Source organism: Zingiber officinale, chromosome 2A, assembly GCF_018446385.1.
Source record: "Zingiber officinale cultivar Zhangliang chromosome 2A, Zo_v1.1, whole genome shotgun sequence".
NCBI lineage: Eukaryota > Viridiplantae > Streptophyta > Magnoliopsida > Zingiberales > Zingiberaceae > Zingiber > Zingiber officinale.
In genome coordinates this window covers 124,598,579-124,742,757 of record NC_055988.1, presented here as the reverse complement: position 1 = coordinate 124,742,757, position 144,179 = coordinate 124,598,579, and the positions used below count along the sequence as shown (strand labels likewise).

At 40.4% G+C, this 144,179-nt stretch overlaps 5 protein-coding genes and 3 long non-coding RNA genes across 12 annotated transcripts in view; 5 read left to right on the top strand and 3 right to left on the bottom strand.

Annotated features, from left to right (window-relative positions):
• The window catches only part of LOC122039982, a 2,274-nt gene extending 1,687 nt beyond the window's left edge, over positions 1–587 (top strand). For both annotated transcript variants that reach the window (XR_006128464.1, XR_006128463.1), the window contains one exon: positions 320–587. This is a non-coding gene — a long non-coding RNA (uncharacterized LOC122039982). The remainder of the gene's footprint in view (positions 1–319) is intronic.
• Positions 588–14,851: 14,264 nt separating this feature from the next.
• LOC122039981 (protein MIZU-KUSSEI 1-like) lies at positions 14,852–15,690 on the top strand. The gene has a single exon (XM_042599379.1). The coding sequence runs from the start codon at positions 14,859–14,861 to the stop codon at positions 15,591–15,593; it is 735 nt and encodes a 244-aa protein (XP_042455313.1). The 5' UTR covers positions 14,852–14,858; the 3' UTR covers positions 15,594–15,690.
• A 54,774-nt stretch (positions 15,691–70,464) lies between these two features.
• Positions 70,465–73,539, top strand: LOC122042215 (auxin efflux carrier component 3a-like). Of its 2 annotated transcripts, none has more exons than XM_042602218.1 (5): positions 70,465–71,845; positions 71,930–72,265; positions 72,341–72,498; positions 72,597–72,673; positions 72,794–73,539. In XM_042602218.1, the coding sequence occupies exons 1-5, from the start codon at positions 70,690–70,692 to the stop codon at positions 72,858–72,860; spliced, it is 1,794 nt and encodes a 597-aa protein (XP_042458152.1). In that variant the 5' UTR covers positions 70,465–70,689; the 3' UTR covers positions 72,861–73,539. The 2 variants fall into 2 exon arrangements, with proteins under 2 accessions (XP_042458152.1, XP_042458151.1); XM_042602217.1 differs by having other exon boundaries at positions 71,915–72,265.
• A 12,783-nt stretch (positions 73,540–86,322) lies between these two features.
• LOC122042214 (photosystem II stability/assembly factor HCF136, chloroplastic-like) lies at positions 86,323–91,704 on the top strand. The gene is made up of 8 exons (XM_042602216.1): positions 86,323–86,834; positions 87,954–88,189; positions 88,592–88,722; positions 89,363–89,495; positions 90,333–90,455; positions 91,079–91,153; positions 91,271–91,386; positions 91,506–91,704. The coding sequence occupies exons 1-8, from the start codon at positions 86,489–86,491 to the stop codon at positions 91,570–91,572; spliced, it is 1,227 nt and encodes a 408-aa protein (XP_042458150.1). The 5' UTR covers positions 86,323–86,488; the 3' UTR covers positions 91,573–91,704.
• Positions 91,705–92,498: 794 nt separating this feature from the next.
• LOC122042212 (ubiquinone biosynthesis protein COQ4 homolog, mitochondrial-like) lies at positions 92,499–98,347 on the bottom strand. Of its 3 annotated transcripts, XM_042602215.1 has the most exons (5): positions 98,328–98,347; positions 97,226–97,291; positions 95,934–95,999; positions 95,707–95,835; positions 92,499–94,178 (listed from the first exon to the last, which is right to left on the bottom strand). In XM_042602215.1, the coding sequence occupies exons 4-5, from the start codon at positions 95,816–95,818 to the stop codon at positions 93,688–93,690; spliced, it is 603 nt and encodes a 200-aa protein (XP_042458149.1). In that variant the 5' UTR covers positions 95,819–95,835; positions 95,934–95,999; positions 97,226–97,291; positions 98,328–98,347; the 3' UTR covers positions 92,499–93,687. The 3 variants fall into 3 exon arrangements, with proteins under 3 accessions (XP_042458149.1, XP_042458147.1, XP_042458148.1); XM_042602213.1 differs by lacking the exon at positions 98,328–98,347 and having other exon boundaries at positions 92,499–94,182; positions 95,639–95,835; positions 97,226–97,297; XM_042602214.1 differs by lacking the exon at positions 98,328–98,347 and having other exon boundaries at positions 92,499–94,182; positions 95,639–95,835; positions 95,934–95,988; positions 97,226–97,297.
• Positions 98,348–99,443: 1,096 nt separating this feature from the next.
• LOC122042213 lies at positions 99,444–101,266 on the bottom strand. Its single transcript, XR_006129184.1, has 4 exons — positions 100,062–101,266; positions 99,901–99,995; positions 99,698–99,798; positions 99,444–99,504 (listed from the first exon to the last, which is right to left on the bottom strand). It is a non-coding gene; the product is annotated as an uncharacterized LOC122042213 (long non-coding RNA).
• Positions 101,267–104,255: 2,989 nt separating this feature from the next.
• On the bottom strand, positions 104,256–109,084 carry LOC122042210 (protein BRICK1). The gene is made up of 2 exons (XM_042602211.1): positions 108,789–109,084; positions 104,256–104,655 (listed from the first exon to the last, which is right to left on the bottom strand). The coding sequence occupies exons 1-2, from the start codon at positions 108,919–108,921 to the stop codon at positions 104,534–104,536; spliced, it is 255 nt and encodes an 84-aa protein (XP_042458145.1). The 5' UTR covers positions 108,922–109,084; the 3' UTR covers positions 104,256–104,533.
• Positions 107,434–108,170, top strand: LOC122042211. The gene is made up of 2 exons (XR_006129183.1): positions 107,434–107,838; positions 108,139–108,170. It is a non-coding gene; the product is annotated as an uncharacterized LOC122042211 (long non-coding RNA).
• Positions 109,085–144,179: the final 35,095 nt, after the last annotated feature.

The window sequence follows — 144,179 nt, the reverse complement described above, 5'->3', positions numbered from 1 at the left end:
ATTTTATGTTATTTGCCTACTACCAATGCAGTTTAACTGATTTTACATTGACTGAACAAGGTTGATTTTATTTAGGTATCAAACTCTCCCATTTGTTTTAGATATTACATGTCTTGTTTGTTAATTTCTCCAAACCATTATTTCTCAATTTGTTAACAAGGAAACTCATGTTAGCATAGTCATGATCAGAGCCTAATTATAGTTTACAATTATCTGAGTGTTATTGATTAACTGTTCTGTCCTTTCTTCTGGTTCTTTTTTTTTTTAAAATTTGTGCACTCATTTAGATGGTTTATTATTCTTATTGTGATGAATTCAGGTCTAGTGAAAATACTGAAGAAGTATGACAAGAGAACAGGAGCACTTATCAGGCAGTCCTTCATCGAAAAGGTGATGCAGCAGCCATTCTTTACAACTGATCTCCTATACAAACTCGTGAAGGAGTGTGTGGCTATGCTCGACCACCTCTTCCCCAGCAACAACCTGTCAATTTCAGCAGAATGCGACGAACAAAATGGAGTGCCAAAGCCGGCACAATCAGGTGGGAGGGTTCCGGAGTTGGAGGAGATTAAATATATGCAGAGCTTGTACATGAAGAGCACCGTAGCAGCGCTGCGGTCCTTGAAACAGATTAGGAGCAAAAGTTCAACAATCAAAACAGATTAGAAAATCTCGTGTTATATTGTTCTACCTTTGTTTTAATAGTGTTATCATTTTGTTGGTTGCTTATGAAATTTCTTCAGAATGTTATAGATATTATTTTTGAATGTTAGAAAATTGTATATTAAATTTTATTTTAAAATTTAGTATTTTGAATGATTTATAATATTAGAAAATTATGTATTAATTTTTTTTATTTTTTATCTAAAAAAGACAACGATTTTTCACCGTTGTCATAGATAGTTTAAAACTGTTGTTGAAGACCCTGTTATTAAAGGTAGACGCTCAAAGACAATGATGAAAAACTGTTGTCTTTGAAGGAAAAGATAACGGTTTTTCACCGTTGTAAAATTGTTGTCTTTGCCTTCAAAGACAACGGTTAAAAACTGTTGTCTTTGGACACCCCTTTTAACAACACAGCCTTTAACAACAGTCCGAAAGGAGCTAGGATAACGATGAAAAATCATTATTGTTAGACTTTTTTTTTTATAGTGAATGATCGACAAGATGCAATGTTGCACAATCTCTGATCCATGTTCAACTGAATTACGGGTGATAGATTTGTATCATATAAAGTAAAGTGCGAATCTTTAGGAGTTCATTTCCTTACAAATAAGTGCATTCCATCTATGATGTTGTTTAGTATTATTATTTATCTCTCTTCCATGAGGTCTTGAGTGAGCACTGGAGATGACGTTAACTTTTGCATGGTAAGTGATAGATTTATATATCTTCTATAAGGCCTTGTGGTGAGCCGTGAAGATGACGTTATGAACTTTTGCATCGCATGTTCACTCAAGCCAAAATGACGCGACTGTCTACTCGATGATCGATAAGGACTTAAAGAGCTAAATATGTGATTTTCTTTGTCTTCCTGCTTGTTGCTTCCGTCAAACATAACAAAAAACTTATAAATGAGTAACACTTTAAATCAACTTGTTATATTTTCTTTTAGTCCATATTAATCAAATTTACTATAAATATGTATTTTTATATTACAATATTTTTTATTAATTTTATCAAATTACTGTAATAAAAGGGCAGAAGTAAAAGGGCGCATTCGTTTTTTTCAAAATCATCACAGAGACGTACGGTTTATTAGTGTACAATTATCTAATTATCCTCTAGTACTCTTTAGATTATTATTACCTCTTGCTTAAATCATAAGTGGACGTAGTGTAATAATTACGACTTCATAATTATTATAATACATATTAATTCATAATTATTGTAATACATATTTAATATGTTAAAAAATAATTATAATGTAGTAATTACAATTTCATAATTGTTACAATTTCATAACTGTTACAATATGAATTCAACCATGTTTACTTACTAATCCCGTCCGGAAAATAAGTCGGATGAAGACAGGTCTTGTTGTGCGAAAAGCTGACAGAAAGTCGCTGAAGAGTTGAATCTACCGGGTACCCCCTGGAAAGGTTCGCACGGGCGGCCAATGGAAAGAGATGACCAGGACGATGACGCTGTCATTCTGCGCACACTCAGACGAGTCCACCAGTCGTTAGAGACCATAAACCAGGGAAAAAATTCCCCAGGTCAGGCCCTCCGACGCTCAAGTCAGGTACTTTTTCCCCATAAATCACAGAGAAATGATGAAAAGTAAAGACTAGTGAAAAAAATGACGAGTGAGCGTACCTGCGTAAGGGATAAAGCCTCCCTTTTTATACTGCAATGGAAGTTTCTGGGTCTGACGGGTGTCAGGGAATGTCGGTTGTCAGGCTGTCTGGCGGTGGATGACAGGTGGCACCTTTCATAGGCTGACGATGAAATCAAAAGGGGTAATGAGCCCTGACTGTGAGAATATTCCCTGACATGCTGATTATTTTCTGTCATTCTCTGACAAGCGATTACGATTCCTCGACTTTCTTGTCTTGTAGCGTCTGGACGACGGGTTTGTATTTCGAGATCTGTACCCCGACCTGCCTCTATCTGCTGTTATCCCTCGCTAGCACTTCCTGACCTGCTCGTCAGGTCTGTATCTCGACCTGCTATCTGTTATTATCCATGGCTTGTGAGTCCCGACCTGCACACCAGGTCTATGCCCAGACCTGCTTGTATACCTGTAATCCTCGGCTTGTACGTTCCGACCTGCACGCCAGGTCCATGCCCAGACCTGCTTCTATATCTGTAATCTCCGGCTTGTACGTTCCGACTTGCACGCCAGGACTATGCCCAGACCTGCCTCTATCTGTGATCCTTGGCTTGGATGTCCCGACCTAATTCTATTTGTTATTCTCAATGACTTGTGCGTCCCGACCTGCATGCCAGGTCTATGTCCAAACCTGCCTCTATCTGCTGTTATCCATGGCTAGCACTTCCTGACCTGCACGCTAGGTCTATATCTAGACCTGCCTGTATGCCTGTTATCCTGGGCTTGTACATTCCGACCTGCTCGCCAGGTCTGTATCTCGACCTGCTATCTGTTATTATCCATGGCTTGTGCGTCCCGACTTGCACGTCAGGTCTATGCCCAGACCTGCTTGTATACCCGTAATCATCGGCTTGTATGTTCCGACCTGCATGCCAGGTCTATGCCCAGACCTGCTTATATATCTGTGATCCTTGGCTTAGATGTCCTGACCTGCTTCTATTTGCTATTCTCCATGACTTGTGCGTCTCGACCTGCATGCCAGGTCTATATCCAGACCTGCCTCTATCTGCTGTTATCCCTGGCTAGCACTTCCTGACCTACCCGCTAGGTCTATGCCCAGACATAGATGTATACTTGTGATCCTTGGCTTGGATGTCCCGACCTACATGTCAGGTCTATGTCCAGACCTGCTTATATCCGCTGTCATCCATGACTAGTACTTCCCGACCTGGTCCATGGGTCGGATCCTTGACCGCTATCACGGCTAGTCCTTGTCCGGCATATAATCCCATCTTTTGACCGTCCCATTTGCCGAGACTTCGACCCTATCCATGTAAGCTCGACTTTTGACCTCCTTGACCTCCACGTCATCTTGATTTCTGACCAGCCACGGAGGCTTGATTTCTGACCTTCTTGACCTCCAAGTCATCCTGATTTATGATCGGCGACGGAGGCTTGACTTCTGACCCTCTTGTGGCCTTAACTCATAACCACATCATCTTATCGACCCCACAAACATGCGCTGTATCACTTACCATTTATGTTATAGTAGTTAAAAAGTTGTAGTTGTTATGATTATTATAGCAACTACGAACTATAGTTTTTACAATACGAATTTAATTTGCTCACCTAATATTCACGTTATAATAGTTATAAAATTATAGCTATTGATCCTGTCTGAAAACTGGGAGATAGCGCGCTGGTGATGACGAAGGCTTAGTTGTTAACCGAAACTAGACTTGTAATGACCGAGAGTACCTTTCCTTCCAATTCCTGCACACAATCCGACGATTCAACAGAACGTTAGTGACCAAGACCGGGGTGGGGATCCCTGACAAGGTCCTCCGATGCTCAAATTACAACGGATCCGATGGAGAAGAAGAACAGTAGTGGTGACAGTGCCTACGTAATACTGGAATTCGGATGCAAGAGTTTACGTACCTTACCAACAGAGAGAATTCCCCTTTTTATGTCACCTCACATAACCTCCATGATCGTGAGGTGGTCCCCCGGTACCTACGAGTTTGTTAGAAGATGAAGAAAGTATAGCATTAGCCTTCTACGATAATTCTCCAAAGAATTTTTTTTTAACCCAGATATACCCTCTTTGTCGTTTATGAATCATTGAAATTGTGAAAGAACCATGTCGTTACAACCAACCAATTGACGAAGAAGCTTCGAAGGAATATTCCCTGATAATCTTGCCAAGCTGTTAAATATTGTTTGCTACTTGTCTATCATATATCTTGAACGATCACTGAGCTGACCCTACTCATAAATAAACATGTTTTAAGTACCCGCCAGATGCTTATCATACCCCCCCCCCTAATTGAACATATTTCGGTCGGATATTTCGACCGATCATTGAGCCAGTCACATATTAAGAATACCTTCTGTTAAATATATCTCGGTCGATCATTGAGCCGGCCACATATTAAAAATACCTTCTGTTGAATACATCTCGACCGGTCATTGATTGAGATTCTCATTAAGTTGTGTTCTTTTGAGCTTGCCGGGACTGCACTCAATTGAGTATACATGGGACCTTCTATTTGATTACCCTTTACCTAGCTAATCTTATGCTAAGAGCTGTGTATAAGGCTGAGTGTCCTTAAACTCGTTCAGCCTTTGCTCGATCGAGCGTGTACAATGAGCTCTTATCCATTTGGCCTTCGCTCGACCGACCATGTATTAAGATCTTTCTGTAAGGCCGTGTCTTTAGGCTCGTTCGGGCTTTGCCCGATCGAGCATATATACACAGAGAACCTCCTATCCGCTCAGCCTTCACTCGACCGACCATGTTTAAGATCTTTCCGTAAGGTTGTGTCTTTAGGCTCGTCTAGGCTTTATCCGGTCGAGCGTACACAGAGAACCTCTTATCTGATCGGCCTTCTCTCGATCGATCGTGTGTTAAGATCTTTCTGTAAGGTTGTGTCTTTAGGCTCGTCCGGGCTTTACCCGGTCGAGCGTGCCCAGAAAACCTCCTATCCAGTCGGCCTTCTCTCGAATGATCGTGTCAAGATCTTTTTGTAAGGCTGTATCTTTAGGCTCGACCGGGCTTTGCTCGATCGAGCGTACACAGAGAACCTCCTATCCGATCGGCCTTCTCTTGATCGACCGTGTATTAAGATCTTTCTATAAGGTTGTTTCTTTAGGCTCGTCTGGGCTTTGCCTGATCGAGCGTGCACAGAGAACCTCCTATCCAATTGGCCTTCTCTCAATCGACTGTGTGTCAAGATCTTTCTGTAAAGCTATGTCTTTAGGCTCGTCTGGGCTTTGCTTGATCGAGCGTACACAGAGAACCTCCTATCCGATCGACCTTCTATTGATCGATTGTGTATTAAGGTCTTTTTGTAAGGTTGTGTCTTTAGGCTCGTCCGAGCTTTGTCCGGTCGAGCGTACACAGAGAGCCTCCTATTTGATTAGGTTTATGACAGATTGGCTTTACCCGAGTATTCTGTTCAAGGAACGCTCGGGTCTGGTATGATGCGGGGCGATCAGCAGAACCAGGCAACAAACTTCGCCTTGTCTCATCCGTGACCACCACCTCATCATAGTTCTAACATCTTCATCATCTTCTAAATCCATTCATCATAACCCGTATCAGTAGCCTCTTCTACAAGTCTAGTCAAAAGAGGTGTAGACGACTGACTAGACCTTAGTTTGTTTTGTTTTTTTTAGTGAATTTTATATTAATTTTCCTGACATCTCATATCAGCTACAATGATCCCGTGACCTCCACAACCTATTTTATTTGTGCATCCTTGTGATCTTCAAAACTACCAGCATACCCCCATCTGCCTAACATACCATCTGAAGAAACAATCTTTAAATATCTGGTTGAACGAGCATAGTAAATTTTTAACCTTAATGAAAAACTAGTCGGTCCGAATGAGATCAATAGATCCAGTGTATAATAACATATCATAATAAATTTCTGAACGGAATAACATCTCGACTGAACTAATAGCTTTTCGGACTGAATAATGCATCGATTGAACGAACTATACCAAGCGAAATAAACAAATCGAACATATATATAAGCCACTCATGATAACTCCTCGGGCGGAATAATGAGTCACTCAAATGAACAATGCCGTGCAAAATAAGCAAACCGCACATAAGCAATCAATGAATTACCAAACCAAGTAAATAAATCGATCGGGCATGTAATGCTGAGCGAAATAAGCAGGCTAGGTATTTATGAGTAATTTATGAATTCTCGAGATGAGTAATAAATCGGTCGACCTTATAATGTGCCAAACGAAATGATTAGCCCGGATATTTATGAGTGATTTATGAACTTTCGAGTTGAATACTGATCCGATCGGATAGGTAGCATCGAACGAAATAAACAAATCGAATATTTATAAGTAATTCATGAATTCCCAGACTGAGTAAAAGAACTAATCGAACATGTGGTGCAGAGAGGGATAAATATGCTGGATATTTATAACTTCTAGATATTTAGAATCCATTTGACCTACATACAGTTTAAAGTTGAGTTCGACTATTGAAAGTTTTGTTGGTACAGGAAGTATCCGATGATCGAACGTAAGTTTTGATAATGACAAAGGGTTCAAACGTAAGGTTATTTGTGGTTTAACGTGTTTAAATGAGTTTTCAGGAAAGTCCTAAGTGTACTTAAACAAAAGTCCTAGCTGCGGTTGGCAGGTGGAAAATCCTAGGGGATGGTAACCCTAGGTCCTAGGGTTGGTAACCCTAGGCGGAAAGTCTTGGCGGGTCCAAGGCTTCGGGCAAAACCCCTAGGGTCGGAGACTCTAGGTGGAAAGTCTTAGTGGTCGCGGACTAGGTGAAAAGACTGGATGGGTCGTGTAGCGAACGCCCAGTAGAAAGTTCTGGAGCCTCGAGCGTTGAGCAAAAGTCTAGTTGGTCTGGAGGACTGGTCTGGCAACAGGTAAACTCTCCTGAGTGGAGTAGGTGAGGACGCGTTCCCCGATGAGAGAGCAGTAGGCGTCGGTTCGACCTAGGGTTCCCGGATAGAAATCTAAAGTCAGAACCGGACAATCCAGTAACTGTCAAAAATTTATCTTAATCTTATTTATTGTGCTTAACTCTATTTTACATGATATGTTTTGTGTTTTAGGCTAACACATCTTGGAGAGAGTGAAAAAGATGTAAAGCCTCGGATGAACAGTACCCGAGGTGCCCTCCATGGAGTTTGGAGGCGCCTCAGGTGCACTAGTTGAAGACCTCCGCGCAGCAGGGCAGAGGGCACCCTCCATGGAGCTTGGAGGTGCCCTCAAGCGGATAAGCAGCGGGCGAAGCGAGGCTTATCGACGCTACGGATTTGGTAGGGTTGGAGGCACCCTCCATGCTATTGGAAGCACCCTCAACAAGCTATATAAGCCTGTCTCGACCAAATGCTTCAATACAATAGTTTTCAATGATTCTTCAACTGCGCACTACTAACAAAATAATCCGGCAAAGCCATAATGCTACTCCGACAACCACAAGCTCGACTTTCTCCATTCTTGAGTTGTTGGTATACTTTTATTTATTGCATTTAAATTGTAATACTCATTTTGTAATATTTCCGGATTGATAGTGAATTACCCAAAGTAAACACTCAATGAGTATGGGCCTTGGAGTAGGAGTCGCCACAGGCTCTGAACCAAGTAATTCCTTGGTGTGCTCGTGTGTTGTTTCTTTTATTCCACTGCGTAACGTTTACTCCGATCGATTGTTTTAAAACGACGTGAAAGTCATGAGCACTATTCACCCCCCCCCCCTAGCACTTTCGATCCTACAAGTTTAATGCCAAGTTTGACAGAATAGGGTTTAAAATTGAGTTCGACTATTGAGAGTTTAACGTCGAGTTCTACGGAATAGAGTTTAAAGTCAAGTTCGACTATTGAGAGTTTAACGTCAAGTTCGAAGGCATATGGTTTAAAGTCGAGTTCAACTATTGAGAGTTTAATGTCGAGTTTGATGGAATAGAGTTTAAAGTCGAGTTCGACTATTGAGAGTTTAATGTCGAGTTCGACGGCATATGGTTTAATGTCGAGTTCGACTATTGAAGGTTTAACGTCGAGTTCGACAGAACATGGTTTAAAGTCGAGTTCGACTATTGAGATTTTAACATCAAGTTCGACGACATCTGGTTTAAAGTCAAGTTTGACTATTGGGAGTTTAACGTTGAGTTTGACGACATATGGTTTAAAGTCGAGTTTGACTTGTTCGGATAAAATGATCTGCACTTTTCATTGAATGTATAAGAGTATAAAACAAAATACAAGAATAAGTGACAGACATACTTGTTAAGTTCTATATGGTTGGAGATGGTTTGCACTCCAAGGTTGCTCGAGATTCCTTCCTTCTGCATCTTGGAGATAATAAGAGCTCGAGGTAAGTTTTTGTATCACCTTATATAGTCCTCCCCACTGTGGCTCCAATTTGTTGACATTTCTAACCGGCTTGATACACTTCCAAACCAGCTCACCCACCTAAAAGAATTTAGGAATAATTCTTTTATTGTAATTTTGTCTCATCCTCTGACGATACGAAATGAGCCAAGTGGCCGCTTTGTCTCTTATCTCTTCAATTAAGTCAAGTTCCATAAGATGCCGACCTACATTATTTTCATCATATAAATGTCTTCAATCGGATTTCACACCAATTTCTACTGGGACCACCGGTTCACCTCCATAAACTAAGTGAAAAGGAGTAATATCTATTGATTCCCGAGGAGCGGTACGATATGCCAATAACACACTGGGATGATATAACTTCTGTTGTTATGATAAGAATCCAATCTAAATAGCATGCTTCTTGAGACATAAGAGCCAAGAGAATAAACAAGGCCGGATGATATAACTTCTATTGTTATGATAAGAATCCGGATGAAATAGAATGTCAATCAGGTCATAAGAGCCGAGCGAATAAATTAGGCCGGATGATATACCTTCATGATTGGTGGAATTCCTCCAAAATGCTTCTAATCCCATAAGATGTTACGAGACTTATGATAAACCCAATTATTCATGCACCATATATACATATTTGAGCTCAGAATTATAGTTCCTCAGAATAAGAGTCTAACAATCGACGCTTGACTGAAAATATAGGTCCGCTTGCACGAAATTCTTGTGTATAAGGGTTTAAAGTCACCTTTCGACTAAGTAATATAGTCCCGCTCGCGCGAAAGTCTTGTATATAGGAGTTTAAAGTCACCTTCTGACTAAGTAATACAGTCTCGCTCGCGCGAAAATCCTGTATATAGGGTTTTAAAATCGCCCTTCAACTAAATAATACAGTTCTGTTGCACGAAAGTCCTGTACATAGGGATTTAAAGTCGCCTTCAGACTAAATAATACAGTCTCATTCGCGCTGAAGTCCTGTACATAAGGATTTAAAGTCGCCTTCCGACTAAATAATACAGTCTCATTCGCGCGGAAGTCCTGTACATAGGGGTTTAAAGTCACCTTTCGACTAAATAGAGGCAAACCTAGTTATTCGGGAGCTAAATAAACTTCCCAGATGAATTTTCCTACGCTTTTGTTAGATAAAAATCGAACATAAGCTATAAATTACTCACCAGTGTTTTTATCATCACTGATTTCTGAACTCGGTAACAGGTTGCCCGACCTTCTAAAGGCCGAGCAGAAAAATCAGATCAGTTAATATAACTACTATCTTCAGAGTGATATCCGGACGAATTTGTTAAGCCACGCTATAAGCGCTGAGCAGGATATTCTGGTTAGAAAATCAAACTCTTACCATAATTGTGAGATGAGCTTCACGAGAATTCTTCGTAATGCATTTCCCGACTAAATAATTAACTGCCCAGCTTATGAAAACCGATCGAAATAATTGGGCAGGATATTTTGACTTCTGTTCTCATAGTGAGCTCTAGACAGATTAATGCATCACGCGAATCATAAGAGCCAAGCGAAGTAATTAAACCGGATGATAATATAACTTTTATCTTGTGAGGAATTTCGGACAGAATAATAGAATGCTCAAGCTATGATCTTTGGATGATATATGTTTTTATTCTTGCAATAAAATTCTGGATAGAATAATCAACCACTCAAGCTATGAATTCCGAGCGAAATGATTAGGCCGATGATAATGTTTTCTTAATATTAGAATCCAGTCAGAATACATATGCGCTTGTTAAGTTTTATAGGGTTGTAGATGGTTAGCGCTCCCTGATAGCATCAACTTCCATTCTTTGGATATTTCGGACGGCACTAACTTCCATCTTAACTATTTTTACATAACATTTGCACACTGTTAGTTGATCCCCTTTAACTTCCCCCACTTGATCATCAACGGGGAACTTTATCTTTTGACAAAAAATTGAAACCACTGCACGAAACTCATTAAGGGACGGCCGATCCAAAATGATATTGTAAGATGAGGGTGCATCCATCACTATGAAGACTGATCGACGTGTCCTCACTAGGGGCTCCTCCCATAAAGATATGGCTAACTTTACTTGGTCGAGTGGTTGAACCTCATTACCTGTGAACACATACAAAGGAGTGTCATGGGTTGAAACTCGCTTGAATCTATCTGCAATTACTCAAATTCTTTCTTGAATATGGTATTAACCAAACTACTTGTGTCAATGAAAGTACACGTAATTATGTAGTTAGCTATAACAGCTTTTGTAACCAAAACATCATCATGAGGTATTTCCACCCCCTCCAGATCTTGGGGTCCAAACCTAATCTCGAGACCAGCTGTCCACTTTGCACTATATCCAACCGTGTGAATTTCCAAGCATCAAGCGCATAATTTCCTTGTTCGATTGGAATCCCCATCAGTGGGGTCTCCTGCAATCATACCAATGCTGCCTCTAGGGGCATTGCTATGATTCTCCTCCTGCTGAGTTAGGGGTTGTTCTTGTTGAACTCGGACGGGTGTTTGGACTCGCTCATGCTATTGCTGAGCTACTTCCTGATGTTTCCTGGCCATCTCATATTCAATCTTAAGTGGGTTGTTCTATCGCTGATACGATTGGTGTTGATATGATCGGCAGTTAGAAGCTGGTGAACGTCGACGGTATCTAGGGATATTACCTCATAGATTCTTCAAAGTATAACAATCTTCAGTATTATGAGTGGGCGTTTGATGGTATGTACTTTCGTATAACTCCTTGAGGAACTTTCACGTGTTGTACAAATTGAGGCCAAGACCGTTGATGGTGAATTTGAGGGCCCACTCAGGGTCACCTTGGTAATGAACAGGATGCATTGGGCAATCCACCGTTGGAGAGGGAGTAGATGCCACAACCTCCTTCCTATGGGTAGCCTGTGCTTCCTCTACATTAATAAACTTACTTGCCCGATCATGTGGTAGATCAAAGTTCTTTGGGGTCTCCTGACCAAATCTTGAAAGAAATCATTGTCAGTTAACCCTTGAGAAAAAGTATTTACCAGAATATCCGTGGTGGCTGTTGGAACATCCATAGACACTTAATTGAATCTTTTAATATAGGCCCTCAGTGTTTCCTTAGAACCTTGTTTAAGAGAAAAGATACTCCAAGGCGTCTTATGATAACGTTGATTACTAGAAAAATGATGAAGAAAAACTTGGCGGAAGTTCTTAAAATGTCGAATGGAATTATCAAGCAACCATTTAAGCCATTGCTTCGCTGCACCCCCAAACGTGGTAAAGAACATGCATCATTTCACCCCATCTATAAATTATTGCAGAAGAGCAGCATTTTCAAATTTGAGGAGATAATCCTCCGAGTGAGTAGTTCCCGAATGCTCCCCGATGTTTAGGTTTTGGTAATGCTTCAATAATGGATCTTCTAGTATCCATTGAGAAAATGGGGTGACAATTTTCTCCGACGAGCTATCACTCACCGGGGCCTTTGCTTTGTGCCTATTGCGAACAGGCGTCTCTCTAGAAGATTCTTGATGCAAATCTTCTAGCTCCAATTGCTCCAGCGATGTACGAAATAATGCTCGGGGACGACGGATGGGGAAGAGAGGCACAGGAAGCAGCCGAGTCGGATCTTCCTCTTGAGCCCGCTTCTCTCTGTGATGTGTCGTTGTCGAGACTATCGATTGCGGTGGTGGTAAGGCACCACCAGTATCACTTGTTGTTGTTGCAGCACCCTTTGAACTCAAGCTTTGACTAGTAGATCCAGATCTTCTTGTGTCAAAGTAACGGCGGTGAGTTTTCTAGCTTCTTCCATCCCAAAGTTTCAGATTCAAGTGAAGTTCTCACAGACGACGCCAAATTTGATTTTGTCTGAAAACTGAGAGATGGCGCATTGGTGATAACGATGGCTTAGTTGTTGACCAAAACTATACTTGTAATCACCGAGAGTACCTTTCTTTCCAATTCCTACACACAATCCGACTATTCAATATAACATTAGTGACCAAGACCGGGGTGGAAATCCCTGGCAAGGCCCTCCGACACTCAAGTTACTACGGATCCAATGGAGAAGAAGAACAATAGTGGTGACAGTACCTACGTAATACTGGAATTCAAATGCAAGATTTTGCGTACCTTGCCAACGAAAAGGATTCCTCTTTTTATGCCACCTCACATAACCTCCACGATCGTGAGGTGGTCCCCCGTTACCTGCGAGTTTGTTAGAAGATAAAGAAAGTACAGCCTGGGCCTTCTGTGATAATTTTCCGAGGAATCTTTTTTCTACCCCAGATGTATCCTCTTTGTCGTTTATGAATCATTGAAATTGTGAAAGAACTATGCCATTACAACTGACCAACTAACAAAGAAGCTTCGAAGAAATATTCCTTGACAATCTTATCAAGCTGTTAAAATATTGTATGCTGCCTGACTATCATATATCTCGAACGATCACTGAGTCGACCCGACTCATGAATAAACATGTCTCAAATACCCACCAGATGCTTATCATATCCCCCCTATTGAACATATTTCGGTCGGATATTTTGGCTGATCATTGAGTCGGTCGTATATTAAGAATATTTTCTGTTGAGTATATCTAGGTCGGTCATTGAGCCAGTCACACATTAAAAATACCTTCTATTGAATATATCTCGACTGGTCATTAATTGAGATTCTCATTAAGTTGTGTTCCTTTGAGCTTGTTGGGGTTGCGCTCAATTGAATATACATGGGACCTTCTATTCGATCACCCTTTACCTGGCTAATCTTATGCTAAGAGCTATGTATAACACTGAGTGTCCTTAAATTCGTTCGGGCTTTGCCCAGTTGAGCGTGTACAAAGAGCCTTTTATCCATTTGGCCTTCGCTCGATCGACCATGTGTTAAGATCTTTCTGTAAGGCTGTCTTTAGGCTCGTCCGGGCTTTGCCCGGTCGAGCATACACAGAGAACCTCCTATCCGCTCGGCCTTCACTTGGTCGACCGTGTGTTAAGATCTTTCTATAAGGCTATGTCTTTAGGCTCGTCCGGGCTTTGACTAATCGAGCGTACACAGAGAACCTCTTATCGGATCGGCCTTCTCTTGACCGACCGTGTGTCAAGATCTTTCTGTAAAGTTGTGTCTTTAGGTTCGTCTAGGCTTTGCCCGGTAGAACGTGCACAAAGAACCTCCTATCCGATCGGCCTTCTCTTGACCGACCATGTGTCAAGATCTTTCTATAAGGCTGTGTCTTTAGGCTCGTCCGGGTTTTGCCCAATTGAGCAAACACAGAGAACTTCCTATCCGATAGACCTTCTCTTGATCGACCGTGTATTAAGATATTTATGTAAGGTTGTGTCTTCAAGCTCGTTCGGGCTTTGCCCAGTCGAGAGTGCATAGAGAAGCTCCTATCCGATCGGTCTTCTCTCGACTGACCGTATGTCAAGATCTTTCTATAATGCTATGTCTTTAGGCTCGTTCGGGCTTTGCCCGGTCGAGCGTACACAGAGAACCTCCTATCCGATCAGCCTTCTCTTGATCGACCATGTATTAAGATCTTTTTGTAAGGCTGTGTCTTTAGGCTCGTCCGGACTTTGCCTGGTCAAACGTACACAGAGAGCCTCCTATTTGATCAGGTTTATGACCGGTTGGCTTTACCCAAGCATTCAAGGAACGCTCAAGTCTAGTATGATGCGGGGCGATCAGCAGATCCGTAACCACCACCTCATCATGGTTCTAACATCTTCATCATCTTTCAAACTCATTCATCATAATCCGTATCAGCTACTATAAAAGATATAGTAATTACAATTTCATAATTATTAAACTACATCATTTAGAATTTAAATGAGAGATTCAAGATGACAGTTGAATAGTTGGGACGTTCTTTTAATTTGAACATAACAGAGGTCTTTTGATTTTTATATATAATAAAATCGTCTCAATCTTGCAATGTAGAATAATATTATGTCTCGGATCGAACATGACCCATACATTGTCCTTGCTCAACAAGCTCTACTTATATTAATTCAGCAAGCTGGCTGGCGTCAGAGACGGCAGGCAAGTCTTTCTAGTTCATCTCTTTCCCTGATCGTCAAATTGTCTGGTGAACTGCTCAGCGTCCACTCAGTGTCACCCTCGTCATGCGTCTGCTCGCTCAGTCAATCGCTGCTTCAGGGTGGGTCGATCAGGTGCCCATAAAAAGGGCAGCAGCTGCTCGCTTTGCTTAATCATCGCCCAAATGAGGAGCATTCTGGCAAGAAGCCCCCACGAGTCCTCCTCTTCCTCCTTCTCCTTCTCCAGGAGGCACAGCTACTGGCAGATCCAAAAGCTTGGAGGAGAAGAGCAACAGCCGGAGGAGGAGGAAGAGATCCTCTGTTTCGACCGCCGCGACGGGATGGAGACACAGAGAGACTTTAGTTTCTCTTTCTCGAGGTTCCGGTCGGCGGTGTTCGGCCAGCGCAGCGAGCCGGGCCTCGGCCGGCAGGTGACGGGGACGCTGTTCGGGCGCCTGGGCGGCCGCATGCATTTCGCGGTGCAGGGGGGCCCGGGCGCGCGGCCAGCGCTGCTGGTCGACCTGGGGGCGTCGACGGCGGCGCTGGTACGGGAGATGGAGTCGGGGCTTGTGAGGATCGCGCTGGAGTGCGAGCGGCCGCCGCCGACGCCGCGGAGGCGGCTGACGGAGGAGCCGCGGTGGCGGGCGTACTGCAACGGGAAGAAGTGCGGGGAGGCGGTGCGGAGGGAGTGCGGAAGGGAGGAGTGGCGGGTGCTGGGGGCGGTGGAGCGGGTGACGATGGGCGCCGGGGTGCTGCCGGCGGCCGACGGGGAGGTGATGTACATGAGGGCGAGGTTCGAGCGGGTGGTGGTGTCGAAGGACTACGAGGCCTACTTCGTCATCAATCCGGACAACCACCGAGGACCGGAGCTAACCATCTACTTGCTTAGGAACTTAATTAATACTAATAAGATTGCTTAGGAACTTGATTAACACTAATAAAATATCTGCTGTGTTGTTTGTAATGATGCTTGGATTACTCCAATAGTCTTTGAATCCACACTACTAGTTCGATTCAGTTCAATTTTAGTTGAATTTGCGCCATTTAGCATGATTATATTTTTTAGTCTCATCGGATAGATCTAGTGGTTAGCACATGAGGTATTGCCACCAATAAAGTCTGGGATTCGAATCTTGGTAAAGTCGAGGTAAATGTCTCCCTTATGTGCTAGTCACTATTTCAAAAAGTAAAAACTAGTAGCCGCCCATGATTTACCTCCTCCGTATTGACCTTGGGACGGATTGACAGAGTACTGGGGACGAACGTATCCATCTTTTTGCCACCAATTGGTTATGTTTTTTTAGATGAATAACATCTTGATTAAATTGAAATAATAGAACAAACATTCCAATTTATTCTATTCAATTTTGATTTTAAAATTATAAATTTGATTAAACCGATTAAATTGAACCGCTATCAGTCAATTTATATTGGAACAATTAATTGCTATAGCTGAATCAAACAAATTAAAACTGAGTAACTTAACTAGTAAATCTAATTGACTCGACTATTCAATAGTAATTGATTGATGATGTCATTAGTTGATATAAGAAAAGTTTGAGATTTAATAACCAGTCGAATTAATTAATTTTATATTGATTTAATTTGTTTGATTTTAATAACAAACTTCGATCAGTTTGATTTAATAAAAAAAAATTAATTAGTTCACTTCAACCAATTCAATTTTTAATCGAATATTATCAGAGTATCTTCATTCAGTTAATTGGAAATTTTGATTTTTTTTAATAAATTATTTTAATTTATTCTATTCAATTTTAATTTTAAAATTCTATTTGATTAAACTAAACCGATTCCATTTGTGAGCAATTGATTGCTATGTTCTCAGCAATTGACTGTTTCATCTTAATTAGACAATAACTATATAACTAGTAAATTGAATTGACTTAATCGTGCAATAGCAGTAGTTGACTGATAAACAATTTTTTGATTAATTCAATAATCAACCAAATTAATTAATTTATATCAATTTAATTGTAATAGCAAACTTTGATTGATTTGGTTGATTAGTTTGGTTTCGATTTATTAGATTTGATTTTTGCTTACCCCTCGTTCTTTTATCCAAATGATCACTAGGGGTCATGATCGTATAATATCAATATGGACGTAAGACCCTTTCCCCTAGTTGGCTTTCTCAACTGGTGACTAACAATGATTGTTCCGGAGAAAATGCATATTCCATCACTATTTCAATCTCTCTTCTTTTGTCTTTCTCCAGAGAAGTTCATTTAAATCTTTCTACGATTTCTTCTAAAGGATATGTTGGAGTATCACAACCCTAATTCTGATATCTAATAACGCTAAATTTGGTCTTTATTAGAAAAAAAATACTTGAAAAAACAAGGAGGTGTTAGTAAAGATGGCACTCAGACTTACTAAATATGTAAAAAAAAACATACTGTATTTTCAAATTTGTCTAAAAAAACACTCGTTTTCAAAATATCCCTGAGCAACTCTTTCACCTAATCTATTACCATTCAAATTAAGAATGAACGATCAATCAACTAAAATAATTCATTTGGAACCATTTTCGGTGGGTGAAAAATATCTCCTTGCATGATTAACCTTCCTAAGGTAAAGGGTCATTATGATAGAATAAAATATTTTTTGTAATTTATTTATCTGTATCTTATCGTAGGACCAATTATATTAGGTCGCTTGAGGTGAGTTATATCACCTTTTGTACCAATTAAAAGTAATTGAATGTAAACACTTCTTGATTATCCTGATGATAGTTAGAAAATTTCTGTGGGGTAGAGCCGGCTACCCTAAGATTAGTCGACATAAGTTGAAAACCTAACGCTAACTAAAAAAAATTAAAAGTAGTTCACGCCCCTGAGGTTATGGTGCATACTTTTGAAAAAACTCCTCCCACCCCTAGCTTACTTAGCGGTAGACTATAAGTTGACCTCGTGATTACCTCCCTTCACATAATCTAGGGGCGGGCTATGAGTGACGTCTGGAGTGAACGTAATTATTTTTTACTATAATGGTAAGATGTGGGGCAGACTTCTTAGGCAATAAGAGTTCAAATCTTACCCAGGATACATTATACCTAGGGAGTAAAATTGTCAATTTGAATTTGGACCATTGGGTTGGCCCGCCCTGACCCTATCAACAATTTAAGCAAGTTATAGGTTGAGAATTTATCAACCTATTTTAAGACGAGTCCAGGCGAGTCATTCTCCTGGGCCCACTTGGAGCCACTACCCACACTGGTTAGCATTTGGTCGGCTCGTGTTGACCCACAGAAAAAATTCTTTAAAATTTAAAATTAAAATAAAAAATTCAATGAGCTGGTAGACTCAACCACCTAATTCATAATCTAAATTTGAACTGGTCCGTCTAACCTATAATTCATCTTAAATTAAGTTGAGAATTTTCCAATCCACTAGGAGGCGGGCTGGCCCAACCCATCCCACCCGATCATATAACGAATTTTTTTGTGGGTTGGCCAACCCCACCATAGATTAACCCTTTTGATAGTACTACCGAGGAGTTTAAAAACTTATGAAATTGGTTCATCAATTAGAATATCTATATTTTTTAATTTATCCTAATAATTAATGAAAAAAATACATTAAAATCAGATTGGTCAATTCTAAGATTAATCGGACCAAATATCTCGATTAAAAAATTAATAAAATCATATTAATATCGAATGACGGACTGATCGACTATCATTATTAAGCACTGGTAGTTAAAAGTGTTTAGCGGCCCCACTTAATCAATTCATATTCATTTTTCTTATTTTTGAATCCTTTAGGACTATCATGCACTTTTAGACAAACTATCATACACTTTTGGTCAAACGTACTTAACGACAAAAATCGCGTTCCAAATAAATTGTTGGGCATTTATCATCTTTGATCAAAAGTGCTTGAAAGCCCTTAATACCTTAGATTTATGTTAAATAAGTACTATTGCACTATCAGATTCCAGAAAGGATAGTCCAGTCTATTATATGTAATTTTATCATTATTTTCATAGTCAGAACCGGCGACCTTCACATCACATGATAAAAATTTTATCATTATACCATTATGTCAAATATCTCCTTCATTCCCTTAAAGCTATCCATTTTTTTTTTCCCCTAATTTTGAGTTTCATAGAGTCATCAAATTCTTTTGCCTGACCTGTTACAATCAACCATCCAATTAATACTATGGTGCAATGATAAGAGGTCGGGATGAGTTTCCTCAGCAACCAAAATTTAAATCTCACCTAGGGTATATTATACCTAAGAGAAGAGCTGCCAATTTTGATTAAGTCTATCGGGTTGGTTTGTCCCACCAACAATTTATACGGATCGAGTTGAGATTTTATCAATACATTTTAAGGTGAGTTCAAGCAGGCTGATTCGCTTGGGTCTACGTTGGACTTGAGTTGACCCGTAGGTTGAAAAAAAAATTCTTTAAAATTTAAAACTAAAGTAGAAAACCCAACATGGCAGACCGGCCTACCCCGCTCCGCCATATGATAGGTTTTTGTTGGGGCCCACCCCGTCACGAATTAGCTAGTTCAACAACACTATTAGGGAGTTTGAAAAAAAACTTATGAAGTTGGTATGTCGGTCAAGATCTATATATGTTTCCCGATTTACTTTGGTGACTGATGAAAATTTGTATGGAATTGAGCCGATCTCTTAAATCAATAAAAGGTAGTTTGGTATATGAAACTCCCGCCAATGTGAAATTTCAAAAAAAGATCCATTCTATCCAGACTCGAATCCTTGACCTCCAAGTCAGATGATCACCATTTTACCATTGTGTCAAATATCCCTTCATTCTCTTAAAGCTATTCATATTTATTTTTTCTAATTTTGAGTTTTATAAAGTCGTCATCAAATACTTACGGTTAAAAGTATTTAACAACCCTAAAAATTTAGATTCAGATCAAATAGGTGCCATTGTATTTCTAGCTCCCCTTTGGATATGTCAAATACTTATTTATGTTTTCCCTCTAATTTTGAACTCGATCTATAGGACCATAAACACCTTCAGCCAAAGGTGTTTTAACAATTCTAAACGCCTCAAGTTCATTCCAAAAGGCCATCGTTGCATTCTTAGTGTTTCCTTGAGTTTATGAAATTCTAAACTGTGTAGAGATGTTAATCACTTTTAACCAAAAGTGTTCGACAATCCTGTAGAGATCTAGAATTTGTGTTAAATAACAATCATTGGCAATGCAGACAAGAAAACACTGGTTAATCTAAAAGGCAATGCAGAGAAGGAAACAGATGAAGCCTTGGATTAGTCAACAAGACTTCCTTCAAATCAGTTTCAAATCAGTCGAGAAGAGCCTTACTTATCAAGCACACCTCGATCGTTATTCTGAACGAGCTGAAGAAGTTAAGGGAAGAGACCAGAAGAAGTGGACAACACATTGCTTTTGGTTCTGTCAAACTAAAACGACAACAGCAAACAATGCAAGTAAGGCACCAACAACAAACAATCACATACAGCTAAAAGATGATTAACTTTGACCATGTAAGTTCTTTGAACCTCCACTCCACTCCACTCCACCCCATTCCTCGACGTTGACGGCTCATATGTATGAATGAGTCTCAAGAGTTAAGGCCTTAATTTCTTCCTTTACAGAAATTAAAGTTAGAGGCTCCAGCTTTCTCCTCCACGTCCAATCCGTTATCTATTGATTTGGCTTCATGCAAAATCCTAGCTAGGCACATGGTTTTCTCCAAAAAGCGATCCAAAGATGCTGACTTGGTGCATGGCTCATGGAGTTTTTCAGATTAGGATTTAGGCATGTCTGGAGAGGGCCAACTAATTAATTAAGCTCGAGAATATATATATATATATATATATATATATATATATATATATATATATATATTAAAAGTAGTGACGTCTACTTTATCCTAAGATGTGGAGTCCTAATCATGCATTCAATTGATTAATGAACCAAGAACAAGCTCTCACATGCTTAGAGTCGATATACAGAGGTGAATCAAAGCGAGACCTGAATGTTACCATTGTGGTCTGCTGAATTGCCTGCAGCTGAGGATGCGATATCTTTTCATTGTCAATTGACACTGTGCGAGGGACAGACACATAGAATACCAAAAAGAAAGAAGGAAATTAACAGGCAGGCTCGAGTAACAGAAAAGCTTAAACGTGAAAATCAAAGTAGTATATTTCCTAAATATCCCATCACTTTCTTTCATGTCAGTTTCGTCTGAACCAGATCAAATTAAAATTAATATTCTCCTTAAAAAACTCTTTAATGTATTTATACACATTTGAATTTGATAGTTTATTTCATGAAATAATCATTGTATTTTTCTATATTTGTATTTTACCCATTCAAAAATTCACCACTTGCAATTTATATTATCAAATTCAGATCCAAGAATATAAATACATTAAGGAGACTTCGAGAGTATATTAATTTTAATTTGAAGTGATTAGATAAAATCAAATCAAAATTAACGGATGGATCATCGTTCTAAATTTTAAAACATTGATATTTTTTGAATCAAAGAGTCCTAAGAAGTAAGAACCCATTGATGATTTTGATTAATGAGTATCATCGTCCTAGACTTTATAATAAATTTATGATAAATTTTATCAAGTCTTTACCAGTAAAAATTACTGTTCTTAATTTATACTATCGAATTTAGATCTAAGGGTATGAATGCATTAAGGAGTATGATGCGGCGATAAGGAGGAGTCTACCTGGCACGAGTCAATTACCACGGTGTAGGTCAAAGTTAAGGCGGTCAACACCATGACGTAAGCTAGGCCGACCCGAGCGGGAAGTGGCTACAGCAACCGATTGGAGGAACTATTGTCTGGTTGACCGTCTGGATGAACCAGTGCCCGATCAACCCTATCGGTAGGAGAGTGGGCCGAGTGGACCACCCGTCTGGCTCAGGATATGATAGTGGCATTGTACATATTAATAATAAATCGATAAAATAATAAAAAAGGAAAAGATAGGTACTTAATAAGGGGAAGAGAAAATAAAAAAGAACACTCCATCTATCATTGAATGTGAAGAAGCCAAGACAAAGATGTCTTCTGTCGATAATTAATATCATTAAATAGGGGAAGAGGAAAGGTCATTAAGAAAGGTATAAAAGAGTATGTTAGGTATGAAGAAAGGCAAGATTCATCTCTATCTCTGTTACTTTTAATTTCTCTTTCTATTATTGTTTCTAACTTGAGTGTCGGAGGGCCAACGCCAGGGACCCCTTCCCTGGTTTGGTTTGTTTTGTAGAGAGGAGTGAGATCTTCATCCGGTCAGCAGAGCCGCCACATCCTCGGCTTTCCAGCTTCAAGCTTTTAGACATGATCATTTTGGCGCCGTCTGTGGGAATCGTAACCTGCATCCGAACGAGAAGATGGAAGACACTATATAATTCACAACGGTGACGTTGATGCAAGAGGAGCTCGACACATTGATACAGGCCCGAACGACGATGATAGTAGAGCAACAACAACAACAGGCGCTGGCTGAGCGCCAATAGGCACTGTCCGAACGCCAAGCATCGGAGCCTGTAGCCTCAGCGGCAGGTCAGGCTGAGCGAGGAGACCGAGCGGAACAAATTTCCACTCGGGAGCCAAACAAAAAGCCGATCGACACCTATGGGGAAGTCCCTAATGCGTCAGACCTATACCACCGAGCATTATTATGGACTCCAGCAGAAGAAAGGGGTCGAGCGGATAGAGATAGGGGATCTTCCTCAGATGAGGCACCCGCTCGAGACACAAGGAAAAGGAAGGCACCAAGAGAGGATGATTCACCCGAGCGGGTCAATTAGCAGTTTTCGGAGGGGATTCTAAATGACCCTCTACCGAAGTATTGCACCCCACTGACAATCGGGAAATATAATGGAGCGATCGACCCCGACGACCACTTGGCCAAGTTTGATAACGCGGCCACACTTCACCAGTACACGGATGGGGTGAAATGCCGAGTTTTCCTCACTACGCTAGCTAGATCCGCACAACATTGGTTTAGGCGATTGTCGAGCAGCTCGATCCACAGCTTCAAAGATTTCCGATCGGCCTTCCTGCATCACTTCGCTAGCAGTCCCCACCACAGAAGACGAGTGTGAATCTATTCTCGCCAAAGCAAGAGCCCTGAGAGGCATTGAGGTCCTATATCCAACGCTTCAATCAAGTTGCAATGGACATCCCGGCGGTCTCCTCGGACGTGTTGGTGAACGCTTTCACCCAAGGGCTCACCGAAAGAGAGTTCTTCCGGTTGCTCATTCAGAGGCCACCGAAGGACTTCGACCACCTACAAAAGAAGGCCAACGAATACATCAATGTGGAAGAAACCCAAGCGGCAAGAAAGAAGGAAACGCCCGTCGAGCCTGTAGGATTGTCCAAACAGCGGCAACCAAGCAGTCATCAACCCCCCAAGGGGCCTTGATCAGGAGGAGCCGCACCACACGAGCCCAAGGAACATGTCGTGTAGCATGTGGCGGCTACTCATCTAAAGGCTGCAAAAGGTAAAATGTGGGTGCCAATATTCTACTCCTTTCACCAGTCGACGATGCACAACACTCGAGACTACTACAACCTGGCAGCTAGCAAGCTGGCCCCGCGAGGATATCGTCGTCGATCCCCATCACTTGATCAGCTTCAAAGGCGTCGATCAACCATCCGAAGGGAGGAAGAAAGGACAACAGTCGAACCACGCCACCCTCGACACTAGCATGGGAACAGTTAAATTCCTTCACGAGTCTTTGCCGAGCGAAACAAACCGTTGGCATGGGAGGAAGAGAACCAGAGTAACACCACTCGGGGAGAGATAGGAATGATCGTCGGCGGATTGAGTGGCGGAGATTCTAATCGAGCAAGGAAGTCGCATGCTCGGCGACTCGAGATCCACACTGTTGGCTGCAACAAGGAGAAAGCTAAAGGACCTGAGATTAGTTTCAACCCTAGAGATTTAGAAGGAGTGGAGATTCCTCACAACGATGCACTAATCATCTGAGTGGTAATTGCCAATTATACAATCTATCAAAATTTTGTTGATACAGGGAGCTCGGTGAACATCATATACAAGAAGGCATTCAATCAGTTGCAAATCAACAGGAGCGAACTACTGGCGATGACAACCCCACTCTACGATTTCACGGCCAATGAAGTATTGTCGATCGGCCAAACCAAGCTAGCCATCTCACTCGGTGAGGAGCCCCTGAAGAGGATAAGGTGTCGATCCAGATAGCATGAAATAAAACCAGATGCTAAACTGTAAATAACTTACATTGATCTCCCGAAGAAATCGCAAAAGATGTCGGCGAAGAAGCTGCTGCTGCTGTCGCCAAGAAGATCACTGTTTGGAACCTCCTCGAACTTTTTCACGAACCAAATCTTCGCTCGCACACGATCACCTCACACCTTTGCTTGCCCTCTCTGATCACCTTCCCTTTTCCTTGCTGCGTTCTCTTATCTTGGACGTCTTTTATAAGATGAAAGAGGAAGACGAAGGGGAAAGGACGCCACTTCATCTCCTTGACGTTTGCATAAAGGGGAGATGAAGGGGAAGCAACACCCATTCGTCTCCTCTCAATGTCCAACATCTCCCACTCGTCCAAGTTAATCCATAAGATTATATGGTCACATAGACCATGTCAGTTACATAGACTACAAGGTGATCATGTCACGAAAACCAGAGCAAAATTAGTCACAAAGACCAAATAAGTCACATAGACTTTATAAGGATCAAGTCACGAAGACTAGAGCATAAAATTAATTAGTCACAAAGACCAAATAAGAACATTCATTCCATACATTAGGGAAAATGGTTTGTGTGATAGCAAGTACACTGAGCATTCAACTGCTAAGAAGATTGTCACACCTTACTTAGCTGCTCCATAGAACGAATCAGAGACATAAATGACTTGTCTTTATCCCAAATTAAATTATTTACATCAATATGAACATCTCTAATCCCTCATATTGACTATATGTCAAGAGCATGTTCAACATCTCCAATCAAACAAATTATTTACAATTACATTTTATGTACTGAACTAAAAATGTAACTGGTACCAGTGAATAAATGTCATAGATGTAAATCAATCTTAATTTTCCTTTTTAGCTAGAATCTATTCATTCTAATCAGTCGCTTTCCTAGTTATGCTCTATAGACCGAATCATTCATAACCAATAGGAAATATACTAAAGTTGCAAACACTGATCAGAACTTCAAGTAGACAGCTAAATAGTCACTTAGGGTAAGATTGAGATTAACTTATAATCTCAAGGGTCTCACATAGTAGAGAAGCAGGGATCCATTCTCCTACTACTCTTCTTGTCGCCATAGCACATGTGGTATGAATCACATGCTACGATGTTATTCTCTTTACTAAAAAGAGCGCATGTTTTTCTCAAAATTTAACATCGTACAGATTTCAATCTAAACATACCTAATGTCTAATTCTGAATTCAACATATGAATTATAATCTGACATTTAAGCAGATTCAGTAAATGATGGGTGCATTTACTCCAATCATTACACAAATGATCTCATCTTGACACAATTATCAAGGCGACCTTAACTTATGGGTATGTCGGTATGTCTCTATTCACAGCTACATAAGTTGTCTCATAAGCAACGGTCTTACCTCTATTTGTACTTAACAAATAGAGATGATTGTCCATGTGAGTGGACCAATCTCAATCTGCCAACATACTTATCGAGACTTTTATTCAAATGTAACAAAGACATATATACTAAATAGATCATGACATTTTTCATTTATCAAAATGTCTTTACAATAAGTTACATTCTTCAAAGTCCCAAAGACTTCACATGTCCGTAAAATGACTCTTTAGTCAATGGTTTAGTAAAGGATCTGCAAGCATAGTACGTATAGGGATATACTCAAGAATTATCATTTTCTTGTCCACAGTATCCCTTACAAAATTATACTTAATTCTATATGCTTGCCTTTACTGTGATATTTTGGATTCTCATCTTGGCCATTACAATACACTGTAACAGGACTCTCACTGTCCTCAGCAATTTTCAAATGACTCTCACTATCCTCAGCAATTTTCAAATGCTTTAGGAACCTTTTTCAACTAGACAGATTGTTGCACAACTGATGCGCAAGCCACACAGCTTCCAATGTCGACAAGGCTACATAAGCCTACTTCTTGCTATTCCATAAGATGGCGCCATCATTTAGCAAGAAGGTATAGCCTGATGTGGATTTTCTGTCATCAAGGTCTCCTAGCCAATCTGCATTTGTGTAGCCACTCAGGCTCATCTTAAATCCTTGAAAAATAGATACATAATCTATTATCCTTTTGAGATATTTAATTATCCTCTTCATCGCTTTCCAGTGTCTCGATCCTGGGTTTAACTGAAAACGACTAACTAATATAACACCATATCTTATATCAGGATGAGTACACAACATAGTGTACATCAAACTACCAATAACACTGGCATATGATTTTTTTTCTTCATTTCAGTTATTTCCTCAGGAGTCTTGGGATACATACTTTTGCTTAAAACAGTACCTTTCGCTATAGGCATCTGTTCGACATTACAATCTGACATATTGAAGTGTTGTAGCATCTTAGTAATATAAGCTTCTTGAGACAAACCCCAAAGCCTTTTTGATCGATCTCTAACAATCTTCACTCCTAAGATGTACTCTGTTTCTCCCATATCTATTATGTCAAATTATGATGAAAGCCAACTTTTGACTTTTATCACACATTTTATGTCACTTCCAGCTATTAGCATATCATCAACATATAATGATAAGATAACAAACTTTCCTTTTTCATTTCTAAGGTAAACACAATGATCCTCATTGATCATTTTGAAACCATAAGACAAAATGACTTCATTAAATCTTATGCTCCATTGTCTTGACACTTGCTTTAGCCCATATATAGACTTCCTAAGTCTACATACTCTTTTCTCTTGGCCTTTAACAACATAACCTTCTGGTTGTACCATATAGATTTCTTCGTCAAGATTACCATTAAGGAAAGCTGTTTTTACATCCATCTGATGTAATTTCATGTCATATTGTGCTACTATAGCTAGGATGACATGTATTGGCATAAACTTTACAACTGGGGAGAATGTCTCTTCAAAGTCAATACCCTCCATTTGGGTATATCCTTTTGCAACTAATCGAGCTTTGTATTGATTAATCGATTCATCTACTTTCCTCTTTACTTTGAAAATCCACTTATTTCCAATAGCCCTTCGGCCCGGAGGAAGATCGACTAAATCCCAAACTTAATTTTTCTCATTGACTCCATTTCATCATCCATTGCAATTTTCCATTTTTCTCTTACTGAGCTTCTCAAAGCTTCCTCAACTGTTTGAGGTTCCTTATCATCAACTGGGAGAATCATTAATATCCTATTCTCAATATCAAACCTTCTCCAAGAAATAACGACTACTTCTTTGAAGGTTAGACTGTTGAGAAACTGACTCATTCAGTGGCAAATTACTCCCACTAGGTTGACTAGATTCAGGTATCTCCTGATTTGTTGATAAAGAACATTATCCTCCTCCTCTATCTCATATAGAGGAATTGACTTATCAACTTCACCTCGTGCTGGTAACTCATTTCAGAGATGGTTTCATCTTGTCGCTCACTAATAAAAACATAACCCTTAAAAGTCTCAGAATACTTTATAAAGATATACTTCTTACCTCTGGGTCATAATTTTTCATGTTCGTGAGTCTTATCATGAACGTAGGCAGCTGACCCCTAAGGTCTCAGATTACTTAAATCCAGCTTTCTGCCTGTCCAACGTTCATGTGGTGTAGATGGAACTGACTTTGAAGATACTTTGTTAAGTACATAGGTCGCAACTAATAATGCATCTCCCCAATAGGAGATTGTCAAATTAGCCTGTGTCATCATAGATCTAACCATTTCAAGTAGAGTCGTATTCCTTTTTTCAGCAACCTCATTTTGCTGTGGAGTTCCAGGGATAGTTAATTGTCTAATAATCTCTTTCTCATTACATATTGTCTTGAACTGATCAGACAAATATTTACCTCCACGGTCAGTGCGCAAGGTTTTAACCTTACGTTCCAATTGATTCTCAACTTCGTTCAAGTAACGAATAAAGCAATCCAATACTTCAAATTTGTGAGAAATCAAATACACATGACCAAAATGTGTGAAGTCATCAATAAATGTAATGAAATAAGAACTCTCATTTCTAGCCTTCATATTCATCGGACCACAAATATCCGAATGAATTAATTGCAATGATGATTCAGCCCTAATAGCCTTACCAAATGGTTAATTCGAAGTTCCACACAACGGCTATAAAAATTTACATTATAACCAAAATCAAGAAGATAAATGACGAAAACCAGATTCCGTCGAATCTCAGGAGCATACAGGATATCATGTAGAAACAAGGTACGCCCACCACGTAGGTTGAGCTTGCAAGTGCCAATTCCTTTGACTTCAATTCTTGCATTATTTCCTACATATATCCATTTGTTGCCAGCTGGTACCTGACGATACTCCACATATGTAGCTCGATCATGTGCTACGTGGTTCGTTGCTCCTGAATATACAATCCACAAAGGATACGAATCAGCTAACAACACTGTACTTGCAACATATTGCTCGTGAAAAGAAGATAATAATGAATCTACCTTTTTAGGCTCAGTACAATCCCGAGCAAAATGACCCTTCTTACCACAGTTGAAGCAGGTCAACTTGCTCATAGGTCTTTTGTTAGCTAGAGCCCTAGAGCCAATCATTTGATGATTGTATTTTGGACTTATTGTATCATATTCTATATAAATAAAGGCATTTGGTTTTTGGTTATTATACTTACTTGTATTGGTGCCAAATAAACTAAGTATAATAACGTCCTTGAGTAGACGGTTCTCACCTATATCAATCGGTTAGTTGAACCGATAGTGAGATGATATAGGGAACACTACTCTTAATCATTCCTAGTCGAGTATTAACATTCAGGGACAATGTTAATGCAATAAGACTAGCATGTAGGTCAACTTGATGACTTGATCTCACAAGTCATGGATATAGAGATATCAAGTTGACACATGAGTATGCATTAGAGAATGTATACTGAATGACCCGCCATGAGAAAGTATCATGGATCGTTATATGAGTGTCATATACTTTCTCATGTGGCTATTAGTATGACTACTAGTCCTTAGACCTGAAGTCACCATGGTTCCCTACATAAGGAGTTATGTACTTTGGTTTCGTCAAACATCACCCGTAACTGGGTGGACCATAAAGGCGATTACTGGGTATGTAACAAATTATGCGGAGGGATGTGAGTGATGTAGATGAGATCTATCCCTCCTATATGACGGGAGAGACATCGGTATTCTTGATAGAGTGAGACCACGAAGTGCATGGTCATGCCCAAATGAGTCAATATAGGATATTGAGCTCATTTGATTGAGTGAGTCTACTTGGAGTTCAAGATTTAGATTGATTAGAGGATGACATGATCTATGCCTCACATTGATCAATCTAGATGTCTAGGATAGAAGGACACTTGTCATATATTGTGAGGAGTCACAATTAGTACTCACAAGGTGATATTGGATCTCAACATTCTTGTAACTTGGGTAGTAATGATGTATTGCTAGATACCGCTCATTACTTATGTTTCTAAATGAGTTTAGGGGCATTGCCAACGTTACAAGAACCTATTGGGTCACACACAAAGAACAAGTGGATGAAGATTAGGTTCATATGATGAACCAAGAGGATTAGATTCATTTGATGAATCAAATTGGATTAAGAGTAATCATAATTGGGCTAATTGAGTTGGACTCAAGTTGATTCATGTGTTTAATGAGTCTAATTTAGATTATGACTCATTGAATCAATTTAATTAAATGAATTAGATTCATTATATTAAATTGGCTTGAATTAAATGGTTGGATTAGATCAACCATGAGAGAGATTAAGTCAAGTTTGACTTGATTTGAGAGGAAGATGAAGAGTCAAGTTTGACTTGACTTTATGCCACCTCATTGGTGAGTTGACATTAAGTGGACCAATGATGATGCTCCACATCATCATGGTTACTTAAGTGAAGTGCCACCTCATGGGAGTTACCAAGAGTTGTGACTCTTGGTATCCCATGGAGGTTACAAACCACTTAATTAGATGAAAAGAGTTTCATTTTGCAAGTGTAACTCTCATTCAAGTGATCTTCCTCCTCCTAAGCTCTCTTCTTGCTCCTTCTCTTCTTTTGGTCGTGGGTTTCAAGCAAGGGAGACGAAAGAAGAGTGAATCTAATCCAAGAAGAAAGTTTAGTGAAAGTCACATAGAGATTTTAGAGGAGTGTGTTCTCTTCTTTTCCTTTCTTCTTCTTCCAATCCTACCCGAGAGCCCTAGAGAGTGCTAGCACACTTGTGGTGCTCTCTTCTCCATCCTTGAATGTTAGAGAACATTTCTTGTTCGTGTGGATATCACTAGAGAGTTGTCTACGTTGACAACTTCGAGATCTGACGTACCGTTGGACAAGCGGGATTTGCGAGGGCACGCTTCAAAGGTATAAAATGTTTTTCCTTTGTAGATCTACTGTAGATCATAGTTTGAAACTCGTACTCGTATTTTTGAAATCTATCCTTCGCACGAGATCCAGTGGCATGGGTGATTCGGGGTTTCCGCGACGTGAAAAGCGATTTTCGAGGCCCGAAAATCCCAACAGTGGTATCAGAGCCACGTGCGAAGCTTGTACGAGTTTAGTTTTTGTTTTTATGAAAAAAATTCAGTTATGTGATATTCTGTAATTTTATGATTTTTAGAGTTTTTATGGGTATTTTTCTCGTAGAAGCGAAGCACAAGTGTTTCGGCACTTGTAGGCTTCGACTACCGAGAAGAATTTTTCAAAACGGCAAGGTTTCGCCCCAAAAATTTTTGGGACAGCGGGCTAAGGCGCTCTTGGATCGCTTAGGAGCAACTCGCGATGGTTAGATCGCAGGTAGGGGTACTGCCCCTAACCCCGCAAGGGGATTTGCTCCGCGATTGCGCCCGAAATCGCTAATCGGGACTGCCGGGAAAAATTTACTCATAAAATCTGTAAAATTATAAAAAAAATTACAGAAAATTATAGAAATATATAATTTTGAATTATATATTAATTTTGTGATAGTCATGGCCCAAACGACCCAAATTGGATTTGGAAATGTGTTGTAATTCATAATACGGCCTGTGTGCCGTTATGTGATGTGCGTGCTGTATTTATTTTATTTTTATTTTATTTTCACGGCCTGCGCGTCGTGCCTTTCTCTTATATTCTGGTTATAAATTAGATTTAGACTCGAATGTAACTCGAGTTTCAAAATTGTAATGTAATTTTGAAGCGGTGGAAGGTCCACACGAGACAGAGTTACGAGGAGGGTGCGAGCAACACAAGGTGGTCAAAGGAAGAAGCTTGAGAAGCTGTTGACCTTAGGTTGACCATCCGATCTTCTCATTGGCTTGAGAAGATCGTAGTAGGGCCATGACACAATCACAAAATAATTTAATTAATTGCTTATATGTATGTGATGCATGTTTAATTAAGTAGTTAATTAGTGCCTAGCGATTAGATTAGATCTAAATCGTGCACATGATGCACCCTTCGATTAGATTAGATCTATCGAGTATATGATACGCATCATCGTTTAGATTAGATCTAAATCACGTCAACTTGTAATGTCTACCATGCCGTGATACCTACCACTACCTCGATCGCATGTTGTTGTTGAATCTGCCAAAGCAGAGCAACACATACTATCTTGGTAGGGTACGGAGGGACAATCTTGGTCCCGCCTATCAACGCATGGGTGAGTACAACTCAATTAGATTGAGTATTCCTAGTTAACTCGGTTGGACCGAGTATAACTATAGCCATTTTTCCAACGGTTGGAAAGATAGGTCAAAATCACATATATATTAACTCTCGGGCGTATTAGCCAAAGCTAACTCGAGTTTTAATATAAATGCGGGTTTTGATCCTATAAACAAGAGTTGCATAGAGATGTAATTGATAATCGTTACCTACCGATCATACTAAATCTTGGGCGTATTAGCCAAAGCTAACTCAAGGGTTAGTATAATGTGGATCTTGTCCCACATGAATTATAGAATTCAATGGGAGCATCATTTAGTTAAAGGCCTAATTAAATGATTAAGAATATGATACTTATTTCTGCATTTATTTCTGTTGTAGAATTGTCATGACGTCAAATACGAACACTTTCTCTCTACGATCTGTCATTAAGAAGGACAAGCTCAACGGAGCAAATTTCCTGGACTGGTACAGGAACCTGAGAATAGTTCTCACCCAAGAACGTAAACTGTATGTTCTGGAGCAGCCCATTCCGGAGGCTCCTCCTGCCACTGCCACGTGAGCAGACCGAGATGCTTACAAGAAGCATCAAGATGACGCATTAGATGTGTCCTGTCTTATGCTTGCAACCATGAACTCTGAGCTTCAGAAGCAACATGAGTTGATGGGCGCTTACGATATGGTTGAACATCTTTGTCACCTATATCAAGGACAAGCAAGGCACTGGAAGAGGAACTCCAAAGAATACCTGGAAGATCTTAAGAAGAAGAGAAATAAGATTTCTACTTCAGGTATACATGTTATAGAAGTCAACCTCTCTATTTCTTCATCGTGGGTATTAGATACCGGATGTGCTTCGCACATTTGTACTAATGTACAAGCGCTGAGAAATAGCAGGACATTGACGAAGGGTGAGATAGACCTACGAGTAGGCAATGGAGCACGGGTTGCTACTATTGCTGTAGGAACTTACCATCTATCTCTGCCCTCTGGGCTTGTACTAGAATTAGATGATTGTTGTTATGTGTCTGCCTTGACTAAGAACATAATTTCAGTTTCTTGTTTGGACAAGAAAGGATTTTCGTTTACAATAAAGAACAAATGTTGTTCCGTTTATTTAAACGATATGTTCTATTGTAGTGCACCTCTGATAAACGGACTCTATATTCTAGTCCTTGAGAGCCCTATCTATAACATAAATATCAAGAGGTTCAAGTCAAATGACATGAACCAAACCTACCTCTGGCACTGTCGCTTAGGTCATATAAATGACAAGCGCTTATCCCAGCTCCATAAGGATGGTTTGCTGGACTCATTTGATTTAGAATCATATGAGATATGCGAGTCATGCCTACGAGGCAAGATGACCAAGACTCCCTTTAGTGGGCATAGCGAGAGAGCAACTGATTTGTTAGGACTCATACATAGTGATGTATGTGGCCCTTTCAATGTTGCTGCTAGAGGCGGTTATAGATACTTCATCACATTTACTGATGACTTCAGTAGATATGGTTATGTGTACTTGATGACACATAAGTCTGAATCCTTTGAAAAGTTCAAAGAATTCAAGAATGAAGTACAGAACCAGCTTGGCAAGAGTATTAAGATACTTCGATCCGATCGAGGTGGAGAATACCTTAGCCATGAGTTCCGTGACTACCTAGCCGAGTGTGGGATCCTATTCCAACTCACTCCTCCTGGAACACCACAGTGGAATGGTGTATCCGAAAGGAGAAATCGTACCCTATTAGATATGGTGCGATCTATGATGAGTCACATAGATCTTCTGACATACCTTTGGGGTTATGCTTTAGACACGGCAGCTTTTATACTCAACCGAGTTCTATCCAAGGTCGTGATAAAGACACCATATAGGATATGGACTGGGAGAGATGCCCAGGTGTCAATCATGAGGATTTGGGGTTGCGAGGCTTACGTTCGACGTCAAGTCTCAGACAAATTAGGACCCAAATCCGACAAGTGCTATTTCATTGGATATCCCAAGGAAACTAAGGGATATTACTTCTACATTCTCAGTCAGCACAAGGTAGTTGTGGCAAAAACTGGAGTCTTTCTAGAAAGGGACTTTGTTTCTAGAAAGACTAGTGGGAGTGCGTTCTGTTGGTTGCTACTCGGAAAGCTTAGAGGTTCCACTGTACAAAAATTTTGTACAAAAGTCTGAACCTTTTCCTAGCTACCATGTGTTCTTTTAAATTAAATTTTGGATCGCCTGCGGAACTTAACACGTTTGATCCAAAACTTAATGTATTTGTTCTTTTAGGTTTTGACTTGGATCTCCTGCGGAACTTAACACGTTCGACCCAAATCACCTTAAGTTATTAATCTCATTAAATATTAATTTCCATAATTGGTTCCCAGTACTGACGTGGCGAGGCACATAGCCTTCTTGGATATGGGAGCAACCACCACCGACTAGACAAAACCTTTTATAGAAATCTTATATTTAATTTCCTAAAATAACTTTAGGTTAACCGAAAAGAACAATCAAATCACAAGGAAAAATAAAACAAAAGAACACAACTTCGAAAAACATATTCGAAACAGTAGAATCGTAAGCCTCTTGTATTTGGTATTATTTCCATAAATAACTAGCATGATGCGGAAAGAAAAATTACTAGTTATACCTTCTAGAAAGACCTCTTGATCTTCTACCGTATTCCTCTTCTAACCTTGGACGTTATGTGGGCAACGATCTTCCGAGATGAGAAACCACCAAGCACCTTCTTCTCCTCCTAGCTAGGTACGGCCAACACAAAGAAGCTTCACCAAGGACGAAGAACAAAACACCAACCAAACTCCAAGGGATACAAGTTTTCTCTCCTTCTTCTTCTTCTTCTCCGAGTAGTATCCGGCCACCATTAGAGCTCCAAGCCAATAGAGAAGGTTCGGCCACCACCAAGAGGAAGAGAGAAAGAGAGGTTGGCCGGCCACAACACCAAGGAACAAAAGAGGAAGAGAAATAATAATGGTTTTTCCATGAAGGCACCTCTACCCCTTCTTTTATAATCCTTGATCTTGGCAAATAAGGAAAATTTAATAAAAACTTCCTTAATTCTTTTGCCATTGAAAAGGAAAATTTATTTAATTAAAAACAATTTTTCTTTTCAATTTTGCAATGGCCGGCCACACCATAAAATCTCCAAGCAAATAAAATTTTAAACACCAATTAAAACTTCCTTATTTGCTTCCGGAAATTTATAAAAATTTCTCAATAATTTTTATCCCTTCATGATTGGTTTATAAAAAGGAAATTTAATAAATTAAAATCTTTCTTTTAAACATGTGGATAAAAAGAAATTTATCTCTATAAATTAAAATATCTTTTAATCTACAAATAAGGAAAGATATCAAATCTTTTCTTAATCTTTTGTAGAAACTTATAAAAGAGAATATTTAATTTTAAACTCTCTTTTAAATCATGAACATGATTAAAAAGGAAAGTTTTCTTAAAATTTAAAATCCTCCTTTAATCAACAAATAAGGAAAGATTTCAAATTTTAAACTCTCTTTTAAACATGTAGATGATTTACAAATAAAGAAAGTTTTAACCAAAAATTAAAAACATCCTTTTAAACTACAAATAAGGAAAGAGATTAATCTCTTCTCTTAATCTTTTGTAGAAAGCTATAAAAGGAAATTTTTAATTTTTAAACTCTCTTTTAAAAACATGATATCCATATAAGAAATAATTTTAATAAAAATCCTTTTTAATATTCTAGTGGTCAGCCACCTAAGCTTGGGACCCAAGCTTTGGCCGGCCACCTACATGGCTCATCCACTTGGTCTTGGCCGGCCCTAGTTTGGGTTCCAAGCTAGCTTGGCCGACCCCATTGGATGGGTAAGAAGGTGGGTATGCGGTGGGTATAAATCTCTATATACTAGAGGCTACGATAGGGACCGAGAGGAGGAATTGGTTTTGGTCTCCTGATAAAATTAAGCATCCCGTGTTCGCCCCGAACACACAACTTAATTTTATCAATAATAATTCATTCCACTAAAGAACTATTATTGAACTACCGCGCCAATCCCAAATTACATTTTGGGCTCCTTATTATGAGTGTGTTAGTCTCCCTGTGTTTAAGATAACAAATGTCCACTAATTAAGTAAGTTACTGACAACTCACTTAATTAATATCTAGCTCCAAGAGTAGTACCACTCAACTTCATCGTCATGTCGGACTAAGTCCACCTGTAGGGTTTAACATGACAATCCTTATGAGCTCCTCTTGGGGACATTCTCAACCTAGATCACTAGGACACAGTTTCCTTCTATAATCAACAACACACACTATAAGTGATATCATTTCCCAACTTATCGGGCTTATTGATTTATCGAACTAAATCTCACCCATTGATAAATTAAAGAAATAAATATCAAATATATGTGCTTGTTATTATATTAGGATTAAGAGCACACACTTCCATAATAACTGAGGTCTTTGTTCCTTTATAAAGTCAGTATAAAAGGAACGACCTCAAATGGTCCTACTCAATACACTCTAAGTGTACTAGTGTAATTATATAGTTAAGATAAACTAATACCTAATTACACTACGACCTTCCAATAGTTTGTTCCTTTCCATCTTGGTCGTGAGCTACTGTTTATAATTTATAAAGAACCGATAACATTATCTTCTGTGTGTGACACCACACACCATGTTATCTACAATATAAATTAATTAAGCAACTACATCTATCATAAATGTAGACATTTGACCAATGTGATTCTTATTTCTAGATAAATGTTTATACCAAAAGCTAGGCTTTTAGTATACACTCTAACACGTTCGATCTTGAAGAAGTTCAAGATGTGAACAATAGCACTGATGCCTCGATGGAAATTGAACTGGAACAACAAAGTGTTGTGGATGATGTTGTTCCATAAGGAGTTGAGGAACAACAACCAGTTCAAGTAGACATACCTCTTCGCAGGTCTGATAGGGTACGTCGTCAGCCTAAGAGATACTCATTTCTCTTGTCTGACCATGATGACGTTATGCTCATAGAGAATGAGCCTACCACCTATCAGGAAGCTGTGATGAGACCAGATTCCGAGAAATGGCTAGAAGCCATGAGATCCAAAATGAAATCCATGTACACCAACCAAGTATGGACTTTGGTTGATCCACCTGAAGGGGTAAAACCCATTGGGTGTAAGTGGGTCTTTAAGATATAGAGATATCAAGTCATGGATATAGAGATATCAAGTTGACACATGGGTATGCATTAGAGAATGTATACTGAATGACCCGCCATGAGAAAGTATCATGGATCGTTATATGAGTGTCATATACTTTCTCATGTGGTTATTAGTATGACTACTAGTCCTTAGACCTGAAGTCACCATGGTTCCCTACATAAGGAGTTATGTACTTTGGTTTCGTCAAACGTCACCCGTAACTGGGTGGACCATAAAGGCGATTACTGGGTATGTAACAAATTATGCGGAGGGATGTAAGTGATGTAGATGGGATATATCCCTCCTATATGACGGGAGAGACATCGGTATTCTTGATAGAGTGAGACCACGAAGTGCATGGCCATGCCCAAATGAGTCAATATAGGATATTGAGCTCATTTGATTGAGTGAGTCTACTTGGAGTTCAAGATTTAGATTGATTAGAGGATGACACGGTCTATGCCTCACATTGATCAATCTAGATGTCTAGGATAGAAGGACACTTGTCATATATTGTGAGGAGTCACAATTAGTAGTCACAAGGTGATGTTGGATCTCAACATTCTTGTAACTTAGGTAGTAATGATGTATTGCTAGATACCGCTCATTACTTATGTTTCTAAATGAGTTTAGGGTCATTGTCAACGTTACAAGAACCTATTGGGCCACACACAAAGAACAAGTGGATGGAGATTAGGTTCATATGATGAACCAAGAGGATTAGATTCATTTGATGAATCAAATTGGATTAAGAGTAATCCTAATTGGGCTAATTGAGTTGGACTCAAGTTGATTCATGTGTTCAATGAGTCTAATTTAGATTATGACTCATTGAATCAATTTAATTAAATGAATTAGATTCATTATATTAAATTGGCTTGAATTAAATGGTTGGATTAGATCAACCATGAGAGAGATTAAGTCAAGTTTGACTTGACTTGAGAGGAAGATGAAGAGTCAAGTTTGACTTGACTTTATACCACCTCATTGGTGAGTTGACATTAAGTGGACCAATGATGATTCTCCACATCATCATGGTTACTTAAGTGAAGTGCCACCTCATGGGAGTTACCTGTTAGAATGTATACTAAAAGTCTAGCTTTTGGTATAAAACATTTATCTAGAAATAAGAATTATATTGGTCAAATGTCTACATTTGTGATAAATGTAGTTGTTCAATTAATTTATATTGTAGATAACATGGTGTGTGGTGTCACACACAGAAGATCATGTTATCGGTTCCTTATAAATTATAAACAGTAGCTCACGACCAAGATGGAAAGGAACAAACTATTGGAAGGTCGTAGTGTAATTAGGTATTAGTTTATCTTAACTATATAATTACACTAGTACACTTAGAGTGTATTGAGTAGGACCATTTGAGGTCGTTCCTTTTATACTGACTTTATGAAGGAACAAAGACCTCAGTTATTATGGAAGTGTGTGCTCTTAATCCTAATATAATAACAAACACATATATTTGATATTTATTTCTTTAATTTATCAATGGGTGAGATTTAGTTCGATAAATCAATAAGCCCGATAAGTTGGGAAATGATATCACTTATAGTGTGTGTTGTTGATTATAGAAGGAAACTGTGTCCTAGTAATCTAGGTTGAGAATGTCCCCAAGAGGAGCTCATAAGGATTGTCATGTTAAACCCTGCAGGTGGATTTAGTCCGACATAACAATGAAGTTGAGTGGTACTACTCTTGGAGCTAGATATTAATTAAGTGAGTTGTCAGTAACTTACTTAATTAGTGGACATTTGTTATCTTAAACAAAGGGAGACTAACACACTCATAATAAGAAGGAGCCCAAAATGTAATTCGGGATTGGTGCGGTAGTTCAATAATAGTTCTTTAGTGGAATGAATTATTATTGATGAAATTAAGTTGTGTGTTCGGGATGTAATTTCATCGGGAGACAAAACCAATTCCTCCTCTCTCTATCGTAGCCTCTAGTATATAGAGATTTATACCCACATACCCACCTTCTTACCCATCCAATGGGGCCAAGCTAGCTTGGAACCCAAGCTAGGGCCAAGACCAAGTGGATGAGAGGTGGTCGGCCAAGCTTGGGTCCCAAGCTTTGGTGGCACCACTAGAATATTAAAAGGATTTTTATTAAAATTATTTCTTATGTGGATATCATGATTTTAAAAGAGAGTTTAAAAATTAAAAATTTCCTTTTATAACTTTCTACAAAAGATTAAGAGAAGAGATTAATCTCTTTCCTTATTTGTAGTTTAAAAGGATGGTTTTAATTTTTGGTAAAAACTTTCCTTATTTGTAAATCATCTACATGTTTAAAAGAGAGTTTAAAATTTGAAATCTTTCCTTATTTGTTGTTTAAAGGAGGATTTTAAATTTTAAGAAAACTTTCCTTTTAACCATGTTCATGATTTAAAAGAGAGTTTAAAATTAAATATTCTCTTTTATAAGTTTCTACAAAAGATTAAGAAAAGATTTGATATCTTTCCTTATTTGTAGATTAAAAGAGATTTTAATTTTTAGAGATAACTTTCTTTTTATCCACATGTTAAAAGAAAGATTTTAATTTATTAAATTTCCTTTTTATAAACCAATCATGAAGGGATAAAATTATTGGAGAAATTTTATAAATTTCCGGAAGCAAATAAGGAAGTTTTAATTGGTGTTTAAAATTTTATTTGCTTGGAAGTTTATTGTTGTGGCCGGCCATTGAAATTTGAAAAGGAAAAATTGTTTTAATTAAATAAATTTTCTTTTTCATTGGCAAAATAATTAAGGAAGTTTTTATTAAATTTTCCTTATTTGCCAAGACCAAGGATTATAAAAGAGGGGGTAGAGGAGGCTTCAAGGCTAACGACTCTATTTTATTTTTCTTCCTCTTTTCTTCCTTGGGTGTGGCCGGCCCTTTGTTTTCTCTCCTCTCCTTTGTGTGGCCGAAACTTTCTCATGATGGAGATAGCTTTGGTGGCCGGATCTAAGAAGGAGAAGAAGGAGAGAAAAGAAGCCTCTTTTCTAGCATCCCTTGGAGCATGGTGGTGGTGGCCGAACCTCTTCATCCTAGAAGAAGTTTTGATGGCCGAAATTTGCAAGGAAGAAGAAGGTGCTTGGTGGTTCTCATCTTGGAAGATCGTTGCCCACACAACGTCCGAGGTTAGAAGAGGAATACGGTAGAAGATCAAGAGGTCTTTCTAAAAGGTATAACTAGTAATTTTTCTTTCCGCATCATACTTGTTATTTTTGGAAATAATACCAAATACAAGAGGCATGCGATTCTAGTATTTCGAATATGTTTTTCGATGTTGTGTTCTTTTGTTTTTCCTTGTGATTTGATTGTTCTTTTCGGTTAACCTAAAGTTATTTTAAAAAATTAAATATTAGCTTTCCATAAAAGGTTTTGTCTAGTCGGTGGTGGTTGCTCCCATATCCAAGAAGGCCATGTGCCTCGCCACGTCAGTACTGGGAACCAATTATGGAAATTAATATTTAATGGAATTAATAACTTAAGGTGATTTGGGTCGAACGTGTTAAGTTCCGCAGGAGACCCAAGTCAAAACCTAAAAGAACGAATAAATTAAGTTTTGGATCAAACGTGTTAAGTTCCGCAGGCAATCCAAAATTTAATTTAAAAGAACACATGGTAGCTAGGAAAAGGTTCAGACCTTTGTACAAAATTTTTGTACAGTGGAACCTCTAGGTTTTCCGAGTAGCAACCAACAATTGGTATCAGAGCTAGGGTTTTGCCTCTGTGTATTTGGAATTAGTTTAATTATGCACATGTCATACATAATTTAGGCAGGATAATAGTAGGATGTGCTAACTTTGTGGATGCAGGATCCAACTATTATGGCTTATAGTTATTATGTGTGTGATTGGACCCTTGGACATGTCAAGGGCATTTTATTATGTGTGCATGATTGTATTATAAAATACAGCAGGAGCTGTATTTAGTTTTATTAGGATTTTATTTTTGATCTAAATACATGTACATTCCTTTTATGGAATATAGGATCAAAATGTAAAATTCTATTTATGTCGCGGATCGAATCTTGCAAAGCGTGGAACCTTCTAAGGACCAGAGGCGCAGCGGAACTAGGAGCAAGATAGATGCGACAGCTAGACCCGGTGGCAGTGGCCAAATATGGCAGCAGCTTGGGATGACAACACACGGAAGACAACTAGAGATAAAAGCCATAATAGTTGAAAATTAGATTTTCTATTTATTGCTTTTATATTGTGCTGTGTGTGCATGTTAGTTTACATATTTAGTAGGCTAGCATAGTTAAAATTCCTCATTTATAAATAACTAAGTGGGAGAGAGATTTTTAAGTAAATCCCATGGTCTCCATTACTGGTTTGTAAGTGATGCAAACAAGCTTGCGCGTTGGCTCTGAGTGCCTTCCTCCATAACGAATGAGCTTGTTTGTGGATCACTAAAACAGACTTCCATTTTTGGATGACTATAGGAAGTTAATTAAGAGCGTGTGATCTTCCCCAACGGAAGGGGCATAATCTTATTAATGGACTTAGTGTCAAATAATAGTATACACTTAGACACATCTAATAGTATCCTCCCTATCGGAATCACTGCTATTATTTGTGTGACCAAATGATACCAACTATTAATTTTATTTGTCAAAAAGTTAGGTTGACAAGATAATAAAATTAATGGGTTAAAACCCTCCTTTTACAAATGTTGAATTTGTATACGTCCACACTAACGTGGCATGCAAAATTCACGGTGTTTGAGGTATTGGTGAATTTAAATAATATTGTTTGAGGAATCAATATTTTTTTTAAATTCAAAAGTTTTTGACCAAATATTTGATCAAAGACAGATCAACTATTAATTTTATTCGTCATAAAGTAAAGTTGACGAGATAATAAAATTAATGAATAAAATCTCCTCTTCGATTTTGTATACGTCCACACTATCGTGCCATACAAAATTCATGGAAATTTTTAAGGAGTTGATCTTGACCAAGTATTTTTGTGATTCTTAGGATTTAAAATGTTTGTCAATCCCCTAGTAGTCATACTATAAGAAAGACTTAGTAATCCCAATTGTAATGATTGGAAATAGGACTTGGACATTAAGGTAGACTGTCTTCTTAGAACTAAGAACAATATAGGTGTATTTAATTCATTAGTTGAAACATGTTTAGTGGTGTTATCTACGTAACACGGAGTGTAGATGAGATGTCATTAATCATGTCCAATTCATTAGGTTCCGAGAAACCCAACTAAATGAAAATTAAAACACCGTCTACATGGGTAAAATGGTAACAGCTGTTGCATTGGGAGATGTTTATCTTTTGATAAGAATAAAACATGGATTTTGAGTAATTGTCTTTCGCACCTAGTTTAGAAAGAACTAGTTTTCGGTTTCTAAACTATTCAAAGAACTTGATATTCGCCTCTTTTAAATAACAAAGTTGTTATTAAGAAAAGAGGGAAGTTATCTAGCACGTTGGTTGGCAATTTATAAATCCAATAACTCTCACGATGCAACAAATGGAAATTAGTAACACATCTTCTAACTTTAAGAGAAAGTAACCTTCGAAAATGAACCAATTATATCTTTGGCTTCTAAGGCTAGGTTATATTAACTTGAGTAGGATTCATTGGTAGCTGATGAACTTTTGGGTTCATTAGTAGTGGAAATCTTTCCAACCTACGAGTCTTACTTGGAAGGAAAAATAACCAAGAAGATTTTAAGTCTAAGGGGTATGGAGTCAAAGATATATTGGAATTGGTTCATTCTGATTTGTGTGATCCTATGAGCATCCAGGCAAGAGGTTGTTTCAAATATTTCATCTATTTTATAGACAACTATTTGAGATACGGATATATTTACTTGATGTGCCGCAAGTCTAAGTGATTTGATTAGTTCAAAGAGTATGAGGCTGATGTGGAGAAACGACAAAGTAAAAGTATCAAGATACTACGGTAAGATCGTAGTGGCAAGTACCTCTTGGGAGAATTTAGGAGTCATTTATCAGAAGTAGGGATTGAATCCCAACTAACTGCACCTGGTACACCCCAACAGAATGGTGTAGGAAAAGGAAGGTATAAGACTCTTATGAAAATAAGTAGATTGATGAGTTTATTAAGAATATCATTTTAAGGATATACTCTGGAAACGGGAGTGAATATAGTACCTTCTAAAGTCAGAACTCTCTATTCATATAGAATTGCTGAATAGGCGTAAGCCTATTTCGAAGCATATTCGGATTCGGGTAATCCAGCACATATGCAGAAGAGAGACAATGATATGTTGGACAGGAATTCACTTGTTTGTGGGTTATCCTAGTGAAATGAAAGTAGGTTTATAGTCTTAAAAATCAGAAGGTCATTGTTAGCATCAATGACCAATTTTTAGAAAAGGACTATGTAATAAATCATGTGCCCATAAGAAAATTTGTTCTTAAGGAAATAATAAAAGGCATGTCTAATCTAGTACCAACTGTACAAGATGAGATACCACAAGAAAACTGCAACACGTATCATAAATGATACACAATTACAGAAAGTGCCTTGTCGTAGTGGGAGGGTTGTTAGGCAACCTAAAAAGATTCATGTTTTGGGAAAGTTTTTGGACTCGATCCCTGGAGGACATGAACCTGATATCCAGACATATGACGAAACACTCCAAGATAAAGATGCAACATCTTGGCAAAGAGTAATGAATAACAGAATTAGAATATATGTAAAATCTGGAAGCTTGTAGAACCACCAAATGGTGTAAAAGCCTTTGGGTGTAAAAAGGTCTATAATAGGAAAAGAGGGATAGAAAGGAAGGTAGTAACTTTCAAAGCAAGGCTTGATGAAAAAGGAAACTTTTTCACTGGTAGTCATGCTTAAGTCTATCCGGATTCTTTTATCTATTTGGCAAGTGGATGTCAAGACAGCATTCCTTAATGGAAGTCTTGATGAAAGCATCCATATAAAGCAACCAGAAGGGTTCATTGCAAAGGGCTAAGAGCATCTTGTGTGCAAGCTCAATCAGTCTATGGACTGAGGCAAAGCTTCAAGGTCTTGGAACATCCGGTTTATCAAAGTAATCCAGACCTAAGGATTTATTGAGTAAACGGATAAGTCGTGTGTATACAAAAGGTGTGATGGAAACGTGGTGGTATTTCTTGTACTATACGTAGATAACATTTTTGGTAGTTGGAAACAATATCAAAATGTTGTCAGAAGTAAGGGTATGGTTGTCCAAATAATTCGATATAAAGGACTTGGGAGAATGTATATATTTTTGAGATCAAAATAATAAGGGATCGAAAGAAAAAATATATTTTACTTATCCCAAGCTTGATATATCGGAAAATCCTTGCTCGTTTTAAGCATGCAAAACTCCTCGAAAGGTTTCTTACCTTTTAAGCAGGGAGTGTCTTTATCTAAAGAGATGTCTCCGATGACATCAAAGGAGATTGAGGACATGTAGGCAGTTCTTTATGCTTCGGCAGTTAGACAAACCTAATGTATGCTATGCACGAGATCAGAAATATGTTTTGCCAAAGGGCATAGTTAGCATATATCAAAGTAACCCTAGACAAGGACATTGGACTGCAGTAAAGCATATATTAAAATACCTTAGAGGCGCTAGAGATTATATGCTATCCTACAAGGCAGTTAATTAGGTCCCTGTGGGTTACATGGATTTTGACTTCCAATCGGATAGGGACAATAATAAGTCAACCTCGGGGTTTTGTGTTTACTTTAGGAGGTAAAGTCATAACTATAGAAAAGTGATAAGCATAGGTGTTTTTCTGGACTCCACCATAGAAGCTTAGTATATGACAAGCCTCTGAGGTAGCCATAAAAGCTGAATGACTCAATAACCTCAAGATAGACTTAGATATGATTTCTGGTTTGTCCAAAGATTATTACAATTTATTGTAATAATGTTGGTGCAGTAGCAAACTCGAAGAAACCATAAGTCTATAAGGCAAGTAAACACAATAGAGCGCAAGTACTACCCAATACGAGAAATTGTATAACGAGGAGAAGTTGTTCACTAAGGTCCTTAAGACAAGAGCTTTTTAAAAGGCATGGGAATCAGATGTATGGCAGCAGATATGGCAGCTTAGTCTTTTAGTATAAGTGGGAGATTGTTAGAATGTATACTAAAAGTCTAGCTTTTGGTATAAAACATTTATCTAGAAATAAGAATCACATTGGTCAAATGTCTACATTTGTGATAAATGTAGTTGTTCAATTAATTTATATTGTAGATAACATGGTGTGTGGTGTCACACACAGAAGATAATGTTATCGGTTCCTTATAAATTATAAACAGTAGCTCACGACCAAGATGGAAAGGAACAAACCATTGGAAGGTCGTAGTGTAATTAGGTATTAGTTTATCTTAACTATATAATTACACTAGTACACTTAGAGTGTATTGAGTAGGACCATTTGAGGTCGTTCCTTTTATACTGACTTTATGAAGGAACAAAGACCTCAGTTATTATGGAAGTGTGTGCTCTTAATCCTAATATAATAGCAAACACATATATTTGATATTTATTTCTTTAATTTATCAATGGGTGAGATTTAGTTCGATAAATCAATAAGCCCGATAAGTTGGGAAATGATATCACTTATAGTGTGTGTTGTTGATTATAGAAAGAAACTGTGTCCTAGTAATCTAGGTTGAAAATATCCCCAAGAGGAGCTCATAAGGATTGTCATGGTTAAACCCTGCAGGTGGACTTAGTCCGACATAACAATGAAGTTGAGTGGTACTACTCTTGGAGCTAGATATTAATTAAGTGAGTTGTCAGTAACTTACTTAATTAGTGGACATTTGTTATCTTAAACACAGGGAGACTAACACACTCATAATAAGAAGGAGCCCAAAATGTAATTTGGGATTGGTGCTGTAGTTCAATAATAGTTCTTTAGTGGAATGAATTATTATTGATGAAATTAAGTTGTGTGTTCGGGGTGAACACGGGATGCTTAATTTCATCGGGAGACCAAAACCAATTCCTCCTCTCGGTCCCTATCGTAGCCTCTAGTATATAGAGATTTATACCCACCGCATACCCACCTTCTTGTTGGTGCAATATCCCTCAGGTCAAGGTTGACCTGGGTAACCAAGCTGAGTCTTGGTTTGGGTTTAGATGTTTGACAATAAGATATTGATTGAAGAAGAGTCAAGTAGGTCAAGGTTGACTGGATACTTGACTGGGAAGTCCTAACTGGGATGTTAGGAAAAATGAAAGTCCTGGTGAGTGAAGCCAGGCAGAAGGAAGTCCTGGTGAGTGAAGCCAGGCAGAAGGAAGTCCTAGTGAGTGAAGCTAGGCAGATGGAAATCCTGGTGAGTGAAGCCAGGTGAAAGTCCTAGTGAGTGAAGCTAGGCAGATGGAAATCCTGGTGAGTGAAGCCAGGTGAAAGTCCTAGTGAGTGAAGCTAGGTGAAAACCCTAGTGAGTGAAGCTGGGTGAAAGTCCTAGTGAGTGAAGCTAGGCGATGGAAAACCCTAGTGAGTGAAGCTAGGTGAAAGCCCCGTGAGTGAAGCCAGGCAAGGGAAAATCCAGATGGATCAAGGATGATCGGACATCTGGTGCTGGGAAGTCCAAGTAGGTCAAAGGATTGACTGGATACTTGGCATGAAAGAAAAGTCCAAGTAAGTCAAAGGGATTGACCGGATACTTGGCACAGAGAAAAGTCCAAGTGGGTCAAAGGGATTGACCGGACACTTGGTAAGGGAGTCCTAGCAGGTCAAGGGAGTGACTAGATGCTAGGCATGACATACCAACAGGTCAAGGTTGACCGGATGTTGGTTTGGGAGGTTTAGGACTTGGTTTTGGACAAAAACCAAGTGCTGGATCGATCAGTGGATCGATCCAGGCTCTGGATCGATCAGTGGATCGATCCAGACCTGTCCCAGCGAACAGAGAGCTTCTGGATCGATCCGTGGATCGATCCAGAGGTCCCAATCGATCAGTGGATCGATTGGGACGCGGCTGCTTCGCGGATCGTTTTTCCAGAGCACAGAGGCGCTCTGGATCGATCCGTGGATCGATCCAAAGCCTCCCCGATCGATTGGGAACATTCGAATCGATCGGGATCCGACCGTTGGCGTCGTTTATAGCTGCAGGCGTTCGATGGCTGCGGCATGACTTCACGATTTCATCTCAGATCTTCGCCAGCTCCTCCACAGCGCTCTCAAAGATCATATCGCCAGTTCTTGAAGGATCTTGGAAGCTTTCCAAGTCAAGAGGCGGATCAAAGGCAAGAAGAGAAGCTAGGGTTAGGGTTTTCTGTACTCATTGTAAGCTTTGCGCTTGTATTTTGTTTCCCTTTCCTTTCTTCTTGTACGGAGAGTCTTGTAGGGCTTCTCCACCCTCGGTAGTTACCGAAAAGGAGTGTTTTCATAGTGGAGGGTGCGTGCGTGGTGTGGATCCTTGGATTAGTCACCTCCTGTGAGGTGGATACCAAGTAAAACCAACCGTGTTAGCGTTGTGTGTTTGTTTCTGTATTTTCCGCTGCACATCTTTGAAGGAACAAGCAACGCCGAGCAACGAGCGAACGCGACGAGCTATTCACCCCCCCCCCCTCTAGCTACTTTTGGTCCTAACAAGTGGTATCAGAGCAAGGCCGCTCTTCACCGGAATCATCGCCGGAAGGGTCAAGTATAACAAGAAAAGCTAGAGGGTGAAGAAGTTGGAGCAAATTCTTCAAGTTCAAGATTCTATCAAGCTCAACTTCAAGATGCAATTCCAAGATGGACTTGGATTTGACACAAGGGTGGCTCCACCATATTCATCTACAAGCTTCGATTCTTGGAAATCAAGAATCGAAAATTTTCTTATGATGGAGATAGAGCAATGGTTTGCTCTCATGGAAGGTTTTGAAGCTCCCACAAATTCCAAGGGCAAAGTACTCAAAAGGAGCAAGTGGAGCAAAGACCAAATCCAAAGATGTGAGGCCAATGACAAAGTGACCAAGCTCTTGGTCAATTTATTGCCAAGCAACATCTTGGAACAAATTGGAGAGTTTGAAGATGCCAAGGAGCTTTGGAGCAAATTGGCAAGAATTCATGAGATCCCCTCCACTGTACAAGATCATGAAGAATCCAGAGAGGGTGACTCTTTGGAGCAAGACCAAGAGGAGGACTCCGAGGTTGAGAGATGCTCAACCTCCGAAGAAGAGGAAATCCAAGAAGCTTCATCCTCAAGGGAATGCAACGAAGGGAACAAGGAGGGAGCATACTCCTTGTTTCATATTCAAGATGATGAAGCCTCCACCTCTAGGATTGAGGGGGAGCAATCCTTGGTGACACCGGATCAAGAAGAAGGAGAAGCTTCTACATCCGGGTCAAGAGATGAAGAGGATGAAGAAGCTTCCACCTCCACAAGTCAAGAAAAATCAAATGGAGGAGCATCACTATCGGATCAAGAGGAAGCCCCTACATCCACATCACATGGAGGAGAAAGCACCACCCCTACACAAGAAGGTATAAATGTTTCAATTAAAAATAAAAATCATATAATATGTTTTGAGTGTAGGGAAAGTGGGCACTACAAGAGCAAGTGCCCTAAATTGACCAAGAAGAAGGGCCAAGTGGCACAAAAGGGCAAGGTGAAGCCCAAGGAGACCATCCCCGGAACGAAGAAGAGCAAGGAGCATATCATATGCTTCTCTTGCAAACAAAAAGGGCATTACCGAAGTCAATGCCCCAAGGGGAAGAAGATGGTCAAGGCTCAAGGAGGCACTAGTCAAGGGGGAGCCTCCAAGGTAAAAAGGAAGGTAACTTTCATTGAGCCTATTCCCTTGCAAAATGGTAAAAAGCATGCTAGGTCAAATTTTTATCATTTTAATGCGATTTACCATAAGAATAGGAAGCATGAGGGCTTTAAGGAAAAGCATGTGGCCCTACATGCCAAAACTACTATCCCTAAGGGTAGGAATGTAGGTAAAAACCTAGGCGATAACTCTAAGGATGTAAGATACAAGCCTAGAAACAAAAATGCTCATGGATCAAATGAAAAACCAAAAACTAAGGACTTAGTGATAGAAAATCAAGTCTTGAGATCAAGGCTTGATAAAATGGAAAAGACCCTAAAAAGGATGGAAAATATCCTATTAGGGCAAAATGAGCATAACCTAGGTTTAGGGGTACAAAAGTCATCCAATGGCCATAGAGGTTTGGGATACAAACCAAAGGCTAAGAAGGATGTGCCCTCTTACCATAGAGTTCCATATAGTTATGGAACAAACCCTAGGTCTAGTGGTCAAGCCAAGAATACTAGGGAAGTCATCCCTAAGAGTATTTTTGCAATAAATGTGACTAAGACTTCTAAGAAGTCTAAGAAAGTCACAAACAAGGTCACAAGGGAGGTTATCCCTAGAGTTGACCTAGAAAATGTGACCAAGGCTTCTAAGAAGCCCAACAAGGTCACTAGGAAGGTATCTAGGGAAGTTATCCCTAGTGAGTACCTAGAGCATCCAAGGAGCACCAATAGGTGTTGGGTTCCTAGGAGCATCTTCTCTACCCCATAGATGGGTTAGAGAGTGTCAACTCCGATTAGAAGGGTAGTTAACCCAACTTTGAGGAAATTGACACTCAAGGAGCATTTTCAAGGTTTTAGTTAACCTTTGAAAATCAAATGGAATTATTGATTACTCCTTGAAAGAGTAAAATGTGCCAAATAGTGAAAAATTATTTTTATCTTAAAATGGCACAAATTGGGAAATTCATAAGAACTATCAAGTTGGAATTTTGGTATGTTCTTAGGCAATTTAAAGCAATCCGGGCCTTAAAATTTAAAAGTGCTACTCTTGAGGAAAAATGGAATATGCCAACATTTGAGGACATGTTTACTTTCAATTGGCATACATTAAATCAAGGAAATTAGAAATGCCAATTTAGGTTTTGGCATTCTCTTGAAGCACTTTAGGGCAATCTAGGTTTAAGTTGTAAGTTTAGCTAAGACTTTAAGGATACTTAGATAGTTAATCTAGGTATATTTTATTTATGCTAAATCTTGCCATGATTATTTTCCCATAATATGCCATGACATCATGTCTAGTTTTGCATTCATGTTTTATCATGAAAAATCCAAAAATACCATGTCATGACATTCACACATCATGTAGTAATAGGATATTCTCTTTTGAAAATTATTTTCTTTTGATGTATGCCATAACATAATCATGCATTAAGTTTAATTCCTTGTAATTAAGGACAAATGGCATCTAACGACACTTATTGACAAGTGACATCCTAGGTGGATGTCTAACATTTCTAAAATGCCTAGATAAATATGCATGATCCCTAGATTAGGGCAAAAACCAAAATCTACATCTCACAAAGACTATAAGGTGACTTGTATGTGTTTTGTGCATATTATATACAAGTGAGATGTTAGGATGATGAACAAAACTCAAGATGTTGATTTAGTGCATTCTTTTGAGTTTTAAATTCATCAAAACACATAGTTATGTGTTTCCCCATCATTGGGAAAGCTAATGTACAAGTCATGTGCATTATGCCCAAGGAACATGATGGGATATTGGTTTTGAAAATATTTTTAAAATGTTTTTGGAAAACCTTGGTGAAGGCTATCTTTTGATAGTAATCACCATTGAATAGTTAGACACAAACTTGAAGAAAAACACTAAAGTTTTTGCAAGTTTTCAAGTTTGTGTCAATCTTTGAAAATATGATGTATTTTCATAGAAAACTATTTTTCCATGATTAAGTATGCCCTAAATAATGTCTACACGAAATTTCATAATTTTTGGATTTTTGTAGAATTTTCTAGGGGTTTCGAAGTTGACTGAAATGTAATTTCAGCAACTATCGAGCTCCGATCGATCCATGGATCGATTGGGTTCTGAATCGATCCATGGATCGATTCAAGCGGCAATTCCCGCAGGAGCTGGATCGATCAGCGATCGATCAGAGTCTGAATCGATCGATGGATCGATTGAGAAAGGTTCAATCGATTGGAACCCAACTCCAATCGATCCAAGTTGCTGATTTTGGGTGGGAAGGCTTGATTTCAGCATCTTTGAACCTCTTTGAGTCTAGGTAACCATTCCAAACCCTTAAATACATTTGTATACATACAAAGGGTGTTTTCATGTTGAAAACAAGGATGGATTGGTTAACGAAGACTAAGTAGAAGTTTAGATTGAGGTTGTTTCAAATTTTGAATATTTGAACCTCAAAACTTCTAAATTTGGGTTTCCTAATGGTTTAGGAATTCCAAGTCATTGTTGGTGCAATGACGTTACCACCATGTCTTTAGGGAGGGACTCTTTAAAGACATGAAAATTATTTTCATGAACCTTGGAAGGTGGTTAACCTTCAGTTGTGAACTTGCTCAAGGTTGAGCATTTAAACTTGAAATGGGGAGAAATGGGGTGGATATCCTCATTATTTCAAGTGGACACTCAAGTGGTAGATAATGCTCAAGGTTGGGTAGTTGTCTACATTGAGGAGAAGTTAAGGATAAATGAAGGGTATGGGACCTTCATTATCGTGTTGATCTGAGTGATGTTGTGAACAACGATGAGCAACTCTTCGGGAGAGTCTTCAACAAATGGATTTGTTGAAGTGTGCCTGGAGCATAGGTTGATGTGTGTCCAACGATGGGTTGATGTGTGCCAATAGGGGAGAATGTATGGTTAAGCTTAGTCCTTCATTACCTATGGGAAGGTCATGGGGAGAATGAAAGGACTCATGAAAGGGAGTAAGTTAGGCTTTCATTACCTAGAGGGAGTCCTCTTGGGGAGAATGAAGAGCTTAATTTATGCTTTCATTACCTAGTGGCATGAAGAAGGAGGCTATGGGATTAGCCTAACTTACATATGGGATTGTAAGTGTTATTGTGGTATTGTCAAACATCAAAAGGGGAGATTGTTGGTGCAATATCCCTCAGGTCAAGGTTGACCTGCAACCAAGGTGAGTCTTGGTTTGGGTTTAGATGTTTGACAATAAGATATTGATTGAAGAAGAGTCAAGTAGGTCAAGGTTGTTGGATACTTGATGGAAGTCCTAACCGGGATGTTAGGCAAAATGAAAGTCTGGTGAGTGAAGGCAGAAGGAAGTCTGGTGAGTGAAGCCGGTGGAGGAAGTCTAGTGAGTGAAGCTAGGCGGATGGAAATCCTGGTGAGTGAAGCCGGTGAAAGTCCTAGTGAGTGAAGCTAGGCGGATGGAAATCTGGTGAGTGAAGCCGGTGAAAGTCCTAGTGGTGAAGCTAGGCGGTGAAAACCCTAGTGAGTGAAGCTGGGTGAAAGTCCTAGTGAGTGAAGCTAGGCGGATGGAAAACCCTAGTGAGTGAAGCTAGGTGAAAGCCACAGTGAGTGAAGCCGGGCAAGGGAAAATCCGGATGGATCAAGGATGATCGGGCATCAGTGTCTGGGAAGTCAAGTAGGTCGAAAGGATTGTTGGATACTTGGCATGAAAGAAAAGTCCAAGTAGGTCGAAGGGATTGACCGATACTTGGCACAGAGAAAAGTCCAAGTGGGTCAAAGGGATTGGCCGGAAAATAGGTAAGGGAGTCCTAGCAGGTCAAGGGAGGGACTAGATGCTAGGCATGACATACCAACAGGTCAAGGTTGACGGATGTTGGTTTGGAGGTTTAGGACTTGGTTTTGGACAAAACCAAGTCTTTGGATCGATCGATGGATCGATCCGGGCTCTGGATCGATCGGTGGATCGATCCGAGCTCTGAGGACGAGCTTCGGATCGATCCGTGGATCGATCGAGGTCCCAATCGATCGATGGATCGATTGGGGCCTTGCTCGTGCGATATCTGTTGGATCGATCCGGTGGATCGATCGCAGCGTTCAGGCTGAGGCACTACGGATCGATCCGTGGATCGATCAAAGCCTCCGATCGATTGGGAACATTCGAATCGATCGGGATCCGCCGTTGGCGTCGTTTATAGCTGCAGGCGTTCGATGGCTGCGGCATGACTTCACGATTTCATCTCAGATCTTACTCCTCCACAGCGCTCTCAAAGATCATATCGCCAGTTCTTGAAGGATCTTGGAAGCTTTCCAAGTCAAGAGGCGGATCAAAGGCAAGAAGAGAAGCTAGGGTTAGGGTTTTCTGTACTCATTGTAAGCTTTGCGCTTGTATTTTGTTTCCCTTTCCTTTCTTCTTGTACGGAGAGTCTTGTAGGGCTTCTCCGCCCTCGGTAGTTACCGAAAAGGAGTGTTTTCATAGTGGAGGGTGCGTGCGTGGTGTGGATCCTTGGATTAGTCACCTCCTGTGAGGTGGATACCAAGTAAAACCAACCGTGTTAGCGTTGTGTGTTTGTTTCTGTATTTTCCGCTGCACATCTTTGAAGGAACAAGCAACGCCGAGCAACGAGCGAACGCGACGAGCTATTCCCCCCCCCCCCCCCCCCTCTAGCTACTTTTGGTCCTAACACTTCTTACCCATCCAATGGGGCCGGCCAAGCTAGCTTGGAACCCAAGCTAGGGCCGGCCAAGACCAAGTGGATGAGCCATGTAGGTGGCCGGCCAAAGCTTGGGTCCTAAGTTTAGGTGGCCGGCCACTAGAATATTAAAAAGGATTTTTATTAAAATTATTTCTTATGTGGATATCATGATTTTAAAAGAGAGTTTAAAAATTAAAAATTTCCTTTTATAACTTTCTACAAAAGATTAAGAGAAGAGATTAATCTCTTTCCTTATTTGTAGTTTAAAAGGATTGTTTTAATTTTTGGTAAAAACTTTCCTTATTTGTAAATCATCTACATGTTTAAAAGAGAGTTTAAAATTTGAAATCTTTCCTTATTTGTTGTTTAAAGGAGGATTTTAAATTTTAAGAAAACTTTCCTTTTTAACCATGTTCATGATTTAAAAGAGAGTTTAAAATTAAATATTCTCTTTTATAAGTTTCTACAAAAGATTAAGAAAAGATTTGATATCTTTCCTTATTTGTAGATTAAAAGAGATTTTAATATTTAGAGATAACTTTCTTTTTATCCACATGTTAAAAGAAAGATTTTAATTTATTAAATTTCCTTTTTATAAACCAATCATGAAGGGATAAAAATTATTGGAGAAATTTTATAAATTTCCAGAAGCAAATAAGGAAGTTTTAATTGGTGTTTAAAATTTTATTTGCTTGGAAGTTTATTGTTGTAGCCGGCCAATGAAATTTGAAAAGGAAAAATTGTTTTAATTAAATAAATTTTCTTTTTCATTGGCAAAAGAATTAAGGAAGTTTTTATTAAATTTTCTTTATTTGCCAAGACCAAGGATTATAAAAGAGGGGGTAGAGGAGGCTTCAAGGCTAACGACTCTATTTTATTTTTCTTCCTCTTTTCTTCCTTGGGTGTGGCCGGCCCTTTGTTTTCTCTCCTCTCCTTTGTGTGGCCGAAACTTTCTCATGATGGAAATAGCTTTGGTGGCCAGATCTAAGAAGGAGAAGAAGGAGAGAAAAGAAGCCTCTTTTCTAGCATCCATTGGAGCATGGTGGTGGTGGCCGAACCTCTTCATCCTAGAAGAAGTTTTGATGGCCGAAATTTGCAAGGAAGAAGAAGGTGCTTGGTGGTTTTCATCTTGGAAGATCGTTGCCCACACAACGTCCGAGGTTAGAAGAGGAATACGGTAGAAGATCAAGAGGTCTTTCTAAAAGGTATAACTAGTAATTTTTCTTTCCGCATCATACTAGTTATTTTTGGAAATAATACCAAATACAAGAGGCATGCGATTCTAGTATTTCGAATATGTTTTTCGATGTTGTGTTCTTTTGTTTTTCCTTGTGATTTGATTGTTCTTTTCGGTTAACCTAAAGTTATTTTAGGAATTTAAATATTAGCTTTCCATAAAAGGTTTTGTCTAGTCGGTGGTGGTTGCTCCCATATCCAAGAAGGCCATGTGCCTCGCCACGTCAGTACTGGGAACCAATTATGGAAATTAATATTTAATGGAATTAATAACTTAAGGTGATTTGGGTCGAACGTGTTAAGTTCCGCAGGAGACCCAAGTCAAAACCTAAAAGAACGAATAAATTAAGTTTTGGATCAAACGTGTTAAGTTCCGCAGGCGATCCAAAATTTAATTTAAAAGAACACATGGTAGCTAGGAAAAGGTTCAGACCTTTGTACAAAATTTTTATACAGTGGAACCTCTAGGTTTTCCGAGTAGCAACCAACATTACCAAGAGTTGTGACTCTTGGTATCCCATGGAGGTTACAAACCACTTAATTAGATGAAAAGAGTTTCATTTTGTAAGTGTAACTCTCATTCAAGTGATCTTCCTCCTCCTAAGCTCTCTTCTTGCTCCTTCTCTTCTTTTGGTCGTGGGTTTCAAGCAAGGGAGAAGAAAGAAGAGTGAATCTAATCCAAGAAGAAAGGTTAGTGAAAGTCACATAGAGATTTTAGAGGAGTGTGTTCTCTTCTTTTCCTTTCTTCTTCTTCCAATCCTACCCGAGAGCCCTAGAGAGTGCTAGCACACTTGTGGTGCTCTCTTCTCCATCCTTGAGTGTTAGAGAACACTTATTGTTCGTGTGGATATCACTAGAGAGTTGTCTACGTTGACAACTTCGAGATCCGGCGTACCATTGGACAAGCGGGATTTGCGAGGGCACGCTTCAAAGGTATAAAATGTTTTTCCTTTGTAGATCTACTGTAGATCATAGTTTGAAACTCGTACTCGTATTTTTGAAATCTATCCTTCGCACGAGATCCAGTGGCATGGGTGATTCGGGGTTTCCGCGACGCGAAAAGCAGTTTTCGCGGCCCGAAAATCCCAACATCTTTGTCCATATCTCTTTCCTTTCTTCGTGATTTGGTTTTTAACAACAATAGCACTAGCCTCCTTTCCTTTCTTAAACCATCTTTTCTTATTCTTGGAACCAGAACCTTCAGCTACAAAAGCTTAACCAGAAATCCTTGTGGATTTAATCCTCTCCGCCTCAAGTTCAACATGGCGTGAGACATCGGTGAAAGTCTTGATACTCTCACTATGGGTCAGATTCTGTTTCACCATTTCCCAAGAATCAGGAAGGGAACGGATAACTACTTGAACATGTTGTTCATCGGTCAACGCATGACCAACAGTCTTAAACTCTAGAATCATGTTACCCATCTCCCTGAAATGTTCGGCCATGGTAACATTCAAGCATTTTTTATAGCTATCAAACTTAATTGTTAGCTGACGGAACTTACTGAGACTAACTCCACTGTACTTTTTGAAGGTGTCGGAATTCCATTCTGTTTAAATTTCCCTGTACAAAAATTGTACAAGTACAGAACTTTTCCTAACAACTTGCATGTTCGATCAGACATGTATTTCATTAATCACGCAAGTTCTTGATGGATCAAAACACACCTTGATCGAAGTACAAGATCACTGGCTTCTTGTGTTAGTATTCCAAAAAATGATACAAAGAAAACTAACTAATTATGCAGTGGAATTAAAGAACTAGTTGTACCTTTTCTTTGTAGCTAAAGACCTCTTGATCTTCTGTCGTATTCCTCTCTTCTTCTTGGACGTCGTGTGGGTGACAATCTATCAAGACAAAACCACCCTCCTTCTCTTCTCGGTTTCCAAACCACTGGCTACAAAAGGAGCTATTAGGATGGGGCACCTTCTCTTCTTCTTCCTCTTCTTCCTCTTCTCCAAGCCGCTGCCCACCAAGGAGTAGAAGAGGGGGGCGTCGGCCTTATCAAGGAGGGGGTCGCCGGCCCTAGCAAGGAGGAAAGGGAGGGGCGCCAACCACAAGGAAGAGAAGAGAGAAAATTAGGTTTTAGGGGCCACCACCTACTCCTTTTTATAGGCTTGCAGTCGGTTACAAAGAAAGAAAAATAACAGAATTCTGTTAAGAAAAAATCTTCCTTTTTATTAACTTAGTTAAACCAAACTAAGTTAAACCAAACCAGGTTAAACCAAACCAAGTTAAACCAAACCCAGTTATGGATGGGTGGATGCGAGGCTTTATATAGAGGCTACAACAGGGACCTAGAGGAGGAATTGGTTTAGGCCTCCTGATGAGCTTGGGCTTCCTGTGTTCGGCTCGAACACTCAACCCAAGTCCATCAATAATAACTCATACCACTAAAGGATTATTATTGAACTACCGCACAAATCCCATATTACAATATGGGCTCCTTCTTATCATGAGTGCGTTAATCTCCCTGTGTTTAAGATATCGTATGTCCGTTAATTAAATGAGTTACTGACAACTCAATTAATTAATATCTGATTCCAAGAGTAGTACCACTCAACTTTATTATCATATCAGACTAAGTCCACCTGCATAGTTTACATGATAATCCTTATGAGCTCCTCAAGGGGACATCATCAACCTAAATAATTAGGACATAGATTTCTTCTATAATCAACAACACATCATATAAATAATACTATCTCCCAACTCATCAGGCCTATTGATTTAACGAATAAATTTCACCCATTGATAAGTTAAAGAAATAAATACTAAGTATACGTGCTTGTTATTATACAGGGATTAAGAGAGTGCACATCCATAATAACATAGGTTCTGTTCTTTTATGTAGTCAGTACAAATCGAACAACCTTAAACGATCCTGCTCAATACACACAAAGTGTACTAGTGTAATTTTATAGCCAAGACAGACTAATACCAAATTACATTACAATCATTCCAATGGTTTATCCCAATTCATCTTGGTTGTGAGCTACTATTTATAATTTATAAGGAACCGATAACATGATATTCTGTATAGCACCACACACCATGCTATCTATAATATAAATTAAATAGACAACTACATTAACATATATCTAAATATAAAGTGCAAACATTTGACCAAAGTATGAAACCCAATGTTTTTCATACCAATATAAACGTTTCAATCGATTAAAAACCAATGTTTTTCAAAAATAGCATGAAAACGTTTAGTTTTTTTTCTGTGTTTTTCTTTGATTTTGTAAAATCAAAAAATTTCTCAATTGACGGATGAACAATAGGTATTGTTCATCTTCTTCTCGACAAAAGAAAATGTGAGCTTTCTCACGATAAACACGAGGCGTCCCACAGTCGACTTCCACTGATACTTTATTGTGATAGCCGGTGATCCTCTACCATCATATGTCTGGGAGGAAATCGTGACTTTGACAGCATTGACGATTATTGCGAAATCGTAATGTCACCATTTCACAGTTAATTTCATGCTTTCAGAACCATAATTTTGGCTCTGATACCATTGTCGACCCAGATAGCATGAAATAAAACCAGATGCTAAACTGTAAATGACTTACATTGATCTCCCGAAGAAATCGCAGAAGATGTTGGTGAAGAAGCTGCTGCTGCTGTCACCAAGAAGATCACCGCTTGGAACCTCCTCGAACTTTTTCACGAACCAAATCTCGAAGCCCAGGACGTTCTCTTTCGCTCGCACACGATCACCTCACACCTTTGCTTGCCCTCTCTGATCACCTTCCCTTTTCCTTGCTGCGTTCTCTTATCTTGGACACCTTTTATAAGATGAAAGAGTAAGACGAAGGGGAAAGGACGCCCCTTCGTCTCCTTGACGCTTGCACAAAGGGGAGATGAAGGGGAAGCAATGCCCCTTCGTCTCCTCTCAACATCCGACATAAGGACCACAAACTTCATTGTGGTAGACGCACTGTTGGCCTACAACGTTATATTAGGCTGACCGACCCTCAACGAGTTCCGACCGGTAGTGTCCACCTACTGCTAGAAGATTAAGTTCCTGGTGGACGACAAGGTGGGAGAAGTCAAAGGTGATTAATTGGCCACTTGGCGATGCTACGTTGAGATGGTCAGATCAAAAGAAATGACCACTCGAAAAAACCCGCGCCTGGAGGTGAAAGTCATATTGAGAATCCCCTCGCGATGGTTTTTGAAGAAAAGGAAGGGGTCCAGATTCACCCGAGCCGGTCGGAAGAGACCACCTTCATTGTTCGCCGATCTGGAGAGCGAGAGAAAGGCCGAGTTGTTTGCCCGCCTTAGGCGGAATCATGACGTATTCGCTTGGTCAATCCACGAGCTCCCCGAAATCTCGTCGAGCGCCACCCAGCACAAGCTTCATATCCGACAAGACGCTCGCCTCGTAAAGCAAAGGAAAAGGGATTTCAGCACGTAGCAGAACCTGATCATCCGGACAGAAATAGAGAAATTACTAGCGGCTGGCCACATCCGGGAAGTCCAGTTCCGAGCTAGCTCACCAATGTCGTGCTAGTTTCCAAGCCAGACAACAAATGGCGGGTGTGCATTGACTTCCGCGACTTGAATAAAGCGTGCCCAAAGGATTTCTATCTGTTGTCCCGGATAGACCAAATGGACTCTGCAATGGGTTGTGAGCTAATCTGCATACTCGACGTGTATCAAGGCTACCACCAAGTGCCAATCGCCAAAGAGGATCAGGAAAAGGTTAGCTTTATCACGGCCAATGGAATGTTATGCTACAACATCATGTCATTCGAACTGAAGAACGTTGGCGCCACCTACCAGAAGCTAATGAACAAGGTGTTTCGGAAGCAGATCGACCGCAACTTGGAGGTATACGTCGACAACATATTAATAAAGTCAGTCCGAGCTGCTGATCTGTGTGTAAATATTGAAGAAACATGTCGAATCTTAAGGACATACAAGATGAAGCTGAACCCGAGCAAGTATCTATTGGGCACTAAGAGTGGACGCTTCCTCGGATATATCATCACCGAACTGGGTATCGAGGCGAATCCGAGCAAATTGAAGGCGCTACAAGACATGCCCCCGCCCCGCAGCTTGAAGGAGGTCCAACGGCTGACCGAATGGATCACCGCATTATCTAGATTCATATCCAAATCATCCTACCAGAGCCTGCCGTTCTTCAAGGTGTTGTGCTAAGCGACAAAATTTCAATGGGACGCGGAGTGCGACCGGGTGTTAGAAGAGCTCGAGGAGTATCTTAACTCCTTGCCTGTGTTAGCTAAGCCAAGCGCTAGGGAGCCCCTCTGGATCTATCTATCGGCCATCGAGTGTGTGGTCGGCTCGACATTAGTTAAGCATAACGGCCCTGAACAGCATCCCGTATATTTTCTAAGTCATATATTGAAAGATGCAGAATCCCGCTACACCTGTCTTGAAAAATTGACTTTTGCGCTAGTGTAGTCGCTCGGAGACTCCGCCCTTATTTCCTCGCTCATCCAATCATTGTCATGACCAGCAGTATCCTGGGAAGAGTCCTCCTCAATCTAGAAACGTTCGGACGGCTAATCAAATGGACAACCGAGCTAAGCGAGTTTGATATTCAATATCAACCCCGAACGACGATCAAAGCTTAGGCCTTGGCTAGTTTTGTCATAGAGGTCCAAAACGCTAAACCGGCAGCAACTTGGAGAATATATGTCGATGGTTCGTCCACTCAACAAGGAAGCGGGATTGACATTCTACTTATTTCACCTCGAGAAGACCGGATGCAACTTTTCATTCGATTGGATTGTCGGGCCACCAACAACAAAGCCAAGTATGAAGCCTTGATAGTCAGCTTACAGGCAACGCGACATGTCGGAGTCACAAAAGTCCTCATTCACTCGGACTCTCAGTTGACCGCCCAACAGCTATCTGGGGCGTTCAAGATTAGTAGCTCCTGACTCAAATTATATGCAGAAGTTTTCGAGAAGATGAAGGCCAATTTTCAAGATGTCACTATACAGAAGATCCTTCGATCGGACAATCAAGCAACGGATGAATTAGCTAAATTAGCCAGTTCATTAGCATCGGTCGTCATTAGCACATCGACCGGATGGAGGGAGTGGTTTTCCCGAGTGACTGGAGAATGTTGCTAACTGAATTCCTATGATCGGGTAGCGCATAAGTCGACCAGGAGGCGACACGACTATTAAAGAAGATGGTCGGGTGATTCACCCTGATCGAAGAGCAATTTTATAAGAGATTTTTCTCAAGGCCACTGCTCAAATGTGTGGGTCCGGAGGACATGAAGTATATACTCCAAGAAGTACATCTAGGCTCCTGTGGGAGCTATCCGAGCGGTCGTTCGCTGGCTCGAAAAATTCTCCTGGCTGGATATTTTTTGCCAACTCTCCAAGAGGATGCCGCTCAGACAGTAGCCATATGCCTGCCCTGCTAAAGGTATCACAACATCCTACACCGATCAACCGAGGAAATGAAGACATCCACGGTGTCTTGCTCGTTAAACCAATGGAGCATGGACATCGTGGGACCGTTGCCTATGGAGATTGGTCAACAGAGGTTACTGCTCGTCACAGTGAACTACTTCTCAAAGTGGGTGAAGGTCGAGCCACTAGCAAAGATAAGTGAACATATGGACATCAAATTCATCTGACAGAACATTTTGTGTCGGTTCGGCATCCCTCACCGGCTCGTCTTGAATAACGGGAGGCAGTTCGCAAGTCGGAAGCTAAGGGAGTGGTGTGAACGCTATGACATCCAGCATGCCTTCACCTCAGTGGCCTACCCCTATAGCAACAGCTAGACGGAAGTCACAAACCAGGAGATCTTTAGAGGCTTACGAGCTCGACTCGATCATGCCAAGGGCAGTTGGATTGACGAGCTCCTGAGTGTCTTGTGGGCACTTCGCACGACTCCAAAAGAGGCAACCGACGTTACACCATTTCAGCTGGTGTATGGAGGAGAAACGGTGATCCCCGTGGAGATGGAGGTAGAATTCGACCCAGTGTAACTCTACGACGAGGGAAATGCCGAGCGGAGATTAATGGAGTTTGACTTGGTTGATGAAGTACAAGATAAAGCTGTCATTCGGCTAATGACATACTGCCAATAGATGAGGCAGAACTACAACCGAAGGGTGATCCCGAGCTCTTTCCAAGTCGGTGATCTAGTCTGAAATAGAATCAAGCCTGTCAGGGACGTCACCAAGCTCGAGGCGCCATGGGTGGGACCTTATAAGGTCATACAGAAACTCCACTCGGGGGCCTACTACTTGGAGGAAGAAGATGAAAGACGACTCGAGCGGCCATGGAGCGGAAATCATCTCCAACCCTACAGGCCCAAGTGAAAGGTGCATGAGCAAATATAGACGTACTTATGTATATGCCTTCTGGATGTAGGACAGACATGAATAAAAACAAGAGTTTTCCAGACTCTTGAGACGATCGGTCAAATTAAAAGTCAAGCAACGACTATAAACCCTTGTCATCATCAACAGTTGAGTGGCGACCTTAAACCTTAGTCGTCATCAACAGTCGAGCGACGACCTTAAACCCTTGTCATCAGCAAAGGTCGAGCGGCGACCTTAAACCCTTGTTGTCATCAACGGTCGAGCGACGACGTTAAACCCTTGTCATCATCAAAGGTCGAGCGACGACCTTAAATCCCAGTCGTCATCAACGGTCAAGCGGCGACCTTAAACCCTTGTCGTTATCAACGGTCGAGCGACGACCTTAAATCCCAGTCATCATCAATGGTTGAGCGGCGACCTTAAACCCTTGCCATCATCAACGGTCGAACGAAGACCTTAAACCTCAGTCATCATCAACGGTCGAGCGACAACCTTAAAGCTCAGTCGTCATCAACAGTCGAGTGGTGACCTTAAACCCTGTCTACGCCTATCAACCGTCGAGCGACGACGTTAAACCCCTGTCTCCACCATTCAATGGTCGAGCGACGACCTTAAACCCTAGTCTACATAAACAGCCGAGTCGTGGCTATAAACTAGAGATCGACGAAAAAAGGCTTGTTTTCGCAGACTTGCTTGATCTTGAGTGATGTCGCAGTGCAACAAAGCGAAAAATATGAAAAGGAAAAGCTGAATGGCACAGAACGAAGGATCGATATTAAATAAAAAGGTACACCGAATGGGCGACCATTCATTGATACTTGCATAAAATTTACAAGCGCATAAAGGGAAATACAAAATAACTCAGCATTCGCTCAAGCAAGCTCACTCCAGATAATCCAAAGCATCATCGGGCAGTGACCCAGTCAACTTGTCCCGACTGATGACCTTGCTCGCCAGAGTGGTTGGGATGTAGCCATATTCCTTCAGTTGGTCGAGCATCCCATCGATAGTAAGGTTGAATAGATGGAGTGCCCGATCGGCGACCTTGTCAGACGTCCGAGCGGATGTAGACCCTCTTCATGAGCTCGAACCTACTAGACTCAGCCCCTTGATACATCATTAGGGTCGATCGGAGGCTTCCAGCTCTGCCTTCAACGCCGCCAGCTCCTCATCTTTCGAGGCGAGCTCTCCATCTTTCGTCACGAGTTGGGTCTTCACGGTAGTCTGCACGACCTTCAGTGCGGCCTCAACCACCTTCAGATTTTGAGCTAACACCCAAAACTCCTTTCTTTTAATCTCTAAGTGTTCGATGGTCCAGACCTGGTATTGGCCAAGTTGAGCTTGAACTCGAAGGAGCTGACCTGTTTATCAAGCTGAGCCAATTGTGTAACCTGCTCGGCGCCTCTACTTTTCTCCGCCTCTAGCTGCTCGTAGCTCTTACTCAGATCGGCTCTTAATTGAGCCATCTCTACGCTCATCTACTCCATTTGGGCTTGAGAAGTCACTGTCTGGCCACTTGAGGCGCGTAGCTGTTTAATTTCTTGTTCTAAAAGGCAAGCCTTTGGTACATAGACAGACTTTCTACCCAATACTGCGAGGAAGCAGAAATTTAATAGGGTCGAGCGGCGATAAATAGGAACATACAAGTAAAATACTGAACCCAGTGGACATCTGGGTATGACTGTCGACGAGAACTCTTGGAGGCATGACCACCGCTTGGGCCCGGGCGTCGACCCATATCTGTGCGAGTGACCCTTGAATAATTATTTGGTGCTCAGGAGCTCGGGATTCAACACTGTCAGAATCACGCCACTCATCCGTAGGCAGATGGATGATGTCGTTATATGACGTCGGCCACTCAGAGTGGACGATGCTGAAGTTGCTCTACTAACCGACTGAGATATTGACGTCGGTCGGATACGAGACTTCTAAGCCTTCAGCAATGGCGGCGGTATGAAAGCGACCGGCGGAACGCAGATGGTTCCTTGTGGCAGCCCGGACAGGAAAGGCGCCCGATCAGATGATAAGGATGTATGGGGAACAGCCGTCGTTTTGTTAGCATGCGTCGAGGCTTCACCCCGCTCAGAAGGAAGGCGCGGGTTGGTTCTGGTTGGGGACCGCATTACGAAGGAAGCGGATCAGGAGGTAGCCTTCGTGCGACACCTCTTCCGGCTTATCAGTGGTTCCTCGGAAGAAGTTAATTCCGAGGCCCCGTCGACCGGAATCATCAAAAGCTATTCTGGTGGAGTCGCTGCACCAATCGCTTCACCGGTAGTCGTCCAACTGGCTACCCCTTCGCTCCCTTGGGTTGGTACTCCCGTGCTCTCTTTGAGCAAATCTTCTTGTGAGTCGACCGGCTGCAAGCCACGACTCTCCAACTCGGTTACGGTCATAGCGTTGATCTCTGCGTCCACAATTTTGCTCTTGCTAGCCAGACGCGCCCTTAGCAAGATGTGAGTTGCAAAAAAGGAGAAAAAATTAGTTAGATTCAACGAAGGAGAAGAAGGAGAGCATACCTAGGCTGGACAAGAGCTTCATGCTGATTGGGCTCAAGCCGAACACGTAGAGGACTCCCTCATGTAGTAACTTATGGATGTCATACTTCTGACCGGCCAAGTATGAAGCCGCATGAAGGTAGTCTGATCGGCTCTTATACTTCTTGAGTTTTGGTGGATTCTCCACTTCAAGTTGCCATCCGGTCGAGAAATTGGGCACTTAGGAAATTTAATAAAAAAAATAGTACTCCTTCCAATGCTTATTGGAGGATGACATCTTATCAAAGAAAACCAAGCCCACTTGACCTTGGAATAAGAAGGTTCCCGTCTCAGACAATTTAGGATAGTAGAAGTAGTGAAAGAGTCGAGGGGTCAAAGGAATGTCGTGCAAGCGGAAAAGGACGATGACCCCGCAGAGCAGGAGAGAGATACGAAAATATTTACAGACTACGGAGAAGAAGGGGTGGACAGGGGACCGCAAACCAACGATGAATTGGCCCCTAAAGAAACATACAAAACCCGAAAATAGCTCGTTCAGGCGGTCGAAAGCCGAAGGAAGGCCGATTTGATAATCAAGTGGAATTTCAAAGGCGGCTCTCAAACTCTCAGCATCGTCTCCGTCAAACCTAGACTTGATGGACGTGAACCAAAGCCCAGGGATGGAGACGAGAGGTTGCGAGGAGCTTGCCATAGGAAATAAAGGTTGACGGGAAACAATGAGAACATTCGATTAAAAGAGAGGATACTAAGAACAATGAAAAAATTCGAGTAGGGAAATAGAAGCTTACAGAAAAGGTCGTTGGAGAGGAAGAGGAAGCAAGGCGTCGAGGGGAAGCTCGAAGACGAAGGCACACGAAATGAACACGATGGCGACACACGTAAGGCTTATAAACCTTACGGCCAATCGACCTCAGCCGTCCGATCCAGAATTACGAAAACTAACAGCAGATCCAACCGTTGAATTTGAAAAAGTGCACATCACGTCGCAAGCGGATATCCGCCTGTCACATCAAGCATGTGGCGGTAGTTGTTAGAATGTATACTAAAAGTTTAGCTTTTTGTATAAACATTTATTTTGAAATGAGAATTACATTGGTCAAATGTCTGCATTTAGTTAAATGCAGTTGTCCATTTAATTTATATTGTAGATAACATGATGTGTAGTGTCACACAGAAGATCATGTTATCAGTTCCTTATAAATTATAAATAGTAGTTCACAACTAAGATGGATTGAGACAAACCATTGGAATGGTTATAGTATAATTTGGTATTAGTTTATCTTGACTATAAAATTACACTAGTACACTATGTGTGTATTGAGAAGGACCATTTGAGGTTGTTCCTTTTATACTGACTGCATAAAAGAACAGAACCTCTGTTATTATAGATGTGCTTACTCTTAATCCCGATATAATAACAAGCACATATATTTAGTATTTATTTCTTTAATTTATCAAAAGGTGAGATTTATTCGTTAAATCAATAGGCCCGATAAGTTTGAAAATAATATTATTTATATGGTGTGTTGTTGATTATAGAAAGAAACTATGTCCTAGTTATCTAGGTTGATGATGTCCCCATGAGGAGCTCATAAGGATTGTCATATAAACCCTGCAGGTAGACTTAGTCCGACATGACAATAAAGTTGAGTGGTACTACTCTTGAAGCTAGATATTAATTAAGTGAGTTATCAATAACTCATTTAATTAATGGTCATTCGATATCTTAAACACAGGGAGATTAATGCACTCATGATAAGAAGGAGCTCAAAATGTAATATGGGATTGGTGCGGTAGTTCAATAATAACTCGTTAGTGGTATGAGTTATTATTGATGAACTTGAGTTGGGTGTTCGGGTCGAACACAGAAGCTCAAGCTTATCGGGAGGCCAAAATCAATTCCTCCTCTCGGTCCCTGCTGTAGCCTTTATAAAATCTCGTATTCACCCGTTTTGATTTTCTTTCCTACCCGAGTGAGGCGTCGGCCACATCCTTGCTTGGTGCCCAAGCAAGGGGTCGGGCAAGCCTTGCTTGGTGCCCAAGATGTGGATCGGCCAAGCCATGCTTGGTGCCTAAGCATGGGGTCGGCCATAATAGAAGAGAAAATGAAGTTTTTATTTAAAACAAAATTTTGTTAAAATTTTTCCTTTTATACCTTTCTACAAAGGATTAAAAGAGATATTTTAATTTTGTTAAAATCTTTCCTTTTATAGCTTTCTACAAAGGATTAAAAGAGAGATTTTAATTTTGTTAAAATCTTTTCTTTTTTGTAGATATCTACAATGATTTAAAAGAAAGATTTTAATTTTATTAAAATCTTTTCTTTTTTGTAACCAACCATTATAGGAATAAAAGAAAGATTTTGTTTAAAACAAAGTTTTGTTATAATCTTTCCTTTTATAACTATTTACAATGATTTAAAAGAGAGATTTTAATCTTTCTTTTTTTTGTAACCATCCACAGTAGCAAATAAAAGGAAAATTTTATTTAAAACTTTCCTTTTTAGCCGCTAGCAAAGATTATAAAAGAGGAGGAGGTGCTCCCTAAACATATAACCTAAGCTCTCTCTCTTTTATTCTCTTGTGTGGTCGACCCTCTTCTATTGTTTTCTTTCTCTTGAGGCCGGCGGCACCTTGCTTCAATCTTTGTGGTCGGCGGTGCTTGGAGGAGAAGAAGAAAAGGTTCGGGTGCTTTGTCTTGGTAGATCGTCGCACACACGACATCCAAGAGGAGGAGAGGAATACAATAGAAGATCAAGAGGTCTTTGTCTACGAAGAAAGGTACAACTAGTTCTTTATTCCGCAGCGAAACTAGTTTAGTTTTTCTTTGTATGGATCATGAAATACCTGTAGGACCGTTAGATTCGATAGAGGGGGGGTGAATATCGATTCGAAAAAAAACAAGAGTTTAAACGCAGCGGAAAAGTAAACGAACACAGTTGTTTTTTACTTCGTTCGGAGCCTGTGACGACTCCTACTCGAAGGCCCGTGGTCCTTGACCACTTTCGTTGGGCAATCACTATCAATTCGAATATTACAGAGTTAAGTACAAGAATTGACAGATAAAGAAAATACCGACAATAGAATTGAAACAAAACCAGCACTGAGTCGGAGAGCTTTTCGTAGCGTCGCAAGAGTACAGAGCAGCAGATCTTGGATTCTTAGTTGATATAAAGCTCCACCCTTGCCCCTTCTTTTATATGAAGCTCAGGGCGCCGGATCCCTTCCAGGGCCCTGGTGAGACGTGGAGTCCAACCAGGTGAGCTCCACGTGGCGGCAATGTGATAAAGTTTGCCTCCGGGCGCCGGATCCCAAGGCGCGGACCTCAGCGCTGGATTCCTTGGGCGCCGGACCTTTTCCTCAGTCTGCCAGACAAGCGTTAGTCCGGAGGCAAATATATATGTAAAGCAGATTGTTAGCACAATTAAAGTTCAACAAAGTAATAGCAAAGAGTATGACTTAGATCGTCTTTCCGAGACCGGAATCTAGTCACGATCTCGACTTAGATATCCGAAATGGATCTAAGCCGGATCGACGCCTAATGTTCCCTTCCGGGAACGCGTCCTCGTGATCACTCCCCTCCGGTGACTTACCTTACTTACCGCCAGACGTCCGGTCAGCCTTCGACCAGTCTGGACTTCTGCCAGCTATCCGGTCAGCCCGTCGACCTAGCTGGACTTCCTGCCTAAGCGTCCGGTCAGCCCGTCGACCTAGCTGGACTTCTTGCCAGACGTCCGATCAGCCCGTCGACCTGGACTTCTTGCCGACTATCCGGTCGGCCGTCGACCTAGACGTTACATCCGGTCAGCCCGTCGACCTGTCTGGACTTTTCCTGCACACTTGATCAAAGTGTCAGACAACAACACAACTAACTTAACCTATTTGTCATTCATCAAAACCTGGGTTAGACCGTTAGTGCTACCCGCACCAACAATACCAACACAAGAAGCTATCGATTTTGTGCTTCAATTGAGTTCTCTGTAGTTAAACCTAGGGTTTATTGTAAGGAGTTTAAATATTCAATTTCTTTGAAAGGTTTTGTCTAGGAAGTGGTGGATGATCTCATAACCAAGAAGGCCGAGTGTCTCGCCAACGACCTGGAAGTCAATCCTTAAAATAGATATTTAATCAACTTCTGTAATATGGTTTAACTTCTAAAGAACACATGAGTTGAACTTGGATTAATAATGTTAAGTTTCGTTTGTAATTCAAGTTTAACTTTTGAAGAACATATGGATTGCTAGGAAAAGTTCTGTACTTGTACAAATTTTTATACAGGAGAAACAGAACGAAATTCCAAGTAGCACTCAACAGCAGTATAGGACACGTGTCCTTCAGTCATCGGGCAACATTTAAGGCACTTAATTAAAAGGTATGGTCGCATGCTTGGCCATAAGTATTGAGGATTTGAATGGTCTTCGAGATAGATGGATGACGTCAGCTGAGACCGCGCTCGCCCAAGGAAGCATAAGGAAAAGACAAAAATTTACAAAGCGTTGTTACTCATCGCCCCAATCGACGCGAAGAATGGGTCACAAGGCTGAACCTGGCAACAACAAAATGAAGCCGAGTGGCGTTGGCTTATGGGTCGATCGGCAATAAAGGACCAAGCACAGTCCGATCGGATGTGGAAATCACCTAAGGCACCACCTGTCCAGTCAGTCGAACTTGCAGCCTCCTTCGACTAGACTTGAGAGAAATGCTTGTGATGCGGTGATAAGGAGAAGCCTCCTTGACACGAGTCAATTGTCACAGTGTAGGTCAAAGTCAAGGTGGTCAACACTATGGCATAAACTAGGCCGACCCGAGCAGGAAGTGGCTATAGCAACCCATCGGACAAACTACTGTCTGATTGACCGTCTGGATGAACCATTGTCCGGTCAGCCCTATCGGTAGGAGAGTGGGTCGAGCGGACCACCTGTCCGGCTCGGGGTATGACATTGGCATTGTACATATTAATAATGAACCAATAAAATAATAAAAAAGAAAAAGACAAATACTTAATAAGGGGAAGGAAAAATAAAAGAAAACACTCCATCTATCATTAAATGCGAAGAAGCCAAGACAAAGATGTCTTCTGCCGATAATTAATATCATTAAACAGAGAAAGATGGAAGGTCATTAAGAAAGATATTTCTGTTACTTTCAATTTCTCTTCCTACTATTGTTTCTAACTTGAGCGTCGGAAGATTAATACTAGGGACCCCTTCCCTAATTTAGTTTGTTTTACAGAAAAGAGCGAGATCTTCATCTAGTCAGCAAAACCGCTACATCTTCAGCTTTCCAACTTCACGCTTTCGAACAGGATCAAAGTATTTTAAAAAAATATTAATTGTGATTTAAAATAATTAAGAGTTCTCTAAATCACGATGCACCTACATCATTTAAAAATTTAAAAATATAATATTTTTTGAATCAAGGAATCGTAAACACTCAATTGTCATAAATGTTATAATCAACTTGTGATAAATTTTCTCAAGATTTTACAAATATAAAAATTTACTGATCTCAATATAAGCTATAGAATTCAAATATGTGTGCATGGATTATGAAAACTGATTGAAATAATTTAAGAAAGAGGAGGAACATTTAGAAACTATGTTACGTGATTTACGTGTTATGAAAATTAGTTACGTGAAATAAGAAATCCTAGAAACTCATTCAGCAAAATGCCGAAGCTTAAATGGTTCCAGAAAATTTACCAACGCTGACAAAGTTTCCCAGTTTTGTACATGATGATTTGTATCTGATTCGGCGTCGGTGGCTGCTGGGAAAGCACGCATAACTGGAAGCAGCTCACATGCAAGGTTTCGCTATCTGCACAGTGTTTTAATAATAATTTGAGGATAGGAAATTGAAGGTATCGTGGATTCAGTCCCTGGATTTAATGAAACAGTGCGGCTCGATTGATCATCCACCTGTGAGTTTATCCAGGAAACAAGGAAGTTGCCCCCACGGGCGGGATCAACCGGTTATGACATGATATTCTTGCAACATGGGTCGGGAGGTCGAAGGTCTACGGCAGCAATTGCGATAACATCAATATCTGTCCGTGCTAAACACCTTCGACCGCCATGTCATCGCCGGGTCCGTATTCACCGTGATTTACTCCCTCTCATACTCGTGGGGCAGGGGTGAGGGGGCCGCTGGGCGGCGGGACCCGCCTTTGCAACACAGGAAACAAGGAAGTTAATTTTTTTTTTAAAAAAAAAAAAGAGTAAAACTAGGTGGCTTCATGCTGCTGCTACTTACTCTGCCCACAAAAATCCAGCAGTTGCTTGCTTGAACATTCAGCCGCTTCCACGTTGAAGACTTCCTGCCCGTTTCTTCAACTCAGCAAAGCTTAAGCCAATCACAGAGCTTGTCGTCTGCTTCCTGCCTTCATTCCCGATCATGCACTATAAATGGTCACACAGCACGCTTCATACTCCATCGCGCTTCCTTTATTTTCGGAGAGTCACTGATCTTTCCTAAATCAGTCGAATTTAGCTTCGGAGGTTGATGATTGATCGCCGGCGGCAGTAAAGATGATATCTTGGCATGACCTGTATACGGTGCTGGCGGCGGTGGTGCCGCTGTACGTGGCGATGATACTGGCCTACGGGTCGGTGCGATGGTGGGGCATCTTCTCGCCGGACCAGTGCTCCGGGATCAACCGCTTCGTCGCCATCTTCGCCGTGCCTCTCCTCTCGTTCCACTTCATCTCCACCAACAACCCTTATGCGATGAACCTCCGGTTCATCGCCGCCGACACCCTGCAGAAGCTGCTGGTCCTGGCGGCCCTCGCCGCCTGGTCCAATTTTCTCCGCCGCCGCCGCCCGCTCCCCGGCGGCGCCGCGCCGCTGGACTGGTCCATCACTATTTTCTCCCTCTCCACGCTTCCTAATACTCTGGTGATGGGCATCCCCCTCCTCATCGCCATGTACGGGCCTTACTCTGGTTCGCTCATGGTCCAGATCGTCGTTCTGCAGTGCATCATTTGGTACACGCTAATGCTGTTCCTCTTCGAGTTCCGCGCCGCCCGACTCCTCATCGCGGATCAGTTCCCCGATACCGCCGCCTCCATCGTCTCCTTCCGGATCGACCCCGACGTCGTCTCGCTCGACGCCGGCGCCACCGAGGCCGTCTCGGAAGTCGGCGGCGACGGCAAGATTCACGTCACCGTCCGCAAGTCGACCTCCTCGAGGCGATCGGCGGCGATGATGACACCCCGCCCATCCAACCTCACCGGCGCCGAGATCTACTCCCTCAGCTCCTCCCGGAACCCTACTCCGAGAGGATCCAGCTTCAACCACGCCGATTTCTTCGCCATGGTCAGCGCCGGCGCCGGCGGAGCGGCGGCCCCCTCGTTCCGTCCCTCGAGCTTCGGCGCCGCCGACTTCCACTCCCTCCAATCATCCCGCGGCCCCACTCCGCGCCCCTCCAACTTCGACGACCACCAACACCACCACCTGCAGCCGGAAATCTCCGTCGTTAGCGCGGCGAAGAAACCGCACCCGCATCCTAACCGAGCGGGGGCGGCGGACGCCAAAGAGCTTCACATGTTCGTGTGGAGCTCGAGCGCGTCGCCGGTGTCGGAGGTGGCCGCCCTCCCCTCCTTCGCCGGCCACGATCCCGACCTCGACCACGGCGCGAAGGAGATCCGGATGCTCGTCCCAACGGAGCTCCGCACCACCGCCAAAGGTTAATTATAATAATTAATTCCCTTAATAACTAATCAATTAACTTAACCCTCTTGCTTATTTAAATAAGCGTGGGGTTTATTAGAGGCCGAGGAATACCGGGCGGAGGAGTTGAACTTCGGCTGCGGCGGCGGGGGAAAGGGCGCAGCGGAGGTAAGCGGCGGGGAAGGGGGCGGTGCGCGAGGGCCGGCTGATGGGACAATACCTAGCCGTCCGATGCCCCCCGCGAGCGTTATGACCCGTCTGATCCTCATCATGGTCTGGCGCAAGCTGATCCGCAACCCTAACACCTACTCCAGCCTCATCGGCCTCATCTGGTCCCTCGTCGCCTTCCGGTGGCACGTGGCGATGCCGAAGATAGTGGAGAACTCCATCTCCATCCTCTCGGACGCCGGCCTGGGGATGGCCATGTTCAGCCTAGGCAAGTCCGATTCGATCTCCCCCCACCCCATTAACGCTCCGAAACTAATCCGGGGCACGAAACGCACGCGTGCAGGGCTGTTCATGGCGCTGCAGCCGAGGATCATAGCGTGCGGCAACACGGCGGCCTCGTTCGCGATGGCGGTCCGGTTCCTGGCCGGACCGGCGGTGATGGCCGCCGCCTCGATCGCCGTCGGCCTGCGCGGGACCCTCCTCCACGTGGCGATCGTCCAGGTACATTGCACTGGTGCGTGGTTGCGCGATGTCGACCCGAGAGGCTCCTGCTCACATGCCATGTTTTTGTTTGTTTCTTTGTTTCTTTGTCTTGTCAGGCGTCTCTTCCGCAGGGCATCGTGCCCTTCGTCTTCGCCAAGGAGTACAACGTCCACCCTGCCATCTTAAGCACAGCGTAAGCAGCTCCATTATTCATTCATTCATTCATTCATTCATCATCGATCGTGCATTTAAAATTAAAATTAAAATTTTAAATGATCAATTACCTTTCGTTCGTTCATTATTCAATGTGCAGAGTAATATTTGGGATGCTAATTGCCCTTCCCATCACTCTGGTCTACTACATCCTCCTCGGCTTGTGAGGCTCGCTGACGACAGTTTCCTCTGCTCAAGAAGAAATCACGCCGCGACTCTCGTGAGAGAGAAACTGTTGTTTTGGCATCGGATCTTTTTGATTTCCATGTTAAATCTTGTCCTTTTTTTTGTTTTGTTTTCTTCTGAGAAAAAGGAGACGATGCTTGTTCTGCCAAAGCATCCATCCTTTTACCTGGAATATATACCCTGTTTCCGATTTCCAGTAGGCATCCGTGCTTAAAGTTAGCTTCTTGGTTCGGCATGGCCTGCGGGACCGCAGCGATAGAGCCATTGGCTGGATGGCGGTGTGGTCGATCAAGTGTGTCCCAATTATGGGCGGCGGGCAGTCGGCACATGGAGGGGTCACATTGATGGGTGGTGGTCCGCTGAAGCGTGAATCCTGTGACTCGTGTCTCGTGCAGGTCCGGCTCAGGCTCGACCTCGAGCTGGGCATGCGGATAGTCGCGGCAGGCTAGACACAAGTCGGCATACAAGTGCGTTATCTTTTTATTCATTGATGTACAAGTCCGAAATCTTCTTCAAAGTCGCATGCTGCTTTGAATACTTCCTGAACAAATGAAATATAGTCATGAGAGCTAGTACCAAGGTTGGCAATCTTACAGTTGTACTCATCTTGGTAAAGTCCCGTTGCAATTGCAAATAAAAGCAGCAAGCCTATTTTCCTCAGCTTCTATGTGAGAAATGACCGAGCCACCAAGTGAACATCCAAATGAAAACAACACTAGTGAAGGCATGTGATCAAACAATGCAGTTAAACACTTCCCAGAAAGTGATTTCAACATAAACAACTAGTGTTGAACATCTTAACCTTCAAAAGCATAAATGAGGAGATAGAACAATAAAAACGAATGTCCACAAAAGAAGCATGGAGAGCATCATACCTGTCATTAACTTCAAGGAAAAGCCGCAGTTGAAGCAAGCTATCAATAGCCACTTTGTGCTTGAATTGATTTTTTAGTCCATTTTTTTAATAATATTTTTTATAATTTAATTGGATTTTATTTTTTTTTTAATATCGATAAAAAAAACAATTTAAAGTAACATCTACCAATCCAATTATTAATGAAAATCGAATTGATCCTGTCCAAGCGCTGAGTCGATGGACGCTGGGGACGTGGTGCTCTCCGCTGTCTTCGACTGGTGATGTGGACCTCCGGCGGACCTGCAAAGAAGCCGAGCCGGGAGGAGTTTCCCGACAACGACCCTCCGACGCTCAAGTCAGACAGCGAAGAAGAAGAACAAGGCAACGTTACTGTGGCTACAGTGATCAGAATTGCATACCTCCGTCGAAATCTGGGGGTCCTTATATAGGACCCCGGGGAGGCGTGGGCACGCTTCCCCAAACAGACCTCAGTAGGTTGTGTCAGAAAAGCATGTCTGACGTCATTCCGGAATTGCCGAGCATATCCCGGATGTGACGGTGGAAGCTTCCACCGTACGATACTCTGTCCGCTCCGGCCGCCGACCATGCTGTTTGTCGGCGACAGGTGTCTCGAGGACAAAGTTATCAGTTGTCCTTTTTGTTTCCTAGCGCTATTACCTGTTTCCGGGCCGAGCGAACCAACCGCTCGGTGCTCATGGCCTCCGAGAAGCCCTGCTCATGTGCTCGGATGGAATCGCAGCTTATTATCCTGCGGCTCGGCTGAGCGGCCTGTCCGCCCGGTCCATAGACCCTTTTACCTTAAGCATCGAAAACTCGACCCTTGGTCGGGCTGTCTTTCGTCCGGTCCGGGAGACCCTTGGCCAGATGTCCGGTCGGTCGAATGCTCGGTCGGCCCGCCACTCCGCTCGGCACTACCTCTGGCCGCTCGGCACGACCTTGGGATTGACCCTCTTGACCATTGACCTCCACGTGTCGTTGACCTCTCGCCAACGAGTGATCTCCCGTCCTTACCACTTGATCACATGCCTCCCCCTCAAGTCTAGTCGAAGAAGGCGCTAAGTCCGACTGACTGGACTATGAGTTTGGCCAAGCGACAGCCGACCCGCCACTCCCGAAAGTGTACCTCCGCTCGGCCCCTATGGGGTCGAATAGAGCCGGTCGGCTAATTGCCGAGGGCTGCCCCACTGGCCTGTGATGATGTCCTCGGGATCTTCTCGGAATGCGTGTAAATCTCCGCCATTATAGTTGAGCACGCGGGTTCTGCCTCATGATGGGTCTCATTAAATGTCTTCCTGTGACCGAGTTCCACGTGGCACTGTCGACGTCATCGTACGGCCGTCGCCTTACGCCCGATACGACGTCCGTCGGTTTGAAATGGACGGTTGGATGCGGGCCTCAGGTTATGTGACCTGCATCCAACGGCTTGGGCGGATCGAGTCCACCCTTATAAGGCTTTCGCCGCCTTCCACCGCCGCATCTTTGCCTTCGCGTGCTCAGAAGCCTCTCCTTGCGCTCCTCGCTCCGGTGATCTTGTTCCCCGGCATTCTGGCGACCCCTCGCCCTCTTCCTTCGATTATCTTTTTCTGTAAGGTTCTTCTGCCTTTCTCTCGTTGGTTCCCGTGTTTTCGTTCTTGGCCGCGTTCTTGTCTTTCGGGTACTGTCTCGCTCATCTTCTCACTCGCGTCTTTGCTTTTCCTTTCGACTTCTGCCTCCTCCGTTGTTCCGGCGATGGCAAGCTTTTCTCAGCCCGAGGACCCCGCTCTTGGCCCATGGTATACCACCATGGAGTCGCGGTTCGATCGGCGCAATGCCGAGAGCCTACTAAACGCTTTTGATATCCCTTCAGATTTCGAACTGATTTTACCTTCACCTTCCGCTCGGCCGCACAAACCTCCGCGCGGCGCCTTTTGTCTTTTCCGCGACCAATTCGTAGTCGGTCTGCGGTTTCCCCTCCACCCCTTCATCGTTGAAGTTTGCAACTTCTTTGGCATTCCGCTCGCCCAATTGGTTCCCAACACTTTTCACCTTCTGTGCGGAGTTGTGGTCTTATTTAAGATACACAACATTCCCCTCCGCCGGAAGTTTTCTATTATTTTTATTATCCCAAGCAGTCTGAGTCGGACACTTATCTGTTTCAGGCTCGGCCTGGTTTGATCTTTTTTGATAAACTGCCCTCTTCCAACAAACATTGGAAAGAGAACTACTTTTTTCTTCGTATCCCCGATCGGCTTCCTTTCCGAACCAAATGGCAGGTCGGACCACCCACCTCCCCCGAGCTGAAGAAGTTTAAGACCCGACCGGACTATCTTCAAGCAGCGAATCTACTAGCCGGTCTGAACCTCGACATCAACAAGCTCCTACCTGAAGGAGTGATGTATATATTCGGTTTGAGTCCGAGCCGGATTCCACTCCTGAGCAGCTTTGGTAAGAACTTCACTTGTACATTTGCCTTGAGTTCTAATTGATTTCCTTCTCCTTTCCTTGCAGCGAACATCGTAATGGAGTCTGTGCTGTTGGGGATTTTGAAGAAAAACGCAGTCGCGCTCGAGGCGGCAGCGGCCAAGGAAATGGAGTAGTTGGGCATTGCTTCGGTCGGCTCTCACGAGGGTGAGAGCGAGACAAATGCAGGGGAGTCGGCCGCTCAGGCTTCACCTGTGGATGCGGCTGGCGGTGCAACTTCTAGCAAAGAACCGACCGTTCGGGAGGAAGACTCCGATCCGGAGGACGAGCTCCCGCTCGACAGGAAAAGACGTCGTGTTGAGGTGCCTCTCCGTTCGGCCACCTCCGCAGTGCAAGCGTCCGAGCGGACGGGCACCGCCTCTCAACGCGGCAAAGCACCATCGGTCGAGGCGCTCTCCTCCGACCGGACCCCCTCCCAACTAGACCCGCCTGTGAACCCCCTCGAAGCGGTGCCGGTCAGCTCTCTTCCTCCTGTACCCCCGCCGAGTTCGCCGCTCGTGCATTCTATCCACCATGTCCAGCCCGGCCTCCGATCCCTCAGCGTCCGCTCACACGACTCCGGGTCGGCGCCGCACTATTAGGGCCACCTTGCACCTCCCCACTGAGGCGTTTATGGCCGAGTCCGATCAGCCGACGGCTCCTGAACATATATGATCACTATCAAGGGCCCCCTTGCTGAGATGTGGGCGGACGCCCGGGCCCGTGTGGCCATGATACCGCTCGACAAACTGGCTGATAGTCACATGCAGCAGTCCACGGGGTAAGCTTCATTTCTGCTCTTTTATGTAGCCTTCCCGGTCGGCCTTTTAACATTCCTGTGTATATCAGAGATGGGTGGAAAACATTGCTGTCGCCAACCGCTTGGCAATGGTGGAGGAGGAGCTGAAGAGACTGAGGAGTTCGGGCGGCCCGTCTTCTTCTCGAGGCCCTTCTTATGCCGAGCTGCAGAAGGAGCTCACAAAAACCAAGGACCTGTTAGAGGCCGAGCGGAAGAAGACGGCCGACCAGGCCTACATGCTAAACCAGCTCGACAAACAGGTCAAAACTTATGACCGCAAGATAGAACTTGCAACCACTCGGAAGAATACCGCCATCTCCGATTTGGAAGCGAAGGACGTGGAGGCCCGCGCCCTGGAACAGCGGGTAAACGAGTTGGCGGATCTGCTGGACCATGAGAAGAAGGGTCGTTCGGTCGAGGTGACCAAACTCAAGGACGATTTGAAGGCTCTGCAGGAGGCACTTGATGATTCCCGTGCCGCCTTCAAGGAGTACCAAGAGGCGGAGCCCAGCGCGTTGCCACCTTGAGGCAAACATACATCCGCTCGGCGGAATTTGTGGAGAAGGTTTGCGACCGGATGGTCATCGCCTTCGAGTTGGCCATCACCGCCACGGCGGACTATCAGAAGTCCAAGAGTCAGCTCCCCGAATCCGTGGTCATCCCTGCTACGGAGCATGTGGCGCTTCTCACCGTCATCCCAAAGCATGTTTTCAACTACCTTGAATGAAGTATTTTCTATAATCCTCCCGATCGGCTAAACCTTAATTTTAATCAACTGCATCTGTAACTTTTTCCCCCGATCGGCGAACTTTTAAATGTAACTTTAGAATGACAACTTTTGCTTTGTCAACCTTTTGTTTGAGTGCTCCTTGCAACTGTGTCGACCGGTCGCTCGACCTTTTTTCCGCTGTATTTTCTTAACTTCCCCAATCGGTCGAACGACCTTCCGTCCTGCCTGGATTTTTTGTTTTTCGTTGAAGTGTTTTTTTCTTGACTGCGCCGCTCGGTCAAATGACTTTCCAATCCATATGGAATTCCTGCTAGCGTTTCGGTGAGGTGCCTCTGCGCGATGCTGTCCCGTCCGGGAGGTTTATAGTCGCCGGTCCGACTTTAGAGTTTAACGTCACCGCTCGACGGTCTTCAAGCCGGGGGGTTTATAGTCACCGGTCCGACTATAGAGTTTAACGTCGCCGCTCGACGGTCTTTCGACCGGGGGGTTTATAGTCGCCGATTCGACTCTAGAGTTTAACGTCGCCGCTCGACGGTCTTCAAGCAGGGGGGTTTATAGTCGCCGGTCCGACTCTAGAGTTTAACGTCGCCGCTCGACGGTTTTCAAGCCGAGGGGTTTATAGTCGCCGGTCCGACTCTAGAGTTTAACGTCGCTGCTCGACGGTCTTCAAGCCAGGGGGTTTATAGTCGCCGGTCCGACTATAGAGTTTAACATCGCCGCTCGACGGTCTTCCGACCGGGGGGTTTATAGTCATCGGTCCGACTCTAGAGTTTAACGTCGTTGCTCGACGATGTTCAAGCCGGGGGGTTTATAGTCGCCGGTCCGACTCTAGAGTTTAACGTCGTCGCTTGATGGTCTTCAAGCCGGGGGATTTATAGTCGTCGGTCCGACTCTAGAGTTTAACGTCGCCACTCGACGGACTTCAAGCCAGGGGGTTTATAGTCGTCGGTCCAACTCTAGAGTTTAACGTCGCCGCTCGACGGTCTTCCGACCGGGGGGTTTATAGTCACCGGTTCGACTCTAGAGTTTAACGTCACCGCTCGACGGTCTTCAAACCGGGGGTTTTATAGTCGCCGGTCCGACTCTAGAGTTTAACGTCGCCGCTCAACGGTCTTCAAGCCGGGGGGGTTTATAGTCGCCGGTCCGACTCTAGAGTTTAACGTCGCCGCTCGACGGTCTTCATGTAGGTTGTCGTTTGGCGAATAACGCTCAGACTCTTCACAATTTTTCTTATTTCAATCCTGAAGCCAAAGGATACAGACGAACGGAACATACATGAAATGAATTACACTGGTACACCTTTTATCCAGCACGGTACGGCTGGAGGTGGTTTGCGCTCCATTGTCGATTTAGCCGTCGTCCGTCCTCATCTTCCAGGTAGGATGCACCCGATCGGAGCTTCTCGACGACTCTGAAGGGGCCCACCCAAGGACCTTCCATCTTGCTCACATCGCCGACCGGCTTCACCTTCTTCCACATAAGATCGCCGACCTGGAAGGCTCTGGGAATTACACGCCTGTTGTAATTCTGCTTCATTCTCTGCCTGTACGCCATCAGCCGGACGGCTGCTTTAGCTCTTGCTTCGTCAACTAGGTCCAACTCCAGCTGCCTCCGCTCGGCGTTGTCCCCATCATAGCTTTGGATCCGATCGGACTCTCCTCCAACCTTGACTGGGACGACCGCCTCGTCTCCGTACACCAAGTGGAACGGTGTTACCCCCGTTCCCTCCTTTGGGGTTGTGCGAATGACCCATAGTACGCCCGGCAACTCGTCCACCCAGCTTCCTCCCACGTGGTCGAGCCGAACCCGAAGTATCCGCAGGATCTCCCGATTGGCCACTTCGGCTTGACCATTGCTTTGAGGGTACGCTACGGAGGTGAAGTGTTGTTCGATGCCATACCCCTTGCACCATTCTCCGAGCTGCTGATCGATGAACTGCCGGCCATTATCCGAAATGAGCCGACGAGGGATGCCGAACCGACAAATTATATGCTGCCAGATGAACTTCTTAACCATCTGCGCGATTATCTTGGCTAGTGGGTCGGCTTCGACCCATTTGGAGAAGTAGTCGACTGCCACCAGTAGAAACCTCCGCTGACCGGTCGCCATGGGGAAAGGTCCTACGATATACATGCCCCATTGGTCAATCGGGCAGGATACTGTGGACGCCTTCATTTCCTTCGTAGGCCTATGGGAGAAGTTGTGGTACCTCTGACAAGAAAGGCAAATAGCGATGGTCCGAGCGGCGTCTTCCTGTAGTGTTGGCCAGAAGTATCCGGCCAGCAGGATCTTCCTAGCCAAAGACCGGCCGCCCGGATGACCTCCGCAAGATCTTTGGTGTACCTCTTAAAGAATGTACTCTACGTCCTCCGAGCTGACGCACTTTAGCAACGGCCGGGAGAACGCCTTCTTGTAAAGTTGATCCCCGATGAGCGTGAACCGGCCGGCTCTCCTCCTCAACAGCTGGGCTTCCTCCCGATCGGACGACGTGGCCTCCGATCGCAAAAATTCTATTATGGATGTCCTCCAATCGCTCGGGAATGTGAGGTCTTCCATCCGGTCGATGTGTGCCACCAGGGACACTTGCTCGATTGGTTGCTGGATGACGACCGGCGAAATCGAACTGGCGAGCTTGGCTAGCTCGTCCGCAGACTGGTTCTCAGCTCGGGGGATCTTCTGTATGACAACTTCGACGAAGTTGGTCTTCAGCTTTTCAAAGGCCTCCTTGTAGAGCCTGAACCTCGCGTTGTTTATCTCGAATGACCCTGAGAGTTGCTGAGCAGCCAACTGGGAGTCTGAAAATAGCGTCACCCGGCTGGCTCCCACATGTCGCATGGCCTGCAGGCCGGCTATGAGGGCCTCATACTCCGCTTCATTATTGGTTGCTCGGTAGTCCAGCCGGACGGACAGGTGCATCTGCTCTTCTTGAGAGGAAAGTAACAGGATATCAATTCCGCTTCCGAGCCGAGTGGACGATCCGTCCACAAATACTTTCCACATAGCTTCGGGCTCAGGATTTTGCAACTCGGTCACAAAATCTGCCAAGGACTGCGCTTTAATCACCGAGCGGGGTTGATACTGAATGTCGAATTCACTTAGCTCTGTTGTCCACTTGATGAGCCGCCCGGACGCTTCTGGATTCAGGAGCACCCTTCCTAGTGGGCTGTTCGTCATCACGATGATTGTATGCGGCAAGAAATAAGGGCGCAATCTCCGCGCTGTGAGGATCAAGGCAAAAGCCAATTTCTCGAGACTAGTGTAGCGAGATTCAGCATCCTTTAGAATGTGGCTTAAGAAGTACACGGGCTGCTCTTCGCTGTTCGGCCTCACTAATGTCGAGCCGACAGCATGCTCGGTCGAAGACAAGTAAATACGGAGCGGCTCTCCTACAGCCGGTTTGGCCAACACGGGCAAAGAATTGAGATAAGTCTTCAGCTCCTCGAACGCCCGACCGCATTCCTCGTCCCATTGAAACTTGGCAGCTTTGCGCAGAATCTTGAAGAAAGGGAGGCTTCGGTCGGCCGTTCGGGAGATGAATCGTGATACCGTCGTTATCCGACCGGTGAGGCGCTGTACTTCTCGAAGATTTCTGAGAGGCGGCATATCTTGCAATGCTTTCACCTTGTTGAGATTCGCCTCTATGCCCCGCTCAGTCACAATATAGCCCAAGAAACGCCCGTCTTTTGCTCTGAACAAGCACTTCTGGGGGTTCAGCTTGACCCCGTATCTCCTCAGTGTTGGGAAAGTTTCTTCCAAATCCGTATAAAGGTCCGCTCCGTATAAAGGTCCGCCGCTCGGAAGGATTTGATAAGTATATCATCTACGTATACTTCCAAGTTGCGCCCGATTTGCTCCCGGAATACCTTGTCCATCAGCCGCTGGTAGGTAGCTCCTGCGTTCTTCAGCCCGAACGGCATTACGTTGTAATAGTAAATGTCGTCTGCAGTGACGAAACTGACCTTTTCTTGGTCTCCTCGGGCGAGCGACACTTGATGGTAGCCCTGATAAGCATCCAATATGCATATCAGCTCGCACCAGGTTGTGGAGTCTACTAGTTGATCGATCCGGGGCAGAGGGTAGAAATCCTTCGGGCATGCCTTGTTCAGATCCCGGAAGTCAATGCAAACTCTCCATTTGTTGCCTGGTTTGGAGACCAGCACCACGTTTGCGAGCCAGCTCGGGAACTGTACCTCCCTTATGTGGCCGACCTCCAAGAGCTTCTCCACCTCCGCTCGGATGATGATATTCTGTTCAGCACTGAAGTCCCTCTTCCTTTGCTTTACCGACCGAGCATCCGGTCGGACGTGAAGCTCGTGCTGCGCTATGCTCGACGAGACTCATGGCAACTCGTGGGTCAACCAAGCGAAAACGTCGCAATTTTTCTGGAGGCATCTGACCAGCTTCTCTTTCTGGCTTGCTTCCAGGTCAGATGCTATGAAAGTCGTGGCCTCCGGTCGGGCAGGGTGGATCTGTACCTCCTCCTTTTCTTCATAAACTAGAGAAGGTGGCTTTTCGGTTATAGCATTTACCTCGACTCGTGGCACTTTCCGAGCGGATTTAGTCTCGGCTCGGACCATCTCTATATAGCATCGCCGAGCGACAAGCTGATCTCCTCGGACCTCTCCAACTTGGTCTTCCACCGGGAATTTGATCTTCTGGCAGAAGGTGGAGACGACCGCTCAGAACTCGTTGAGAGCCGGTCGCCCCAGGATAACATTGTACACGAAGGGAGCGTCGACCACGATGAAGTTGGCAGTCTGCGTTCTTCCGAGTGGCTCCTCCCCCAGCGAGATAGCCAGCCGGACCTGTCTGACTGACAAAACTTCGTTACCGGTGAACCCGTAGAGGGGGGTTGTCATCGACAGCAACTCGGCTCGGTCGATTTGTAATTGGTCGAAGGGCTTCCGGAAGATTATGTTGACCGAGCTGCCTGTATCAATAAAGATACGATGAATAGTGTAGTTAGCTATTACCGCTTGGATGATGAGGGTGTCATCATGCGGGACTTCGACTCCCTCGAGGTCTCTAGGCCCAAAGCTGATCTTGGGCCCGTTCGCCCGCTCCTGACTGCAGCCAACTGCATGGATCATGAGTTGTCTTGCATGCGCCTTTCGTGCCCTATTGGAGTCGCCTCCGGTCAGCCCTCCAGCGATGATGTTGATTTCACCCCTTGAAGCATTGCCTCTATTCTCCTCCTCCCGAGCGTATTGTCGGGGTCTTTCATGCGATGCCCGAGGCTGGTCGTGTTGCCGCTCGGGAGATCTTCTTTCTGTACGCCGGGCGGGACCTTGGTGTTGATGTCGTCCGTTCGGCGAAGGTGATCAACGGCGATAGCTCCTCGGCGTAGGATGAGCGATTGGGGGGAGGCTCTGACAGTCGCGGGTGTTGTGAGTTGCTGACTGATAGAGCGAGCAAAACATGGGAGTCCATACCTTCCCCTTGGGCTTGGGCCGATCGACTGCCACCTGTTGAACGGCGTGCGGCCTTGTGTGCTGATGAGGACGGGCTGCTTCTGCCCATGGTCCTCTCGGTGGTTGGTGAGTAGTGGGTGGCTTCCGCTCGGCTGGGGATGGTGGCTCGGAGGGTACTTCTTTTTTCCTTGCTATCTGAGCTTCCTCCACATTGATATACTCGTTGGCTTTGTTCAGCATGTGGTCGTAGCTGCGAGGCGACTTTCAGATAAGCGATCAGAAGAACTCACCGTCCATAAGCCCCTGTGTGAACGCGTTCATCATAGTTTCCGAGGTGACCGTCGGGATGTCCATGGCCACCTGGTTGAAGCGTTGGATGTAAGCTCGGAGCGACTCCCTCAATCCTTGCTTGTTAGCGAATAGACTGACGCTGGTTTTCTGATAGCGTCTGCTGCTTGCGAAGTGGTGAAGAAAGGTCGTGCGGAATTCTTTGAAGATTGTTATTGATCCGTCTGGTAGCCTCCGGAACCACCGTTGCGCCGACCCAGAAAGGGTGGTGAGGAATACTCGGCACTTTACCCCATCTGTATATTGATGTAAAGTGACGGTGTTTTCGAACTTACCCAGATGGTTGTCCGGGTCAGTGGTCACATTGTATTCCCCGATCGCCGGGGGCGCATAATGCCTTGGTAGTGGGTCGCGTAGGATGGCTTCGGAGAACTACCGATTGATCCTCTCAGGGGACGAATCTGTCCGGTACACCTTACCCTTCCTTGCGTCACGGATGGGCGCCTCGTCAGATGAAGAGCCCCGGTCGAGATTGGCTTGCGCGATTTCTGACGGAGTTTGGAATAAAGCTCGATGGAACGGTATCGGGGCGAGCGGAGCTTCCACCTGAGTGCTGGTCGGACCTTTGTTCTGCCCCCATATTGAGAGCTACTCCGGCCGGTCGTCTAGTGCCGCCCGACCGCCTGATGTCGACGTTGCCTGTTGCGCTATCCGATCGGCTTGAGCCTTTTGCTGTTGCTCGACTATCTTGGCCACCCGCGCTTGGATGAACGCGTCTAGTTCTTCGAGAGAGAGTGTCACCGTGAGTTGGCGTCCAGCTTCTTCCATCGTCTTTGCTCGAATTCAGGTGTGTTCCCACAGACGGCGCCAATTTGATCCTGTCCGAGCGCTAAGTCGATGGACGCTGGGGACGTGGTGCTCTCCGCTGTCTTCGACTGGTGATGTGGACCTCCGGCGGACCTGTAAAGAAGCCGAGCCGAAAGGGGTTTCCCGACAACGACCCTCCGACGCTCAAGTCAGGCAGCGAAGAAGAAGAACAAGGCAACGTTACTGTGGCTACAGTGATCAGAATTGCATACCTCCGTCGAAGTCTGGGGGTCCTTATATAGGACCCCGGGGAGGCGCAGGCACGCTTCTTGATGCGTGCACGCTTCCCCAAACAGACCTCAGTAGATTGTGTCAGAAAAGCATGTCTGACGTCATTTCACAATTGTCCGAGCATATCCCGGATGTGACGGTGGAAGCTTCCACCGTACGATACTCTGTCCGCTCCGGCCGCCAACCATACTGTTTGTCGGCGGCAGGTGTCTCGAGGACAAAGTTACCAGTTGTCCTTTTTGTTTCCTAGCGCTATTACCTGTTCCCGGGCCGAGCGAACCAACCGCTCGGCGCTCATGGCCTCCGAGAAGCCCTGCTCATGTGCTCGGATGGAATCGCGGCTTATTATCCTGCGGCTCGGCTGAGCAGCCTGTCTGCCCGGCCCATAGACCCTTTTACCTTAAGCATCGGAAACTCGACCCCTGGTCGGGCTGTCTTTCGTCCGGTCCGGGAGACCCTTGGCCAGATGTCCGGTCGGCCGGATGTTCGGTCGGCCCGCCACTCCGCTCGGCATGACCTTGGGATTGATCCTCTTGACCATTGACCTCCACGTGTCGTTGACCTCCCACCAACGAATGATCCCCGTCCTTATTACCGGATCACGAATTGAAATCTTTCTCTTAAATTCAGTATTTCTACAATTTGATTACTATATATATATACACTACCCAATAAATCTGTATATAATTTTAATTTAGCATTAATAATTGATTTATAAATATGTATAAATATCTCAGATTTAATTACACTTTTTGACAATAACACTTATTTATAATATTGCATTCTATCTCATGCAATTCCTTTTTTTTTCTCTTCCATCACCCTTCTAATCGTCCTCAACATCTTCTCCAGTCTCATTGCGACTATCGTGAGCAAAGTCACAGAGGTAGGGAGCGACCGCAGGGTGTGATTTAGTAATTAATTGTTTTTTATATAATTTAGGTATTCAGTTATTATAGTTATTCCGATCCGATTAATTTGAAAAGTGATTCCTACCAAAATGTTCTACTTGATAGGAAGCACATATATAATCCAACTAATTTGAAGGGGATCAATCCGGCTCAACTAAAATTTTCCACTAACTAAATCAAGAAGTACAGATGAGTCTTAATAGACGACCCAATATCATAAGTAATATAATTCAAACTCCTCAAATATAATGTACTCTAAATGAGATTCAAGCTCGCATTGCCTAGGAAGTTCATCCCATCGCGTACCATTTTTTATATCAAGTATCCAAGTCTTACATCCCGTCTAATTTTGAGATAAACAATCTGACCTCATATTCCGCATATCAAGTAAATTTAAAAGTTCTTATGATTGTCCATCTAAAATGGTCAGCATCCTTAAGTTTGTCATCCTATTGGATGAAAAATATTCTATAATATGCCGTAGTTAAGATTCGAATATTAGATTACTGATTAACTACCAGAATATCTACGTTAAAATCCTAGAGTAAAATATAACCGTTTGTCCCACCGCGTATGAACGCACCAAAGACTCTGGGTTTGTGATTTAGTAAATAAAGGAAGAAGGTTAAATTAGATAACACCAAATCTAAGACAATCAATCTGATTCCATAGAAATTTTTCATCAGATGAAAATGTTCGTGGTGAACGGCCCAGAAATTCAATATCCTATGATTGTGCGCTCCATTTGATTTTTTTTTTTTTTTTTTAATACACAGTAACTTAGGATCATCGGTTGTAACCCGATTTAGTAATTAAGAAAAGTAGGAAAAGTGATTTAATTTAATTTTTCATATTTATTTGAAAGAAAGATAATGTCCGATCTTGATTCCGCTTGGCTGCGCTCGTTGTCAGCACAGCCACCACCAAATCCACTGACCGCAAGTAACCATCCATTCATCAGCTCCTCCTCCTCCTCCTCCTCCCCCTTCCCCTCCCGAACGCAGACCCAAAGCCGAGGGCAAGGCTGCGATTTGCAGTCCTCCTTCTCCCCTTCCAATGGCGAGCGTCCAAGTCGCGCATCTCCACCAATTCCTCCTCCCCCACTCCTCCACCTCTTCCTCCTCCGCCGCCGCCGCCTGTATAGGGAGGCCCATGCACCGCCGCTGCCGCCGTCTGTGCCGCCCCGTGGCCTCTCTACCTGCCGGCCCCGGCTCCAAGACCCGCCGGGAATTCATCGCCGAGACCGCAGTCGCGCCCCTCGCGCTCGCCGCCCTTGCCGTGCCCTCCGCCCCCGCCAGGTCCGAAGAGCCCGCCCTCGCCGAGTGGGAGCGCGTCTACCTCCCAATCGACCCTGGCGTCGTCCTCCTCGACATTGCGTTCGTCCCCGACGACATGAACCACGGTAAAACCTTATGTTTACCTTAGAAACTTGATTCCTTTCCTTTATGCTTAAACCTCATTTCCATTTGTTCTCGCGCAATTCGCAGGGAATTAGAACAGAGGAATTGGTTGAAATTAAATTCCTTCCAACTATCTACTTGTAATCAAGATAATTTTTTTTTCACTGTTTCTTCCAGCCTAATAAACAAATTAGTGATCATATCGATAAAATTAAACACTAATCTAGTTAGTATGAAACTCATGTATCACTACATTTTTATTTGCTCTATTATGCTTACCACCTAGCCGTGAGATAGAGCTAATTATGTACATGAATTGACTTACAAATACCAACTACAAAAGACACATGTGGCCTAGTAATATGAACTTCGGGACAAATCTTTGATAACAATATATTATGACAACAAATTATGTTTTATGTAAACCAGCTTTTTCCATTTTTTTTTTTTTTTTTTTTTTGAGTAGGAGATATTTTTTCAGGCTACTAAAGGATTTCTGTGCTAGGAAAATAAAAAATGCCTTTTCCAAATCTTTATAAACAATTTGGTTTCCGCAGACAACTTCTACCTTGTACATAATTGTCTATTAAAAGAATGTCATCAGCATAGATTGCCACATAAGTATGATCTTATTAGCATATGTTGGACAAGACTGAACTATGCTTTGTTGAACTTGAGACCAAGCTGAGTGATTGCTAGATTAAACTCTTCAAACCACAACCGTTGACTTTGTTTGGGACCATATATTGCTGTCTGAGTTTGCATGTTTTAGTCTCTCTTGAGCAACCTAACCTGGCTTTATATAAACTTATTCATAAAGATCTTCAAACATGAATGCATTTTCGACATAGATATTATCATATGAAACATCAGTCAACTCGAACTACCACCTAAAGAAAGCACAAATAAGATTGAGACAAGCAACAAGAGAATGTGTTGAAGTTACTTACACCAAGGGGGGTTTAGGTGTATCATTTGGTAACAAATAATTGAGACTTGTTCTGATGCTATTCTATGACATTCCATTATTTATTTCATGTTCAGCGTAAACTTTTCATAGTATATGAAAACTCTCTTGAGTGTGCTTTTAAAAACTTAATACTGGTGTCATTTGTATTCAGGTTTTTTACTGGGGACAAGGCAGACAATAATGGAGACAAAAGATGGGGGAAACACCTGGTTCCCACGGTCTATACCTTCTGCTGAAGATGAAGATTTCAATTACAGATTTAACTCCATTAGCTTCCAAGGGAAGGAAGGGTGGATTGTTGGAAAACCTGCTATTCTATTGTACACTTCAGATGCTGGTGAAAGCTGGGACAGAATACCTCTGAGTGCTCAGCTTCCAGGGGATATGGTAAAGGAATTTATTCCCATCATTAAACACAACTTAAATATCCATACATTATCCTATCTATTTTATGCTCATTGCTAATGCATATGCAAGAACTCATGACACATTTCTTATTTCTTCATTTAGAATACATTTTGTTTAGGTCATTTTGCATCTCAACTCTCAAGGTTTCAGCATCAGTGCAACTCTTTACTATGTGATTGATATTGCATGGAACCTAAGAAGATAATTGATATTGGAACTGGTTTGATAGAAAAGATGATGCTCTTGCACATCATTTATATTGCCTGGACCCTTCTTTTTAAACTTCTCATGGGCTAATTTTTAAGAAGGTGCTAGAATAATAATTTCAGATTTTTCCATATGTGCATCATCACTTTTTTTTTTACTTTACTACCACTGCAGGTTTATATCAAAGCAACAGGGGAAAAGAGTGCAGAAATGGTCACTGATGAAGGAGCAATCTATGTCACCTCAAATAGAGGATACAACTGGAAGGCTGCTGTTCAAGAGACTGTTTCAGCTACTCTTAACAGGTATAGTTCTTTTGATGTTTAAAATAATCAACACCAGTGTCAACTATGCTAGAATTATCAAAGCATTTGACTTTTATTTTATGGTTTTAGAGAGAAGATAAATAGATTCTTCAGTGCACCTATCTTTATACTTCTCTGAAGATCATTATTTACACCATTTATATGACTTTTAAATTTGATAGATTACTCATTTCTAATGAAACCTATTGAGAACTATGGTAATCTTTGAGAAGCTAGTGCATGAATGTTTAGTTGTATATGCTAGTAATGACTTCCCCTACGGCTAGTAAAACTTTTGCTTGCAGCCAATAGTAAAGTTATTTGCTACCTAGGCAACAAATATTTAGGATATGGAATTGGCCTCATACATGGATTGCACATTCTAAATTGACCCTTATTAGATATGCATTGGATGGTTCCTTATGTGATGGATTGCTCTCATATCAAAGTAATTTATGCTCCAACTTAAATCACAAATCAATGATCTTAAGTGACACAACGTTGTGGAGTTCAGAACATGAATGCTTTGGTTGCTATCCTTTCTTCTGCCTCATGATTCATGAGCAAATTACTATACTTCTGGCCTGTGATGACTAAAATCTTTGTTTTTTTTTTTTACTTGTGACTATACATTGTGCAGAACAGTCTCTAGTGGCATAAGTGGTGCTAGCTACTATACAGGAACCTTTAACACAGTAAATCGCTCTCCAGATGGTAAATATGTTGCTGTCTCAAGTCGTGGGAACTTCTACTTGACCTGGGAACCTGGACAGGTTTTCCTTTGATCTTCTATTCTTCCATCTGCCTTTTGACAAAATCAAAAGTAGTGTATCCTTCTAAGTGTTTTGTGATTCTTAGACATTTTAATTGACAGTAAGTTTATTTCAGTCAGCTAACCATGTTAGTATTTGGGACTTGGTACATGTTTTCAAAAGAATAATAACCTTAGTCCTCCAACAAAGGAAAACCCTAGAGGTAAGGAGACAGTGTCTATACTCTTATTGGAAGAGAATAAAATGAACTATTTTTTCTTCTACATTATTTCTTATCATGTGAAGAAAGGGATCTTTGGTAATGGATTTTGTCTGTGATTGAGCATAGTGAGCTTGCATACCAGTCTCAAACAAAATAATTCAGTTTCTGTTCCAATACCATTGTAAATTGCAAAAGAAATGGTCCGATTAGGTTAGTTTGCTCAATGCAACATTGACACGTCTGTAGATAAAGCTAAAATGTATATTATGTGTTGCCCTATACTGTCATTGATCTACATTTCACTTTCCATTTTCCTATCTGTTATTGTCACTCTCTTGCTGGACCTTTTGCTCTCTATATTACAGTCTCTCAAAGTTGTTATCAGGTAAAGCCTTTGTTGTCAGGAACTCAATACATTAATGGAGATAATACTCACTTAGTGGATAATACATGGGTGATATAACTTTTCTGCATTCTATCAGCTAACAATGACCCTCAAACCATTCATGTGGATAGTTTGCTATTGGGATAAAGTATACAAACTACAAACATAAAATTAGCTCTGTTTATTGTCACACATTCACGTAAGATGATGCTTTTGTCGCTTAAAGCTCAAAATTTTCCCTTTTCTTTAGGCATTCTGGCAACCCCATAACAGAGCAGTTGCTCGCCGTATTCAAAATATGGGATGGAGAGCTGATGGTGGTCTTTGGCTTCTTGTGCGTGGTGGTGGTCTTTTTCTCAGTAAAGGCACAGGGGTAATTCCAATTATTTGTGAGCCATTTGTTTTCATCATTTGATGCCTTGAATGTGGAAAGAGTTTACTTTCAACACTGATATCATTTAAGTTGTAAACCATAATATTAGAAGTCATATGACCTTGCATAGGTATCAACACTGACATGAGATCTATATAGATGTAGAAAGTAGCTGAGACATATGGCTTGTCGTTACCTAATTAAAATTCATTGGAAATGTTACTCATCGTAACCAAATACTTCCACAAACTCATATTAATAAGAAAACAATGCCAAGGCCCATTTTGTTCCTAAATTAGTTTAGGAACAAGTTTTTTCATCCTTTATCTTTCCTTGAGCTCTTTAGTATTTTCAAACTGAATACTTCTTCTGGTTGACAAATGCTACACTAGTCCTTTGATCAGCTTATTCAAAGTTAATGAATAACTTCTCCCTCACAAGTGTTGGTCGACTGATCGAATCCAATATTCTTGACTCTATTTGGATGTACTTTTTATTTTAATGATTCCTGATTCTGATTGATAAAATTCTGATAAAAGAGTATGCTGAACTCTCCTTGTTAGGAATTTTCTTGCAAGAGATTTCAGAAATGAGTTGGTAATGGTCAGTGATATATTTTTCAGATAACGGAGGATTTCGAGGAAGTTCCTGTCCAGAGTAGAGGATTTGGTATCCTTGATGTTGGCTTTCGCTCGAAGGTATGTATCTTGAGACAGAAATAAGTTCATGAATTACCGAACATCTTAATAATAGTTTGTTCTAGAGACTATTCTTATGCGGATAAAACAGCAAGTTTCACGAAATTTCAATGCCAGGAAGAAGCTTGGGCTGCTGGGGGGAGCGGCATTCTTCTGCGAACCACAAATGGAGGAAAGACATGGACTCGTGATAAAGCTGCAGATAATATTGCAGCAAATTTGTACTCAGTGAAGTAATTTTCTGCTCGAGCTCCTCTTTTTATCAGTCATTTTTGCCTTCCTGTTAGTAGCCAAATAACGTTCCAATACTTCTAGCGTGATGATCAAACTATGACAAGCCCTTTTTGCGCAGATTTATCGATGACAACAAAGGCTTTGTACTGGGAAATGACGGAGTCTTGCTTCGATATCTCGGTTAAGAGCAATTTTTTAGCTTTTGTAAAGATGAGCATTAATTATGTTCATATTGTCAATGTGAGATCTGTTAAGATTTCTACAATCTGTTCTAGATTCTGTTATTCGAATCAAGAAACTGACTTTGCAATTGTAAAGTGAGGTTTGCACAATTGCGCATGAATTTTGAGGAGAACGGCTTTTTTTAACAAGTCAGATCTTCCATTTAAGAGTATAATGTTGGTGCAGCGGAGGCCGGCAAGAGGGGGGTGAATTGCTGAAAACACAAAAGAAAAATACCCTCCTCGGATTTCAACTCAATTAATGCAATAGTAAATAAAGTAAAGGCAGAAATAAAATTAAACCAAGCAAGGAAATAGAAATTAAGTAGAAAACAGGATTTAACCTGGTTACATTATGTGAATTTAGATGTCTTTTATAGGAATTTTATAGGTAATATATAAGACATAGCTTTTCCAATACTAAGTATGAAAGATTAATTTGCCTAATTTGCTAGGTCCACCTAATCATTCCCATAGATCATTTGGCTTATCAAGCTAGTTTGTCTTAGTAATTTATTTGGCTCAGTCAATTCGGCTATCTCACTCACTCAATCCATCTTGCTTGGTTTGTCATCATGTTTGATTCACTTTGATCATTTAATCCATTTGATTTGTTCAAATTGTCGGTGTTATTTTGATGATTAAGGCCCCTTAGCTCACCCTATTTGTTGGCCCGTTCAACTTGTCCAACTGGGTTAGTTAGTCAATTTGTTTGTAATCAACTCCATCCGCTTGACTTTGTTCAATTCATTTGGACTATCCATTTTGCTTAGCATGCTAGGTGTGTTGGGTCAATCACCTTGATTAGGCTTGTTCATTTAGTTAGTTTATTCAATTTTGCTCGACCTACATATCTATCCAACTTGTATTGTTTTAGCTTGCTTAATTTACTCGGCCCCACACTCGATTCATCTGATTTGTTCATCCAGCCCAACTAACTCAGTCTTCTTGTCGATCTCACTTGGTTCCTATGGTTTGTTAGACCTATTTAATTCATCTACATTCGAACCACTTTGTCTTAAGGATGCGTGCATACATATTAATTTCTTTCCCAATATGACTCCATATTAAAAAGTCCTGGGTAAAGTTCACTGTCTAAAATATGATTTGGATCAGTCAAACCAAGTGATTTAGGAAAGACTAATTTTTAATAGTATTTTAAATTTATTATTTTAGACAAATACAAAAAGAAAATGTTTATTCCAATTCATATTGCAAGAAACAAGTGGACCAATGCTTCTAAGAAAACTTCTTAGTGTTGCAAATTAGACCTGAACAAACTCGATGATGCTTAGTTCGATAAAGCTCATTTATATTCATTCAATAGTCAAATATCTATATAGAGAGAGCATCAATCTATTGTGAGCCCCGGCACGTGCCCGCGTGCACACCTGAGGGGCACCCACCCATAAATAATAACATATATGTCATGTATTAGATAAATATTTACCCTAATTTATAAGGATAATAACGCAACTAGTTGAACATAATAAAAGGCTCGAGCTAAGCTCGACATGATTTTAATAAATAAACTTGAACAAGCTCAATAAAATTAAATAAAGAAGTTTGAAGACAACTAAACTAGACCAGCTCAACTCGTTTACCCCCTAACTACTAACGATAACATAGACATTTTATGCCACCGAGCGAGATCCAAGTCAGCCACAATATTGCAAAACATGTTGGGAGCAGGTTATTCTGGTCCCATTATAAACTCTTAATTACTACATTTGTGTTTGTGCAGATAGATATGCATGTAAAGCAGTGAGTGGTGATTAGCACACAGAATAAAACAGTCATCATTATCTCTCCCCTTAAATTTTATGCTTAAGCAATAATCAAGGGAGATCCCTAGCGTTGCCATATATCCTACTGCCATTGATTAATATACTCACGTTATTAAGTTCATAATTTTTCTCATAAGGAATGAAAAATGCCACGTAGGTACCAACAAAATGATAAATAGTTTGGATTTCCAGTAACCAACTAGAAGCGAAAGTAAACCAAAGGATTAGATAGAAAGAAATTGGAAGGCAGCAATTTAGTTTGTTTGATACTTACCACACTTCTCGTTTTCTTTTAGGCTTCCGGATTTGGGCAAGGGGTTATGCCCCATCTCTTCCGAACATCCTCAAGGTTTTCATGAAAATGTTTCTCATAGTAGATGCACATCAGATCAGTGGAAGCTATGCCCGCCCTCATGGCCCAAGGGAAATAATGTCGGAAGAAGAGAGTCCTTTGCTTTTCGCTAAACCTTGCTGAACCTCCAACAACTGACATGGCACACATGGGAAGAAGCATTTGCTCAAATTCGATCACCTTAAGGGCAGATTCCCCAATCAGGTTGGTCGGGAGCCTGAATAGCACGTGCCAAAAGTCGTGCACCTCACGAGCACGCGTGGCCACGTAAGCCAGTTCCTCTGTATCCATGAAGCGAACTGGGGGACGATCGTCGGGAGAGAAGTTCCTAGATCCCATGAATTTTGCATAAGCTGAGCCAAATGTGTTTTCAGGCATGTCCCAAGCATGTGATACTTGCGAAGTTATAACTCGTGGCCGCTCTAAAAGAACTTCCTGAATCGAAAAAACATTGCCAATAATGGGTAAAAATTCAGCAAGCAAAGTAGAAAAACATAAAGACTTGGCTTTGGCTGACATGATAACAAACTAGCCTTTTTAGTGCCGTAGAGTGATGGACAAACACAAAAAACCAAAGTCAATCTGTTAATATTTCCAAGAAACAACCTCATTATCTAACAATAGATTTAGTGGGGGCAGATACTCAATAGCCCTGCATTTTTTTTTTCTTTCCCGTAGATCCATCTTCACCACTTGTGATATTTCTTGTAATTCAACTTATGAGAAAAATTACAAATACATTGTAAAATCAACTTATGACCCACATGATAGTAACATCTAAATAGCATCTAAATGACTCCAGCATTGCATATTTATTCAATTATCAGGATGATCCTATTTGTACCTAATATTGCTTCTTGGTTAGCATGGTAATCAGCATTGCATATCATTTGATCTAAGCAGTGTGCATTGATCAGAAAAAAGAATTGATTTCTTTTTGTTGGAATAACTGTAGAATCAAGCCCAGATTTCAGGTCTTTTACTGATCTAAGTTTCAGAGTAAATAAACTATAACAAATCTAGCAAACTGTCAAATCCAAATCAGCCTAGATCCTAGTTTGCTTTGTAGGATGCACAAAGTTTATAAAATTAATGAAATCAACATTCTAACTGGATATGGAGAAGCCAAACCATTAAACCATGTATTGAATTGAACCTAAACAGTGAATAGTAAATAACCAAATCTAACACCATATGGTTGGGCTCAACAAGTTTAGAAAGGGTACATCAATGTTTGTGGGACAATATGTACACATGGCATTGCTATTGAAGCAAATTTAATGATTAGAAGAGAGACTTAGAAATGAGTTCTTTATAAAATCAAAATTACAGGCCAGCTTAATTAGTATTGGAACTACGAGAAAAGCCTAAACTTCAGATTTAACAAGCTCAACTGAGCCATCAGTTCCTCGCTCAATGGAATTTCACATGCTGAGCCAGCTCAATTGTACCTGGAATTTCATATGTCATAGTAAATAATTAATTCTCCGCCTGATGGAAAATTATGGGGTTTACCATTCTTCTCTTTTCCTCAATTTTCTTTGTTAACACAAGCTAGAATAGAGGCTTATTGTGTCACGTGCTACACAAATTCAGCCCCCAATGCTAATCTAGGTAAGTTCTATGAACAAAATCTAGATTTGGATTTTTTTTTTAGGTCATTTTAGCTTTAGTTCAATTACTACTACTCAGGTTTTTGTACTTTTGGTGCATGTGTTAACCAGTTTGATGCGAATAGTAGTGTGATATAAAGGAATAAGAAAGATGGATAATTCATAACATCATTTCATTCCTAGATGCTCTAGTTTATTATTAAGCTTGAACGGAGAAATTGTTGACTTCTATTTATAGGAAGCCTTGTTTCTTTAAGATGAAAAGTCAATAAACTCACTCTGCCTTCACTGCTATTCCTCATTCGCTCAAGCACCCGATAAAAGGCTGGCTTTCCAGTGGTCTCACCTAATGCAGCTATCAAGTCTGCTCTTCTGGGATCCATCAGTGCACCTATCGCTGAACCCAGAGCAACTGCAGCTTGTTGCCAACCCTTCAGAGGAACACGTGCACCTTCCATTGATTCTGAATTCAGACCTGATCCATGAATGGTTATGTGTAAGTATTAATAACTAATGGCACATTTATACACATGTGATATGGTAGTAGAATAATTACTCCACAGGAGTACGTACCACACAGTTCTTGTCAAGTTTTGGGAATATTTGCACAAACAAGGAGGCACCCCACCTGACAATGTGCTAGAAAATAAACACGATATGAAAAAAAAACACAAGATAAGCAAGTATTATAAGGCAAAACATGTATTTTATTCATTTTCAAAAGATCATAACAAGTTTCATCTTATAAACATGGTCATCTCATAATAAAGCAAAATGTTATTCAAACGGGTATGTTTGGGTTTAAAAAAATATGCCACAATGTGCTACTAAAATAATATTGGGAAAGTAAACAAAATATTTGTAAATCAAAACTAATCAGGTATCAAGTAACTCGATCCTCTGGTTTAATCCAACAAGATTCAAAAAAATTGAGTCTTGCGTGCAAAAATAGAGGTAAAGGAAGCACATAGTAAGGCATCAATTGCAAAGTGAATAAATAGAAAGAATATGCATGAATCATAATCTTATTAAAGAACTCAAGAATTCACAAGGATTATAGTTCACATTCCAATTTTTTAGACTTCACTTAAGCATATATTTAGCTCCTAAATTTTTTACCACTTACTAATTATCACACTTTTACTTGTATCCATATTAACATTTTTGCATATCATTCTAAAGTAAGTGAATCCACTAAAAACCAAACCACTAAAGCTAAACCTATAGAGTCCAAATGGTGTCATCTATAATATGGGTTGGAAGCCTCACTAGTGAAAAATCGCAATATAATGTTGCATGCAAAGTTGACCGTATGCAACACATGCTGCTACGTAGTCCATTGGCGACTAGAAGTTTTGATGATGAGTTGATGACTAGGTTTAGAGTATTCATTTTTTAATATTTACTTTTCCATTTATAATAACCATTTTATCCGTCTTAGGATTTTCACAACTCGGGTATTCCACTTTTGAGTTTATGTACTATATAACAATTTCGCATTTAAGTGAAGCATACAGACATTGGTATAAAAATCATCATTAAGCATAGAAGATGAAGCAAATTAGAAGATAAGTATTGACTGAAGAATAATTAGAGCATCATGTTAATTTTAAAAAAAAATCCCCAAGTTAATTCTCACAAGATAGCTCACATAACAATATAGCATGAAAACATAATATCTTTTTTGTCTTGAGGTTAAACCCAACAACTTAGTTCATTTATAACTTGTTTGAAAAATTAGCACTATTTTAATCTCCTCTTAAAAACATTCATAGCAGTATATAATACCATATGTGTGTGTGTATAATCTTTCACACTTTTAATTCATGCACACTGATCAATTAATAAAAGAAGATTTTACTCACCTTAATATGTACTGAGAAAAGAACCCAAAAGTTTATGGGCTTTCTGTGCTGTTCCTGAATAAATATCTGCAAAAAAACAAATATAAGAATACCTTAAAAAGAACCCAAAATGTAATTAGTTTTTGAATTTCCCAAAAATATCCACAAACATCATTATTAGTACCCAAATCAATTCTAAAAAAAAAAAAAAAAAAAAAAAAGATAAAACTCTTATCCTAACAACTCCCGCCATAAAGGAAGTAACAGTACGAATTTTAATAATGCAAATCAATGGACTAATCCAATTTTGGCATTTAACAAGTATCAAGGTTCAAAAATTCAAGCCATGCAGAGTTTTAGCTTTTGAGTAGAACAATATTATTTTGGTATCGTGACAGAACAGTGCAGGTGGCAAATTGGAGATGGAAGGAGGAAATAATTTGTAACGACCCGGCTCTCTTGGCCCATTTGGCGGCTCATTTGGCGACCTCTCATGTCGTCGACCGTCGGCCCTTATGTCGTCGGCCCATTTGACGGCCCCTAATGTTGTCGACCGACGACCCTTGGCCGTGCCGTTACTCACTAGGAATTTCCACCCATGGTCAGTGGATTTTTGCCTCCCCCAGGATTCGAACTCTAAACCTCCAGGCTTAAGTATTAGAGTTTATGAATCCTAATAACCAAGTGAGTAAATTGTCACGCCCCGAAGGAGTCCCTGTCCGAAGAAATTTCGACAAAATCTCCCCTGTACGGCGGACAATCTGAAACTTTACTACATCACAAAATACCTCAGCCACATGCGGCTGGATTAATAACAATAATAAACAAAACAATAACACAGACATCCACGCAGTTTATATCAATTTCAGCCTCTGGCTGACACAACCACGCAGTTTAATAGTAAACAAACTGAACAAATGATAATATGACTCAAAATCCACTCTACTCAACTACACTCATAAAACTCAAATCCGACGATAAGATCAACTTACCTCTTCTGCCGTCTAGGGAGGCATGTAGTAAAACAAATTCAAATTCAAACCCATCGATAAGTAAAACAATCCATGCACAAGATCCAAGTATCAAAACGTAACAAGTTTAAACACAGTCTAATAAAGAAAACCACAAGATCGACGCTCATCCTCGTGGACTGCAGGGGACTAGCAACTGGAACTCTCTCCTGACATCATCAACCTGAAAATACTAAATATCCACGGGGTGAGTCAACTCCTTAGCGGGTAACAACTGATATACATAGTAAGGAAATAACATCTAGCACTAATCATGCGTACAGTCTCCTGACGTAATAAAGGTAAATACAAACTGTAGTAAACAGGAGAAAATTGTACTAACCAGGACCTGGTACAAGGATAAACAGTCTGAGAGGTATAGAAATCCTGTATGCATGTCAAGCATGGCCATCCAACCAAAATGCAGCAAATAAATGCAGCAAACACAATCACAAGAAATAAATGCATCAATGCGTATGATGCCAATGATGTGTCCTAGTCACCCCTGACGCCAGTCAACCATCTCACACACAATAGTGAGACAGAGTAGGTAGGGCTGTGATAACCGTGCACTTTGTCGTCACTGCTCCTGATGAGTGACCGAGTGAACGGAATGCTGTCGGAGTACACCTATCCTCCTACCCCAAATCATAAATGGGGGAGCGCAATGCTCTCAACTCCCGGTACATGATGACGGGGAGGAATCTCTGTCGGCTACCACGCTGCGTCACACTACCCATGAGCGGACCAACGAAGCCAAACAGAGTCTCTGCTGCAACACACTCTGCCTGAATCGACCACTAACCCATGAGTGGTGGTGTGTGCAGATCCATGTAACTGGCGATGTGCTCAACAATAATGGAGCGGACTATCGCACAGCATGCAATCATGCGAATGGTGCATGGCACTAACCATGTAAATATCCTGAGCTAAACCATATATATATAGAAAGTGCACCTTAAGTCAATGAATCAAATCAAAGGTACACAGATAAGATAAGGTATAAAAACCTAGGTCCTGAACATGGTGAAGCATAGTATATCACTACCCCTTATAAGTATGTATAAGCAGGTAAGAAATAACATGATATGCAAAACAAGTATCAACCAAGCATGTAACAAGTATCGGGTAGTGACTAACCGAAACAGATAAGAAACATAATTATTGTAATTTGTTAAATTCACTACTATGCATATCAAACGACATAAAGTCAGAAGTACCCGCCTCCAATAAGGAAGGATCCAATCTGGTCCAAATCTGACGTCGAGATACTCGTCTCGTGTCAAAGTCCTGTAGTAAATCGTACAGTTTAGCTAAGTTAACTATAAACAAATAGCTAAACAACTTCCTAATCCACCAACCATCTAGGGTTAGTTTCATTAACCCTACTTACACCACTTAGATTAATTCTAAATCTAAGTTAACAACTATTGCTAACAAAACTAGCAATCATCTACAACGATGTTCAATTCCTACACTATACCTCAACCCCAGTCGCTGTGGCTCAATAGCAAGGATCGTTGCTGCTGGACCGAGTATGAGCAGCTACTGATTAAAGTTTTGCTGCTGGAGTTTAAAGCTTTGCTGCTAGAAAACAATCACAGATTCCAGATCACAAACAATAACAACTCATAGCTGGGAACAAACTACACCGTTCGGATCAAGAACAGAAGATCCAAAACTTACCTCAACCGTGACCTAAATCCACCGCAAGGAAGAAAATAATCAAGAACAGAGGAGAAGATCCAAGCTCTGATCTGGAAAACACCTCGTTGCCTAATCTGTTTTTTATTAGCCACCTTATCAGCACACCCAAACCTAAATCTAGGTTTAAGAGAAAAACCTACCTCAATACTGGCCGCCGGAACCCTAGGTCAACAATGGCAGAGGACTGTGGAGAGGGCGTTGGCTGTAGAAATCAGAGCAGCGTTCACTGTGGCGGCACAACAGAAACCCTCATGATCAGGAGAGGGCAGAGAGGAGGCGGTCGGTGTTACTCGGGTCAAGAGTCGGCGGCGGCGTCGGCACACAAGGGCGACAGTGGGTCGGCGGAGGCAGATTCGTCGCCGGAGCTTGGGGGAAAAGGAAGAAGAAGGCGTCGAGTGTGCGGCTCGCAGCGAAGATGGACTGAATGTCGGCGCTAGGGCTTAGGAGGATCGGCACCCGGCGGTGCTAGGGCACACGCGAGGTAGCTCGGCTGCGGAGAGGGAGAAGAAAAATGTCGGCTTCTCTTGGTCCCAGCCTTATGCACGCGAGGGAGAGGAGTAACCGCCGACGGTTCGGGCTCGAGAGGGCTTCGGCTAGGAAAGGAAGAGAGGCGCGCCGGGGAGGGGGTTTCGGCGATGAAAGGAAAGAAACGAAGAAATAAAAAGAAAAGGAAATAAAGAAAATCCACATTTTCTCGTCCATATCAAAAATTTCAAAAAATTCTTTTATTTTTATTCACCATTTTTCAAATATTTTACATAATTGAAGAAGAAAAAAGAAATGAGATAATTATATACTTTGTGTTCTATCTAAATGATAGGATTTTGACATTATCTTACATGAACACAAACAACAAAAAAAATAATATTATCTCAATATTGCATGACTAGATTTTGGCAATTTATCGTGCGTTTCGACTGTGCCACTTGGTACAGTAAGAGATTTCACCATGACAAAGCAAGTGGCTCCGAAATAAGCAAGAAAAACACCGAAGGAAAACCTTACCCAAAGCAAATGTTAATCGGTTGCTCCGGATCTAAAGAAGACAAGAGTAGAAGAGCGTAAAAGTTTCGCCAACGGCCCTACGAAGGAGGGCAGATACCCTCCGACATCCTCGCGCGAAGGCGGTCACTGCGGGTAAGAAGGGTAGCACGCGAGAAAAAGACCGGGAGAGGGAGAGGGAGAGATAGAGAATCAGAGAAAGCCTAGGATTTCCAGGAAAGAGTGGCGAAGTCTCCGATCACCGGCGCCTTCGATCTGCGCTCCGCTTCCAGATGAAGGAGGAAGTTTCGGGTCGCCGGAGGGGAGAGAGGGCAAATAACCAGTATTGAGGCCGAAATTGTTATGTGGTATTTTTTTTATTGTATATTTCATTGATTATGAATAAAAATAAGATGTTAGATAATAAAAAGCAAATTTTCTTTTGGATATATTTTTTTAATCTAACAATTATTTTGTATACACAAAAAATCTTTTTTTCTTATTTCTACTTGATATAAATATATTTATCATTTCACATTTAATTTACAGATTTATAATTTATCAATAAATTTATCTATTGAAAATAGCAATATTTGATAGTATCACTCTTCTCCATAACCGAACGTTTTGAATTGATATATATGTTTTGATATATTACATGTCGGATCTCCTCTGGAATCTTTTGGTCATAAAAAAAAAATAAAAATAACCGAACGTTTTGAATTGATATATATGTTTTGATATATTACATGTCGGATCTCCTCTGAAATCTTTTGGTCATAAAAAAAAAAATAAAAATAGAGTAAAAGATGGATCATTTATAATTATGATTAGATCATGATCATGACTCGACTGTAATTAATTATAATTTTTTTCTAATTTATTATCTCTCTAAGTTATAGTGTGGATTGGGGTGGATGATCGGAGACCACTCGAAGGTCGTCCCTCACTCAGCGCTATGTTGCTTGGCTACTTGTCCACTGTCGACGACCTCCGACCATCCATCTCGATCTAAACTATAATCTAAAAGAGATGATGAACCTAATAAAAAGATCATAATTAATTACCATAAAATCAGATCCAATCACAATTATATTTAGGGACGAGAGGTTCTCTCTTACAGATGCTAAGCACGCACGAGAGACATCTAGCGTATCACAACTTTATATTGTAAAAAATATGATTAATGAAGTTGGGTAACGTTGAGTCTGGGGTGATCGAAAAATGATTAACCAGGTTGGGTAACGTCGAGCGTAGGGTGACTGACCTGGCTCCACGGAAGTTTTCCACCGTCCACTAGAGTAAATCGGGAAGGGCACGTGATGGTTAGTCCAGAAACTCAACATCTTTTGATTATACCTCTTATTTAGAGGAAAAATTCTTATAAATATTCTGACAATCCTTGTATTGCAGCATAAAGAGAAGATTAAAACAAAATCAATTACAAAGTGATTAGAAGAGAGATAATTAAAAATAGATTATCAAGGAAAATAAATAAATAAATAAATAATTTTTACCAAATCAATTCAATTATTTTGAAAGTTTAATTTTTTAAAATAAAATATTAATTATTTCAGGTAATTCGTTCTATTTCAATTTTAAAAGTCCTAATTCAATTAAATCAATATTATCAACTCAACTAAAATTATACGGCAAAGTGATGCTAATAAAAAAATAATTAATCAAGTTAAGTAATATTGAATTTGGAGTGACTAATAAGTTCCATATAAATTTTTCATCGGTCATCAGGATAAATCGGAAAGTTCTTGTGATGGGCGATCCAAAAATCCAACATTCCTTAGTTACAAGTCTCATTTAGAAGAAAAATCTTTACAAATACGTCGGAATTGAATCATGTGTGCCTAGGAGACAACTAAACATCCTTATTGTTACACCATAGCGGGGCTACAAAGTGATGCTAATGTGATAAAAAAGTGATTCGCTTGCTCCCAGTACCCCCGCCAATCCGTCTCTAAATCAATATAGAGGAAATAAATCACGGGTGACTACTAGCCATTAATACAGTGATCAAGATATGAGGAAGGCATGTTCGGATATGTCGAGTTTCAACCCCATAACCTAATGTGGTAACATCCTATACCTCAACCACTGCACCGCCCCGAATGGACATCGCAAAGTGATGCTAATGTGGCAAAAGGTGATTCGCTCGTCCAAGCACCCCCGTCAACTGTCCCCCAGGTCAACACGGAAGAGGTAAATCACGGATAGTTGCTAGACATTAGTGCAGTGACCAAGACAGGGGGGAAAGCATGCTCGGACGTGTTGAGTTTTGATCTCATGACCTAATGCGACAATACCTCATATCTCAACCACCAAACCACCCTCGAGGGGACCCGCAAAGTGATGCTAATAATAAAAAAAAGTGATAAACCTTCCCAGAACCCCAACATCTTTTGGTTGCGCGCTCTATTTAGAGGAAAAATTTCTACAAATTTGTCGTAACTGAGGATCAAACCATAAGTACTTGGGTGACAACCTGGATGCCCTACAATTGCACCGTAGCCCTAGGGGCACTGCAAAGTGATGCTCATGATAAACCCAGTTAGCCTCATTGACTAGTCCTAGGGTGACTGGTCCGACTCTGCAGAATTTTTCCACCGGCTACTAGGGTAAATCGAGAAGTGCTCACGACGAGCGGCCAAGAAGTCCAATATCCTTTGGTTACGCACCCTATTTGGAGAAAAAATTTCTACAAATTCATCATAATTGAAGATCGAACCACAAATATTTAGGTGGCAATTCCCTGTCGTTGCACCATAGCCGGAGGGCGATATATACCAGTGCCCCCCGCCAATCCGTCCCTAAGCCAACACGAATGAAGTAAATTTCAGATGACTACTAGCCATTAGTGTAGATGACAAGGTATAGGAGGAGGTATGCTCAGACACGATAAATTTTGATCTCAAAATTTTATATGATAACATTTCATATTTTAACCACCGCACCGGGAGGACATAGGGTGATGTTGATTTCTCAAAATCAACACTTCGATTTTCCATTGATTGTTAAATTTTTTATCAGAAAAATCGAATTAGTTCCAAAAAAAAATTTTGAAATCTTTTATGTTAAATTTTTTGTTAGAAAAATCGGATTAATTCCAAAAATATTTTATTTATTTAATTTTAATTTAATCGGTTTAAAACCGATTGCTTACCCTGTATATATATCTTTATCAATCTACCATTCTGTATATTTACCATTTCAAATTTTATTTTTACAAATGTCATTATAAAAATTTGAAATTATTTATTTGTTCTTAAAAACAGTAACAAAATAAATTTAATCGATAATACGACCCTAAACTTTTAAACTACATCAGAATGAGTCAAGTCTGACCAAAATCAAATGACATATACAGCAATATAGTTACCCGATTAGGTGAGATCGATTAACAACTAATGGCATGTAAACCATAAAATTTCGGTAAAAATGATTTTAGAGAAACAAAGGGGGTCTACTGGAAACAAAAAAAAAAAAAAAATACTCCATATGCCAAAATGTGGCAAAGACGTAGGTTGCCATGGTGTACAAGTGACAAACATGAGATTGTGTACAGTGACATAACTTTAGAGATCGGTGATCCACTAACAATGGACCTGGAGAACAGTTTTCAGGTGAAAACGGAGGGGTTCGTAGTTGCACTGCTCACTTGCACCTCAAGAACTTCCAATTTGCGCTCTAAGATATCCAGCTTCTCATTCAAAGCAGCCAATTTGCTCTTTGTTGTAGCCTCTGGAAAACAAGGGCGAATTTGAGTGCCAAAACACATGCATAGACATATAAAGGAGGGACAAAAAATCTGGAGCATGCTGTTCAGTATAGTTTATGACAACTTACCCACATATGCAAGCATTATGGTCGGTTTGGTTCGTTAGATTTAGAGCAGAGGTTTTACTTCCTCTGAATTTCTATGAACAATTGTCATGAAATTATGATTCTCAAATAGTTATTCCTAGCTCTATCATAGGAATGGCTATTTCTTATTTATTCCTTGGTTATTTTGATGAGGACAAATCTTCTAGGCCAAATGGATAAGTCGGGCTCGCATCCAGCCAGACCATATATAAATCTTTCATATTGTTAAAGCACTGCTTATCTAGTCTTTAGGAATAACTATTCCATTCCTTATCTTATTAAATTCCGTGAAACAAAGGCCCCATCAGACAAAGAAGTTGCAAAAAATTCCATACAGCTGGTGTCGAGGAATTAAGACTAACAATGTTGAGACAAGAAAGACAATTCAAAATAATAGACTAGGTGGGGAAGAAACTCAACTAGTCTACTTTATGTGAGATCATAAGAAGTAGCAATTGTCTCCACAGGGTACCCTAGAGGGTGGCAGATTTAGTATAATGGAACAGAGATCAATTCTTGACGAGCACATATCCTCGGAAAAAACTCCTCTCACCCCCTAACCACTTGATGGTCAACTATAAGCTGACCCGTGATTTACCTCCCTTTATATAACCTAGGGACGGGCTGTGACCTTTTGCTACAATAAGAAGTAGCAATTAGTTAAGATAGTAAAATGAGCAGCGACAAATGTTGATGATATCCTAAATGTTGGAATAAAATGTATCAATAGGACAATCAATTATCTAATTGCAGAATAGTAAGTTTTCCTTGCAAAACCAGTAAAGCCTGATGTTTATAGCCATTCAGAGTTTATAAATTGGTTAAAAAGGAACATTTTCAAATAAAAAAAGCAATCAATTATCTTCTAAAAGAAGATGGATTCCGTTTAATAACATAATAATAAGAGAATCTCAAATCAGCTAATATTTACTGAAGAATGAAAACTGATTATCATTAGACCTCACAATAACGGGCAAGCTGCCACCATGTGACTGCCAATTTTAATTATTCTTAATGGCAAGCATTCTACAACCTGGAAACCTAGCATGTAATTCAAGATTTTCTAGATAAAAGATGAGAAATTTCAGAACATGCAAGTTTGTTTGAGGACCAGATATCGAGACCAATCTACTTGCAAGAAGAAAAAAAATGAAAACCATTAAGAGGACTCGTCAATAATGCTGCAAATGTCCAATCTTATTTTCTGGCTTCTGAGATTCCTAGACCCTCTAGGAAAAAAAAAGAGAAAAAACAGTATACAGAAGTCCCAAGCCAAACAAATAAATGAAGGCAGGTGTATCCAGTTACCATCAGAGAAATATAAGCTAGCATGATGTGCAATGGAACTTGAGAGTTAGACATGAAGAATTAAAAAAGGGAAAACATGCAGAAAGTAAAATACATTCTCTTTCTGAAGGAAACCACTAAAGAAACAAAGTTCATGCTAAATAGATAATTGTTTTATAAACAATGCACAACTTAAAAACAAAAGTGATAAATAATCGAGATTATAGAAATTTCTGTAACAGCCTTGAGGGAAATTTCTGTGACATCTCAATTAAGATCCATGTTGGAAGTTGCTAATTAAGAGGGTTTACAAGGCATGTATGAGTCTCAATTAATAGTTCAGGCTTCTCAAGTCAATCAGATGGCTTTCTCGAGTGAGCTTTAGCAATAGGCTTAAGATTCTGATACAAATACTATTTTGAACACGCTTATCAAATATTGTAAAGAATTGATCAACTATGGCTCGGGATACTGACTTGTTGATAAGAATACTAATTTAGCAATAGGAGAATATGGAGGTGATACATTATGAATAAACCCAAGACTAACTATCTGAGGTAAAGTAATAGAAAAGTTGAAAGAATTTCACTGTGTTGCTTAGTAAACTGCAATGCTTTATAGTAGACTAGAAAAGAAATACATAATCATTTATGGTAAGACACAAAAGGTTACTACCAAAATTTTTGAAAGATAAATACTCCAATCAATATGATTGCACTCTGTTATACATAATCCAGTACAACTGAGGTTCAGGCATGTGCTAATACAACAAAGGCACAACAACAACAAAACAGACCTTATGTTAGGATCTCCTGTGTACTATTATCTAAATTGAACGCCAATGTCATGGTAGGCAATAGACTATGTATAGCAACTTTTTAACATAACATCAATCTACTTAGCAATGTCAAGATGCTGTAACAGATTGTGTAAAAAGGATTAGTTGAGCCATGTAGAGATTCTCTTGTGAGCTTGAGTTAGGGAAGCTGAAGTTTGACTTCAGGTTTCTAGCTCAGGATAATCCTTAGGTATGCAAGTAGAACTAGAGCTGCCAATAGTGATTTGCAGACTTGATCACAATTTCAGCAGTGAAAATTCGCTAGTTTATGTACACAAAAATCTCACATGCGTGTAGAGATTTTTTTTGTTAGCTTGAGCTAGGGAAGCTTAAGTTTGACTTGAGATTTCTAGCTCAGTATGATCCTTGGGTATGCAAGTAGAAAAAGAGCTGTCAGAGTTGATCATAATTTCAGCAGTACAAATAGGCTTATGTACACAAATTCTCATATGCATAATGACAGTGCGATTCAATCACAACGATTCGTGCTACGTAGAGTTTGAAGGTTTATAGGTCACTTTCGTCCAGGGGCGGATCCAGGATTTGAATATTGAGGGGGCCAAAACTTGTGTCGCTATATTCATTGTCGATTGTGTGGGAGAATTTAGAATTCATTACATATTTAGAAAACTCCGTGACCTAAATTTTCTATTGGTAGTTTGATATCAATATCTCGAAATAATATTGTGACATTGAAATAAGCTGTCGGTCCTTGTTTCACATCGGAGCTACATGCGAACTTGTTAGGGTAGAATTCAATTTGCCATCCTTTTGATCATTCACATCTATTCAGCATCTATTGCTTTGCATTTCATTATTGCTATTCATAATATTGGTTTATTAATTGATTAGGTACTCTAATTACTACATCAAGTTGAAGCGTCTGAGTATTCGAATTGCTTTCCTCTCACATTCGTGGCATTCTTCATATGCAGGTACTCCTTATCTATTACTCTATTTGCCATCAAACAAAAATATATATAGCTTTCACCTACTCAACTTCACCTGTAGAGCCCAATAAATTCTTCACTGTTGACCAACAGAGCTCGATGTTTTTCAGGGGGTCTCTTTGTTGATCGCAAAATGCCTCTATTTGGCATCCTATCATCAATATATACACTATTTCCATTCCTTGAATTTTGTAATAGCAGATCTAGAGTCTGTCAATGTTTTTCTTTGGTTTAGTTTATCCTTTGTTGAATATTCATTGTATCTTATTCTTTGGAACACTCCAGTCTAGAAGATATGGAGTCTGTCAAGTCTGCAACTGAAGAGTAGAGACTTCCTCCACACTATCAGCACCCTACTTTTATCTTTCTCGTCATTAGCAACCTCAATGCCACTGGCTATGCAATATGCTTCAGTGTTCGGATAAACCTTCACCATGATCCACCAACTTCTGGTTTCTCCGGACGGCAATTTCGAAGAGATATCTCTGCTTGAGTCTCTTCAAATTTTGCTCGTTAGAAGAGAGCTAAAAGCAAGGTTGATCCAGGATTTACACATGGACTGGGGGGGGCCGTGGCCCCCCCAAGTCCCCATGTAAATCCGCCTCTGCTTTCGTCTTATTTGAAGCTTGAATTTTTTACGTTCTAACTTAAGTATTCTCTTTTCTGGCACTCGGTTAACAACAACCAAAGACTAAGATCCTAAATCTACATCACCAACAAAGAATTAATTGACCTAGATGAATTGAAGAACGCATTTCTGGTGTTCCAACACCAAGATCTGTAAAGTCGTCGTCCTAACAGAACCTGGACTGTAGAAAGGGTGCAAGGAAAACCTCAAATCATTACACAACAACCATCCCATGCTTAATCAGACCCCTAGCCTCACCGATCAGTTCGAATCAAACCAAAACGTGAGGGCGAAGAAGAATACGGACCGAACTGCAGGAGGAAGTCAAAGAGTCGGCGAACGTTTAGCGAGATATTGGAGATGAATTCGCGGTTCTCCCAGTCGGCCTGGACAGCGATCCCTACGTTCACCGCGTTGGTCATCCCTCCCGCCCTCGCCATCTCGATTTGCTCGGATCTGAAGCGCGCCGATCAAGGAGGAGGAGGAAGCTGATCGGCTGAAGCGCGCCGATGCTTCGCTGCGCCCAATGCCACCCTTCGAGCAACGGAGCAAGCCCAGGAGTAGGACGAGCTGTCGTCTGTCGATGGATCACAGATATGCGTGATACCCTTTTTCTTGAAGATATACTTAAATTGGTAATAATTGTTTTCCCGATTTTAAATAAAAATTTTAAAATCAAATAACATTTTCGATTATATTAACAGAAAATTGTCTTTAAATCTTTGTGTAAACTTAAACATTTACATTCAGTGTCTTCGTGTAAGTATAAATTTATTTTTGATACCTGACCAAATTAGTTTCAGCTCCTTAACTCTAATGAAATTACCATATTATTCTTGTTTGGATTTAAAACGTCTAATTGCTCCTTTCTTTCCCAACGTCTGATGTGTTACTTCGCAACTCCAAACCTCAATGATGGACTCTGCCTCCGCGACTCCAAAACTCGGTGACCCACTTTGCCTCTGTGACTCCAAACCATTGGCGACGTACTCCCCGGTTTTATCCCTAAACCATCTCCATTGACGTTGAAGGTAAAAATAAAAAAGGTGGTAGAACTCAACTAAATCATCTTAAACCCTTGAATCATCGGTAAGTAAAATTTGTGTTTCCTAGATTTCGACTAATTTGTTATTTCTCTATGAAATATCAAAGCTTTAATTCATAGGCATTTTCAATTTTGTGAGGTTGAGGTTCAATAAAATTAGATTTAGGTGTCTGTATTGCAATTTTATGAATGAATTTGTATTGTTTCTTCTTCAATTTAAGGAATGTGAGATATGTGTAAATTTTATTGTGATTATCAATAAACTGAGTAATGTACTCAATTTAAGTACTTTGATGCACAAAATCTGTAGGGTTGTACTTTAAGGTATGAATGGATAAATTGTTATAATTATTGGTGTTGTCCACTCTGTTGGCTCGAATAAAATTAGTTTTGATGTTTGAATTACAATTTTATTAGTGTTTTCATGTTTTATGTTCTTCAATTGAAGAATTAAAAGATATATGTTAGTTTTGGGTATTGATTATCAATAAACTGAATAAAGTACTCAATTTAAGCGCTTTAATGTCCAAAATATTTAGTATTTGTACTTTAGGGTATAAATGGGTAAATAGTTTAAATTTTTTATGTTGCATAATCTGTTAGCTATAATAAAATTAGTTTTGATGTTCAAATTATAATTTTATGATTTTGTTTGTGTTTTGTCTTCGTTAATTGAAAAATTGAAAGATATATATTACTTTTGTATATTGATTAGCAAAAAAACCGAATAATATACGCAATTCAAGTGCTTTGGTGCTCATATTTTCCATGACTTGTACTTTATGGTATGAATTATAAATTATTCTTGTTGTTTGAGTGTGGTTGATTTTGTTAGTTTGCATAAAAATGAGTTCTGGATTTCTAATTGTAACTTGTTTTATGAATGTGTTTGTGTTTTATCTTATTCAATTGAATGATTGAATGAGATATATATGTGGTTGTTGTCTAGTGATTATCAATAAACTGAATAATATACTTAATTTAAATACTTTGATGTCCATATTTTCCATTGATTATAGTTTATGATATGAATTATTAAGTAATTTATTTTTATATAGAAATGAACAAGAAAACCAGAGCTATAAAATTAAAGGAGGTTAAGGGAAAATCTATGGAGAAGAGCCAGAGTAGCAAACAATTATGTTTGCATTGTTCACCGACATATTTAAAAGTTGTGTTGGATGAAGTGTTACCCAATTTGGGTAATAAGCAAAAAGAGAGGATCAAAAGCACTCCACTTGCTCCAGGGTTTGAGATTCTTGAGATGCCAACTAGTAGTACTAGAGTAGATTTAGTATTAAACAGATTCCAACAGTCTTTGTGTAACACCCCACCCTCCTCACTACTAGTCTGCGAGGGCGGAGCGCTACTGGACTACTAACTTTACTTAATTAGAGTTGTTCACATGTAAAGATCAATACATAAACTCTCTAAAAATGCAATTAACTAGCAGCGGAAAACTAAATGGCTCATCTAATACATTCTTAATAAATGGCAATCTTAATAAATCCTTATGCTAGGTCCCAAGGCTTCTATAGTCCAGACATCACACATCCATCTGCACCTCCTTGTCGCCTTCCTTTGCTATAACTTTTCTTTTCCTTTATCTGCAGTAAGAGGAAAATGCAACTATAAGCAAAATTGCTTAGTAAGCGCTATCTAACTCACAAAACCATGAATGTGCATGTATACGAAAAGAACTAGAAACTATATGCTCTAAAAAGAAATAAAGCATAAACATAACTGCTCATGTCAAACTAATAGCAAAGAAAAGCTAAGGAATCTACTCATGTAATTCTAATAGCTAATCATGCTACTCATCTAATAGGTAAACATGAAAACTACTCATCCACTAGATAAACATGGTAGAATAAAGAACTAAACTTACTGATTTTTAGAACTATATGAAACTTATTCCATTTGTTCTAACTTAATCTCTAATACTTTATGTTTATGTAAAACTCGTTTTACTTGTTCAAAAACTTATACTTATAATACTTCAAAATAATAATCAACGTCTCTTGGGCCCGGCAACTGTGCTTTTACTTTTGTAACGACCCGACCCATTTGGCGGCCCATTTGGCGACCCTATGGGAGCCCAACCCAAGGACAACAGAGAGTCCAGCACAGTGCCACTGATAAAAGTAAAATACTTGTTATCTTTTAATACTTCTAATATATAATGCCTCGGCATTTTCTTTAGCACCTTGTGTGCCAAATTCCCTAAAGTCTTAACTTTGGGATCTACTTAAGGCCTTGGCCCTTTTCTTTCTTTTCTTTATCTTTCTTATACTTTTCTTAAACTCAAAATACTGATAGGGAACTCAAAATTTGTAATTGAAATGCTTAATGAAAAATCTACACTGCAATGCTTAATTAAAATCTGCATTATAAGCTTACATAAAAATCTGCACTTATAAGCTTGATTAAAATCTACACTATAGGCTTAATTAAAATCTGCACTATAAGCTTAAATAAAAATCTACACTATAAGCTTAAATAAAAATCTGCACTATAGGCTTAATTAAAATCTGCACTATAAGCCTAAATAAAAATCTGCACTATGAGCTTAATTAAAATCTGCACTATAGGCTTAATTAAAATCTGCACTATAAGCTTAATTAAAATCTGCTCTATAAGCTTAATTAAAATCTGCTCTATAAGCTTACATAAAAATCTACATATGAGCTTAAAAATCTGCACTATAAGCGCTCATCATGCTTCGAATTCAAGAAGAACAAAGGTCCGAAACCACTCCTACTGCAGGTGAGAAGCACTTACCTTGTTTCTTGGACTCACAACCGAACAAAAAGGGCTTCTAGGACCTTGGCCAGCCGCCGGAGATGATGCCCTAACTCCCTTTCGTTTTCTGCCCGAGCTCCGCCATCGTACGCAGAAGAGAAGTCACGGGAAAACAGAGCATCAACTTATCCCTTTTTATAACTTAATATTTCTGTTAACTCCTTAAATAAATTCGCTATCTTTTCTAAACAGACAAATCCAACATCAACTTATCCCTTTTATAATCCAATATTCTGTTAATTATCTTAAATAAATTCGCTACTTTTTCTAAACAAACAAATCCAACATCAACTTATCCCTTTTACAATATTCTGTTAACTATCTTAAATAAATTCGCTATTTTTTCTAAACAAACAAATCCAAGATCAACTTATCCCTTTTATAATCCAATATTATGTTAACTATCTTAAATAAATTCGCTACCTTTTCTAAATAGAAAAATCCGTTTGCCCATCTGGTAAGTCGGGTTTTGACCGAGTCAAAGGTCGTGGGTTCAATTCTCGGCTTGGACATTTTTTGTCGAAACTTCCTTCGTTTAGTAAAAATACCAAACGACCTCCAAAAATTACATAAAAATACTCTAAAAATTTCTAAAAATCCCTAGAATATTTCTATAGTATTTTTAAATTACTTTTAGGACTCTGATTGAGGAAATTTGGGGCGTTACACTTTGTGTTCATTCTTGTTTGGTGCAACATTGTAGTTCCATTCACATCGACCTAGTTTTGCATCATCCTTGATTTAGCCCATGTGGGACAACCTATTGATTTAGATGTCAGCATGGAGTCCAAATTTATGGCTCGGTTATTTGGAGGAAAAGTCGGTAACGTAAATAGGACTACAATTCATGATAAAACGCTTGTATTAACTGGATCAGAGAAGGATTCTGAAGTGGATGATTTTGTTAGGCTGTTTATTTGTCTTCTATTAAATTATGTTATTTTTCCTATTGGTAACTATTCCACTCCTCGATTTATTATGTCCTACATTAATAACCTATCGAGGTTCTTTAATTACTCATAAGGAGACGCAGCATACAGATTTGTGTGTCGCCAACTTATTTTATATACCGCTAGTAATGGCAATAGGCTGGAAGGAAGCAAAAAGTATATAAATGATTATATTGTTGGCCTAATGGTGAGTTTTTAATTTTTGAAATGCGATTGTGATATATTTCATATTATTGTAATAATATCTTTGTGTATTCGTGCTTGGTTATATGAAATAATACCTTCATTTGGACATGCAGGGTCTTTATAGTATTTTCCTGGTTGTTTCATTGTGAAAGGAGTAAGATTTCCATCCAACGTGATGCTGTCGAGAGATTATTTACCAGCATTGATTTCAGCAGGGGTAAATTGCTATGTTTTTAGTATATATTTTTCTAAATATGATTGTAGAAATGATGTTTTGTTTATAATTAAGAAAAGGTGTTGAATATAATATCATTTCCGGATGAAGAGATTATGTTAAGCGACAAATAAGGAAGTTCTTTAGTAAATATAGAAATAATAAAATTATTTATGTTAAATAATGATGATAAGATATTTTTGACGACATTGCTCTTATTTTGATAGTAAAGTATTGTGTGAGATATCAAAGAGTAATAATGATGTGGAGGCAGAACCAGTTAGTGAAAAAATAGGTGATGAGAAAGAAAATTTTAATTTTGAAGAGAATAAGAATGTTGAAGTCGAAGTCAGTGGTGAGATTGAACTTGTCCGGTTATTTGAGTTAAATGTGGAAGTAAATGAAGATCTAACTCCTAACTTGGATGATAATATTGATTTGATGGTAAAAGATATTATTTCTCAATTGAATAAAGAAAACACTGGATTGACAAAATCTGATGGTGATGGATTGGAAGTAGAAAAGAATAGTGGTTCAAGTGAAGAGTATGTTCCTGGTAGTAACGTTGCTACTTCAAAAACAGAGAAGATCAGTCATTTTTAATCTTCTATTGTAGATACTATAAGGAATATAGCTAATCGTGTAGCAAAGGGTGTCAATGTTTGTGACTCCCCCTAGCTCAACACCAAAACGTAGGAGGAAGAAAATAAAATAGGTAGATGGAGCATAACCTAGAATAGTTATTTTGAAGTCTAATAGTTTCTATGTATTATTATATATCATTACTAAACATATATGGATTTTAACTTATATTACTAAATATGTTGCCACATAAATAAAATCCATCGTAGATGTTGAGAAGGATGACAAAATTCCTGCTAAGAATAAAATTGATGCATATAAAGAGAGAGGTGATTCTCTAGCCATGAAGAAGGATCAGAAGAAGAGAGAATGGTGTTAATAGAATTTCTGTCTAAGGATGATTTGGAGTAAGTTTAATTTGAATATGTTAAATTTTGTCTTAACACTTCTTTCTCAGTATTTGTAATGGAAATAATTTTTCTCTCCATCTAGTGTTGTCATTTGGCAGGATGACTTCCTAAGCTTGACTAGACCTGTATTTTGTCTTTTTTTATTTGGTAAGCATGTTGATAGTCAAATCATAAATGTTTACATGAGGATTATGAAAAAACAAAGTCCGATTTATCAATTTGAGATATACTGTATGGACATTACTGTGCAAGTTCATAGCACAATTGATATTTAATTGTACTTCTTATTAGATTAAGATGGATTAAGATAACATTTATACTCGTATTTTAAATACTTAGCAAGAAAAGTTGCTGCATTTGGAGGTAAATGGCAAATATAGGTAGTTACAGAACATGGATTACGAATATTTTTTTGTCAGGTTGACATCTACCACCAGGGGAAGACTGCAGGATCTAAATAAAGATATATTTACAAGATACAGATATATAATTTTCCCTATTAATAATAGGTGACATTGGTATATATTGATTTTTGAAGTATCTGACGAAAAATTCAAATTATGAAATTCAAACCATGATTCATTTTCAGTTGGGATAGCCAGGGTATATGTGAGTTTAACAATATTCTACTCCAATAAGTCTTAAGTGCAGGTCTCTTGTGACCGACAAGAGAGGGTGAATTACCCTGCACAATAAAATAATGAATACATTTCTCAATCTATCGGGCTTTCAGACAATTACATACTTAAAGAAATAATAATAAAATTAAGAGGAGTATGAGACAAACAATTTACTTGGTTGACAATCAGAGGATTGTTACTCTAAGGAAAATAAGCTCACTATAAAGATCTCATTCTCGAACAAAACGTCAGAGGTGAAGAAGCCTCGTACACGGAAAGAAAGCTTGGAAGTGAAAAACATAAAGAGATTCGAAATACAAAGTGTGTTGTTTAAAATGGAGAAGATCAAGGCTCTATTTATAGCCTATTGGTCGAAACTGACGTGGCACGGTCTGGGTGCCCCCAGCGTGGTAAATCTCATCTTCTTACAAATGGCTACGCAATGGACAAACAATAAAGTTTTATCCTTCTTCGGGCGCTCGAACCCGCTCCGGGCACCTGGACCTGCTCTAAGCACCCGGACTGTTGCGGACGCTAATACGTAGCGTCAATGCGTCAAGGCACCCATTCATCACCAAGGTGGTTTGGGCGCCCGAAATAGCTTTGGGCGCTCGAACAAGAGTCAACTCTGACTTGACTTTTTGTCCGGCCTTCTGCTCCAGCTCGCTTCGTTCACTTGGGTGATTTCTGTTGGGACCCTTGGCGCTCGGCTAGAGAGGGGGGGAGGGGGGTGAATAGCCCATGCACAAAAACAAACAAATATACCTTCCTTAGACTTATAACTTAAATAAAATGAACACTTGCATAAACAACATAAGAGATAAACTAAAAAGACGAGGCTCACAGATTTACTTGGTTACAATTGGGGAGGTTGTTAATCCAAGGAAGTTGAATCGCAATAAGAATCTCTTTCAGGTGGAGAAGCCTCTTATAGTAATGAACGCACAGAAAATAAGCTAAACAAAAAATAAAGCGCACAAGTGTTGTTTCTTTGTATTTCACGTTGTTTTTTAGCTTTGGGAGCAAGACTACTTATATAGTATTGCTTGGGGTGCCTGGAAGGGTTTCAGGTGTCTGGAGGGGGATGAAATTTTATCCCCTTCGAACAGATCATGGTCAAATGCGATCCGTATAAAATTTGATTTCCGATGCCTAGAAGGGTTCCGAGCGCCCGAACTAAGAAAGTCAACCAAGTTGACTTTTCAATCCAGGCCTTCCGATCTCATTTCGCTCGCCTTGGTTCGAGTCTTCCGCTCCGGTTCCTCTTGGTTGGGTAATCTCAACCATTCGGAATAGGGATCATCCGAACCCAACTTGTTAGATCCCGTGGTAGTTTTGATGTGATCAACCAAGTTGGTTAGGTCCTGCGTTGTGTTTAATCCCTGTGTCTGAGTGTGCAGGAGCTTAGGAGCACAGGAAATCGAGCGGAAGACTCAGCTAGCGAGAAGGACGGCACGGGGAGAGAGCCGACGGGCTCAGTGCGTCCGAAGGACGAGAGAGCTGCGGAAGAGTACTCCGGTGGAGCGAGAAAAACGTGCACGGCGTTCGAGGGACGAGAAGCCGGACGGAAGCCTGCTCGAAGAGAAGGCCGAGAATTGGGTTCGGGTGAGCCCTATTCTTGTTGGCCGCAATCATCCAAAAGAACGGAGCTTCGGAAGCCAAAGCGAAGAAGAAAAGGAGTCAAAAGAGGATGAAAATTACTGTAGCAGGAAGTTACTGTAGCAGAAGTTACTGTAGCTTGAAGGCGCCTTAAACAAGCATTGAAGGCGCCTTGAACATTGAAGGCGCCTTCATTGCTTGTTGAAGGCACCTTGAGCCAGGTCAGAATGACCATTCGAGCACCGGATAGAATTCTATCCACTCACCGAGCTGGAGGCGTCTTGGACCTTGTGGAAGGTGCCTTGGACCCTCGGGATAGAATTTCCAGAGACTATTTAAAGGCCCCTGGAGCTAGGAATTAAACAACAACTCAAGCAATCAATTTGTAAGCAATTCCTAAGCAACTAGTGAGCTTCCAAAGTGTAAAAGACTTCTCCGCCTTCAGAGAAGGAGATCTTTCTTACTGCGCTTTTTCTACTGTCCTGGATTAACAACCTCCTTGGTTATAACCAGGTTAAATCCCGGTCTTTTCTGTTTTTTTTTGTATTTAGTTTTTATTGCTTTACTATTTTATTACTATTGCACTAATTGAGTTGAAAGTACGAGGAGGGTATATTTTATTTTTGTTTTCAGCAATTCACCTCCCTCTTGCCGGTCTCCGCTGCACTTACAATTGGTATCAGAGCCTGATCGCCTCAGAAGGACTAACCGCCAACTGAAGCACTACGATCAAGACGATGGCCGGAGCGAACATCCATCCCCCGAAGTTCGACGGAGACTTCGCCACATAGAAGCGCAAAATGGAGGTATTTTTTAAAACCGAATTTGACATTCTTTTAATAATGAAATATGGCTATGCAGTTCCGAAAGATAAGGAGGAAAATACCTGGAAGAAAAAGGAGCAAGCAGATTTCGTCGCTAACGGAAAGGCTGAGTTCCACCTACTCAGCGTTCTGCCGTCGTAAGAGGTAAATCGGATCGGAAGCTACGACTCCGCGAAAGATCTCTGGGAAAAATTCCTGGAGCTTCACGAAGGTACCTCCGAAGCGAAGCTAGCGAAGCGCGACATCCTCCGGAACCAGTTGACGAACCTCCGGATGAACCAAGGCGAGAAGGTAGCGCAACTCCAAGCGAGAATCAAGGAGCTGATAACGCAACTAACGAACCTTGGAGAAGAGGTAACCAATCGGGATTCTATCCGATACGCGCTCAATGCCTTTCCGAGAACTCCAGAGTGGGCCTCCTTAGTAGATGCGTACTACATCTCTAAGGACCTCAAGGTAAGTACTTTAGAACAATTATTTTCTACTTTTGAACTTCACGAATCTCGAGTTTCAGAGCCCAGTGGAGTAGAGAAGACCAGTCAGAACATTGCCTTAAAGGCAAAAATGAATAGTTCTGACTCCGAAGCCTCGGTCGACGAATCCGAAGCAGCACTACTGGTAAGACGGTTCAATAAGTTTTTTAATTCTAACAAATTTAGACCGCAGAAAAAGAGGCATCAACAAAGAAAAAGGACGGTTCGCTGCTACAACTGCAACGAAGAAGGGCACATCAAGGATGACTGCCCAAAATTAAAGAGAAAGGAGAAAGAACGGGAAAAGTCAAAAAGCAAGAAACCAGAATCCTCCAAGCACAAGAACCTGAAGGCCACTTGGTCAGATTCATCATCCTCCGAGTCAGACATCGAAGAATTCTCGGGGTTAGCGCTAATGCCGAACCATCAGCTGGAAGAAGAGTCAAGCTCAGAAATGAGCATAGATGAAGGGGGAGGAACCTCGGAAGAAGAAAGCGACGATGAAGGGGGAGCGTCACCAAATCAGGTAAGTAAGGTACGCAATCTAACCCTGACTCAGTCCTTTAAATTTATAAAAGCACTTTCTAAAGAGTTAGACAAATTTGAAAAGGAAAATGAAAATTTGAAATTAGAAAACACAAAATTAAAAAATGATATTGAAAAATTGAAAAATTCTACATGCTTAAAGAAGTTTCAAAATTCAAAAATTAGAATTTATGGTAAATTAAATTGGTACATTAGAAATCATCAGGGTCAACTTAGAAAAGTACCAAGAAACTATGTACCCCCTAAATTTTTGAATAATCCTGTAGGAAGGAACCTTTATTGGGTTCCAAAATCTCTGGTAGTTTAAATTTCTCTTTTAAGTTAAAAGCTTACAGTAAGAAAATTAAACATTGAAATTCTTTATGGAAGTTTTGTTTAAGGAAGTGGTTATTGCTCCAATAACCAAGAAGGTCTAGTGACTCGCCACGACCTGGAAGCTAAAATATTGAAAGAAAATGTTTAATTAACTTTCTGAAAAAGCATTAAAAACAAAAATAAAATAATGCTTTGAAAGTTTATCTAACATTTTTTTTTCTAGAAACTTTTCTAACTTAGAATTTTTTTTTCTCTGGAGAAATTCCAAATAACTTCATCTGACTTAGAAATTTCTTGTTAGGAACAGTCAAAAAGTTTACTTAGGATTATTTTTTTTAGAAAGTTTTTTTTAAAATTCAGTTTAACTTAGATTTTTTTTTTTAAGTCTAAAAATTCATTGTTGCTTAGAATTTTATTTTTTTAAAAAAAATCAGTTTAACTTAGAAATGTTTTCTTAAAATTCGTTTTTGCTCAAAATTTTTTTTTTTTGCTTAATATTCTCTTATTAGTACCCCATTTTTGCTGTGATCAAATGGGGAGAGAGAGAAGTACAAGTTTAGGGGGAATTAAGAAAATTAAACTTTTTTAATATATTTTAAGAGAGAAGTACAAGTTTAGGGAGAATTAGGAAAATTAAAATTTTTAATATTTTTCTAAATTGTGTTGCAATTTTATTTATTGCAAATTTTATGCTTTATATGTTAGTTTAGTAATTTTCTTTAAAATTACTATATATGTCTATTTTAGCCCTAACTTGAACTTGGGTTGATGCACATCAAAAAGGGAGAGATTGTTAGACCCCGTGGTAGTTTTGATGTGATCAACCAAGTTGGTTAGGTCCTGCGTTGTGTTTAATCCCTGTGTCTGAGTGTGCAGGAGCTTAGGAGCACAGGAAATCGAGCGAAAGACGCAGCTAGCGAGAAGGACGGCACGGGGAGAGAGCCGACGGGCTCAGTGTGTCCGAAGGACGAGAGAGCTGCAGAAGAGTACTCCGGTGGAGCGAGAAGAACGTGCATAGCGTTCGAGGGACGAGAAGCCGGATGGAAGCCTGCTCGAAGAGAAGGTCGGGAATTGGGTTCGGGTGAGCCCTATTCAGGTTGGCCACAATCACCCAAAAGAACGGAGCTTCGGAAGCCAAAGCGAAGAAGAAGAGGAGTCAAAAGAGGCTGGAAATTACTATAGCAGAAGTTACTGTAGCTTGAAGGCGCCTTAAACAAGCATTGAAAGCGCCTTGAACATTGAAGGCGCCTTCATTGCTTGTTGAAGGCGCCTTGAGCCAGGTCAGAATGACCGTTCGAGCACCGGATAGAATTCTATCCACTCACCGAGCTGGAGGCCTTGGACCTTGTTGGAGGCGCCTTCGACCCTCGGGATAGAATTTCCAGAGGCTATTTAAAGGCCTCTGGAGCTAGGAATTAAACAACAACTCAAGCAATCAATTTGTAAGCAATTCCTAAGCAACTAGTGAGCTTCCAAAGTGTAAAAGACTTCTCCGCCTTCAGAGAAGGAGATCTTTCTTACTGCGCTTTTTCTACTGTCCTGGATTAACAACCTCCTTTGTTGTAACCAGGTTAAATCCCGGTCTTCTTTGTTTTTCTGTATTTAGTTTTTATTGCTTTACTATTTTATCACTATTGCACTAATTGAGTTGAAAGTATGAGGAGGGTATATTTTATTTTTGTTTTCAGCAATTCACCCCCCTCTTGTCGGTCTCCGCTGCACCTACACAACTTCTGGCCTTCTCGAGCAAGCTTCGCTCCTGGCTTCTCATCCCTCAGAAATGTCGCACGCCTCCTTCTCGTCTGCCCGCGTACTCTTTCGCAACATCTCGTTCCTTAGATGCACCGAGCTCGTCGGCTCTCTCCCCGTGTCATCCTTCTCGCTAGCTGCGTCTTTTGCTCGATATCTTGTGCTCCTAAGTTTCTGCACACTTAGACACAGGATTAAACACAACATGACCTAACCTAACTTGTTTGACCACATCAAAATAACCTTGGAGTACCAACAATCTCCCATTTTTGATATGAGCAACCCAAATTAAGTTAGGGTAAACTAACATAAAGTAACAGAGCTAAAAGTGCAAAAAATTGGAAAAGGTTAAAATACCTCCCACTAGACTTAATCTTCCTTTCTCCCCCTTTGATCACATAAAAAATAGAGTACCAAAAGAAATCTAAGGGTAAATTTTTCAAAAAATAGAAAAGTTTTTAGTTAAAAAAAAAAAAATCTTATTTTCAACATTTTGAAAAACTTATCATGTTTTTGAAAATTTCAAAATAATTTTGATGGCACTTAAAAAAAAATGAAATAATTTTAGAAAAATTTCTAAGTAAAAAAAATATTTTTGACATCAATAATTTCCTAAGTTAAACAAATTTGCAAAAACTAATTTTGTAGAAATAATATTGGTAAAGTAAAGTTGATACTTCCAAAAAAAATTTTAAGTCTTTTAAAAAAATTCTAAGTTAAAAACACCGAAAAAATTTGAGTAACTATTTAAAGTATTATTTAATTACAATTAAATGTTTTATCAGTTAGTAAATTAAATATTTTATTTCATTAATTGGCTTCCAGGCTGTGGCGAGACACTAGGCCTTCTTGGTTATTGGAGCAACAACCACTTTCTAGACAAAGTCTCTTAAGGAACACTACAACATAAAAATGTTAAAAGACAACACCCCAAAGACAACGGTTTTAAGAGAAATCATTGCGAATTTGATCAAAGACAACAGTTTTTGACAAAACCGTTGTCGTTGAACTCCCCATTAAATATAAAAGACAATGGTTTTGTGAAAACTGTTGTCATTGAGCAACTTCTTTAAAATTAACAACACTTTTTACAACAGGTTTTTAAACCGTTGTCTTTAAGCGCATTTTTAGGGGTTACGACAACAGTTTAGATAAAACCGTTGTAATTTGACTTTGGTCTTTTTTTCCCCTCGCGCGCAGTTTTGCTTTCCCTCCCTGAATATCTTTTCGGTGCCGTGTTTTCCCCTTCACATTCTCGAATCCTAGCCATATTTCTTTCCCTCTCCTCATACAATCTCTTCACGCCATCCTTTCAACCGACCGTCCGCCTCCGCTGGATCTTCCTCACTATCTTCTTTTCTATATAAAGGAAACCTTTCCATCAAACATCGCTCTTCTCTTGTAGCTCATGGCTTGCGTCGTCGCCATTTCTCTCCTTCTCTTCTCGTCATCCGCCCTTGCTACCGTCTCCGTCGTTCCCTATCTGAATGTCCTCACCCTCTCCAGGCAATCTAGGGTCGTCCCCGGCCGCAGCGATGAGGAGGTGAGAATGCTTTACCTAGAGTGGAGGGCCAAGCATCGCCACTCCCAAAAATCCCTAGATCTGGATGAATACCGGTTCGAGGTCTTCAAGGAGAACCTCCGGTTCGTGGATGAGCACAATACAACGGCCAACCATGGGGAGCACACCTTTCGCCTTGCGATGAACCAGTTCGCTGACCTCACCAACGAGGAGTACCAGGCCATGTTCCTCAAGGACTTCTCCCGGCTGAGGAGATCCACTTCCCAGAAGTTCAGCAACAGGCATCGGCTGAGAGAAGGGGATGATCTGCTCGATTCCATCGATTGGAGGTAGAAGGGCGGCGATGTCGCCGTAAAGAATCAGGGCAATTATGGTAAGTTATTTCTATTAGTTAGAGCCCTAGAGTCAATCATTTGATAATTGTTGTATGGACTCGTTGTATCATATTCTTGTATATAAATAAAGATAATTGTTTTTGGTTATTATACTTACTTGTATTGATGTCAAATAAGTAAGTATAATAGCGTCCTTGAGTAGAAGGTTCTTACCTATATCAATCGATTGGTTGAATCGATAGTGAGATGATATAGGGAACACTACTCTTAATCATTCCTAGTCAAGTATTAACATTCAGGGACAATGTTAATGAGACGAGACTAGCATGTAGGTCAACTCGATGACTTGATCTCACAAGTCATGGATATAGAGATATCAAGTTGACACATGGGTATGCATTGGAGAATGTATACTGAATGACCCGCCATGAGAAAGTATCATGGATCGTTATATGAGTGTCATATACTTTCTCATGTGACTATTAGTATGACTATTAGTCCTTGGACCTGAAGTCACCATGGTTCCCTACATAAGGAGTTACATACTTTGGCTTCGTCAAACGTCACCCGTAACCGGGTGGACTATAAAGACGATTACTGGGTATGTAACAAATTATGCGGAGGGATGTGAGTGATGTAGATGGGATCTATCCCTCCTATATAATAGGAGTGACATCGATATTCTTGATAGAGTGAGACCACGAAGTGCATGGTCATGCCCAAATAAGTCAATATGAGATGTTGAGCTCATTTGATTGAGTGAGTCTACTTGAGATTCAAGATTTAGATTGATTAGAGGATGACACGGTCTATGCCTCACATTGATCAATCTAGATGTCAAGGATAGAAGGACACTTGTCATATATTGTGAGAAGTCACAATTAGTAGTCACAAGGTGATGTTGGATCTCAACATTCTTATAACTTGCGTAGTAATGATGTGTTGTTAGATACCGCTCATTACTTATGCTTCTAAATGGATTTAGGAGCATTGCCAACGTTATAAGAACCTATTGGGTCACACACAAAGGGCAATTAGATGGAGATTAGGTTCATTTGATGAACCTAAAGGATTAGGTTCATGTGATGAACCAAATTGGATTAAGAGTAAACCAAATTAAGCTAATTGAGTTGGACTCAATTTGGTTCATGTGTTAAGTGAGTCTAATTTGGACTTAGACTCATTTAATTAATTTAATTCAATGAATAGAGATTCATTAAATTAAAATTAACTTGAACCAATGGTTAGATTAGATCAACCAAGGGAGAGAAGTGGTCAAGTTTGACTTGACTTAAGTAGGAAGATAAAGAGTCAAGTTTTGACTTGACTTTGACTTGACCAATGCCACATCATCAAGGCTTCTTCATTTGGTCAAGTTTGACTTGACCAAATGCCACCTCATGGAGGAGATCAAGAGACTTGACGCTTGATATTCCATGGGAGTTTATAAGCCTAAAGTGGTCGGCCACTTGTGAGTTACACAAGGTGAGAATTCATTCTCATTCATTTCTTCTTCTTCCTCTCTAGGTTTCTTCTCTCCCTCTCTTCCTCCTTGCCGTGACCATCAAAGGTGCTAGCACACCTTTTGTTTGATTTTCTCCATCTCTTGCTTGTGTGGATACACATAGAGGAGTATCTACTTTGATACTCTCGAGATCCGGCGAACCTTGGACGAGCGGGATTTAGCGAAGGGCTTCGCATCAAGGGTAAATTCTTATCTTGTAGATCTAAAGTAGATCTAGGCTTAGAAAACTCATACATGATAGTTTTTACGAAATTTTATTTCTTCGTACGGATCCGTGGCATGGGAATTTCGGGGTTTCCGCAACGCAAAAAGCGGTTTTTGTGGCCTGAAAAATCCAACAATTTCTTCATTTGTTGACTTCACTTTGTGCGTTCGTGTGTGTGTGTGTGTGACGTTAGATATCTTGCTTTTGTTTGAAGAACGCTTTTCCGGTTCCCTTTTTCTTTGCCTCTTGTTGGACTTTCAACAAAAGAGGCGTTGGAAATTTTGCTAGATTATGAAATTCATCAACTGCTAGTTATGAAATTCATCAACTGCTATTGTCGAAATCTTAAAATCCCGAACGATGAATGATCATGTCTCAAGTCAGTTTCCTCCCCAAAAGGTGGATGAAAAAGAACAATAAGGGAAATACTTGTAAAAGGATAGGCATTTATTAGAACATGCTTGCTCCATCTTTGTTCTAGAAATATTATGATGTCGAACTCTTCTAAACTGCATTTTTTATCAATACTTTTGTACTTCATGTTCTAACGTTTTAACTTAAAGAGCTAGCACACACATGTAATCTGTACTTTGAGATAGAACTTTCCACTAGGATGCTGAACATAAGAGATAGAACTTTCCACTAACATGTTTATATTTGCAATTTGTAGAAGCCTCAAAGGAAGAAAAGTGTTATGGCAAGAAGTAATCCTGTCTTGCCATCAAATGTCCCACGATCATTACATTTATTGTACTGCTACTCTAAGCGTGTTTTGGACAGCCCAAAAAAAATATATCAATTATTTTTTATCATGATTTCTTTGACAATGAGTACGAACTGCTTGTGAACATTGAAGACATCACACCTTTTTATGAGTTAGAGCCAATATCTGCTAATTGTCTGGTTGCTTACATGTGGTAAGTTTTCGCTGCACTCGAATTTTTTCCTTTTATTTGTTTAACATAGTAATATTATTTTGCTTGAATGGAAGGTTTCTCTTCAAAAAGATGAAAAAAGAAAACAAGGTCGATAAGTTTAGATTTGTGGATCCACAAACCCTCCTAGTAATGCCATATGTATCCAAACTGGACAAAAATGAAAAGATTGAATACTTGAATAGCTAGGCAAGTGTTTTAGCTGATAGGCTGAGTGGTGCAGCAAGAAATCAACTAGTTTTTGCACCACACAATGTTGGGTAAATAAATATTACAATTTTATTTCTAATAGATTTTTTTTGTCAATTTTGTTGAATTTATGCATTGACTATCTCTTTTGTGCATAGTTGTCATTGGATTTAGACTATCATCGACCCTTATGTGGAGATGGTTTATTTGTTCGATTCACTTAATCATCGCAATCATTATGAGGACTGGAAATATGTAATGGATATGTGAGTACATATTTTTTTTAATTAAGCATTTAATTTATTACTCATATGTCAACTCTTGTTGTACAAGGAGCTTGAAATTGTTCAATTCGAACAAGGAAAGGAAAGGGAAAAAGAAGCCTACGTGGGAAGTTGTAAAGGTTTGTATATTATATATACACACATATGTTTACTTGTGATTAATTAAAAAATATTTAAATGTGCATTATTCATTGACAATTTTTTGTTAACATAGGGTCCTTGACAACCTGATGCGAAACAATGTGGGTTTTATGTGATGAAATGTATGAGAGAAATTATTGAAGGAAATGCTACCTGCGCGAATGATTCACTTATCTCAATGGTAATATTTCGCATATTCTCAATTTTCTCAAATAATTTCTTTTATTTGATTTTGCTTCTTTATTACTGATTTTTTTACTAATATAATCTGGGGTTCTTAACAATTCATGAAAACAATTTACTCTAACTAAGAAATTGATGAAGTGCGCTCCGAATGGGCGAATTACGTACTAGACTATATTCATTACTAGGTATAAATTACTAAACTTCAAAAGATGGCTGAACTTCGTTTGAGATACTTCTGAATCATTTAGTAAATTCTATGGTTGATGATTTTCTTTTTATCCTTCTCTCATTTTAAAATCAGTTCTGAATTCTGCTTTTCTTTAGTTCTTGGATCTACTACTAGTTATTATTACATTAGTTCCTAGTTTTAGACCATTGAACCTAACTCCCTCATTGTTGAAGTATAAATGCAGTGCACATGGTAGTTTCTTATGTCACTTTCTAGAAAAGGTTTAAAGGTGATTGATAGGGATGTCAGGTTTTAGTTGGAATCCAAGTGTTTTTTTTAAGGCAAGAAGGCTCAGTCCAAGTATCATTGCGTGGCGAAGTGTGTATCAATTTGAAATAGTTTGTTTGTGACTCCATGACTCATTGATTTTGATTCCTTATTGCAAATAAATTTTTTTGTTCACTACTAGCTGACTCCTTTGCCCAATACCTCCTTTGCCCAATAATTTATTGCCTCTCTTAGTTCTCGTCTTTTGCTTTGATATGTCAATACCTAATATACATCCATGTGTTATCTTGTTGATTGAACATTTTGTGAATTTAGTTATAGGTATTGTTGTGGTGTCCTTATAATTTTGTTTTTGTTTTGTCTATTAAACTTTGCCTTCGGAAAATAATTAATCTCGTCGTATAGTGATTAAATTCGACTGAGTTAGTAGATGGAGTCTGTAGCATGTTGACTGGAATTATGAGCATGTTTTGTATATAAAGATATTTTTCCAGGAACAAAGCATATATCAGAGACGTATAGTGATTATCTTATTATGGAAGTTACCAAGACAACTCTAAGTTGGTTAAATTGCTTGTATTGCATAAGTTTTATTTTTGAGACTATAAATTGGTTATATTGCTTGTATTTTATGTAGATTTATATGAATAAATCTAAATCTGGAATTCTGGAATTGAGTGTTGTCATGGAATTGCTTTATATTAGAGCTATGCAAAATCCTGGAATTGCTTGTATTGCATAAGTTAAATTCTGAGACTATAAGTTGGTTATATTGCTTGTATTTTATGTAGATTTATATGAATAAATCTAAATCAAAAGTTTGGAATTCTGGAATTGAGTGTTGTCATGGAATTGCTTTATATTAGAGTTACGCGAAATCGTGGAATTGCTTGTATTGCATAAGTTTTATTTCTTAGACTATAAGTTGGTTATATTGCTTGTATTTTATGTAGATTTATATGAATAAATCTAAATCTGGAATTGATAAGTTTTCTTTAATTTTTCTCTTGCAGCTAGGTACGTAACTCGGCCAATTCGTGAGACTTGAGATTTTTGATGCAAGGAGTGAGCTTTGTTAGGTTGCATGTAGATTGTCTTGCTAATGTGTAAAAGCCATATGGAGAACAGTACTGGAAAACATGTGATTTATGGTTTGATACTTTTGTTAATTTGATGAGTACACCTCATTTTGTATATTTTGTAATATGTGTGGCTACAAGATGATTTATGGACTTTTATTTTGGATTTAATGTAATAAATATTTAGTTTTGTGTTGATTATTTGGTATTATCATATTACAAACATGAACATTAAAGACAACAGTTAGAAACATTGTAAAAAATATATAAACCACAACGGTATTTTTTTGTGAAAAGTAATTAAAGACAATGGTTTTATCCGTTGTAAAAACATATTAAAAATTATATACTACAACAGTTTATAACTGTTGTAAAATACAAAACAGTAAATATTATCTACCACGACGATTTATATCTGTTGTAAAAAGGGTCTACCACAACGGTTTATATCTGTTATCGAAATTATCTATCACAACGGTTTTAAAATGTTGTCGTATAGGGTAAATATTTTTTGAGCATATAAACAATAACAGATAAAAATCGTTGTTGAATGTCTACAAAGACAACGAATTCAAAACCGTTGTCGTAGGGCAATGCCTTTTACAACACAGTCAGTTACAATGATTTTTTGACCCTATGACAATGGAAAATATCTGTTGTCGTTTGCAATTTTTGTTATAGTGGAAATTCAAACATTTAATTTTCTCACTGAAAGCCCTAACTCTAATTAAAGTTCAATTTAGACAAGACTTTGAAACCCAATATAGGTTCCAGTCAACTAGGTTAATTAAAAATCTTTTAGAAATATATTTTTGAGAAATTTTCCTAATTTGTCCCTTGTGGTAATTAAAATATCAGTTCAAATTATTATATTTCCTAATATTTTGATTTTTAATATTTAAATATACACGATTTCTCAAGTTTTCTACTTGTATTTTCAATTCATTATTTTCCAATTTTAATTTTTCAAAATCTTCTAATAGGCAAGATTTGGCTAGAATTAATTTTAATACTTTATTTTCTTTTTCTAATTTACAACCGTCTTTAGATAATAACTTAACAAATTTAAACAACTTATCGGGAGGAAGAGATCGTATTTGACTTACCTTGTCGATCTTGTTATCAGTAGCTCCCTGTGAACTGCTGCTTTCTTCCGATATCGCTCCCCCTTCATCGATGCTCATTTCGGACGAGCTTGCTTCGTTTTCGTCGTCTTGATGACTTGCCATTAATGCAAGTTCGACAACAGCTTCAACTTATGATTCGAGCGAAGTTTCGTCCCACGTCGCCTTTAGCGTCTTGTACTTGTTGGATTAGATAGGTTTCTTGTTCTTTCCTTTGTCCTTATCCTTGATCTTTAACTTGGGGCAGTTGTCTTTAACGTGCCCTTCTTCGTTGCAGTGGTATTATCTGATTGTTATTTTCTTTCTACCCTGCAGATGGTTAGTTTTTCTAGATTTAAATAATTTTTTATATTGTCTTACCATCATTACCATTTCGTTATCATCCAGAGAGGATTCTGAATCTCGTTCGTCCATCCTTTCCTTAAAGGCAACCTTGTACTTCGGCTCCTTCTTCGGATCTGCACATCTCATTTTATGGACTTCAAATGTTGAAAACATTTCTTCTAAGGTAACAGAATCTAAATCTATAGAAATATAGTAAGCATCTACTAATGATACCCACTCAGTAGATCTAGGAAATGCATTAAGTATGTACCTTAGCGAATCTCAGTTGCTTACCTTTTCTCTGAGATTCGTGAGTCTGGTGATTAGTTCCTTCATTCTCGAGTGAAGATGTGCAATGGTTTCTTCTGCTTCCAATTTTATGTTGCTTAACTGATTCCTTAGCAGATCCCATCTCGCGAACTTAGCTTCGGACGTCCCTTCGTGTAGCTCAAGGAACTTCTCCCAAAGCTCCTTTGCCGAGTCGTAGGTGCCGATCCGGTTGACTTCTTGTGGCGGTAGGATGCTCAGCATATGGAACTCTGCTTTGTTGTTTGCCAAGAAGTTGACCTGCTCCTTCTTCATCCACTGGTATTCTTCCTTTCCTTCGGGCGTTACAAAACTAAATTTCATTATTAAAAGTAATTAAAAGTCGATTTTAAAATACCTCCATTTTCTTTTTCCAGCTCGTGAACTCCCCCTCAAACTTCGATGGATAGTTGCTCGATCCGGCCATCTCGTGTGCTTTGTTCAGCGATTAGTCTCCTAAAGCATCCTGGCTCTGATACCACTTGTTGGGACCCTTGGCGGTCGGCTAGAGTGGGATGAATAGCCCCTGTACAAAAACAAACAAAAATACCTTCCATGGACTTATAACTTAAATAAAATGAACACTTGCATAAACAAAATAAGAGATAAACAAAAAGACGAGGCTCACAGATTTACTTGGTTACAACCAGGGAGGTTGTTAATTCAAGGAAGTTGAATCGCACTAAGAATCTCCTTCAGACGGAGAAGCTTCTTACAGCATTGAATGCATAGAAAAGAAGCTAAACAAAAACTAAAGCGCACAAGTGTTGTTTCTTTGTATTTCACGTTGTTTTTTAGCTTTAGGAGTAAGGTTGCTTATATAGTCTTGCTCGGGGCGCTTGGAAGGGTTCTAGGTGCCTGGAGGGGGATAAAATTTTATCCCCTTCGCAACGGATCGCGGTCAAACATGATCCGGGTAAAATTCGACTCTGAACGCCCGGACTCTGGGCACCCGTACTAGGAAAGTCAACCAAGTTGACTTTTTCAGTTCGAGCTTTCCGCTCTGGTTTTGCTCGCCTAGGTCCGGGTCTTCCGCTCCGGTTCTTCTTGCTTGGGTGATCTCGACCATCCAGAATAGGACTTACCTGAACCTAACTTCCGACCTTCTCGAGCAAGCTTCCGCTCCTGGCTTCTCATATCTCAGAAACGCCGCACGCCTCCTTCTCATTTGCCAGCGTACTCTTCCGCAGCACCTCGACCCTCAGACGCACCGAGCCCGTTGGCTCTCTCCCTGTTCTGTCCTTCTCGCTAGCTGCATCTTTTGCTCGATACCCTGTGCTCCTAAGTTCATGTACACTTAAACACAAGATTAAACACAACAGGATCTAACTTAACTTGTTTGATCACGTCAAAACAACCTTGGGGTACCAACAATTTCGGCCATCTAGAATTGGGCTCACTCGAACCCATCTTCCAGCCTTCTCGAGCAATATGTCACTCTGGCTTCTTGTCCCTCAGAAACTCTGTGCACTTCCTTCTCATCTGCCAGCGTATTCTTCCGCAGCACCTCGTCCCTCGGACACACTGAGCCTGTCGACTTCTTCCCGTGTCATCTTTCTCGTTAGCTGCGTCTTTCACTCAACTTCTTGTGCTCTTAAGTTCCTGCACACTTAGATACAAGGATCAAAATACGACAGCACCTAACTTGACTAGGCTGATTACATCAAAACTATCATAGGGTACTTACAATCTGCTCCTTTTTAATGTGAGCAACCCAAATTAAGTTAGGGTAAACCAAAACAAATAACAGTAAAATAACAAATATATAATTTGCAATTATAACATGAAATGCAAAATCAAAAATGTACCCTTCCCTAAACTTAATCTCTAATTCTTTCCCTTTGATCATATTAAAAATTAGAAAAATCTTTGAAGTTTTGAAATAAATCTAAAATAATCTCTAAGGCGGAAAAAATGATCAACATTCAGAAAAATAATGAAGTTAAATGTTGAAAATTTGAACTTTTGTGATTTATAAATCAGTTTTGGAAACATAATTTTAAAATTATTTTTAATTACTAAAAAAATAAAAATAATTTAAGTAGTAATAAATTATTTTCTATAGTAAAATGTTGTTTCTTTAAAAAATACTTAAAAATAGTTCAGTTTGAAAATTTTTGAATTTTTTTTTTTGAAAATGTGATAGAGCAAGTATTTTTGAAAAAAAAAATAAATTTTCAAAAATTAAACATTCAAGAATTTTTAATATTAAAAATTATTTTTTTTATAAAAAATTCACAGAAAATTCAATAACGGTAAAAAAAATTTGAAACTATTTTCTATGGTAGATAACAAGATATTTTATCAAAAAAATAAAATTTTTAAAAATGACTCATCGAAATAATTTTAAATTAAAAAAAATCTAATTTTTGTTAAAAAATTTATATAAAATAATATAAGAGTAAAAAAAATTTTAATTTTTTCTACAAATAGGAAATGAGCTCGACTTTCTCAAAAAAATTAATATCTAACTAATTTCAAATAGAAATTATATGAAAAAAATTATTTGAAAATATTAAACAATTTTAAGAAAAAAATATTAAATCAATTTAAAAATAATACATTACATAAAGATTTTTAATCTAAGCATGATTTTTGAACTCAATATAGGTTCCTTCCTATTTGATTAACCATATACTTTTTATGAATAAATTTTCATGTTAATTTTCTTATTTGGCACTTCTAATATTTAAAATGTCAATTTAGTGCTTGATAATTTCTAAAATTTGAAGTAGTAAAATTCGAACATGCAGAATTCTTCAAATTTTTTATTTATTCTTTAAATTTTCATTTTCTATTTTTATTTTATCAAAATCTTCTAGAGGGTGTTTGGCTAAACTTATTAAAAATAGCTTATAAGCTCGTACAGCTTATAAGTTGTTTTAGGAGCTTATACGTTGTTAGGTCTTATTTTAAAAATAAGTTGTTAAAGTGTTTGGGTGAACTTACTATAATCAACTTAAAGGTATTGATATGTTTGATATTATAAGATCTTTTTATTAATAAAATTACCAAAAAGGGTGTAATACTATTAATAGAGGATTTTGGGCTTTTTATTAATAGAAGGTTTTGGACGAATTTCTGCACTGGGAGAGAGAAAATTGGAAAGAGGCGTTGACGGAGAAGATGACACGGCGCTGGAAGAGAAGTCGACGGAGATAGAAAGATTTTAGGTTTATAAAAATTTATGGAGGATAAGATGAGGATTTATGAAATTATATAAGGATATTTTAGAGAAGAGAAATTATTAAAATAATATCTTTTTTAAAAAAGTGGGGTCTTCCATACTTTTTTAAAAACAGCTTATAAACTCCAAAACAACTTATTTTGACAGCTTATAAGCTGTTTGAAAAAAAATTTATCAAACAAACTTAAAGAGCTTATAAGCTCCAAAACAACTTATAAGCTGTTTTAGAGAGCTTATAAGCTCAGCCAAACACCCTCTAGTCGACAAGATTTTACTAAAGTTCCTTTTAACTCTTGGTTTTCTTTTAATAATTTTTTATTCTTATTTTCTAATTGACAAGAATTTTTTATATCATTTTAATTAATTTATTTAATTGGTCAGGAGGTAGAGATCGTACCTGACTTACCTCGTCGATCTCGTTATCTAATGCTCTCCCTATAGTGCTGCTTCCGTCTGACGTTGTTCTCCTTTCATCGATGCTCTCGATGCTCATTTCGGATGAGCTTACTTCGTCTTCTTCTTGATGACTTGTCATCAGCACAAGTCCGACGTGAGTTTTAATCTTTGACTCTGACGACGTTTCATCTCACATCACCTTTAGGTTTTTATGCTTTGTCTGAGTCGATTTTTTTATCTTTGTATTTGTTCTTCAATTTTGGGCAGTTGTCTTTGACAGATCCTTCTTCATTGCAATGATAACATATCACTCTCCTTTTTCTTCTTTTGGCCTGCACTTGATTGAATTTATTAGATTTACAAAACTTTTAAAACTTTCTTACCATAAATGTCATTTCGTCATATCATCGAGAGATGTTTCGAAATCTGATTCGTCCATTTTTTTACCTTTAAGGCAATGTTCTGCTTCGACTCCTTTAGATCTACACATCTACACTCATGAATTTCAAAATAGAAAATAATTTTTCTAAATTACTTACATCTAAGTCTCTAGAGATATAATATGCATCTACTAGAGTTACTATGTGTTATAGGAGTTACCTTGTTGAGTGTACACATGTATATCTATACTCAATTTATTTATTTATTTTATTAAAAAAAAATAATATTTAATAATATTTATATAGATTAATTAAAAAGGGATGGACGGTAGCCTAGTATAGTCCCTATGTACATCATCCAATATAGTCTTTCTATTAATTAAGAAAATTATTAGAGAATAGCAATTTCACACTAAGTTGATATCCTAAATTAATTTTGTAATAAAAAAGAATATGTTTTTTTAATAAGACATGGTCTATCTTGACTTAGAAGTAAAGGGTTTAAAAGTGGAATGAAGAAACGTTTTACTTTCAAATTCATACTTTTAAAAAGTTAGAACAGCAATTTAATATATTTTTTATTTTAAAATTATTTTTCTTTCAGTACCTTTTTATAATTAAAAGCTTCTAAAATGTTATCAGACAAATTAATTAAATCATTAAAATAATTATTAAGTTTGACTGAATTTCTTTTGTTAAACTTGAGCTTGATTTAACTTATATTTAAATTTAATTCATTTAGATGTTATCAAAAATTTAATAATTTTCAACTAATTTAATTAGTCAGTGAACTAATAATTAAGGTTTGTATATTTAGAAATTTAATAAGAATTTTATCAACAAACAGTTTACAAATTTTGTTCGGAGATATTAATTACTTATGAACTGTTCATAATCTTTATTTATGAATATTAACCACCTAAGCACCTTTATATTTAAATTTATTCATTTAATTTATAAGTCATTTACAAGAAGATGATGCTGTTGTTCATGCCCTGATGCCTAACAACAATCAAAGCAGCTCATGCATGAGCTTTGCTCATTGCAGCAGAGCAGCAAGTGCATCAGAAGAGCTGAAAACTGGGGGATCCAAAATCATATTGTCTGCTCAACCTACACTAGATTGGGCCTCCACTCCCCATTGCTGCTTTATGTTCATCTTTAGTTTTGCTTTGAAAGAAACAAGTCACCAACCACCTTTGGCTCACCCTTTTCCATTCCATGACTTGTAACCGTAAGTATCGCATGATAATTTTAATATGGTCAATCAAGTTAAGTTAGGTCATGTTATGTTTGATACCTTATGTCTAAGTGTGCAGAAACTTAGGAGCACAAGAAATCGAGCAGAAGACGTAATGGACAAGAAGGATGACACAGGAAAGAAGCCGACGGGCTCGATGCATCCAAGGGACGAGGAGCTGCAGAAGAGTACACTAGTGGACGAAAAGGATATGTGCGATATTCAACGAACGAGAAGTCGGGAAGGAAACCTGCTCAAGGAGAAGGTCGGAGTTGGATTCGGGTGAATTCAACTCCGGTTGATCGGAGCATCACCCACGCGAAGAGATCAACTAAAGAGTTGATCGGTCTCAAGGAAGGTGTCTTCCATTAACAGTGTCAAAGGCGTCTTCCAGCCTGTTGGAGACACCTTCGATAATCGTTGGTCGAAGATAAACTTTTATTTTCGGTGGATAAAAGTTATCACATTGGAGGCTACTTTGACCAAATTGAAGGCACCTTCAAGTTACAGATAATATTTTTCAGGAGCTATAAAAAGACCCCTGGACCTAGGAATTCTATAACAACTTCTGTATTCAATTCCTAGCTAATACCTGAGTTTTTCAAAGAGTGTAAGAAACTTCTCCGCCTTTAATAAAAGAGATATTTTTAGTGAAACTTTACAGCTGTCTTGGATTAACAACCACCTATATTGTAACTAAGTAAAAATATCTACCTCTTCTATTTTATGTTGTTCATTTATTTTATGTTAGTTGTCTAATATTTGTGTCCTTTCTAAGTTCCAAGCAAGAGAGATTTCTAACTCTTATTTCAAGCTATTCACCCATATCTAGTCGGCAGCATTGGGACCAACAAGTGGTATCAGAACAAGAACACTTCATAAGGACTAATTGTTGACCAAAGCAAAAAAATCAATGGTCGGACCAAGCCTCATGAGACCCGCCAAAGTTCGAGGGGGAATTTATACATTGGAAACGCTGAATGGAATTATTTTTACGAACATATTTCGAAATTCTTTTAATAATAAAATACGGGTTTGAAGTTCCTAAAGATTAATAAGGAGAAGAGAAAGAAGAAAATTAATGGACGAAGAAGGAACAAAGTGAATTCATAGCCAACAGTAGAGCAGAATTTCACTTACTAAGTGTATTACCATCTCAAGAAGTCAATCGCATCAGAAGCTACTCCTCAGCCAAAAAATTCTGGAAAAAACTCCTGGAGCTCCATGAAGGCACATTCGAAGTGAAACTCGCATGTCGAGACATTCTTCAGAATCAACTAACAAACATCCGTCTGGAAAAAGGTGAGAAGGTAGCCCAACTACACGCAAAGATCAAAGAGCTAATCATCAGACTGGTCAACCTCGGCAAAATGGTAACCAATCGAGAATCGGTCCGCTACACGCTCAATGCCTTCCCCAAGACCCCATAATGGAATTCGATCATAAATGCCTACTACATCTCTAAGGGCATAGAGATAAGTACCTTAAAAGAACTTTTTTCAACTTTAAAATTGCATGAATCCAAATGTGCAGGGACAAGAAAGAGTCAAGCCAGAATCTGACACTAAGAGACACCAAGAAGGACGAACCCAAGTCAGACTCAGATATTGATACAGACCAAGAAGCTTGTATGGTAAGGAAATTTAAAAGTTTTTGAAATCTAACAAATTTAAAGAAATGCAGAATAGAAAAAATCCAAGAAATAAAAGAAAGGCTTGATGCTACCATTGCCAAAAAGAAGGACACATAAAGGAAGACTATCCAGAGCTCAAGAAGGAGAAAGACAAAGGGTCAAGGCGAAACAAGTACAAGAATTTCAAGGCCACTTGGGATGAAAGTTCGTCATCCAAGTCCGAAATAGAAGCATATGTTGGACTAGCACTGATGGCTAGTCACGAAGAACTAAGTAACTTAGAAACTTGCATCGATGAAGAGGGAGTCAGATCAGATGAATGCAGCGATGCAGGGGGAGAATCGAGCTTCAGATCCAACATGATAAGTAAGGTATGTCTCTTACCTCTTGATTAATTGTATTTTGGTATAAAGTCCATGTCTAAGTTGATATGTAAGTTGAAAACTAAAATTGAAAAATTGAAAAAGAAAAATTTAGAAATAAAATTAATCTTAGCAAAATCATATTTAATAGAGAATTTTGACAAATTAAAAATTAAAAATTTTAAATACTAAGTTGAAAGAACAAATACAAAATTAAAAAAATTTGCAGTATCAAATTATGCTACTTCAAATTTTAAAAAGTATCAAGTACTAAATTGATATTATAGATTCCATAAGGGCCAAATCAAAAAAGTAATAAAAAAATACATTTAAAAAAAAATCTGATTAATCTAATAGATAAAAACCTATATTGTGTTCCAAAATTATACTTAGATTAAATCTTTATGTATATTTTATTTTTAATTTGATTTGATATTTTTTACTTAAAATTGTCTAACTTTTTAAAATAAATTATTTTGTAGAATTTTTGTTTGAAATTAATTAGATCATAATTTTTTTGTGAAAAAAGATTTATTACTTATCCGTAGAAAAAAATATATAAATTTTTTAACCTCTATATTATTTCTTATAAATTTTTTAATAAAATTTGTATTTTTAAAATTAAAATTATTTATCAAAATTATTTTTAAAATATTATTTTTTTTATAAAACATTGTATGCACGGTCAAAAGAAATTGTTTCAAAATTTTTTGTCAATTAATTAATTTTCTACGAATTTTTTTATCAAAATAATAATTTTTAATATTAATTTTTTTCAAAAATCAATCTTTGAAAAGTTAATTTTTTTAAATATGTAATTTTTTTTTTACACACTAAGAAAAAATTACAAGAATTTTTAAGTACAAAATCTATTTATTAAGAATTTTTTTCAAAATGCATCTCTCTATAAATAATAATTTATTATTGCTTATTTTAATTTTGTTAAATTGTAAAAATTTTATCACTACTTTGGATAAGTGTATTTAACAGTTACAAAAATTTTCAAAGTTCTTCAAGAATTCAAAATAATTTTAAAATTATTTCTTTTAAAACAGAATTTTATATCAGTTTTTCGAAAAATAATTTCCATAATTTTTTTTTAAGTGTTAGTCACTTATTGTATAATCCTTAGAATTATTACACCTATTTTTAATGTGATCAAAGAGAGAGAATTATAGATTAAGTATAGGGAGGTATATTTTACTTATTAATTACATAGCGTGATTATTAATTGCAATTATGTTACTTTTTTTTTATTTTGTTTTACCATAACTTAACTTAAGTTGCTCACATCCAAAAGAGGGAGATTGTAAGTACCTCATGATAGTTTTGATATGGTCAACCAAGTTAAGTTAGGTCTTGTTGTGTTTGATACCTTGTGTCTAAATCTACAAGAACTTAGGAGTACAAGAAGTCGAGCCAAAGACGTAGCGGACGAGAATGATAGCACAAGAAAGGAACCGACAGGCTCAATGCATCCGAGAGACAGGGAACTACGAAAGAGTACACTAGTGGATTAAAAGGACATGCATGATGTTCGAGGGATGAGAAGTCGGGGAGGAAGCCTGCTAGAGAAGAAGGTCGGAGTTGGATTTGGGTGAGCTTTGTTGGAACTCCAAGGTAGTTTTGATGTGATCAAATAAGTTAAGTTAGGTCATGTTGGGTTTAACCTTGTGTCTAAGTGTGTAGGAACTTAGAAGCACAGGAAGTCGAGCAAACACAGCTAGCGAGAAGGATGGCATGGGAGAGAGACGACGGGCTCGATGCGTCTGAGGGACGAGGTGCTGTGGAAGAGTACATGGGCAGACAAGAAGGAGGCGCGCGACGTTTCCGAGGGACGAGAAGCAGGAGTAGAAGGTTTTTCGAGAAGGCCGAAAGTTGGGTTCAAGTGAGCCCTATTTTGGATGGCCGAAATCACCCAAGCAAGCGGAGTCGGAGTGGAAGACTCGGACCGAGGCGAGTGGAACCGAAGCAGAAGATCCGGACAAAAAAAGTCAATTGTGTTGACTTTCCTGGTCTGGGCGCTCGGACCAGGTCGGGGTGCCCTTAGACCCTCGCGTCATCGACTGTCAAGCGGTGACCTTAAACCCTCGCGTCATCGGCGGTCGAGCGACGACCTTAAACCCTCGCATCATCGGCAGTCGAGCGGCGACCTTAAACCCTCGCGTCATCGGTGGTCGATCGGCGACCTTAAAACCTCGCGTCATCGGCAGTCGAGCGACGACCTTATACTCTCGCGTCATTGGCGGTCGAGCGGCGACCTTAAACTCTCATGTCATCGGCGGTCGAGCGACGACCTTAAACCCTCGCGTCATCGGCTGTCGAGCAGCGACCTTAAACCCACGCGTCATCGAAATGGCACCTAATTTGTCGGTTGGATAAGTATGGGATTAGACGATTGCCTTGTCATATTCGAAAGCCACCAGAAAAACGGAGAAAGGCGTCAAATATAAAGTAAACTCGATTTGTGCCTTAAAGTTTCTGACCCGGTACTTACGGGAGCAAACAAAAGTACAGTTCGAAGATTACATAGCAAGGTTAGCAAAAGGAAAGGTTTTTGAGGGTTCATTCCAAATAAGCCAGAGCGTCGTCAGGGATGGAGTCATTGAGCTGATCACGGTCAATGATAGGGCAGGGTAGATCGGCCGCCAGGTGCCCCTTCTTCTTGAGTTGATCAAAGATATTGTCCACGGCGCAGCCGAAGAGTCGAAGAACCCGGGCAACAAACTTGTCAACGAAGGTGCCAGACCGGATGTAGGCCACCTTCATCTCCTCAAAGCGGCTAGGCTCGCTTTCTTTATGCGCCTCTAAGGCCGATCGGGCGCTCTCCAGGTATGCCTTCACCACCGCGAGATCGACATCCTTGTCGGACAGTTGGCTCCTTAAAGAGGCTTCTTCGGACTCGCGGGTTTGCCGTTCGGACACTAGGAGGCCCTCCGCCTTCTTTAGCCTGTCTTCTGTCTGTTTCAGCTTCTGCTCGAGAGCTCGGGCCTCCACGTTCTTCTTCTCCATATCATCAACGACCCTTTGCTTGCGGGTGTTGGCGAGAGTGATTTTGCTCTCGAAGGTAGTGATCTCTTTTTTGAGTCGGTCGATGTACCCAGCCTGCTCAGTGCTCTTACCCCGCGTGGCTGTTAGCAGCTCTTCACTCTTGGACAAGTCGGCCTGCAGTTGGGCTACCTGGGTGTCGTTCAGACCGTGAGTGGTCCCCGACTGGCCGGGAGCTTCCTTCAGCCGTCTCAGCTCATCCTCCATAAAAGCGAGCCTCTAACACATCGCCAGGTCGTCCACCCAAAAATGCAGAAACAAGAACCCGGAGTAGATCAGAGACGAGGCCAGACAAGTTGGTGCAAGAGATAAAAGAAAAACTCACGCCGGTGAGTTGACTAGTGTGGCTGTTCGCCAACACACCCGAGGGGGCAGTCACCGCTCGGGCACGTGCATCCTCCCACACCTTGTCCAGATGGCCTCGAATGATGATCCCGTGCTCGGTCTGATTCGCCAAGCCCCCCGGTTCTGAAAGCTCTTCGGTAGGAAGATGGAGGGTGGCAGTAACGCGTCTCCGTCCGGTTGGGGCTAAGTGAGAGGAAGCCGACCAACCAAGGCGAGAAGACGAGGGCGCGGGCACATGCTTGACCTTAAAAGAAGACCCTGACCCGACTGTGGCGGCAAGCTGGTGAATGGAGGGTCAACGAGAGGGTCGGAGGGTGTCCGGTCGGAGGAGACGTTGGTGGCCTCCGTCACAGTAGGTCTGGAAGCGCCAGTCCGATCGGCGATCCTTACCGCTGAGGAAGTGGATCGGGCAGCTTTCTCCGATCGGCGCCTCTTTCACGTATTCTCGAGCGGTGTCTCCGATAGTGAGCCCTCTTCTGGAGTTGACTGAGTGGCCGGAAGTTCTGTGATCGGCGGACCAATCGCCGCTCCTTCGATCAACACCTAACCCAACTCCCCACCGTCCTCTTGAACAAGCCCGCGCTCAGTGGGTGTCTGCTTTGGAAGATCGTCCGGCTGGAATCCCCGTTCGGCCAAAACCTCGACCACTACTTTGTCAACGTCAGCATTGGTAAGCTTCGATTGCCTGACCAAGCGTGCCCTCATCATGATGTCGGCTGTAAAATAAAGAAAGAAATCAGTTAAACAAAAGGAAAAGAAGTGGGTGAACAGTTTACTTAAGTTGACCGGCTCGGAGGGGCTGATCGGGCTAAGACCGAAGAGTGTCAGGACCCCTTCCTCTAACAACTTGTGAATGTTGAACTTTTGACCGGCTAGCATGGAGACAGCATGTAAGTAGGCCGGAGTGCTCTTATAACGCGACAGTGAAGGTTGGGGCCCCAACGAAAGTTGCCAAGTGGTTTGGAAGGGTGGCCGATCAAGGAAAGTGAACAAAAAAAAAAAATACTCTCTCCAATGCTTATTAGAGGAAGGCATCTTGTCAAAGAAAACTAGGCCCGGTTGGGCCTGCAAGAGGAAGGAGCCTGGCTGATCGAAAAGCTTTGGGTAATAAAAGTAGTGGTTGACCGAAGGGGTCAAAGGGATGCGATGCAAGCGGAACAAAATAATTACCCCGCACAAAAGGCGAAAAGAATTCAGGACTAACTGGGAAGGGGATAAGCCAAAATATTTACAAACATCTATAATAAAGGGATGAAGGGGGATCCGCAGACCGGCAGCGAACTGGTCCCGGAAGAAGCAAACACAGCCTCTCGGCGGAGTGGATGGCCGATCGGTGGCCAACGGAACATGGATCTCATAATCGGGAGGAAGTTCAAAGGTATTCGCCAGAGTCCGAGCATCGCCCTCGTCGAACCTGGACTCCATGATGTCATACCAAGGACCCGAGGCAGGGATCGAGAGCTGAGAGGTACTGGCCATAGTCGAAGAAATGACCGAGAAGAGGCAGGGAGAAGCGAAGGAAAAAAGGGCAAAGAGTAGGAAGAAGAGATTGTCGGAGGGGTGTCGAAGATGGCAGAATACGAAGAGGCTACAGAAGAAAGTAACGGACTCACCAGGGGCGGGAACAGCGAGAGAAGAAGGATTCGCCGAGGAATGCTGAGGCCGGAAACAAGAACGCTGAGTAAAGGTGGGGGAAAGGCGGCGACCACGAGCTTATAAACATCAAAAGGCAAGGCTAAGCCGTCCGATCGGTAGCATGAATACCTAGAGGCAAATCTCGCCGTCAAAATTCAAAACGCCAAGGGTCACGTCCCATCCTGTCACCTCAAGCATGCGGCGGCAGGCGGTGACACGTGGCGTGCGCTCGTAGGGCGGTTGCCAGAATGATTAAGGAGGAATGCTCCGCATTAACGCCTCAGATTGGTACGAGTTCCAAGAGATTTCGCTGATTGGAAAGGGGAAATGCTCAGGCAACGGCTCTACGGGCCGAGCAAGCAAGAATAGCTTACTCCTGGTCAGACGCCCCCTCAAACCGACTGATCAGCCTAGTTACGGCATCACCTCGAGAACAAATTAAGAAGCATAGCCGACCGAAACGCCGATTAGAGAGTAATATTTTCACACCATTTTTGTCCAGTCAGTCAGACTTGCAGCCTCCTTCGACTAGACTTAAAGGAGAGGCATGTGATCCGGGGATGATTCAGGGATGACTCAGGAGGGCCCACCCCCGAGGAAGTTGAGGGCTTCGGTAGGCGTCAAGGTCAAGGGGGTCAACTGAGTGACCAGCCGACCGGAAAGCCCTCCATCCCCGATCAGCCGATAGAGAGCGGCGAGAGACAGTTGAGCTTACGTACAGTGCACAAAGGCAGAGGATACTTTAGCCGATCGACCTCGTCACACCGACCGAACCAATCAAGGAGAGCCAGTCAGACTAGTAGCCGACAAACAGGAACAGTAGCGACACGTGTCTACAACCTTTTGGGAGTTAGTGTCGCCGACGAGCGGCGCAGATGGGCAGAAAATCGAACGGCAAAACAGAGAATCGTACGGGAGAAGCTTCCGCCGCCCCGGCAAAGATATGCTCGCCCCGTTATGGTAAGATGTCAGGGACACCTTCTCGATGCTAGCTTTTGGGGAAAGCTTGGGGAAGCGTGTCCACTCGAGAAGCGTGCAATCTACTCGTCAAGGCTCTATATAAGAAGGGAGATTGCCCTCCGCGAAGGTACGCAGGATACATCTCTTGAAGCTACTATTCATCACTTTCTTCTTATTCCTATCTCTACTTGTCGTTGTGTGACTTGGGCGTCGGAGGGTCGTCGCCGGGAACCCCCTCCCAGCTTGGCACTAACGACTTGTGGTTGCAGGAGCATAGGATCATTCGCGAAGACGAAGAGCCACCTCAGTGTTACTTCCCGGTTGTCATCTCCTCAACTTCGAGGCGGGATCAATTCTAATGATGAATAACTAGTATTTTCCTTATTTTATTAACAACCTATCGTATTATTTGGAGTGAGATTGGATGTGTTTGCTAGGAGATTTTATTATTTATTAGATTTAAATGTTTATTAGTAAAATTTGAGATGTCTTGGATATTCATCTTTGTTGGATTGGATTTGATCTGTTGTTGGAATGGATATGATTGTATCGTTTGTTATATTGTTGGTGTGTATAATGTGAATATGTGGATTTGTGATGTTATGTTTGTATCGTTTGTTATATTGTTTGTGTATAATGTGAATATGTGGATTTGTGATGTTATGTTCGTATCGTTTGTTATGTTGTTTGGTTCTATACTGTGAATGTTGATTGATACTTTATATGTAAACAAGGAAATACAAAAACGGGGAGGGTCTGTTGAAAATTTTAAGCTAATTAAAGATAAAATTTAAATTTTCAATCGATAATAAGTGAGAAATTTTAATTTTCTGTTGTTATTTAACTTAGATTTTTTTTTCTGTCGTTAATTAGAAATGAAATTTAAATGGTCTATCGGTAATTAGCAATGACATTTTAAAATTTCATCTGTAAACATAGTAATGAAATTTTAATTTTTCATTGCTAATTAGCAATCTAAGTTAATATCTGTCGCTAAGTTTAGCGACAAAATTAAAATTTCATCACTAGATCTATGACGGAATAGTAATCTTTAGTGATGGAATTTTAGTTCCGTCATAAATAAGCAAGGGAATTTAGCCTTCCGTGGATAATTTTAGGCTAAGATGAATTTTAATATCTGTCATTAAATTTAGCGATGGAAATTAACCTCCATTACTAACGACATCGATGACCAATGTTATAGCGACATAAATAATCGATCACTAATTGGTCACTATTCCCGATTAGCGACAGACAATTTTGTTATTAAAAGAGTTTTTTTCTTGTAGTGAAATTCTCAAAAGACGTATTTATTTTTCATTTTACCTCTCCCGTTAATCATTGTGATGCATTTTAATGGTGTTGTCAAAAATCAACACAACGGTGGTGTGGTGTTGATTTTATGATTTATGCAACATCAAAGTAGTAATGATTTTTAAAATATAGTACCATTATGATACTTATTTTTAAAAATTAACACTAATGGTATTGATATTTAAAATGCAACACCATGATGATGTGTTTATTCTTTGAAATTCAATATCACAGTAGTATTATTTTTTAAAATTAAGTACCACAGTAATTA

Bases quoted from the DNA above. Each gene is read 5' to 3' on its own strand.
- LOC122039981 (XM_042599379.1), top strand. From the start codon at position 14,859: ATGAGGAGCATTCTGGCAAGAAGCCCCCACGAGTCCTCCTCTTCCTCC.
- LOC122042215 (XM_042602217.1), top strand. From the start codon at position 70,690: ATGATATCTTGGCATGACCTGTATACGGTGCTGGCGGCGGTGGTGCCG. The intron at 72,266-72,340 runs GCAAGTCCGATT...GCACGCGTGCAG, and splicing joins GATGGCCATGTTCAGCCTAG to GGCTGTTCATGGCGCTGCAG. The intron at 72,499-72,596 runs GTACATTGCACT...TTGTCTTGTCAG, and splicing joins TCCACGTGGCGATCGTCCAG to GCGTCTCTTCCGCAGGGCAT.
- LOC122042214 (XM_042602216.1), top strand. From the start codon at position 86,489: ATGGCGAGCGTCCAAGTCGCGCATCTCCACCAATTCCTCCTCCCCCAC. The intron at 86,835-87,953 runs GTAAAACCTTAT...ATTTGTATTCAG, and splicing joins CCCCGACGACATGAACCACG to GTTTTTTACTGGGGACAAGG. The intron at 91,387-91,505 runs GTAATTTTCTGC...CTTTTTGCGCAG, and splicing joins GCAAATTTGTACTCAGTGAA to ATTTATCGATGACAACAAAG.
- LOC122042212 (XM_042602213.1), bottom strand. From the start codon at position 95,818: ATGGAAGGTGCACGTGTTCCTCTGAAGGGTTGGCAACAAGCTGCAGTT. The intron at 94,183-95,638 runs GTGAGTTTATTG...TTTTCGATTCAG, and splicing joins GGAATAGCAGTGAAGGCAGA to GAAGTTCTTTTAGAGCGGCC.
- LOC122042210 (XM_042602211.1), bottom strand. From the start codon at position 108,921: ATGGCGAGGGCGGGAGGGATGACCAACGCGGTGAACGTAGGGATCGCT. The intron at 104,656-108,788 runs GTCCGTATTCTT...CTTGTTTTCCAG, and splicing joins TGACTTCCTCCTGCAGTTCG to AGGCTACAACAAAGAGCAAA.